This window comes from Aethalodelphis obliquidens, unplaced genomic scaffold, assembly GCF_003676395.1.
Source record: "Aethalodelphis obliquidens isolate GAN/ISIS:26980383/991018 unplaced genomic scaffold, ASM367639v1 scaffold53, whole genome shotgun sequence".
NCBI lineage: Eukaryota > Metazoa > Chordata > Mammalia > Artiodactyla > Delphinidae > Aethalodelphis > Aethalodelphis obliquidens.
This window is the reverse complement of record NW_020837997.1, coordinates 12,449,233-12,558,512: the sequence shown is the minus strand read 5'-3', so window position 1 is coordinate 12,558,512 and position 109,280 is coordinate 12,449,233. Positions and strand designations below refer to the sequence as shown.

Genomic DNA, 109,280 nt, shown 5'->3' with positions numbered 1-109,280 from the left:
CCCGGCCCAGCCTGATGGTCAGCGCCGCGGACAGAGAACTAACTGCTCACGGCCGGACTCGGGCCAGGCTCCAGGCCAGCGCCGCCATCAGCTGACCTCCAGGCCTCGGTCTCACCTCATAGAACAGGGACAGTGGCGCTGATTTGGCAGGTGTGGGGCCTCCCATCACCTGGGGCTTCTGCATCCCCATCCCAGGCGCGTTTCCTGGCCAGTCCTGGGCAGCGGCCTCTGTGGAGCATGGGGTTTGGAGGCGGTCAGAGTCATGCTGTCCCCCCCTGCAGCAAGTGCCCCTGGCCAGGGGAGCTTCTGCTACCCTGAGTGGACCCCGGGCCAGCCCCCTTCCCTCAGCCCCAGGAATGCCCTTGGGGTGGCCCCCAGCCCCTCCATCGCCTGGAGACACGAACCCCGGGCCGGTGCAGCCCCAGGGCCCGCCAGTCCTGTCCCAGCCCTGCCACACGCGCGGCCGTTACTGTCGGGGGGGGCGGGGGAGCCTGGGTCGCTGCCTCATCGGGCCAGACACCGTGGGCTGCCGTGGCCTGCCCGGCGGGGTGACAGTGGCAGTGGGAGCCCCTCGGGGCTGGGACTCGCTGCCCACTCCCTCCAAGGACTCTGGCCCAAGAGGTTGGGCTGACTGCATCCTTCCTAGTCCAGTCAAAGCACAAAGCCCTGAGGACTGCGGCCGCTGCACTGCGGAGGCCGCAGTGACACTGCCGGGGGCCAGGCCATCACGGGCCCCAGGAAGGCCCCTCCACAGAGGCTCCTGTGGGTGGTGTTGAATAAAGCGTGTCGGGCCAGCGTGGTCTGGGGCCTTGGTTTATCAGAATCCCAGGTTTTGTGTCGCAGCGCTGGGAGCCTGCCTGTGCTGAAGTTCATCATCCTGCCCTGGGTTGGGGGATGGGAGGGGATGGTAGACCCCTGGCCTCTCCCAGGCAGGGTGGGCTTCCCATGGCCCCAAGTGGGGCCTCCTGACACTTGGGCCCCGGCAGTGTTGGCGTGAGAGCTGGGTGTGGAGGCTTCCTGAAAGCCAGCACACTTGGGTACCTTCAGCGCAGTCCCCGCAGCTCCCTTGGAGGCCCCTGCCGACTCTGCGGGTGGGGGCGGGACTGATGCCAGGGGCGCCCACGTCCTTCCTGGGAGAGATGAGGACCTGTCAGTGGGGTCCGCGCTGGGAGCTCAGCAGGGGCTCCTCGCGGCCCGGCGCAGGGGCAAGGGAGAGGGTGTGGCTGAGCTGACCCTGTAGGCCCGGGCCAGTGCTGACAGGTGGCTGGGGAGGGCGGTGCTAGGACATCGGCCACACCGGTCCCCTTTTCAGCTGCCCCGCCACCCCTGGTCGGGTGGTCATTGCTGGCTTTTCTTCCGACCCAAGGCCAGGGCACGGGAGCTGGGAGAACCCTGGCCCCTCACCTGCCCAGGCACCCCAGACTGTTTTTTGCAGGCAGCAGAGGGTCTGCCTTGCCCAGGGGGAGCAGGGTCCCTCCCCAGCTGCCTGGACCCCCTCCTCACCCCTACCGTGTGGGTCTCACAGGTGTGGGCAGGGCGGGTCCTTCCGGAGCCTCCAGGGGAGCATTGGTTCCCGCCTTCAGCTTCTAGAGGCGCCGCATCCCTGGCTCGGGGCCCCTCCTGCATCCTCACAGCCAGCAGCGCATCATCTCCCGTCTCTCTATCTGTGACCCTCCCGCCTCCCTCTTATAAGGACCCTGTGATGACACTGGGCTCCTCGGGGAATCCAGGGTCATCCCTGTCTCAGGGGCCTTAACCCCACCTGCAAAGTCTCCTCTGCCCCGTGAGGTGACACTTCCACAGGTCCCAGGGTGACTTTGGGGTACATTAGCCTGAAGACAAGTTTTCCTGTCTTGCCGAGGCCGCCCCTGGCCACATGGCCTCAGCTTCCACCATCTCTTCTTTCATCCCCAGCTCATTCCAGCCGCTTGGGCTTTGTCCCCACTGTCCCCTCAAGGGGAATGAACAGCTGCTACAGAAGCCCTAGGACTGGCCAAGCTCGGGATGCATTGGGTTTGCAGAGCAAGGGAGCTAGAGGTGACCGGAGGCAACGATGCCTGGTGACAAGTTGGGAGTTTCCCAGTCAGAGAAGAGGCAGCGAGACCGGCTGGAGCAGAGGGGCCAGCTCGGATTTCTGGAACAGTCCACCGGGACCCCCCACCAGCCACATGTGGCTGGGAAGTTCAAACTGGTGACAACAAATTACATGTTGCGCTCCTCAGCTGTCCTGGCCACATGGGGCTGGGGGCCATGACTGCACAGAGCAACAGGTAACATCTCCATCCACACCATCTAGAACACGGGTTCTGAGCCTTGGCGGGGGCGGGGTGTGTGACACCTGTAAGATCAGGTAAGTCTTGTCAAAAACTGACCACACAGGGCTTCCCTGGTGGCGCAGTGGTTAAGAATCTGCCTGCCGTTGCAGGGGACACGGGTGCTGTCAGGCCCACGACTTTTTGTTGAAACCATTTGGGAAAAGAAATTCTGTTTCTCCCGGGACTTGGAACTGGGAGAGTACGAGCCGCTGGGCAAACGGATCTGCTCAGAAGAGTGAGGCTGCTCAGCACAGAGGAACCCAAGCCGCAAGGGGAGCCTCCCCAGGACCCCATCCCCGCCCACACTTTGCACTTTGAGCCAGTGGATTCCCTCTTCTGCTTAAGTCAGTTTGAGCAGACATTTGTCACCTGCAGCCCAGAGTCTGTCCTTGACCACGTCCCTGCTGACCCCACCTGAGATGCGCCACAGCCGAGGCCTGACTTGGTGGAAAACACCGCCCCCTGGGAGCCTCCAAGGACCGTCCTGGGGCTCCACCTGCTCGGATGGGGGGGTGTTGGTCCTGCTCACGAAGGCATCATGGCCACCCTTCCCGGGGCTGAGCTGCACTCCAGGTTGGGGGGAGGGGGGAGCTGGCAAGGAATGGGATGTCACTGCTGCCTGGGGCTGGCCCAGGGCCCACATGACAGGGCACCTCCTTAAGGGATGGGGCAGCCAGGGTCAGAACAGGAGAGTGCCGTGTTCTGGTCGGGGGCAGCACCCCAGTCGCTCCAGGCTCTGTCCAGGAAGCTACTACAGGTACCAGGACTTTCCAGGAATTTCACTTCTAGGTCCTCACACCCAGATCGCCTGCCCACTGGGGCTCTCAGCTGGCCTGCTCACCTCCAACCTCCAACCTCAGGTGAACCCGATGGCCTGTGTGCTGTCTACACTGCAGCAGCCAGGCCAGCCATCCATCCAGTCATCCGTCCACCCATCCAACTTACGATAAGGACACGACTGAACAAAGCAGAGAAAGGCCTCTGCCCTAGTGGAGCTGCCACTCCAGTGGGAGAGAGACAAGAACTACGATTTTAAAAATAAGTAGAACATGAAACACCTGCTGGTGGTAAGTGCTTGGGAGAAAAATAAAACCAGGAAGGGCGATCAGGAATGTGTGGCAGGGTTGCAATTTAATAGGGTAGTCAGAGGAGGCGTCAATGAGAAGGCAACATCAGAGCAAAGGCCTGGAGGTGAAAGAGGGAGCCTTGAGAACATCCGGGGGAAGAGCGGCGCAGGCAGAGGGCCCAGGGGCAGCACCATGCTTGGCACGTTGGATGAACAGTGAGGAGGCCCGTGGCCATTACAACTTCTGTTTTTACCGAGAGCCACGGGAAACCATGGGAGGGTTGGGACGATCCGCCTGCCCAGAACAGGCCACCAGCGAGGGCAGGTGTGGGGTAATCCGCCTGGCAGAGTCCTCCTAAGAGGATGAGGGCCCTCATTTTCCTGGGACCAGACAGAATTAGCCCCGGGGACCCTGCCCTGCCCTACCTGTCCAGCTCTGGAGGAGCCTGGAGGGCGAGAGGGCCCTGATCCAGCCCCCCAGGCAGTGTGGTCCTGGCACTGTGTGTGTCCTCCAGCTTCCTTCAATCTGGTGGGCACCAGTGGTGGTGGACGGAAAGGAGAATGATGAGTAGGCCCAGGTCCCTCAGCTCAAGTGACTGGCAAATGAAGATAACCCCTGTGACCCTGGCAGAAAGGAATGAGAAGTCCCTTCCTTCTGGCTGGGCTTGCTGAACTGGATAGGGGGTGTCAGCTAGAAGCCCTGGAGCCACTCCTGCCCGAGGGAACTACCCACTGGAGTTAAAAGGACCCAGAGATGGAGAGCCACATAGCTGAATACAGAAGCACCTGGATCCAGCCGTGCCTGAACCCACTGGAGTTAAAAGGACCCAGAGATGGAGAGCCACATAGCTGAATACTGAAGCACCTGGATCCAGCCGTGCCTGAAGTCAGACCGTACCCCTGGACATTTCAGTTCCTGAAGCTCACAAAGACTCTCTTCTGCTCCGGATGACTTGATTCAGGTGTGAGTCCAGTGCAACCCAGAGCGGCTTGGCTAGAAAACCCTCCCCCTCGAGGATGGAGGTTGGGGCCTCTTGGGCAACACTAGGAATTCCAGGAATGAGGGTGAGCAGCTCAGTGAGGCCGGGAGGGGAAGATGGACCTGCAGACGCCCAGCAATCATTGAGGGTGGAGGCTGGGCCATGGGACCACTGGGTCTGAAGTGCCCACCTCCCCACTGCCTCCCCCAAGTCCCTCCTGGCCCTGACATACGACAACACGCAGAGGCATCTGGGGCCTGCCAGCAATTGCCCCAAGAAGTCTTTATTGGCCCCCAGGGCCCTGATTCAGCTTCAATGCAGGGGCCACCCAGTAACCCCAGTGAGGGTGGTAGTCTCCTCTGTTCTCGGAGAAGTCTGTTTTTCCAGAAAATAAAAAGTGCAGGGAGTGGGCTGGGGGAGGTACCCCCCCACTGACCCACCGCATCTCCTCCAGGTCACTGGAGGGTCAGGGTGCTCTGGTCCCTCTCCCGCTAGAACTTCTGGTTCTTGCTCAGCCGGTTGTGGCGCCAGATGTTGTGTTTCCGCAGCAGTCGCCAGTACTCCCGGGTCTCAGGGTCCAGCTCCTCCAGATTCTTAGGGGGACCCACGTTCATCTGGAACAGCCTGACGGGGAGTGGGCAGAGTCGGGGTTGCAGAGCAGCCCCCTTCCCCGCGGCTCCCCCACCCCAGACCCCCTGACCTCAGGGCAGTCCCTCCCCACCCTGAGGACATGGAACAAGGGAGCGCCCCTATCCCAAGGGTGCTGGGATCTGAGGTGGGCGCACGCCAAACCTTCTGCCTCCTGGCCTTTGTCCGTGCCGCCTGCCCACCTGTAAGGCCTCCCCACCCACTCGCTCAACCTTTCTAAACCTTCCCCAGCTTGAAGGATTGGCACGTGGCAACAGCTTCTGCATCCTGCCACTGCTCTCAGGGCCAAGAGCAAAAATTCCCCCTGCAGCCCCCTGAAAGCTGGGCTCCATCAAGTTCCTGCCCTGTCTCCCCCTACTCTCCATCTTGCCTCCCGGGGTCCACTAAGAAACCAGGTGCAGTTCTGCCTGGAGCCTGTGCACTGGCTGTTCCTGCCCACCTCTAACTCTCTGTCCACCCACGCAGGTCGACTCACACGCCACCTCCCCAGGGAAGCCCTCCCGGATCCTCAGATTTGGTTAGCCAGGCCCTCCTTACCCAGTCCTGGCACACTCACCACTCTGGGTACTCGGAATCCGGCTTCAGGACCACATCCTGGCCCTCCTTGTAGATGTTGACACCCATGGCGTGCGTGGTGAGCCGGATGGGGTCTGTACACACCTCTGGGTCCTTCAGGGCCTCACCGACCACAGCACCTTTGCCCCCCTTAATGACTACGGTGGGGGAGAATCATTTCAGCCCAGCTCCACCCTCGGGAGGCCAGCCGTCCCTTTCTGCCCTGGCTGGACCCTGTCTGCTGCATTCAAAATGATTTTAACTGGGACACGGATAGTGCATTAAATGACACTGATATTCAGAGAAACCAAGTCATTCCTCTTCAATCCCATTTTCATTCCTTCTCTTTATCTCACGAAAAAAGAGCCTCCGCTGGCTGCTCTGTGTCTTTAAAACCTCACGTCTGCCAAATCCCTCCTTACAACAAAGGAGATTGGGCAAGGCTGTATCCAGAGAAAATTTAAATAACCTTGTTTTGGTTTTAATACTTAAATGGGCCCCAATTTCTGGTGATAACCTGCCAAAGATGACTAATTTGGAAGCAGAAACGTCACAGGGACCCAAGTCCATGACCTACTCCTACCCCCGCCCCGACATTAAAAAAAAAAGACAAAAAAAAACTTGGGCCTGCGCACTGAGTCCAATCGCGCCCTAGGTACCTCAAACTGCGCCTGCGCAAACAGCTTAGCCTCTACGCTTGCGCGCTGACTCTAGGACGTGCCTCCCCAACCAGCGCTTGCGCACTACCAACTCCCCAATGTCCCTACCATTCTCATCTTGGTCCCTCCTAACTCAGCTCACCCGGTCTCTTGGCATAATCTCGTACATGGAGTCTTACAGAAGCGGCGGGGTCCGGGAGCTCCCGAACCCGCCAGCCGGCCGAGCTCCACGTAGCACCTAAGAGGCGCCTGGCCGCCATGACGTATCCCGGCCGCCTGCACGTTCACGTTTCCGGAGGACGTCTGCGGCCGAGGGGTGCTTGGGAGTTGTAGGCTCCTAAAGATTTATGGGAAATGTATTATTCCGGCCGTAAGCATATGTTAATTGTGATTTCTTTAAACTTTTGTAGATATCCCCAGGTACTGCACGAGGCGACTTCCAAAGGATGTCTGACTTCTTGCCCTTCAGTTACTTATCACTTACTTTAAGTATCACAACTTATACATCCTTGATTCTAGTCAATGAGCAATTACTGAAAACCTAAAACTAATAAAAGTTAACACCATTATTAGGCTCATTATTTTCTAAATCTATTGCTAAATCTGTAACCAGCTCGATTTCGTTTAATTAGGAGGTAGGTACTATTATTATACCCAGTTTACAACTGAGGAAGCCGGAAGTTTAGGGAGGTAAAGTTAAGCCAGGCGAGCCATTCGGCCGCCCTACTGAGTGCCACACCGGAGGTCTGTCTACAATATGGTCCCCTCGTCGCTTCCGGTGTCCCTGGAGTCGAAAGAGTCCGCCTTTCACGCTCCTTTAGTATTTTCCAGTCCTATTTCTTCCCATCTGCCATCCCTTGGAATAATGAGCAAAGCCGTAGCAGTCAAGCAGTGGCTCTAAACCGCACTTTGCAGTTCAGGAAACAGGCTCAGAAGCCAGCCCGAGCTTTCACTGTGCGTAAATGAAGGTTCCGGACTCGAACTCACGGTCCCGACATCTAACGCCCCCGCGCGGCCAGGCTGGCTGAGAGAACTACATTTCCCAGCAAGCCCCGCGGGCGTGCGCATGCCCAGTGGTCCAGGAGTGCTGCGCGGACAGATCTGCCAGCGCCCAGTCCGGGAATTGGCGAGCGGCGGCGACTGGCAGGACCGGACAAGCCAGGGAGCGGGGTTCTGGGGGCCGCGCGGGTTGAGGCCACCTCGGTTTGGGAAGTGAGTGTGCCGGCGGAGCAGAGCGAGGTCTGGAGCCAGCGCCTGAGGTCACGGGTCTGAAGTCTTGAGTCTGGGGTCCGCTAGAGGACTGGGGTCTTAACTCAGCTTTAGGCTCGAGTTGTGTCTTCAGGCTGCGTCTGAGTGGACCTCAGTCTGGGGTCTGAGTCTGGGGTCGATCTTGAGGGTGGCATTGGAGGTTTTGAGATGAGAGTCCGTTTTCTGGCATCTTGGAACTGTAGTATTAAGTCTGGAATTCTGAGTCTCAAGTCTTGGACTGAGGTCTTGAGTCCTGGGTCTCGGCGACCTACACCGGTCGGGTCTATATAGTCAGAGTATGTCTCCAGCCTCCACATCTCCGGGGAGGAAGACTTGGAAGAACCAGGACTGGGGTGAACAGGGTCCACGGATGGGGAGAGGTCTGGAGCAACGGGTACAGGGGAATCCCCCGGGGTTTGGAGCCTGGGAAGCCACAGCCTTGCAGCTGCTCATTCTGCACCTCAGTTTCCTCGTCTGTAAAATGAGGATCATAGCAGAACCTTCCTTGTGGGGTATGATGGGGATTAAATTATGTGTTCTGTATGAATACATACCAGGTGAGAGCCTGGTACCAAATTGGAAGCCAGGAAATCTCATCTTTGATTCTCTCTTTCAGATGCTGGCTTGAGCCCAGGGTCCAGGCATGGAATTCCTGACAACCTCCCAACCCCCTCCAGGACCTCCAGCCATGGACTTGGAGGAGCCCAGGGACACACTTTCACCCTCTCGGGACCTCACCCCTGATTGCCCGTGGGACCCGGCACCAGGAGGCCCCGGCAGCCTGAGTCAGATGGAACTTGACGGGCTCAATATTCAGGACCTGCTGCAACAGTTTGAAGCTCTGCCAGGTGACCTGGTGGGCCTGTCCCCAGACGGACCCCCGTGCCCCTTGCACATTGCCACTGGCCATGGCCTGGCCTCTCAGGACATCACCGATGCCCATGGGCTCTTGTCCGCCGAGGCTGGCCGGGAAGACTTGCTGAGCCTCTTGCAGCAAGACGAACGCCCTCCTTCCCAGTCAGGTCCCCAGGAACCTCCGGACCCTGCTCCTCGCCTGTTGCAGCCCCCTGATGACCCAGAGGGGGATATGGCTCCCCAGGAGTGGGCAGAAGGAGCCTCTGTCGAGCAGGACGAGGGCAGGAGCTCAAGCAGCTCCCCAGAACTCTGGCTGGAGACAGTACCTCTGGTCACTTCTGAAGAGCCACCTGTCAGTGCCCAGGTAGAACCCACCCCGCCCCCCCAGACCGCTCCACTGCTGGGAGCCAAACAGGAGGACTCAGGCCTACCCCTCTTCTGTCTTCTTCCAGAGCCCTGAGACCCTGGCTTCCTACCCTGCCCTCCAGGAGGGTGAGTGTCCCGCCCACCCTGGCCCCAGGGACTTCGGGGTTTCAGAACAGCCCGACTCAAGCTCCCAGAACCTGGCACAAAGTTTGCCAGTAACGAGTTGCTTCTAGAGAGACTCTGAGGTTGGGTTAGAGTAGATTCCAGACAACTGAAAGAAGAGAGACAGTCCTGAGAATGTTCTAGAATGAATAGGGAGCGTTAGGGCAGACTTGGCAAATTGTAGCACTTGATTCTAGAGCAAGGGTTGGTAAGTTACCATCCGTGGACTTTCTGGTATGTTTTGTGAGCTAAGACGGCTTCTGCATTTTATTTATTTATTTTTTAATTAATTAATTTATTTTTTGCCATGCCGTGCAGCATGTGGGATCTTAGTTCCCCAACCAGGGTTCGAACCTGCGCCCCCCCTGCAGTGGAAGTGCGAGTCCTAACCACTGGACCGCCAGGGAAGTCCCGTGCATTTTTATTTTTATTTTATTATTATTTTTTAATTTATTTTTGGTTGTGTTGGGTGTTCATTGCTGCTCATGGGCTTCCTCTAGTTGCGGTGAGCAGGGGCTGCTCTTCATTGCGGTGCGCGGGCTTCTCATTGCAGTGGCTTCTCTTGTTGCAGAGCACGGCCTCTAGGCGTGCAGGCTTCAGTAGTTGTGGCATGTGGGCTCAGTAGTTGTGGCTCGCTGGCTCTAGAGCACAGGCTCAGTAGTTGTGGTGTACGCGCTTAGTTGCTTCATGGCATGTGGGATCTTCCCAGACCAGGGCTCGAACCTGTGTCCCCTGTATTGCCAGGCAGATTCTTAACCACTGGGCCACCAGGGAAGCCCCCATGCATTTTTAAATGGTTGAAAAAACTTGAAAGAAGAACATTTCTTGACAGGTGAAAACGATAGGCAATTCAGATTTCAGTGTCCGCAAATAAAGTTTTATCGAGACAGACTCACGCCCGTTCATTAGCGTGTTGTCGGTGGCAGTTTTCATATTACAATGGCCAGACTGAGTAGTTGCAATGGAGACCATCTGGCCCACAAAATAAAAAATATTTACTGTTTGGGCCTTTGCAGAAAAGTTTGCCAATCTGCTCTCAAGGCATGAGAAGTACCTGTTCTGGCCACCTGGAATGTTCTAGAACATTCTCCCCCACACTATCTGAGGCTCTAGGTCAAAGAACAAGTTCTGTGGTTGTGGGAAAGGAAGCTGGTTTGAACTTGTAGTTCCAAGAAGGTTCTAGAGTCATGGGTGGAGCTGTGATTCACCTAGAGAGTTCCAGACCTAGCATTTTGCCTGTGGTTCTAGATTAAAGTGACCTCAGCTGATGAGGGTGTTCTGGAATGATGAACAGAGCTGTCAGGTTCTACTTAGACTGGGAGTTCTAGAACCATGGAGTGAATAGAATTTATCTCTGGTTCTAGACCTTTAGGAGCTGTACTAGAACTGGCCAGAACTGTCCAATTCAAGAAAGTTCTACAGCTATACAACAGAAATAGAATTTGAGGCACATGTCACTTGAAATTTTTTAGTTATCCACATTAAAAAAGCAAACACTTAAAATTGTCTTTAATAACATTTAATTTAAGCCCATGTATTTAAAATGTTATTTCAACATACAATCAACAGTTTATAATTTTATATTTTTTTTATGAGAGCCTCTAAATCCGGCGTGCATTTTACACTTACAGCACATCTAAGTCCAGACCAGCCACATTTCAAGTGCACAATACCCACATGTGCCTGGTGGCTACCATATTGGATGGTGCAGTTCTAGAACCCAGAGCAGAGTTATCTGTTGTTCTGGAATGCTTAGATCATGAAGGACAGTGGGCAGAACTGGCTATCCTTTAAGTTCACTGGAATGTGGTTTCATTCCCTGTGGCCTGTGGTTCTTCAAAAAGCAATAGCTATTGATTAGAATATTCTAGAATCACTGGCACTGCTGTCTGGCTCTAGGTTGCTCAGGGAATTCTAGAGCCATGGGGGCGAAGCTTTTTGTGGTTCTGGGCTGGGTTGGGGGGATTCTAGAACCATGAGCAGAGTTGGACTGTTCAGATCATTCTTGGAATTGCCCCGTGCATCTGCAGTTGTGAGTTATTGAGGGGGTTCTGGAACCACAGGAGGAGCTTCCCGATGCTGCATTGATCAAGACGTTCTGGAATCACGTAGTGGAAAAGTGTGATTCTGGAGCAGTGTTGGTTTCTAAAATCCCAGGCAGAATTCTGTGGTTTGAGACGTGTCAGGGAGTTCTAGAATCACAGATCGGGAACCACCTGGGTTTCTGGACAGTATGAGAGTCTGAGGTATGTGGACAGTTGCCCCTTTCTACTCTGTCTGGGCAGTTCTATGACCACGGGGTAGAGTTGTCTGTGGTCCTGGGCCGATAGAGAATCCTAGAGCAGTGGGCAGAGCTGACTGGCTCTAGATTGATGGGGCTTCCAGAACCATCCAGCAGAGTTGACTATGGTTCTATAATGTCAAGGGTTTTAGAAATAGGAGTGGGACTGTCTGGTTCTAGCCTGACTCCTGGAATTCTAGCCACACAGGGCGGCGCTGGGTGTGGGCACAAGAGCTGCTTCTGGCTCTGGTTCTGGATACAGAGCCTGCTCCTGAAACCGCGTCCTCTGCCCGGGAGTCCTTGAGCTGTGGGCAGAGCCAGCTCTAGACTGACGGAGGGCTCTACATCCATGAGGGCCGAGCCACTGACCTGTGGCTCCGGCTGATGGGGTGGCTCTGGGGCCGTGGGCAGGCGTGTGTGGCTCCAAGTGCCAAGCCGCGGGGCAGAACTCTCTGTGCTTCCAGACCATTCAGGGCTCTGGGCAGAGCCCACAGGGGTGGACGAGCCTGGCAGAGGTTCTAGGGGGCTGACCCGTCTCTGCTGTCGCCCTCAGCGTCCGGCCCCTGTGACCACGAAGACCTCCTAGATGGTGTCATATTCGGGGCCAAATACCTGGGCTCCACCCAGCTGGTGTCTGAGCGAAACCCGCCCCCCAGCACGCGCATGGCGCAGGCGCAGGAGGCCATGGACCGCGTCAAGGTGAAGCCAGGGGCCGGCAGGTGGGTGGGCGGGTAGGTGGGCTGCAGGCCGGGTCCCCCGAGGCCCTCTGAGCCTGGCGGGTCAGAGTCTGGGTCTTTGGGGGCTTCCACGTCCCACCCCGCCCCCCACAGGCCCCCGATGGGGAGACCCAGCCAATGACAGAGGTAGACCTCTTCGTCTCCACCAAGAGGGTCAAGGTTCTGACGGCTGACTCCCAGGTACGGGGCCCAGGCCTGGCCTCTGGGGCGTGGGCGCCTCCACTGCCGAGCGAGGCCCCCGCGGCCCACCCAGCCTGGTTTCCCCACCCCCTCCAGGAGGCCCTGATGGACCACGCCCTGCAGACCATCTCCTACATCGCTGACATCGGCAGCATCCTGGTGCTCATGGCCCGGCGGCGGCTGGCCCGGCGGCCGGCACCCCAGCCCCACAGCCGCCGGCTCTACAAGATGATCTGCCACGTTTTCCACTCAGAGGACGTGAGCAGCGGGCTCCGGGTGTCCTGAGGGCGAGGGGGAACTCACAGTGGCCCCTGCTCTCCACCAAAGCCCCACCTGGTCGCACTGTCACCCCAGCGTCCTTCCGTCCTCACCCTCCTGAAGGCCCTGAGCCATATATTCCAGGCCTTCCTGTAAGAGCCTGAGACTGGCAGCTGTCTCCCCAAACCCTCCCTGCCCCAGGCCTGTCTCCCTTCCCCTCCCCCTAGATGCTCGGCCAGCGGCTGGCAGGTCAGTCCCACTTGGGGGTGGATGGGCTGGTAGTAGGGATGTCAGTGGCTGGGGGGGGACCTGAAGGAGGTGGGTGGACCCCCAGAGAGGTGCCGCCCACCCCACAGGCCCAGCTCATCGCCCAGGCCATCGGCCAGGCCTTCGCCGTGGCCTACAGCCAGTTCCTGCGGGAAAGTGGGATCAACCCCAGCCAGGTGGGCTCCCAGCAGAGCCAGGGTGCCACGGGCCCCGGCCACCTCCACAACGGGGACCTCGACCACTTCTCCAATAGCGAGAACTGCAGGGAGGTGAGCAAGTGGGTCCCCCACCCCGGCCCACCAAGTGGCCCTGAAGCCCTCCCGCACCCCCCACCCACCTCCTCCTGCCTCCTCCAAGCAGCCCTCAAGCGCCACCTGTGACCCCCCAGGTGTGCATCGAGAAACGCCGGGGTGAGGGTCTGGGCGTAGCCCTGGTGGAGTCGGGCTGGGGTTCCTTGCTGCCCACGGCCGTCATCGCCAACCTGCTGCACGGGGGCCCTGCCGAGCGCTCAGGGGCCCTCAGCATTGGAGACCGCATCACCGCCATCAACGGGACCAGCCTGGTGGGGCTGCCCCTGGCCGCCTGCCAGGCTGCCGTCCGCGTGAGTCCTCCGGGGTGGCCGGGGCAGAGGGCCTGCGAGGGCCCCCCAGATGGCAGTCCCCCCCTCCCCACGCGGCCGGGAAAGTGAGCACGAGGCCAGGTCTCTGTGTCTCAGTCCAGAAGGGGCAAGTAGAGCTTCAAGTCCTACCCGCACCCGTGCACTCTGGGAAACCGAGGCTCAGAGAGGGTAAGTCCAGGGACACCACTCTGGTGCGGGAGCAGGATTGGAACACAAGGTCTGTCCTCTGTGCCATGAGGCAGCAAGTGTATTCTTGAGTCTTGACCCTCGTTGCCCAGACGGGGAGACTGAGGTCCAGAGATGGGGTGGGCCTGGCCAGGCCAGAAGGGCAAGTCTGACGCGGTTCACGCAGTGTGTTACTGAGTGCTTGTAACCCTGCCTTGTGGGCACTGCTAGAACCCCCTACCATGAGGAAACTGAGGCCCAGGGAGGTGAGAGGTGGCGCAGCTCTGACTCCAAGGCCACCCAGCTCTGGCCTGCATTCTTAACCACTTCTCAAGGGGTCTTGTAGAATCTATAGGCTCCATTTTATGAGTGGGTAAACAGGCCCAGGAGGGGCTGCAGCCCAGCAGGAAGTTTGGCAGCCCCCCCCAGAGGCCCAGCCAGGCCAACAGCCCCCATCCTGTACAGGAGGTGAAGTCTCAGACGCTGGTGACCCTGAGCATCGTCCACTGCCCGCCGGTCACCACGGCCATCATCCGCCGGCCCCACGTCCGCGAGCAGCTGGGCTTCTGCGTGGAGGACGGCATAGTGAGTCCCCAGCCCGCGGACCCGGTGGGGGTGGGCGGCCCCAGGCGTGGCCCCCTGGGCAGCGTGGCCCTTCCTGTCCCCCCAGATCTGCAGCCTCCTCCGGGGTGGCATTGCCGAGCGCGGGGGCGTCCGCGTGGGGCACCGCATCATTGAGATCAACGGGCAGAGTGTGGTGGCCACGCCCCACGCCCGCATCATTGAGCTGCTCACGGAGGCCCACATTGAGGTGCGCTGCGCGGGGGGGGGGGGGGGGGGGGGGGGGGGGGGGGGGGGGGGGGGGGGGGCGGAGTCTGAGTGGGAGGAGGCCGCCTCCAGCTGCCGCCTCCTCTCCGCCCCCAGGTCCACATCAAGACGATGCCTGCTGCCACCTACCGCCTGCTCACAGGCCAGGAGCAGCCGGTGTACCTGTGACCGGCCACCTTCCCCCCACCACTGTGCCTTAGCCCCCGCCGGCCCCGGAACTCCGTCCACGGACCCTCCTCGGCTGGCCAGGGCCCCAAAAGTTTCTTGGTTCTATATTATTTTCTTATGTAAAAAATTAAAAGCTTATCGAATGGGTAAAGTCTCAGATCTGGGTCTGTGGGGTTGAGGGAGGAAAGACAGCACCCTACTCTGGCCCCTTGTCCCTGGAAGTCACTAGAAGCCAGTGCTGTGAAAATACTCCATTTATTAAAGACCGGGCAGAGGGAGGCAGGTTTCCAGGTTCTGTGTGGGAAGCTGAGTCTCAGCTTCAGGGAGAAAAAGGGAGGACAGGCCAGCTGGCCACCTGGGAGGGGTCACAGGTCAGTGGCCGGTCCCCAGTCATAGCCATCTTCGTCAGAGGACTCCACATCTCGGGCTCGTGTAAACTTTTTCCTCAGAGCATCCCGCTCATATGTCCTGGGGATCAGAAAATAGAACAGAGGCTGTGGGTGGGGAGGGTGTGGACTTACCTACCATTATCTGAGTTGACTCTGGGCTAGGCACAGTGGGTACAGTCAGAGATGAGCGAGACTTGACAAACTCCTACACATCCTTCAAAGCCTGCTCCAAATTCCCCTCTTTCAGGGAGCCCTCCCAATCCTCCCAGGAAGAGGATTCCTACTCCCATGGCCCTGACTATATGGGACTTGGAGTAGCTCTGTCTGGCTCTGTCTCACTCAGTAGGCTCCCAACACCACGAAGGCATAGCTTGGTTCTAGGTCTCTTCTCCACCCCACACCCTGAGTCCCAGGGGGAGGGTTGAGGTCCCCCAATGTGGAGTACCGGGGCTCTTACCGCATGCTGTCCTGTCGCCGTTGACCCTGTGGGTGGTGGCCGTCCACCTTGCAGAGAGAGAAAGGAGGTTAACACTTATCCCCCAAGTATGATAAACTGGGATGAGTAACCACTCCATCCCACCTCCCCACCTTTGCCCCCGACAGTGCTACCCACAGGCTTTCTCCTTGCCCCCACAGAAGTCTGGAGCTCATCCCCAACTTTAAATGAGAAAACAGCCTGGGACAGGGGAAGGCCTTGGCTGTGATCTCCCAGCCTGTCAGCAAAGGGGGAGTGGGGTTTCCCATCTGTGACTTTCCTCAGAGGGCTGTTGTCAGGAGTTCATAAATGAATTCGTATATGTCAAGTGCTTAGAAGAGAGCCTGCCCCATAATCAGGATGCCATGGACAGCTGAGCGGGTCGGATACTGCACAACCCCACGGAGCACCATTCTACCAGAGACATCATAGACTCGTACATTTTTACATTTCCCTAGAGAGAGTCTGGAGGAATTTGTCAAATTCACAGAAAGGCACCTTGGAGGCTAAGGCAGCCGCACAGAGAATAAGCGCTAAGTCAGTATTTGTTCTTGTTAAACACCCGACTCCCACGGGCCGGGACTTGGACTAAGTGTATTCTGTTTAAACAACAAGCTTGTGGGAATTCCCTGGCGGTCCAGTGGTTAGGACTCTGAGCTTCCACTTCAGGGGGCCCAGGTTCGATCCCTGGTCAGGAAACTAAGATCCCACAAGCTGCGTGGCCAAAAATCAAAACAACAACAACAACAACAAAATAACAAGCTTGTGACGTCAAGACTTTACCATCAATCCCTGTATCTCAGATAAGGAAACTCATGCAGAGGTTAAATATTTGCTTTAAGTGACTCAGTGGTTCAAGTACCCTAGATCAAGGTCCAAGCTACTGATCTGGTCGGGGAAGTATCTGTTCCTCGACATCCTGGCAGAAAATAGGCTCCCTAGGTGTCTCAGCCCCATCCCGAGACCCTTGCTGGGGCCAGCCTGGTGCTCTGCTCACCTGGGTCCCCTGGTGACCCGAGGATCTCCCGTGATCTTGCAGGATCCGAGGCTCATCCTCCAGCACGGGCTCCGAGGACCGGGCCAGGGCTGGCGCCGGGGGCCCCTCGTCCACGTCCACGTGGGGCCCACCCTCGCCATCCGTGTAGCCCTCGCCGTCCGTGTAGACGCCGCCCTCGCCGTCTGTCTCATAGTCGCTGTTGAGCCGGCTGTCGCAGCTCAGATCCGCGGAGCTGTCAGCCAGGCTGCGGTAAGGGAGGTCCAGGTTGTCCTCTGAGGAACTGTCCAGCTGCGGGTGCACATGGCCTGGCTGAGCCGAGCCCCGGCCCTCCCTGATCTTAAGAGAAAACCCCGGACCCGGGACACCACCTTCCAAACTCCAGTCCTCAACCTCAAATTGAGCCTTAACCCTTGACCCCAAGGTGAGTTCTGACCATTGACCTTGGTCCAGACTGAGACCCCAAATCTGAGCTGAGCCCCAACCCTGACTCCAGCGTCAGGAGAAGACCCCAATCCCATCTCACCCCAGGAACCAGGTCCAGATCCTAGCCTCAGGTCAAATCTGGGCCTTGGCCTTGGCCCCTAACCCAGCCCTAACTGCGACTGTTCCCAAACCCTCACAGGTACCTGGTCCTCGGCCGTCCAGATGGGCCGCGTCTGCTGCTCGCGGATGACAGCCTTGAGCTCTTTGTACCAGGAGTCGCTTGTGCCCTGCAGGGGGATGGTGGCTGCGGGTGGTGGGGACGGGCATCAGCATGGCTGGGAGACTCAGGCCAGGACCCACCGCCCACCCCAGACCCTAAGCTCCCACCCCACCTGTGAAGAGGTGGTCACTGTGCTTCCTCAGCTTCTGGGCCTGAGCGTAGAGGCGGCGGGAGCTGCGGCGGGAGGCGGGGGCCAGCCACTGGCGCAGTGCCTTGAGGGCTGTCCGGCTCTCGGGGACACAGAAGACCACGATTGGGTAGTACTGCACGTAGTTAAGGCGCTCAATGGCTGAGGGTGTCACGTCCAGGAGTGCGTGTTTGTCCTGGGCCGGGCCAATGTTGGGGGCCGTGGGGGAGGGAGACAGAGAGACAGTGGAGGGAAAAACACCCAGAGACAGAGCATCAGAGACAGGTGAAGAATCAGAGAGACAGAGATGAAGAGTCTGAGGTCAGAGTGGACCCCAGCCTCTCACATCTGCAGGCCAGCATGTTGGGGTGGGGCTTGGTGATAGCCCAGGCCACAGTGTCTTGAGCACCAGAGCCCCAGTTTGAGTCTCTGCCTCTTCCCAGGACTTGCTGCTGTGTGACTCTGGGCAGGCTCTGTCTCCCTCAAGTCCCCCACATCACAAAGCCTCCAAGAGGGGGAAAACCACACTTGCGGGGTGTGGGGCCAGAACAGGTTGGAGACCTGGGCCTTGGTTTCCCCATCCGTGAAATGGGACCCACAGCAGAGCCTTGCTTACTTTCTCTGCAATCACCCGCACGGTGTCCAGTTTGATGATCTTGGAGGGGCTGTCGGTCCTTGACATGCTCTCTGTGGAGGGGAGAGGCGACTGGCAGCTTCGGGAGGGCAGTCCACTGGCCCTTCAAATTCATGCCTCCCTGCCCCTCCCCTGCTCAAGAACCCACCATGGCTCCCCATGGCCCTTGAGAGAAATCCTAACGCCAGCAGCAGCAGCAGCAGCTCCTGCTGGCCCCGCTCCTGACACCACACTGGGTCCCCTCCTGACCACGACCCTCACCTCCTCCTCCTGAACAGGAGTGGCTGTTACTGGCAGATGGGGAAACTGAGCCAGGGACATACGATCACAAGCTCAGAGTCACTGAGCCAACGACTGGCATGATGGGGAGACGGATGCATGGTCTGTGCTCCACACACTCACTTTCCCAGGCTCGGTCCCGACTCTGGGCCTTTGCTTGGGCTGTGACCCGAAAGAAGCTACTCTCCCATCCCCTATGTGTCCTCTAGGACATGAGATGGAGTACTGCTTCCTCTAGGAAGCCCTCCTAGATAGCATGGCAGCTGAGGGAGAAGGCACGCTGGGGCCTAAAAGGAGGGGGACGCATACTTGCCTTTTTTCTCTTTGTTGTGGTAAAATGTGTGTAACATAACATGTACCACCTTAACCATTTTTAAGCGCACGGATCAGTGGCATTAAGTGCATTCACACTGTGGTGCAACCATCCCCACCATCTGTCTCCAGAACTTTCTCATCTTCCCAAACTGAAACTCTGTCCCCATGAAACACTGACTCCCCATCCCCCTCCCCCAGCCCCTGGCCCTCACCATCTACTTCCTGTCTCTGTGGATATGACCCCTCTAGGGACCTCCTGTGAGTGGAATCAGACAGTGTTTGTCTTTTTGTATCTGACTTATTTCACTGAGCATCATGTCTTCAATGTTCATCCATGTTGTAGTGAGTGTCAGAATTTCCTTCCTTTCTTAAGGCTGAATAATATTCCACGGTGTGCATGGAGCACGTTTTATTTATCCATCACCTGTCGATGGACACTTGGGTTGTGTCCATCTTTTGGCTGCCGTGAATCATGATGAATCTTCATGTACAAGTATCTGTTCAAGTTGCAGCTTTCAGTTCTTTTCACATGTCACAAAAAAAATGTTTTAACTTCTTTTTAACCATTTAAAATATATCAATACCATTCTTGGGCTTCCCTGCTGGCGCAGTGGTTAAGAATCCGCCTGCCAATGCAGGAGACACGGGTTCGAGCCCTGGTCCAGGAAGATCCCACAGGCCATGGAGCAACTAAGCCCGCGCGCCGCAACTACTGAGCCCATGTGCCACAACTACTGAAGCCCGTGTGCCTAGAGCCCATGCTCCACAACAAGAGAAGCCACTGGACTGAGAAGCCCACGCACCTCAACAAAGAGTAGCCCCCACTCACCGCAACTAGAGAAAAGCCCACGCGCAGCAACGAAGACCCAATGCAGCCAACAATAAATAAATAAATAAAAGAGCCACACCTATTTCAAAAATAAAATAAAATAAAAATATATATCAATGCCATTCTTTTTTTCCTTAATTTATTTATTGTTGGCTGCCATTGCGGTGCCTGTGCTTCTCTCATTGTGGTGGCTTCTCTTGTTGCAGAGCACAGGCTCTAGGCGCACGGGCTTCAGTAGTTGCAGCACGTGGGCTCAGTAGCTGTGGCTCGCGGGCACTAGAGCTCAGGCTCAGTAGTTGTGGCGCACAGGCTTAGTTGCTCCGTGGCATGTGGGACTTCCCAGACCAGGGCTCGAACCCGTGTCCCCTGCATTGGCAGGTGGATTCTTAACCACTGCACCACCAGGGAAGTCTCTGAATACCATTCTTAATTAGCAGGCTGAATAAAAACAGCCATATTTGGCCCAGGAGCTGTAATTTGTTGATTCCCTACTCTAGCTTAATTGTTCCTGCAGTTGTTCATTTTTGGTCTCCTCAGGAGACCCTGTGTATTCGTTCGATGCTGTGTCTATAGCTCCATAGACAAATTTCTTGAACAAACAGACAACTGGCAATTGTCCAATTGGCTCCATTGGCAATGGCTGCTTGGTGAACTGTGTTAAGAAGGATTCTGAGGCTCTATACAGGTAAAGGGTGGCAAGATTGTTTGAGGATGTCTGGCCCAGGGCTTGGAGGGGCTGCTGGCGGCTGATCTGCCTCATGTTTGGCATGGTTGTTCTTACTCTTTCCCCCAAATAGCATCATTAGCAGCCCCCTTATCAAGCTGCCTCAACCTGGGAAAGGGTTATGAAATGATTCACCAATGAGGTTGCTATGGGACCTGGTTTCTCACCTGCAATTTCAAACTCATCAGGCATCTCAGCAGTCAACTTCTGCATAGCAATGTCAGCCACAGGTCCCAGGATCACCACCGGGCGCTTGAAACTGGCTGCAGGGCAGAGAATCAATGACAAGAATCAGGATCCCATGTGGGGCAAAGGCTGCTAGCTTCTTGTGCAACTGCCTCTCCACTTTCTCCGTAGTAGATCTAGCCAGGCCCACAGCTGCCCAGCTAACGACTACAACTCCCAGCCTCCCTTGAAGCTAAGGATGGCCGTGTGACTACATCCTGACCAATGGGATGCAAGCAGAATGATGTGTGAAATCTGGGTTGTATCCTTCAAGGGGAGGTGTGAGACCTCTTGGCCTTCTTATACTGGGACTGTTACTTGAAAAGGAAACTCCTTGTTTATACAGTTTGGGGTCTGTCAGAGCAGCCGAACCCAGCTAACTCAGTGATTGGCAACCACCATTACAACCCTCAGGCCACATCTGATCCACTGCCTGTTTTTGTAAATAAAGTTTTATTGGCACAAAGCCACATCCAGCATGTCCCCTCTCTCCTGCCTTCCTGCGGAGTTGAGTCATTTGGACAGAAACCATCTGGCCTGTAAAGCCTAAAATACTGTCTCGCCCTTTGCAGGAAGAGCTTGTTTGACCCCTGGCCTCACCAATACTCCCTTTTACCAGTGAGGAAGTGGGTGCAGAAGGCATCTTGGCCAGAGAAGAGCGAGTAAGCAGACCACTCTTTACACCTGACCCTTCTCTTTTTCTCCTCTCCTTCTCTCTTGCTCTTAAAAACTTGATATGTTCAGATTTCTAAACTTTCGTTGGCTGGGGGTAGAAATTAAGTACGTAGCCTTTTATGTTTGAGTCTTTTTCGTCTGGACGATGGACCAGCAGCTGGAAAGCAGCTGCTCAGCCCTCTCCCGTCCTGGCTCACCTGCTATTTCCACCCTCCCGCCATTTTCTTTAAAAAGCCTCAGCACCTGGTTTTAATCCTTCTGCCCTGAGGCTGTGGGCAAGCGCTTAATCTCTTCCCTTCCTGAAATCTGAATGAGGTGTATTTTTACCCCTGGTTCTCGGGTAGGGAAAGGATCTATGTGCTGGTTTTGTGCGTGTGTATTTTCATCCTAAAGTAACCAAAAGGGGGTATTTTGGGTGGAAGGAGAGAGGTGAGGATTGTGGCTTCTGAACATTCTTATTTGAGGGCCCCCTCGGCCCCTCCCACCCTGGCCCACCTTCTCGCAGCACCACGCGTTCATATGGCGGGTAATGACCCTGTCTGGTCAGAGCCGACAGATCCTCACGACTCCGATGGGTGGTCTTCTTGGCTCCCCGACGAAGACCCCTCAGCCGCCAGAACTCGGCCCGTGTGCTGGAGCCCGCCGAGGCTCCAGGCCCGACCCCCACGGCCCTCTGGGCAGCCTCCAGACTGGCCAGCTGCTCTGCCCTGGAGAGAAGAGAGGAGATGAGTGAGCACCAGGGTCCGGGGTCCAGGATCACAGCCCCAAAGATGTCCAAGGCCGAATCCCGGCACCTGTGAATATGTCACCTCTCACGGCAAAGGGGACTTTGCAGGTGGGGTTAAGGCCTCTGAGATGGGGATGACCCTGGATTCCCCGGGGGTCCTAGTGTCATCACAGGGTCCTTATAAGAGGGAGGCGGGAGGGTCAGAGGCAGAGAGAGATGAGAGATGCTGCACTGCTGGCTGTGAGGATGCAGAAGGGGACGCAAGCCAGGGATGCGGTGCCTCTAGAAGCTGGAAAAGGCGGGAACCGATGCTGCCCTGGAGCCTCCGGAAGGACCAGCCCTGCCCACGCCTGGATTTAGCCCCATCAGACTCATTTCTGACCCTAGAACATGAGAGGATAAAAGTGTGTTGTTCAAAGCCCCTAGGTTTGTGGTAATTTGTTACAGCACCTGCAGGAAACTCATACAAGCGCTGACTGGTCAGCCCTGAGCCTTCTGCATGGCTCCCCAGAGGCAATCACCAAGGATGCTAAGTAGTGATGCTGTGCCCTGTCCCAGTGGGCGGTCCACACCTGCTCTGGCTGGGGATGATGCCCCGCTCTTTTTCCCGGAGGTCACGCCCCATGCGCACCGCCAGCCAGTGGCCTCCGCGGGCGTGGCTCTGTCCAGGGCCGGGGTACAGTGTGTCCAGCACGTGGAAGACGTCTCCGCGGGTGAAGCCCAGGCCAGACGGCGGGCTGGGCTCCATCTCAAAGTGCATGCGGATGTAGAAGGAGTCGCCCACGCCGGACTGCACCATCTTCCGGAAGACTGTGGACAGGGAGGCTTCCTGAGCTAGCAGGGCCACAGCCCAGACCCGACCCCTCCCCAGGGCCTGGCCGTGGATCCCAGCTCCACGCTCACATACACACGCGCTCTCACACACTCACGCACATACACTCACACACACTCACTGTCCTGCTTCCTCTGCGTCACCAGTTCCACCTCCTCGCCCGGGGGCAGCTCCAGCAGGAACTGCACAGCCTCCTCCCGGGTCAGGTTCCGGAATGGAGTATCATTCACCTGCCGGGAAGTGGGTGCAGGGGTGGGACAAGGGCACAAGATCCCAGCTCTTCCTCCAGACAAAGCCCTCCACCCAACTCCTTCCAGAGCTGCTGTCAAGAGCCCCAGAGATTGGGGGACGGCTTTCTGAAAGGGGCACTGCCCTGTGGCAGCCTGGGCATCACACACACACACACACGTGAAGGTCTGGCCCAGAAACCAGGATACAGGGAATGCAATCGGTACAGGCATAACCGAGGCTCTGCGTGTTGTCAACATCGAGACATGGGAACGAGGGGCCACAGCTGTGACAGGACCAGGACACTGGTGAGAATTTTGTGATACTTGAAAGAGTCAAGACAGACATGCGGTCGTGACAGGGACACAATATACAGACCCGGACAGCAGGTCACAGACACTGATTATCATGGAGGTAAAGACACACAATGAAGGCGCAACCTGGATAAGGCCACGACCCGGACACGGGAGACTGGAGGTGGCACAGAAAGGGACTGTGGATGGACGCAGGGATCAAGGGTGTGGCCCAGGCAACATGGTCAGGACACGGTCAACTCAGTGACACAAACAAGGAGACTGTGACATTGATAACGAGGCAGTGACCTGGGAAAGGTCGTGAGCTGGACATCGAGGTCATGACATTGACAACAAGGATGTGACATGCACAAGGTCATGACCCAATCATCAAGGTCATGCCCCAGGCTGGGAAGCCCTTAAAATGTTTGAATGTCTCTGGGGGTCTTGCCGGTCCCCAGGGGGTCCCCGGGGGTGGACACACAAGCAGTTACAGACTCGGGTACCACCCAGCAGGCCTACCCCCAGCCTCCCCCGCTCACCTGCAGAATCTCATCTCCCTCCTGGATGCCCTGCCCGTCTGCCGGGCTGCCCGCCTGCACCCCGGACACGAAGATGCCCACGTCATTGCCTCCGGCCAGCCGCAGCCCAATGTTTGCGCCCTTGAGGAATCGGACCACCCGCGAGGCGGGGCTGTACCTGAGCAGTGAGGCAGAGACAGTCGGCATCAGGCCGAGGATGGGAGAGCCCCACCCCCATGCTGGTGCGAGAAGGCAGGTGATGGGAAGCAGGAGGCAGCCCGGGTGTGCGGGTTCTCAGCTGGGGGGCTCTGTCCTGGAGCACATACCCATGGTCCTCCACGCTCTGACCACTAGGCACGCTGTGCATGTCACAGCTCCTTTGCCTCGGGGAGTCTGAAAGGGAACAGCCAGTTTTTCCCGAGCACACTGATTGGTCCAGCCGCCAAACCTTTGCTGGGGGGTGTCCCTGCCCCTTGGAATGCAGCCCCCAGCCCCGTGCTTCTTCCCAGGGAACTGTCCCTGGCCTCTTAGGTCTGTGCCCGCCTTCCCCACTCTGCTCGGTAGAGCCTCATTGGCTGCGATCAGAAAAATCAGAGGAGGGGTGCTCAGAGTCACCACCCTCTGCTCACCTGGTTCTGACGGAGTCCTAGAATCCACTGAACCTTCCTGCCGAAGCTGGGGGCTCTCCCTGGTGGGGAACAGATTTGGGGTGAGGTGGGGGTAGGGGGATGTTGAGCAGCAATTTTTAGAAGAAGTTTGATTTATTGGCACTCAGGTTCTAATCCTGGTCCTGCCCCTCTGCAGCTGTGTGACCTCCGGCCCTCTGCTTCCCCTCTCTGAGCCCGTTTCCTCCTCCGAGCCCTGGGATGGCTGAGTCGAGTCAAAGCCTCAAAATGACGTGAGCCTGTGACAAACAGTCATGTTTACTGTTTTAATATTAATGAAAAGTTATAGAAGGTGCTCTTGACCCAATGTCTGTGTCCCCCCAAATTCATATGCTTAAGTCCTAACCCCCAGTGGGATGGTCTTAGGAGGTGGGCCTTTGGAAGTGACCAGGTTTAAATGAGGTCATGAGGGTGGGGCCCCCATGACGGGATTAGTGTCCTTATAAAAGACACCAGAGATCACTCTCTCCACCGTGGGAACACACAGCAGGAAGGAGGCCGTCCATGGGCCAGGAAGAAGTGTTCACTAGGAACCGGCCATGCCAGCACCCTGGCCATGGACTTCCGGCTTCCTGCCTATGGTGTTTTGTTAACAGCCTGAGCAGACTAACACAGAGTTAAACCACAGGACGGAAAGAAAGTTCCCTGAAAAATCAACCCACTGTTAGCACAGAAGAGTTACTTTCCAGATCTTTCAGATGCTTTCAAAGAAACGGTGAGGAAATATATACTTCTGAAAGAAAATCAAGATCAGGCCATATGTTAGCATTTCCGACATACAGCCTGTGAACCCCCAGTGCTGAGTGACTGGGGGTGGGGAAAGACACTTGAGAATGATGTACCCCCAGCCCAGGTCTCACGGGGCAGGTTCAGAGAGTACAGGGTCTGCATCGGAGAAACACATCAAGCTACTTGGAGCCGTCTGTCCACGGATCCTTCTGTGTGCCCATGGAATCCCTGGGAAGATCACACAAGAGTCCCCCCAAACCCTTTGAGATGCTGCCCTGTGTCACTCTGCAATCCGGTTCATTCACCATACACAATGCCAAGTGCGTTTTCCCAAGGCCTTTTCAATATACTCTCGGAGACATCCTGTTTCATGGCTGTCTAATATTCCCAAGCAAGGATTATATTATAACGATCGTAATAAAGAGCATTCACTACGGGCCAAGCACACACACACCATCTCCTTGTGTCACCGTTAGTTAGTGCCCTAATTAGTGGTGGAGTAAGATCTGGGGCCTTGGCGTGGGCCCTCCTCTGGCCTCTAAAATGGACCACAATGACCCCCACCTCCTGGTCCTCCCGCTAACAGCCATGTGAGGGAGCTTAGAAGGGGATCATCCACTCCCAAAAGCCCACAGCCCTAGACTACGTCTTGACTGTAACCTCATGAGACCATGAACCAGAACCACCCAGCTAAGCCGTCCCCAATTCCTGACTCTCAGCAACAGTGAGGTAATACATGTTTACCATTGTCTCAAGCGGCCAGGTTTGGGGGTCATTTGTTATGCGGCTGTAGATAACAGATACAACCCCCTACTTCACAGGGGACTGCAGGCTTAAATGAGGTGCCTGTTACCTAATCCCCAAGTGTTGTGCAATCATGTTTTTTAAGGCGTTGAATTGTGTACCCTCAAAATTCACCTGCTGTAGTCCTAACTCCCAGGATCTCAGAATGGGACCTCATTTGGGAACAGGGTCATCACGATGTGATTAGTGAACTTGAGGTCATACTGGGGTGGGGGCGGTGGCTAATCCAGTCTGACTGGTGTCCTTATAAAAAGGGGACATATGGACACAGACACACATACATGGGGGAAGATGACATGAAGACACACAGCGGGGAGATAGGGGATTCTAGAAACAGATACCTTGGTGAGAGGGACTAGAAACACACAACCCTCAGGGGTTACTAAAAACAGACATTCTCAACAGAAAATGATAGAATTGCATTCCTGCTGTGAGAGGAGACTATGCCAATAACTGACCTCCAGAAGAATTCTAGAAACAGACAATTTTCTAAGAGGGGTGGGGGGGCGCTAGGGAAAAATTAAAAATGGATTCCTGGAAGCCAAGGAATGCCGGAGGCTACCAGAAGCTAGGAGAAAGGCCTGGAACAGATTTCCCTCTAAGAGCCTTGAGAGGCAGTGTGGCCCTGACACCGTGACTTGAGTCTTCAGTCTCCAGGGCTTTGAGACCATAAATTTCTGTGGTTCTAAGCCGACCAGTTTGTGGCACTTGGTTACTGCAGCCCCAGGAGACTAACAAAGTAACTGCCACTCTGTCCCTTTTATAAACATCATCATAACGAATAAGCATCCTCTAATCCCTGCACACAGCTGTGGCTATTTCACTCCCAAGAGAACTCTCTAAAAGCCTTGCTCGGTGACAGGGCTTATGCATTTTGAAGTCTTCTAGGGCTTGTTGTAAAATTCTGTTATCCCTTCTGCTTTAAGTCCGTCCATATCTGGTTCTCCCAGGACTGAGAACCCTGAGCCACAATAAGGAGGCAAGAAGGACTGTGTGTGGAAGGAGAGGCCTCTTCCAGGCAGGCCGCCATGACTGCACCTTCAAGGCTACCCCATGTTGGAAAAGATAGGCCCATGTTCCCATCCCACTTGGCCATTCTAGCCGATGAGGTTACATACATGGGGGAGCTGGCTCGGCTGGCGTCCGGACTCCGCTGCCCATGCTGGGGTGGCGGTGGTACATGGGATGGTGGCGCCTGAGACAGTTCTGACCCGAGGTCTGAGATGTCTGCGGGGGAAAGCGTGTCTCAGCCACGGGCACGCCTTCCAGGCTGCCATTTCACAGAGGGGCACATCAGGCCCCTCTAAGCAAAGGGGCCCAGACCAGAGTCAGGCTCAGCTGAGGGCCTCCAGCCCTAACTTGCTGTGTGGCCTTGGGCAAGTTTCTGTCCCTCTCTGAGCCTCTCAGGGCCAGGCTTCCCAACTCCTGCTTGGTCCTGCCTGGCACAGCCTGCCTCCCTGGCTCTCCATTTGAACCTCCCAGGGCTGGCCTCTTGGCCCCTCACCCTCCAGAAGGGAGCTGTCGCTGTCGCTGACGGCCGGAGGGATATTCACCAGGAACTGGCCTCGGTCCCTGAGCACCAGCAGAGTCAGTTTCCCTTCCGACTTCTCGATCAGTTGCCGTGTGTCACTCAGTGACAGATTCTCACTGGACACCCCGTTGATCTAAAAGGAATCAGGAAGGAGGAAGCAAATTCATGAGAGATAGGGGATACTAGAAACAGATACCTTGGTGAGGGGGACTAGAAACACACAACCCTCAGGGGTTACTAAAAACAGACATTCTCAACAGAAAATGACAGAATTGCATTCCTGCTATGAGAGGAGACTATGCCAATAACTGACCTCCAGAAGAATTCTAGAAACAGACAATTTTCTAAGAGGGGTGGGGGGGCGCTAGGGAAAAACTAAAAATGGATTGACTCTCATTTCCCCAGAGGGGGAAATTTCTCAGGAGACACTGGGAACAGATATTAGAAACAACTCTAATTGGGGGAGAGGGAGTAAATATGTAGATACTAGAAACAGACAATCTCTGGGAGGTCTGGAAACAGACATCTAGAAGTTGATTAGAAACATACAATTCCTAAGAGAGATTTAGTGTCATCTCCGCTCACCAGGAATCCATTGCTAACATTTTCTCTTGGGAATGTCTGTTTTCAGTAACCCTTCTAGCCCCCAGCCCCACCTCCAAGCTCTGTTTCAAGTGTCAGCCCCAAACTACTAGAAACAGACAATTCTTCAGGGTCACTAGAAACAGATGACTCTGAGGAAGCTCTAGAAACAATCAACCAGAAATGATTTGTATATCAAACACTAGGAATCACTAGAAACAGATTTTCAGGGGAGGAGTCTAGAAGGAAACCAAGCTCTTAAGGCAGAGCTGCTCCTCAAAGCCTGGTCTCTGGACCATTAGCATCCAGGCACCTAAGGCAGGCCCATGAATCAGTGCTGTAGCCAGCACGTCATGTGATTCTGGGGATACTAGAAACAGACAACCCAAAGGGGGTGCTAGAAACCGACATTTGGCAATGGATTTGCGGCAGATGCGGGGAAGGAGGGAAAGTCCTGCGTAGCCATCTCCAACCTTTGTGAAACAGGCCACAATGCAGGAGGCAAGTGGTTCAGAACCAGCTTTGCTGACTGTGCCATATGCCTCGGTAACACTGTTACCCTCTGGCCCCGGTCTCCCTGCCCCCTGACAGGAAGAAAGGGCTCACCTGTAGGATGAGGTCTCCTTCCTGGAGCCTGCTGTTCTGGGCAGCCAGGCCCGATTCTGTGATGTGCTTGATGAAGATCTGACTGCCCAGTTTGACCCCGAAATCTGTGGGTGGAAGAGGAGGGAAACTGAGGCAGGGCCTGGGTTCTGGGCTGCCAGGGGCTCTCAGACCTCAACCTTCTCGCCTGCCCTCAACCATCCCATCTTCCAGGCTGCTGTCGTGCAGGGAGGGGGCAGGCTTCAGCCTGCTGCCCCTTTCCGGCGGGCACTCTCCCCCTGAAGGTGCCTGTCGGCGGGTGACAAAGCAGACCTGGTCCCCTGTAGTTGGGGGAGGTGGAACACACAAGCACCCGGTGATGCTGAGCGCTGGGAAGAGAGAAAGCTGGGGGACTTCCCTGGTGGTGCAGTGGTTAAGAATCTACCTGCCAATGCAGGGGACACAAGTTCGAACCCTGGTCCGGGAAGATCCCACATGCTGCGGGGCAACTAAGCCCGTGTGCCACAACTACTGAGCCTGCGCTCTAGAGCCCGCGAGCCACAACTACTGAAGCCCACTAGAGCCTGTGCTCTGCAACAAGAGACGCCACTGCAATGAGAAGCCCGTGCACCGCTCTGAAGAGTAGCCCCTACTCGCCTCAACTAGAGAAAGCCCACGCGCAGCAATGAAGACCCAACACAGCCAAAAATAAATAAATCAAATTTTTAAATAAATAAATAAATAATTAAAAAATGAAAAGTATTAAAAGAAAAAAAGAGAGAGAGCGTAAGCCAGGAGGTGGGGAGAGTGGCCACGGAGGGGCAGTTTGGGGACAGGTGTTACGGGATGGCCTCTCTCAGGGGGTGACGTCTGAGCTGGGTCTTGGATGAAGCAAGGGAGCAAACCCTGCAGGAGTCTTGGGAAGGTCATTTCAGGTGGTGGGAACAGCCCATGCAAAGGCCCTGGGGCAGGGATTCTGATATCATTGCGCAGCAGTCAGCAGCAGGCACCTGAGAAGGAGCAGAGCCCAGGTTGTCCCTTCCCAACACCCTGATGACATCACCAAAGCGGCTTAGGGGTCACAACCCCAATACTCAGTGACATCACGATGAGCGTTTTCAGGATTTTTAAAATTACAATGTGGGGTAGATATCCCAGTGTCATTTGTCACATCATGACCAGAATTCCAAGGTCACAATACTGCCATTGACTCAAGACAGGAATGAGAGATCACGTCCCTACTGTTCTATACCTACTAATCCCTCGACAGTCTACTGATGTCATGATGTGTGAGTTTCCCGTTGCTGTACCAAACCGCCACAAACGTAATGGCTATAATAGAACACGAATTTATCGAATAGTCTGAAATGGGCCTCACGGGGCTAAATCCAGGTGTGGGCAGGGCTGATCCTTCCCGAGGCTCCAGGGGAGCATCGGTTCCTGCCTTTTCCAGCTTCTAGAGGCGCCGCATCCCTGGCTCGCGGCCCCTCCTGCATCCTCACAGCCAGCAGCGCAGCATCTCCCGTCTCTCTCTGCCTCTGACCCTGCCGTCTCCCTCTTATAAGGACCCTGTGATGACACTAGGAGCCCCGGGGGAATCCAGGGTCATCCCCATCTCAGGGGCCTTAATTTAACCCCACCTGCAAAGTCCCCTCTGCCCTATGAGGTGACACATCCGCAGGTCCTGGGACCAGGATGTGGGTATCTTTGGAGGCCATTATTCTGCTGACCACACACCACATGTGATCAGATTTTGGGGCAGCAGTGCTGCCTGTTCCCGGGGATGCCAAGCCCCACTGCCGACAACGTGGCCCCCACGCTCACCGTCGCTGTCTCTCCTCCGCACCAGCACGGACTTCACGGGCCGCATGCGCATGTCCTGCCGCGGCAGCCGCTTGAAGCCAGACACCAGGGCCAGCCCGTTGGCCTCGGAGCCGCCGCTCGGGCTCCTGCGCCCATGGCTGCTGGCCTGGCTCCGGCGACCTGTCCTTGGCCGGCGGGAGCGCTCGCCCCAGGAGTGGCCAGAGCCACTGGACGTGTCACCCTCATAGCCCTGGCCGTGGTCAGCCTCGTCCAGGCGCCGCGGCCCATCTTCCTCATCTGAGTCCTGGTGTCCCAGGCCAGAGGTGGCCTTGGTGGCGGGCAGCTGGACTTTCCGGGGACGCTTCACTGTCTGTTAGGGCAGGCAGAAATGGTCGGGGTGGCAGGGGGCAGCTCAAGGCTTTGCCCCATCCCATGGCGGACCCTGGGGGACTCTGGTCTCTCTGGGCCTTAACATCCAAGCTGTGAATGGAAACAAGATTCCACTTGCTTGGGAAAGCTTATACTCATACTGCCCATGGGCAACAAGACCAGGAGAAGTGGGGTCAGCCAGGGGCTGCCTCTCCCACCGAGCCCCCACTCACAATGTTGGCCACTTTTGTGCAGGTCTTGAGTATCTGAATGGCGAAGGTGGAGGTGACACTCTCCATGGAGACCCCATTCACCATGACGATGTGGTCCCCTGTCCTGAGGGAGGAGGCCGGATCTCAGGGAGGAGACATCACCCAGAAGCCCCTCTCCCCAGGCCTGCCCTGAGGGCCCCTGGAAGGTACCCCCATGTGTACAAAGCCTGCTTCTGATTTACTGGTGTCCCCAGACTCATGAAGACATTTATCCTTCTGGGCCTCAGTTTCTTCATCTGTAAAATGGGGCTGATCGCAGAACCCACATAGTGAAATGCAATCATAGAACATAAGCTGCAATTACACCTGGTGTCCCTGTACCCCCTCACTTCTTTCTCTCGGGCCCTCTCTTCCTGCTTTTCTCCCCTTCTCTCCCTGTCCATTTCGTACTCTCTCTCTCTGAAGCTGGTCGCTGATTCTGAGCTGAGCCATATCACCCGTCAGCCTCTTGGGTCCCAGAACCATTTTCCCAACATAACTCCCAGGAGCCTTCTATCCCCAAGAGCTCAGGACACTGGGTCTCTCTCCCTCCAGCCAAAAAGAGGTTTCCAGGATATTTGCTCTGGGAGCATCCTGGGGCCACTATGACCCCCAGAATCCATCAGAGGACCAGTGCCTTGAGGAGAGTGGGGGCTAGTCACTGTCTGTCCTTCTGCCAGCCCCAAGCCCTGTACTGACAGAGCTGGAAGGCGCCAGGCACTTTCCAGCCTCCTGGTTTGGGCCCACACAGTTCCCTCCTCTTGATGTGTCCCCCCCACCCCCACCCCCGCCGGAACCCAGCTGCCTTGACACTCACTGTAGCCGGCCCTCAGCTGGTCCTCCCGGCACCACATCGGACACAACCACTGATCCACCGGGCCGGTCTCGGCCACCAGATATTGCAATGCCGAAGCCTCGGCGGGGGTCCTGAGGGGGGACGAGAGACAGAACGTGATTTTGCTTCTCACTGGGACAAAGGCTGTCCTGCAGGAACCAACCCACCATTCCCATCAGCACCCACGCGGAGGGAGGGAGGCCTCACCTTGCTGATCGTGACTGTGTGCTGTTCCCAGATGGTCAGCTCCTCCATGTCCAGCACCTGGTGGGAGGTGACAGGGAAGGTGGACATGAGGTCTATCAGAGCAATCAGGGCTCCCCATACCCGGGTGGGTGTGGAGCCTGGCTCTGACACTCTCATGGCCCAAGTCTGTGAGTTAGTTGCTACCTCTCCTGAGATCTCAGTTTTCTCATCTGCAAAATGGACTTAAATCAGTGGTTCTCAATCCAGGACCATTCTACCCCCTCTCCCAGAGGGCACTGGGTGGTATCTGGGGACATCTGTGGTTGTTATGATTGGGGGGTGCTCCTGGCATCGAGGGGGTGGGGGCCAGGGGTCCTGCTCAAACCCCTACATGTAGTGCACAGTCAGACCCCACCCCAAACAATGACCCATCTCCAAATGTTAATAGTGCCATACTGTGGTGGGAGCAGAGGAAATGTTAGTCCTTGTCACTGTCCCTCGGGAAGGTCTGGCTCAGTCCCTGTGGTGGTGGTGGTGGGGATCTAGCAAGGCCTGCAGACACAAGGGTCTCACTCTGCTCCAGACACTCAGGGCTCCTCGATGTTCCTCCCACACACCGAGCCCGGTCCTGCCCCAGGACCTTCGCACGAGCCATCTCCTCTGCCTGGATCTCTCTTCCCCCAGATCTGCACCTGGCCCGCTCCCTCACCTCCTTCTCCCAGCCACCCTGTCTGGAACTGGAATGCTTGCCATCCCACAACAGACCAGTTTATCCTCCTTTCCCTGATTCCTCGTTCACAGAACTTGTGATCCCTTGACACTCTCTAGGTTTTTAAAATCTGGTCACTGCCCTTCTCCCTCTAGAATATTGGCTTCAGAGGTCAGAGATTTTTATCTGCTTCATTCAAAGTTGATCCTGAGTGCCTGGATCATAGGAGAGATTCTAACTATCTAAGAAATGAATGAATGAATGAAGTGCTTCCTTTGCGCCAGGCACTTCACAGGTAAGATCTCATTTAATCTGCTCACTAAGGGGCATTCTATTATGCCCCTTCACAGAAGAGGAAAGCCAGGCACAGAGAGGGGAAGTCACTTGCCAAGACAACAGAGCAGTTGAGGGTGGGGCTGGAGGGTGGGGCTGTGGGGCGTGAATTCTGTTATTTTCAAGCCCAAGGTACAGATGAGATCACAGGCTCCGGGAGTAGAGGTCACTCAGCCGGGAGATGCTGGCAGAAGCGGGGGATGTGGAGCCCTCCGGGAAGCCAGCCCCCACCCATCCCTTACCTTCTGCGCGGCTGTCCCACTACCCTGGGGGCCTTGTAGAAATGACGCTCCCTCCCCAGCCTGGTTGCCCAGCTCAGCACTGCAAGGGCGGGGGACTCCCTGTGAGCCCTCCGCTGGTGTGATGTGTTCTGGTGCCTTTTCTTAGAGGTTCCCGGGAGAGCAGCATTCCAGGCTCCCCCGAGGTAGGAAGGGGGCAGAGAAGAGGGAAACAAAGCCAAGGGCAGGGCCTCACGGACACCCCTGGGAGCCAGGTCTGCTCTCTCAACTGAGCCTCAAATCCTGCAGTCTGCCCTTTGCTGGCTGTGGTGGTGCCTCTCCCAGCCTCATCTTCCCCATCTGTGAAATGGGTACCTCCCTCACCCCCACCGCCCCGTCTTTCAGCGCTGAGTTGTGGGAAGCGGGCGTGGAGTCATGCACGAATAGCAGAAGGAGCCTCTAGGAGAGATGACAGTGCTGTTGTGAGAAGTAATAATAATGACCTTCTTCCTCTGCATAATATTACTAAGCAACACTATTCCGTGCGCTGCCAGCGAGCGCATTGCACGTACCCATTCATTTACTCCTGAGTGACCTCAGAAATGGCACTTCTCCTATTCCTGCCTTCCTGCCTTACAGGGAAGGAAAGGGAAGCCCAGAGAGGTTCAGTAACTTGCTGGAGCTCACACAGCGCGCTGCAAACCTTGGCAGCCCATCCCATACCTTTAATCTTAACCACCGGGCTACAGTATCCTTCTGCTTTTTTTTTTCTTTCTGAACTTATTTTTCAGAACAGAATCTTTTCACTTGCTTTGATTTTATGCTTAGTGTCATTAAACGGCCTCCCAGAATTTTGATTTCTTGGCCTTATTTTAAGAAACAGCCCACAGGGAGTCAGGGCCCCTAAGGGGGCAGGCACAGGTGGCTGGGGCTTGTCCCAGCTTGTGTAGGTTTGCCTCCATGGATACTGCAGGACTCTCCATGACCCATGGGGTCACGCCTAACGCCACATCCCACCTCAACTTAGTTCCAAACATTTCCCTGGCAGTGCCCTGTGCCTGGTTACCCTCCCAGGATGCACACAGCTGCCCCGGACACTCAGGTCTCAGCTCAAACGCAACCTCCCCAGGGGACCCTACTAGACTAGCCAATCTTCCCTGGCACCCTACCACCCCTCCCTACTTAATTTATGAGGTTTTATTCATGACATCCAAAACCATCTTAAATTATCCTGTTTAATCATCAGTTAGTGAGTTTCTGGTCTTTCCTCTTGGTCTGTGAAGGTTGGGCAGGGCTGTCTCTCTGGGTACGTTGGTGATGGGCCCTCCAATCAGCTCCTTTCCAGGCTTTTGCATATGCTGTGCTCCCTGGCAAACTCTTATTCATCCTTCACAGCCCCAGTGCCACTGTCTCTTCCTCCAGGAAATGAGTCCTCAAAGCCCCCCGCCCCCCCCCCACATTTTACGTCTCTGATTACTGGGGCCTGGGATGTCCCAGTCCACCTGTCTCCCCTACATCCCTCTAGTCCAGGGATTCCTAGTGGGCAGGGCTGGGGGCCCTGGGACCCCAGCATTGTCCCCACAAGACCAGGCACGCGGGAGTTTGAGGAATGCGTGAATGGTGGAATAAAAGGCTGATTCCTCCAGGAACTCAACCAGGTACGTCCTGAGCTCCTAGCCTCCTCAGCCCCGCCTCCGTCGAGGTGCGCTCCGAGGGGGCGGGGCCCGGGCCTTCGTCCTCGCCCCCTGCCACGCGCGGGACAGAAACACCGGAGAGGAGACGCCTCCAGAGGGACAGGTCTTACCAAGGCACACCGCCCCGGGCACTTGGCTACCAGGCTGCTGTCCGCTCTCCCCCTCCCCACTCCAACCTCTGGGAACAACGGCGGGGGTGGGGAGGGGGAGGGGAAGGGGGGGGTCACAAATACTCGAGCTGGGGACTGGATTCTGGGAGCGGTTCCTTGCTGCCGGGAAGGAGGCGGCGGGAACCAGAACTGCCCGGCCCTAGAGCCTCGGGCGGTCCGGCCTGGGGCGAGGTAAACAGCCTAGGCCTGTTTACCCCTCTGGGGCCCGACCTGAGACCCAGCGGGGTGGGTGTGACAAAGTCGATTCAAGTTTCAGCCCTGGAGAGCGAAGTCCCCCCAGACAGAGCCACAGGGATTCCCTCTCGCAGCCCCGGTCGGCTTGCTCGGTGCAAAACGGGGCTCTCGACGCCCATGTCTACCAGGTCGCCCAAGTGAACGGCTCTGTATACAGTAGGCACCCAATAAATGGGGATCCCCTCGTCCGCAGCCTAGCCGCATTCGCCAAAGCCGCTCCCGCCCACGTATGAAGTCCCTGCCCACGGTTCCGCCCTTAGTGCTCAAGCTTAACTCCGCTGATCTCCCGGGAAACCGGGCACCTACTACGTGCCAGGCGCTTTGCAACACACTTTTGTCCTGGAATCCTTCCTACACCCTTCTATAAAGTGACCACCGTCCACTTTATAGATGAGGTTCGGAGACGCATGGATTCAGCGGCCCAAAGTTACGGAGAAAAAAATGGGATTTGAACTCAGGTCTACCTGCGAAGGCAGACTCAGGACAGAGGAAGCTCCCGGAGGCCGCTTTGGAGGCCAGTGGGCGCGGACGCCTCTGCCCGTGCAGCCTCGGGCTAGCCACCACATTCCTCTGGGCCTCAGTTTCCCCATCTGTTACCTAGGCAGAGGGTGATCTGGGGTCCTGGATCCAGGTCCCAGCCCTGACCCCAGCTCGGTCCCCTCTCCCTCCCGCCCTCGGCGGGCTACTCGCCTGGAATCTCACCGCCATAGTCCACCCGGGGGCCGTCCAGTGCCTCTGCCCCAGGGGGGTCTAGAAACAATTGGCCCCCACCCTGGCGTGAGGGAGGAGGCTGGGGAGGGTCGCGGCGAAGCAGGTCCCCGGCTCTCGCCCTCCTCCAGCCCGCTCCGCCGCTGGGGCTGCACCTGCACCTCTTCCTCCTCCGTGGCCCCTACCGGCTCCGCCCCCGCCCCGACACGCCTTCGGGACGCCGCCGAGGCAGCCTTCGTCCCCCTTCCCCTCCCAGCACAGGATCCAGGCCCAGGGGTGGGAATTCCAGGCCGGGTTTTCCGCCCAGCTGAGCACTAGCCAGCGGCGGGGCTGGAGACCAGCCAGGCAAGGCTGCAAGGAAGACCGGGAAGGGATTACGGCCGCGTTCGGAACGGAGCCTGCGCTTCGGAAAGTTTAACATCCGAGAAAAACTCTACATGTTGAAATTCAGTAGGGAGATCTCTTGGATTAGGAGCTAGTCAAGGGTCAGAGACCTCAGGAGCATAGGGCTGGTCTTTTTCGGGTCACCCCCATCTTCGGGAGGTTTACCCTATTTTAGAGAGAAAAAACGGAGGCCCAGGGAGGCCAGGGGCATGGACTCTCTGAAGGCGCACAGCAGCCGCCTCTGGGCCTGCCCCGAATCCAGTGGTACCCGCCTGTCTTCACACCTAGCACCTGACTGGGTCCCCAGCTGGGAAGGGCGGGGCGGCGAGGGCGGAGGAAATTCTTTAGGTTCCTCTGAGTTAAGGTCAGGCTTCTTTCTCCTCACCCAGCCTCACCCTCAGGAGCCATCTAGGAACTACAGGACGAGAGCAGGAAACCCTCTACCTGGGGGTGAGGGAGGGAGGAAGTCACCTGGATGGGTGGAGCCACCATCGGCCCCACCCGCACATTCCTTTGTGCTTAAAAAAAATAGACCTTGAGGCCCAGCTGTTCCTGTGCCCCATCTCAGGCCAAGGTTGAAGGGGCAAATCTGGGCATAGACACCCCTTCCCAGCCTCATCCAGTCAAGACTGGGCAGAGAGGAACTCCAGACTGTGGGAAGGGGGGAGGCAGAGGGGAAAATGGAGGATCAGGGAAGTGTTCCTGGAGGAGGGGGTATTGCCACTAGGGTTTTTAGGGTTGGATAAGAGTTTGCCAAGTGTACAAGACAGAGAATATAATCAAAATCTTTGAGGCCCCCAAAGTTGATTTCTCACCACTCCCCACTGCAGTTATCCCCCAAAACCTAGTCTGGAGACCCCAGTTAGCCAGAATCAACCCCTCAAGAGTCCCCAAAGGCCCCCAAGGCAATAAATATTTGCAGAAGCCCCCTTCTAAGGACCTGCTTGGAACCTCATGGCTAAAGGGGAAAGCTCAGTCTTTCCCGACATGACCTTGGGTCACCAGAAGGTGGCACACAACATGATTTTAGGTAGAAGAAAGTCAAATATTTTCTAAATAGATGTGTATTTGCTTTACTGACTCATAGGACAAAACATAAATAGGTTCCCCACTGCCACGTGCATGCAGGGGTTCGTGGCTGCGATTACTGGGGAGGACTGGGGAGGAGTTACTGATTGGATGTAGGTCTGGCAAAATAAGCTGGCTCGTGCTTATGGAGTGTTTGCTTTGCTCCAGCCACTGTTACACAGATATCCACGTGACCATTTGCAGCTGAGAAAACTGAGGCCAGATGGGTCGAGTGGCAAGCCCTACTAGGAGAGCTGGATTTGGCCCTGGACTTGGCTCTCTTTGACCCCACACCGCTCAGTCTATACCCGTGCTTCTCACTGTAGGGTAATTTGCCCCCCATCCCCCAGCCTGACACCCCAGGGAACGGTTGGGCCCCAAAAGCCAATAGTGCTGAGGTAGAGAAACCCCACTTTAAACCCCTCTAAGAAGGGGGGCAACCATCACAAGACACATGGTCTTCCTCCAGCCACCTCACATATTCATGCCCTGCTCAGGAACACTCACTGGGACTTCCCTGGTGTCGCAGTGGTTAAGAATCCTCCTGCTAATGCAGGGGACATGGGTTTGATCCCTGGACCAGGATGATCCCACATGCCTCGGAGCAACTAAGCCCGAGTGCCACAACTACTGAGCCTGCACTCTAGAGCCAGGGAGCCACAACTACTGAAGCCTGCGTGCTTCAACTACTGAATCCTGCACGCCTAGAGCACGTGCTCCACAGCAAGAGAAGCCCCCGTTCACTGCAACTAGAGAAAGCCCCCGGGCAGCAACTAAGACCCAACGCGGCCAAAAATAAGTAAATAAATAAATTTCAAAAAAAAGAACACTCAGTGTCTCCCTAGTACCCATCGGATGACGCTGTGCTCAAATGCAGGGCTTTGGAGACGGGTGCGTCCCCTGCTGCCTCACAGGCCAGAGGCGGTGTCATTCATGCATTCATTTTCCCACCTATTCAGTCATTCACTCAACAAAAATATTGCAAGCCCCTGCTATGCCCCAAGTACAGAAAGGAGAAGTGATGGGGGACGGAATTCCCGTCTGAAATTGCAGTGCCAACTACAACCAGGAGGGAGCAGTGTGCGCATGGCCGGAAGGGGTGGGGGAAGGGAGGATTCAGAGAAACCTGTGGGATGATCCTCCTCTGCCCCCTCTGAGCACCTACAGGGAAACTGAGGCCCAAAGGGGGTAGGGACTGGGTTGAGGTCTCCCAGTGGGTCGTGGCCGCCAGGAGGGGTGGGAGCCTGGAGGGTTCGTTCACGCTGGGAGCTTGGGGTCTCCCTGGTGTAGGCTGCTTTGCGGGGCTGCAGGAGGCTGAGGTCTTATCTGTGGCCTAACAAGTCTGACCAGAGCCCAAGAATGAAGCAGCTCTGCAGCCTGGCTGGGCGCTGGCTCATTCGCTCGAGGTTTACTGATCGCCTACTGTGTATACCCAGCACTGATGCAGACCCAGTCCCTGCCCTAAAGGAAGCCAAGGGTCCTCAGGGGAGATAGACAATAATCAGATCATCACGTAACAGAAATAACAAGTCCGACCTAGATTTCTGAGAGCATAGGTACAGAGGCACAACCTGGGCTGGGGGCTCTGGGAGGGCTTCTCTGAGGAGGTGGTACTGAGATTAATAGGAGTGACCTAAGTGAGAGGTATCTGGGCAGAAGTAACAGCTAGACCTGAAGGAGGTAAGGGAGGCGCCATGGGAGAGCAGGTGCAAAGGTCCTGGGGCAGGACCATGCCTGGCGTGTAGGAGGAACAGCGAGGAGGCCCCTGTGTCTGGAGCAGAGTGAGCGAGGGGGAGAGAGGAAGGAGGGGAGGGCAGGGAGGGGACGGGGCAGGTCGTGCAGGTCCCTGTGGGCTGCGGGGAGGACTTGGGTTTTTACCTCCAGGGAGGCCGGACCCTGGAGGGCTGTGGGCAGAGGAGGGGCGGGGCCTGACTCGGTGCTCACAGGCGCACTCTGGTGGCCACTGTCGAGAGGACAGACTGGGGGCTGTAGGCAGAAGCTGGGGGAGCAGTGACTCCAAACCCAGAGGCCCTGAAAAAAAAAAATGTTTTAAATAAACATTTTATTTTGAGGACTTCCCTGGCGGTCCAGTGGTTAGGACTCTGAGCTTCCACTGCAGGGGGCCCAGGTTCACTTCGTGGTCGGGGAACTTAGGTCCCACAAGCCACACAGCGTGGACAAAAAACAAAAGAAACATTTTATTTTGGACTAGTTTTAAATTGACAGAAAAGTGGTAGATATAATTCAGAGAGTCCGCCTATGTTTCTCACACAGTTTCTCTCAACATTAACGTCTTACGTGACCACCACGGTATATTTGCCAAAACTAAGAAGCCACACCCTCGCTATTAACTAAACATCCTCACTATTAACTAAACTCCACGCTGTATTCAGGTTTTACGAGTGTGAAATCTGCACCAGGAGCCCATCCAGTATCCCACAGTGTGTTCACGTCTGTGTGATCATGTCTTCTCGGGCTCCGCTCCCCCCGTTCCCTGACCTTTTCCGTCTGGAGGAGACGGGTCAGGGATTTTCTACGATGCCCCTCATTTGGGGTTTGTCTGATGCTTTCCTCATGCCTGGACTGGAGTTATGGGTTCAGCCAGAGGGCGCAGGAGGAAGGGCAGTTTCTGGGTGGGGTGGGCTTGCTGATGAGCACAGCACTGAGGACTGGCCCAGCGGTAGGCACCATGCGTGTCCCGGGGCACCTTATGGCGAGTACTTTGATGTTGGAGGGAGGGGAAAGCGAGGAGGGGTGAAGACTCTTCTGGGGGCAGCTGGAGAGGGCTCACAGAGGGTGTTCCCCCCCCATCCCCTAGGTAGGAGGAAGCCCTAGAAGGAAGCTCCACGGCAGGGGGCAGAGCAGTGCCTGGTGAGAATCCCAGCCCCTCTGCTTCCTGCCTCAGTTTCCTCATCTGTATAATGGGACCTAGTTCTGACTCTGAGCGCTACGATCGCGAAGGTTCACAAATTAAAGCAGCTGGCACGTAGCAGGTGCACAGAAAGGTTTGCCTGGATGCCTTGAAGTTCCTCCACTCAGGCCAGAAGGAGGGAGACAAGCCCCCACTGGGAAAAAATGAAAGGGAGTTATGGTGTTCTTCAGAGCTGGATGGGGACCGCCTGCAAAATTGTCTATTTCGAGCTTCCACCGTTGTGTGCAATGGCTGGGGGAAGAACCCAGGCCCCTGACACCTTCCTCACCATCCCTGGTTTCAGTCTGGCCTCTGCACCTGTACCCACACCAGCTCCCCCACCACACCCCATGAAAGGTCCCCTGAGACCCCACCCTTATTTGCCTTGAGGCTGGGCCTGCCACAGCGGGAATCTGTCCTGCTAAAGCACACAGCACTGGCCTTTCTATTCTGTCCAGAATCTTAGGTGGTTCCCCGTGAGCTATTAATTCATTTATGGAGTGCCTGCTGCATACCAGGCACTGTTCTGGGAGCCTGGGTCACTGGAGAGGTAGAGCTCACAGACCAGCATGGAAAGCAGACATTCAACAAATAAGTCGGGACTTTCCTGGCGGTCCAGTGGTTAAGACTCCGCGCTTCCACGGCAGGGGGCGTGGGTTCCATTCCTGGTCAGGGAACTAAGATCCCAAAACCAAAAAGTGAACAAACAGTCTCAACAATGAGCGCGTAGTTAACAAGCTGTGGTTTTAGCTCAAGAATACTCCATAGCTCCCTAGCATTCGGTCAAGGATCTTTATTGAGCATCTGATCAATGCCAGGCTCTGGGTATCCTCTTTAGTTATCCGTGCTTCTTATGGTCTTCGAACTATTTTACAACTCTGTAAATGATAAGAAACTGGTGGTATCTCAAAGGATTCTTGTCCATAGAAATACAAACGAATTTTGTCCCGTGGCGACCACTGATTATTTCCCTGTGGCTATTGACCACCTTTACAACTATTTGTAAATTCATTTCAGCATTGATTGCCTGTGTGTGTGTTCTTTCTTAATATTCTCTCCTTTTTAAAAATATTTATTTATTTATTTTTCGCTGCATTGGGTCCTCATTGCTGAGCGTGGGCTTTCTCTAGTTGCAGCGAGCGGGGGCTACTCTTTGTTGCGGTGTGAGGGCTTCTCATTGCGGTGGCTTCTCTTGCTGCGGAGCACGGGCTCTAGGCGTGCGTGCTTCAGTAGTTGTGGCACTTGGGCTCAGTAGTTGTGGCGCACGGGCTTAGTTGCTCCGCGGCATTTGGGATCTTCTCGGGCCAGGGACCAGAGCTCGAACCTGTGTCCCCTGCATTGGCAAGCGGATTCTTAACTGCTGCGCCACCAGGGAAGTCCCAATATTCTCTCCTTTAAACAATCTGTAAAATCTTGCTGGTTCTCATATTAATTAATGAGTTAAGTAAACTCATAAAGCACCTGTTTGTTTTATATTGGTATAGAGTCATGCTTTACATTTTTGAAAAAAAAAAAAGATCCCTTAACTCCATTACACCTAAAGCCTTCACTCTAGCATCCAAGGCTCCTCCCTGAGGAGATTCCCAACTACTCCATCTTACCTGTTACCATCTTCAAGTCCCAGAGCATTCTTTCCACTTTTCTTCCTAATCAACCTGAACTCTGTCTTTCGTAGTCAGCAAAAGCTGTTGGTTCTCCCCAAATCTGTCCAGAATCCGCCCACTTCTCCTCACTTCTGAGCCCCCACCTGGTCCACCGCATCCTCTCCCACCTGGACCAGCTCAGTCCCCTCCATCCAGGTCCCTGGTTACGCCCTCATCGCCCACAGTCTGTCCTCCCCGAAGCAGCCACCAGAGGGCGCCTGTGAGCACCTGAGTCAGGCCCCTCTGCCCACAGCCCTCCAGACTGCACGATCTGCCTCGTCCCCTCCCTGCCCTCGCCTCCTCCCTCTCTCCCCCGCACTCACTCTGCTCCAGACACACAGGCCTCTTAGCGGTTCCTCCAGCTCGCCAGGCATGGTACTGCCCCAGGGCCTTTGCACGGGCTGTGTGCTCTGCCTGCAATGCCCCTCCCCCAACTACTCACGTCTTTCAAGTCTTTGTTCAGATGTCGCCTTCTCAATGAATTCTCCCCTAATCTTTCTACTTAAGACTGTAAAACACCCCCCTGCCTGTTTTACTCCTATCCCTGTACGTCTTTCACTTTTTTTTTTCCTGTAAGGCTGACCATCCTCTAACCCAGGATACAATTTAGGATACAATTTACTTCCTTATTGTGTCTCTTGTTTCTTGCCTGCCTTCCTCCACCAAACCACAAGCCCCACAAGAGCAGGGATCTTTGTTTCTCTTGATCACCCCTGAATCCTCAAGCCCCAGAACAGCACTCAGCACACAGTAGGTGCTTCATAAATGCAGGTTCATTCCCTGGGCACCCCCGCCCCCCCCAGTCATGTTGCCCACTAACCTCAGCCCATTCCAAAGGGTGTCAGGCTCCACCCTGAGCAAACACAGCTCCCCTGGCGCCAGGCCAGACCTGAGGTGGAAGAACAGGAACCCAGAGTCCCGAGGTGGACTTTCCCCAGAACTGGGGCCACACAGAAGCCCTGAGCCGGGGAGGCAGGACTCTTACAGGTGCTGAAACTGGGGTATTGGCTGGGGGCATACGCAGCCCCCAGACCTCCCCACTCTCTGCAATTTGACTCCTATCAGGCTGACAGCCCTACTTTACTCTGCAGCCCAGGGCAAGTGGCTACCCCTCTCTGAGCCGGGGTTCAACCTCCGCAAAACAGGAAGGCGATGGGACATTGCCACTGGCTTGGCATTCTGAGTTCTGATTTGGGGTGGGACAGTTTACCTTGACCCCTGCATGACTGGGAATCTATTACTTGCTCTATCATATGCTGTTCTCAGCAGCCCTGCGACGTGGTGACTCATTATACCCAGTTTACAGAGTGGAAAACTGAAGCCAGCTCTATTTGACTCCATGGGTCTTTCTCTCCAAACCCAGGCAGGGTGGGATCTGACAGTCGAGATGTCCCCCCTCCCAACCCCACAGAACCCAGATCTTGAGCAGCTCTGCTTCCCGGGAGTGACCCCAAATGCCAGGCCGGCTCTATACCCTGCAACTGGGACGCTCATGCCTCCGGAGCCCCAGAGGGCCCTCTTGGGCTCAGACAAAGAGCCTTGAGGCCTTGAGGTGCAATCAGACACTTGGCTGGCTGGGAAGTTCTCTTTGTCCTGCACTTTTTGGGAGCAAATGACCCAGAAAAAGCTCTTGCCACTGGATCCCTGTCTTCTCCTGGGTCTAAGCTTCCTTTGCCCGGAGACCATCCTGGCTCCTTGCCCGCAGTCAGCTCTGCAGACTGTTGTGACAACCATCCGTCTGCCCCTTCCTGCGCTTCTCCGCTGGGAGGTTTCACCCAGAGAAGAAATCAAGATAAGCAAGATAAACCTCCCCAGAACCCCCCGTTCCTCCTGCTCCAGCACCTGGAGAGGGGACGGAGATGAGATGCAATTGTCTGAAAACTTGGGGGCCTCTTAAGAAGTACCAGGAGGCCCAGATACCAAGCAGGTGCCAGGCTGCCTCACCTGCCATCTCCCCGCCAGCCTCCCCTCCTCAGTTTGGGGGGTCAGAGGCCAGTCTGCGCCCCCTCAGCCCCCCTGCAACAGCCGGGGCCAACAATGACCCTCTGAAGTCTGTGGCTATGGCATCCTGGGCAGGCTGCCAGGGGCAGTAACTGCCGGCCAGATAATCCCTTAGAAACTATGTCAAATGCCCACACAGCAGTGTCAGTTTCCTGCTTTCCGGGGAGCCTGGTGGTGGTGGCGGGGAGGTGACAGGGGGCCCAGGACCCCACAGTGGGGAACCCAGTCTGGACAGTTGCTTCGGGATGGTGGGCAGATCGGGGTGGGGGACTCACCTGTCTAGGAGGCTGGGTGGCCTCTGGGCAGGCGACAGGAGCTAGGGCCTGGGCTTCCGCCTGGCATCAGGGGCGGGGAGGGGACCCGAGGCTTGAGCTCTAGTCTTCCCACCTGTTTGCCCAACTTTGCCTCCCTGTGGTGGCCACAGGCTAGCCGGTCCTGTGCCAGGTGGAACCAGCAGGGCGACAGGCGCAGGCAAACCAGCGAGAGTGAGAGAGACCTGGTTGGGTGTGTGGCTCTGTTGCAAGGTGCTCTCACGTGGGAGCAGCTGACCTTAACCCCTGCCGGCCCAGAGGCCAGGGACGCCCAGTCCCGCCCAGCTTGCACTGGCCACCGCTGAGCCCTTGGCATCAGCAAGGGACTGGCTCATGTGGCAGGTCCTTGGGAGACATTTGTGGAAAAATTCAAGGATGAATGAATGAATGGCGCATTCCTGCCCCCCCATCCCCTCACTGCTCCCCTTGCCTTCCAGCTGGCACAGCATCCCACCGCTTGTGGCAGGGCTGCTCCTTCCATCCCCACAGATCTGAGCTCAAATTCTGCTTCTGTGCCACCAAGTGACCGGCCGGATTCCTACACTGAGAATTTTCTATCACTTCCCAGCTGGGCAGCTTTGGGCAAGTCACCGGCCCCCCAGTTTCCTTACCTAAAAAAAATGGGAACAACGGGGACGTCCCTGGCGGTCCGGTGGTTAAGACTCCTCGCTTCCAGTATTGGGGTCACAGGTTCGATCCCTGGTTGGGGAACTAAGATTCCACATGCTGTGCGGCGTGGCCCAAAAAATATATGAAAATAATAATAATAATAAAATGAAAACTAAAATAAAATTTAAAAACGGGAACAACACTGGCGTCTGCTCCTAGGGTTGTTTCCTACAGTAAAGTGAATGAATGTCTGTCCAGAAAGTGCTGAGAACTCTGCTGGGCACACAGTAGAGTTGCACCTTCCAGCTGCGACCCACAGGTGGCTGGTCTGAATGAATGACATGCAGGTAAAATACACATCGGATTTGGAAGAGCAGCTGTGCAGAAAAGCATGTAAAATAGCTCATTGGTTTTACCTATCGATTCCCTGTAGAAATGATAATAGTTTTGAATGTATTGCGTTCAATGAAATATAGTGTTACAAGTTATCTCGCCTGCTTTTGGTTTTTTAATTTTTTCAAATGTGGTTGCTAGAAAATTTTAAATGACATTTAAAAAGTTAAACTGAAATGGGCTTGCCTTGTAGTTCTAGCAGAAAACACTGGAATAGGAGCTTAATACGTATTAGCTGTGGAGCCCTTTGCAGTCACATTCTGTTGCCATTGTATCACATCTGTATTAGTTTCAAAGTATTTGTTAGCAGCTGAAACGCCTTGTGTCTTGTTTGCTTGTTTGTCTTCTAGATGTCTCTCTCTCTCTCTCTTTTTTTGGCCACGCCATGCAGCTTGTGGGATTTTATTTTATTTTATTTATTTATTTATTTTGCGGTACGCGGGCCTTTCACTGTTGTGGCCTCTCCCGTTGCGGAGCGCAGGCTCCGGACGCGCAGGCTCAGCGGCCATGGCTCACGGGCCCAGCCGCTCTGCGGCATGTGGGATCTTCCCAGACTGGGGCACGAACCCGCGTCCCCTGCATCGGCAGGCGGACTCTCAACCACTGCGCCACCAGGGAAGCCCAGCTTGTGGGATTTTAGTTCCCAACCAGGGATCGGGCCCTCGGCAGTGAGAACGTGGAGTCCTAACCACGGGATCACCAGGGAATTCCCTAGATGTCTCTTCACTGAGGTCGGGGATTTGGTCCTGCTTATTCGTGTATCCTCCTGGCCTAGAACAGTGTCTGGTATACAGTAGGTGCCCAATAAATATTTGTGGAATGAATTAATGGAATATGGGGAGGGGGTGGAAGACTCATAAAGTCCCTCTTACCTGCAGGACCCAGTGCTGACAGCAATAGCCACGAGGGGGCGCCCGAAACCAGGCAACCAGCCCCAGCTGGGCAGCCTCAGTTTTCCATCCTGCAAAATGGGAATATCGAGCAGGCACTTGGGGGGATGAAGCAAGAGGCGCAAAAGCCGCTGCCCCACGGGATCCCGGCCCCTCCTCTCCATTCCCAGTTGTCTGAGCCAGTGGTTCTCAAACTCTATCAGGCATCCGAATTGCCTTGGGAGGCTCATTGAAAGACAGACTGTGGGTCCCCGCCCCCAGAGTTTCTGATGCAGGAGGGCTGGGCTGGGGCCCGAGAACCTACATTTCTAACAAGCTCCTGGTTGATGCTGATGGGGGCAAGTCCAGGCACCTCGCTTTGAGGATCACTGATGTAGATCTTCTCTGGAGACAGATTCAAAATGAATCAGGAGTTCTATCCATGGCGCGTGTCCAGAGAACTTCTGGAGCCTTTTTAAAAACCGGTGGCAAAATACACATAACATAAAATTTACCGTCTTAACCGTATTTAAGTGCACAGCTCAGTGGCATTAAGCACATTCTCATTGTCGTGCATCTATCCTCTCCACCCATCTCCAGAACTTTCTCATCTTCCCAAACTGAAGCTCCGTCCCCAGGAAACACTGACTCCCCAGCCCCTCCCCCACCCCGTGGTCCCCACCATCTACTTCCTGTCTCTATGGATTTGAGTCCTCTAGGGACCTCATGTGAGTGGGATCAGACAGTACTTGTCCTTCTGTGTCTGGATTCTCTCACTGAGCATCACGTCCTCCAGGTTCACGTACGTTGCAGCGTGTGTCAGAATTCCCTTCTTTTTAAGGCGGGATCATATCCCATTGTATGAATGGACCACATTGTGTTTATCCATCATCTGTTGATTCCCTGGAGCTGTTTGACTCCTCCTCTCTGGGTAGGCTCAATTCTAACAGGACACAGCTAACCTAGGGGATCCCTCCACCTCATCCTGGGTCCTGTTCTCTGTGTCTTCCTTTTTCTTGATTTGTCTCCTTGTTTTGATGGAGAACATTTCAGGACCATCTTTCTAAGCCCTGGGTCGGACCGAGGCCTGCTCCCTCTTGCTGATTCCCCCTTATCCCATCACCAAGCACCCCTAAGCCCAACCTTGTCAGCCTCCCGCTGACCTCACCAGCACCCTGACAATGAAGAGGGATCACGTGTCTGGAGTCGGACAGGCCTGGGTGAAAACAGCCCAGCTTCACCCACACCAGCAGAGTGTCTGGACTCCCCCACCTGCCTCCCAGCAGAAATCATTAATAATGAATAAAACTACTAATAGCAACATTTATTACTCCCCAAACCATGACCTCAGAATGAATGACTGCCTAACCATATCGTTGGTGAGTTCACCATTAGACTTAAATAATATTATTATTCTTAATACAATAAGTAAAGGGGATGCTTCACAACACGGTTCTTTGTGTGATTCCAAATATGTGGCTTCAGCTCTCTGGGCTCCCGTTTTGTCATGTGTAAAATGGGGATGATAATAGTTCTCATCTGGTTGATCAAATTGTCTTCTAGGTGTAATGTTCTGTGTTAGGTATTGGGAATATGGTAGTAGTTAAAAAAAAAGGAAACAAAAAGCAGGTCCCTAACTTATGGAGATATTGCATCTAAAGGCTTTAGCACTAAGCTTGGCATTTAAGGATGTTATTGTTACATATAACTAAATTTTACTACGTTATATATCATAAATAATATTTTTACGTTACATATTAACATTACTTATTATAATACCATATTACTGTTTGTTTAATAGTCACGTTAATGTATCATGACAATATGACATACAATTTGTATATTGTGCATAATGATAAAAATTTGTTTCTTATTATTACGTAACTATTACTTATATCAAACATAAGCACATGTAATATAAATTTTATTTTTAATATAGTGATGATTTTTAACTGTAATTATTATTTATGCTCGTTATGTATAATAACGCTTTTACGTACTACAGTAATATTGACAGGAATGGCGCTGCCCTTCCACCCCTGGGCACGTGAGGGCGCTCGCGCCGCTCCTGGGGCCCGGGACGCACGCAGGCCCCGCCTCCGAGCCCCGATTGGCGGTGCGCGCGGTGCGCGATGGCGCAGCGTCTGGCCCCGCCCCTGGCCCGCCCCTCACTCCCTGAGCCCGGCCCCTTCCCTCAGCTCTCCAGCCGGTGGCGGTTGTTGTTCAGCGGCGGCTGCGGCCGCATCTCGGGTCGCAGCCTCCGGCCGGCCGGCCGGCCGCCCGCCCGCCGGCAGGTCCGCGCGCGGCCATGGAGCTGGAGGTGCCGGACGAGGCGGAGAGCGCCGAGGCGGGGGCCGTGACCTCAGAGGCGGCCTGGGCGGCAGAGAGCAGTGCGGCAGCAGGTAACGGTTCCGGACCTTCCTCCTTCTCTCCCCGCTCCCCGAATGGACCCGCCCTGCCCCCCCCCGCCGGGGCCCAGTGGACCCGTCCGAGCGCCGGAGGGGCGTCGGGACCCGCAGCGGGGAGGCCGGGACGTTCCACTCGGGGGCGCTCGCGGGGGGGGACGGAACGCCCCACTCCGGGGCTGGGGGACGCGCCGCGGGGCCCGAGACGCCCCGCTCTGGGGGTCGGGGTGGCGCCGCCCATTCCCGGGGTTCTTGGGGGAGCCGGCTGTCTGGGAGCGGGGGTTGGCGCAGGGCCCCATTCTGGGAGGCTGTGGGTGGAGCAGACCCCGTTGGAGACATGCGGGGAAGATGGGTCCTCACCTCTGGGAGGGGTGCGACCTCTATTTAGGACGCGTGGTGGGTGGGTGCACTGCCTCCTGCTGAGGGCGCTTGGGAACGACGTCCCACCCAGTGTTGTCAGGGGGCTGCTCTGCATGTGGGATAGTGGAGTACCCCCGTTCCGATGGGGGACCTTGCCTCCAAGGGGTGACGCTGTCCCACATGTTTCCCCCCGCCCCGACCGTCTGGACCCACTACTCGGGGCCGCCCACTTTGCTGGTATCAGCTTCCGGGCCTCACCCGTTTCCCTGCAAGTCGTCACCCTGTGGGCACATCTTACTGGTCGTTAAGGGCAGGGGCTGCTGTGGCGGAAGTGGGGGGTCTCGGAGGCCAGATGGGTCAGCCTCCTGACTACCTCATTTTTGTGGAATTCACCAGACCTGGTTTCTAGTCCACTGGCCATTCCTTCCCTTTCTGGGTCTCAGTTTACCTCCTATAACCGGAGGTAGGTAGGGGGATGACATCTCCAGGCACCTTCAGTGCCAGGGCTTGCCAGCAGGTGGGGGAGGAGAAGGCCCCCTGCAGCCTTTTCCCTGGATGTTGGGGGGCTGCCGTAGCTCTGTAGGGGCAGTGCTTTCTTGAGCCCCTCTCCTTGGCATGCCTCCCTGGCCCTCTAGCAGAGCAGGTTTGGGGAAGGAGGCAGCCTCGCCCTGCCCTGTGGGCCCGCGGTCTGCCTTTCCCTGGGGCGGTGTGCAGAGCCCAGCCACTGCCTGGTTCCTTCTTGGTCAAGGTTGCAGGCTCCCAAATAGGAAGTTTCTGGATCCGCAGAGTTCTCTGTTCCAGGCAGCCCTCTCTGGCGAGTCCCCTGTAGACACCCACAGGGGCATCCATCCTCCTTCTCCCCCGGGCCTCCCGAAGCTTCCTTGGCAGGCAGGGAGATGCTGTGCTGCCTGGGAGTTGGGAGAAATGTCTGGAGAAAGAGCCAGAGCGAGCGAGCTCCCCCGGGCTCCAGAGGACTCCCACCGCTTCCTTTCCTGCTGCCATCTGGAGCTGCTTGGTGGGTTACCCTGGTTCAGCTCCAACAATCCGGCCCTCTGGCTCCCGTTCTTTGCTGGCGGCGATGCCCTGCCTGGCCAGCCCCAGACATGGCAGAGGGACCCGGCTGAAGTCCTTTGTCAGCCCCCTGACCTCCGCCAGCAGCCCTCTGCCCTGTGCTGGGCAGAGACACAATAGACTAGGATGCAGTGCCCACAGGAAAGCCACACAGCATATATTTGTCTTATCAGGGGCTAGGTGATCTGATGGGGGCAGATAAAGTCCCAGGCCCCGGCTGTGGTTGGGTCTGAGCACAGGGACCTGGCCCATAAGGGGCCGTCCCCGCTTCTGTCCCCAAACCCGCAGAAATCCGGTTCCCACAGCTGATCACTTACTTCACTCACTTTAGGGTTAATAGCTGTCTGTCCTCCGCCGAACCCGTTTCTCTTAAGTTTGGGGAACAACTGTCCATGCCTTTCCTGCTGCTCGAACAGATGCATAAACACACAGATGGGTCTGTTTGCTCACCAGGGGGTTCGTACGATGCCAGAGTCTCGATGCCCCTGCGCTGGTTTGGGGCTGGAAAGTTCTTTGTTGTGGGTGCCGTCCTGGGCACTGTGGGGTCCAGCAGCATCCCTGCCCCCACCCACTTGATGCCAGGAGCCCCCCCAGTCCTGACAACCACAGGTGTCCCTGGACATCGCCCAGTGTCCCCTGAAGACACAGTCATCCGGGGTGAGGGCTGCCGTACTTCACCTTCACCCATCATTCTGTAACTTGCTTGCTTTTTATCCATAAAACGGCATTTTTTCCCCACGTTGGTATCAATTCTTTTCTTCAGAGAGAGAGAATATGGTGCTGTGATTGAGAAGGTGGAAACCCCTTATCCTGCCTGGGTTCCACTCAATTTCTCTGTGACCTCACAGGGCCTTGATCTCTCTGAGCCTCAGTGTCCCCATCTGTAAAATGGGGCCACACTGCCAGCTTTACCTGAGTTAGTGCATCAGCAGGTGGAGGGCGCTTGGTGAACTTTAGTGACAGCCCACCCCCTTTAGGCATGAGCTTCCTGCTGAGGGACGATCCAGTGGTTTCTGGAGCCGCCTTTTGCTGTCACAAGCGATGCTGCAGTAAACATCTTTGAACGCGGGCTTGTAGCCGTGGTACTTTCAGTTCTAGTGGTTGGAGTCCCCGCCTTGGAACGGCTGGGTCAGGCGCAACCAGATTGATGCCCGCTGGCTTTCTGGAAAGGTCCGGCAGGAGCCAAGAGAGACTATCTCCTCGCAGCATTGCCAGCTCTGGATGTTATCGGCCTCGGCCATTTTGGCCAATCTGATGGGAGGTGAAATGTATCAGTGGTGTTTTAGAATCCAGTTACTTTAAACTCCTGGGCTCCCGAGGCCCGGACCAGGGAAGGCCCGATGGTGTTCTCTGCTGGCTTTTGGGGACTCTGTGGAGTGCCTGGTTCTGTGGAGGATCTCAGGAAGGCTGGGCTCTTGGGCACATTCACGGGGCCCCTGTCGGTGTCCACGAGCTGCCTGTGGGCTTTGGCCTGAGCTGTGGCCTGGTGTTTCTGAGCAGTTTCCCTCCTGTCCTTCCTGCTTCCGTGATGTCTCAGAATAGTCAGCTGTGTTCCCCTCTGACCCCTGGCCCCTCCCACGTCTAACCTGGTGGCAAATTATGTCGGCTTTGTCTTCAAAGTGGACCGAAAATCCACCCATTTGCCCCCCACTCCCTGCCACCACCTGGTTCATCCATGTGAATTCAGCCCCATCATCCATGGCTGGCCTGGCCCCCTGTCTCTTCCTGTGCTCCCTCCCGCTCACTCCAGAAGGCTCCCACTAAAAGCTGACTCAGGCCCCGCCCCTCCTCTGCCCACAGCCCTCCAGGGTCCCACCTCCCTGGGACCTGCGCACCACAACGAAGAGTAGCCCCCGTTCGCTACAACTAGAGAAAGCCCGCACATAGCAACGAAGACCCAACACAGCCAAAAATAAATAAAATAAATAAATAAATAGCAGATACTATCTAAAAAAAAAAAGAGAGAGAGGCTGATAAATGGGACCACATGAAAACAAAAACACCTGCCTGGCATTGATAATCATCTTAAGAGAAGATGGGAAAAGCTACTTAAACTTACTTGTATCATGGATTTAAAAAAAAAATCTTCCATAATATATAAAGAGCTACCACAGATCAATAAGAAAAAGACTGGTAAATAATTTGAAAATGGGAAAGATACAATCAGTATACAGTTCCCAGAAAATGAATAAGAGTCCTGAGATGTGTAGGATTAAATGCAGGAATGGGGTGAGTGGTGAAAAGGGGTCTGCCCAAGTCCTCCCTGCGGCCCACAAGGCCCTGCACGACCTGCCCTGTCCCCTCCCTGCCCTCCCCTCCTCCCTCTCTACCCCTCGCTCACTCTGCTTCAGACACACGGGCCTCCTCGCGGTTCCTCCAGCTCGCCAGGCCTGGTGCTGCCCCACTGTGCCCTCTGCCTGGCATGCTCATCCTCCATATCCCTGTCATTTGCTTCCTTAGTTCTTTCAAGTTTTTGCTCTACTGTGTCCTCTCAACGAGGCTTCCCGTGACATTTGAGGGAGGCCTGAAGGAGGCGCAGGAAGCCAGCAGGGCCCAAGCAAAAGGCCTCATGTGCTCGAAAAGCAGCGTCCGGCCAGCATGGCTGGGGGTGGGGCCTCATCACCAGGGGCCTCCTCTGTAGCTGTGGGCGGATTGTAACCGCAGGCAGCAGCGTCCCTCCTCTGCTCATTGGTAGTCAACAATGGCCTTTGGAGGCAGAAGGCTCCCGGTTCTAATCCCGCCCTGGCCACTTTCTAGTGAGGCCATGTCCGGCGCTTGGCCCGGCAGCCTGGTCCTCTCCGTGGAGAGCCCTCAGGAGCCGGACCGCCTTTGCCAGCCAGGGGGTCCTCTGCCTCGGTGTCTCCATCTGTGAAATGGGCGTGATGACTGTGCCTTTCTCGTGGAGCTGGATCAGGTCGATTGGCTTGTAGAGCCCTGGAAGGGTGCTGCCCTGGCTGGCCCCACGTGGGTGCCAGCTCGAGGGACCGCTTCCCCCAGAGCCTGGGTGGGCGGGGCCGCCGTCTGACTCGGCTCACGGGGACGTGCGGTCACCTCTTGCTTTGCCCTTGGGCAGGGCCTGTTGGACATTATGGAGCACCTGCTGGGGGGGCAGGGGTCCGGCACCTGGGCTCCCTCACCTTCAGATTGGTAGGGGTTAGGATGCGATGGCGAGCTAGTAAACAGGTGAGGCCCGCGGTTGCAGACTGGGGCCCCGGGTCCATCCCGCCCGCCGGTTTTTGTCTGTCACGTCTTCCTGACGCTTCGCCACGCCCTGTCATTCGCCTGTGGTCCACGGGGCTGTCTAGCTACAGCGGCAGAGCTGAGTGTTGAGACAGAGACCCGTGGCCTGCAAAGTTGGAGACACTCACTGGCTGGTCCTCTACGGAGAACGCTTGTTGACCTGAGTCAGACCACGCCAGCCCATGGGGAGCTGCCAGAGCAGTGAAATGGGCGCCGTGGCCCCAGGGGGTGACCAGGGCCTGCTGCTACCAGGTGGTCAGGGGAGCAGGTGACCCAAGCAGCTGCGGTTGAGCATTCAGGCAGAGGGATCAGCAGTGCAAAGGGCCTGAGGCAGGAATGAGCGTGATTTGTTCCTCAGAAGGGAAGGGGTGGGGGGCCTGGCCCTGCTCGGGTTCTGGTCTGAGTCCAGTCGGTGGTGCTGGTGGGTTTAAGCAGGGCAGAGAGTCATGTTTTACAGAGCGAGAGCCCTCTGCCTGCCTGGTGGGGAGGGGCTGCGGGGGTGGGCATCCAGGTGAGTGGGGCTGGGGGCCTGGACGGTGGTCTTGTGGCAGGGAGGGTGGGTAGGGAGGCCTGCACCCTGGAGTTGGTGGGGGGAGGGCGGTTGGTGAGGGCCCAAGGAGGAGCAGGTCTGGGGGTCCAGGCCCTGGCAGGCTTGTGCTGATGGGTGAGGAGCAGGTCTGGGGGGCTGCTCGGGGCCCCCAAGGCTGGTGGATTCCCACGGGATCCTGGGCAGCGTGGCCTGGGGCTTGACCGGGCTCAGCCCTGCCTGGGCTGAGGACAGTGTGCCTGCCTCCACCTCTCAGAATGAGGGCAGGGGTCCCAGGGATTCGGCAGGGCATGGAGAGGTGAGCCCCGCACCCCCGGCGGTGCTCGTTAAGTGACAGCCGTGTGGCCCGGGCATTTACCAGCCTGGTGACCAGGCCCCGGGCCCTCCTGTTCCCGCTGCCCACACTGAGCTGCGTGGCACCACGTGTGACAGGGCAGGTCGGGATCCCGCTGGGGATTTTCTGACTGCTGCCAGCTGGACAGCGGGGACTGCGCACGTGGGGGGATTACTGACCTGGGGATTAGCCTTGGCGCCCCTGTACTAGGTGCCACCAGGCCCCATGGAGGGGTTAGGGGTCCAGCCTGAGGGGCCTCAAGTGCCTGAGCCAGTGGGAAGGCATTTGGAGACCTGGCCTCTGGCTCTGACCAAGGAAAGAGACCCCAGCATCTGCCCCAGTTGCTATTCTCTCTCGATCATGTGCGTGTCATGCACACACATGGGCCGTTATCCTGGGGGCACGGGGTTGCCGTTGAAGGTTTGGGGCTGTGGGGTGCAGGTCAGGTGTGCGTGAGCAGATGCTGCTGAAGACTGCTTGGGCCGGGTGCTGGGGAGGCCCGAATGAGACGGGCACGGTCCTTGTGTGCGTGCCGGGGGTGCGGGTGGGGTGTGTGCAAACAGTAAGTGACGCAAGGAGAGAGAGGTGTAACACGGCAGGGGAAGCGAGTGCCGTGGGGAAGAGCAGAGCGGAGAAGGGGAGAGAAAAACGGGCGTGGGGGGAGTGATGGAGGCCAGGTACTCAGGAGGGGCGACGGGCAACATCTGAGCAGAGATGTACAGGAAGGAGGGGATGTGCACTGAGGGGGTGTGGGGAGAGGCTCCCAGGCAGAGGGCACAGCCCGTGCAAAGGCCCTGGGGCAGGACTGTGCCTGGGTTGTTGCAGGAACAGTAAGGAGGCCCATGTGGATGGAGCAGAGTGAGTGAGGGGGAGAGAGGGAGGAGGGGAGGACAGGGAGGGGACGGGGCAGGTTGGGCAGGACCTTGTGGGCCGTGGGGAGGACTTGGGCTTTTACCCCCAGGGAGGAGGGATCCCTGGAGGGCTGTGGGCAGATTAGGGGCGGGGCCTGACTTAGGTGCTCACGGGCTACTTCTGGCCACTGTGGGGGAAAGACTGTGGGGAGGGAGGGTGGGAGCCGGGGACCACGGTGGAGGGGACTGTGCTGGTCCAGGTGGTGATGCTGGGACTTGGGCTTGGGTGGAGGCAGGAGGAAGGAGTGATGCAGAGCAGATTTTAGAAGCCGAGTTGACCGAACTTACTGAAGGGTTGAGTGTGGCGGGGGAGGGGAGAGGAGTAGAGGGTGACTCCCAGGTTGGGGTCTGAGCCCCTGGAAGGGCAAGCTGCCTCAGCTGAGATGGGGGACGGTCGGGCGCAGTGTGAATATGAGACATGGAGACGTGGGGGGCAGAGGACCAAGTTTGGAGCCCAGGGGGTTTTTGGGCAGACGGCCATGGGGCGAGGAGGTGGGGACGAGTCAGGGAAAGGGCCTCCTCGTGCAGAGCGATGACCGGGCAGCTGATGTGTCCGTGGGGGACACGTCGTAGAGCCCCTGGCAGGACATGGCCTTTACAGCGTGTGACGAGGGGAGGTGACCGAGGGGCTGAGCGCAGGTGGAGAAGAGGCAGGACGTAGGGTCCCAGCAGCCACGGGAAGCTCATTGGTGAAGCAGCATCCAGGCACGCCTTCCTCTCGGGGATCCCATGAGGATTAGATGAGCCAGCGCATGCGAACCGTCCAGGACGGGGCCCAGCTTGTGGGAAATGGAGGCCCTGTCTCTGCAAGCCAGTTCGGACGCGGAGAAAGCACGGGTCCTTACTGGGGTTTCTGCAGGATGGGAGGGACGGGCAGCGTTGGCACCCTGAGCCAGCTTGGGATCGGCTCGTTCGATGGCGGCGGCTGTGGGCTGGCATGGGCTCTGGCTGGGGGCGGTTGAGGCGGTGCCCCTGGGCTTGCGTGTGAGCAGGATGAGGAGTGCTGAGGGTGTGGCCCATAGTGGCTTGGTTGGCACAGCAGAGATGTGCTCACAGGCAGATGGTTTGTGATCTAGGGGCTGGCTGACTCCAGGAGGGACAGTCCCCAGGTCTGCAAGGTCCCCGAGATGTCAGAGCATCGTAAGATGCACGTGATGAACCCAAGGTGAACCGTTCCAAGTTCCCTCCAGCAAGGGTGAGAGCTCCGTGCCTCGCCCATTTCTTCCATCTTTGCCAAACTTATGGCACAAAGGGAGGTCTGGGTATTTATCATAACGTGAATCAGAGGGAAACGTGAATCAGAGGGAAATGTGAATCAGAAGGAAATGTCTTCACGTATTTTTTCCTTTTAATGTTTCATCTTTGTTTTATTAAAAATGTATCCCAGCAAAGGGAGCAGAGACTTGCCCGCCCAGGTCACACGGCAGTCCAGTGGCACTGGACTGCCTCACCTTGACAGCATCCTGCACTTTGTCAGAGCTGGAAAATGGAGCATCGGCCACCAGGGAGTCCTTGGTGCCTTTGCCCCCACAAGCATTCATGTCTCCACTCTGTCTTGTCTTGATTCCACACTCACAGACCCCTTTTCACCACTCACCCCACTCCTGCATTTAATCGTACACATCTCAGGACTCTTATTCATTTTCTGGGAACTGTATACTGATTGTATCTTTCCCATTTTCAAATTATTTACCAGTCTTTTTCTTATTGATCTGTGGGAGCTCTTTATATATTCTGGAAGATTTTTTTTTTTTTAAATCCATGATACAAGTAAGTTTAAGTGGCTTTTCCCCATCTTCTCTGAAGATGATTATCAATGTCAGGCCGGTGTTTTTGTTTTCATGTGGTCCCATTTATCAGCCTCTCTCTCTTTGTTTTTTTAGATAGTATCTTCTATTTATTTATTTATTTTATTTATTTTTGGCTGTGTTGGGTCTTCATTGCTATGTGTGGGCTTTCTCTAGTTGTAGCAAACGGGGGCTACTCTTCGTTGTGGTGTGCAGGCTTCTCATTATAGTGGCATCTCTTGTTGCAGAGCACGCACTCTAGGCACGTGGGCTTCAGTAGTTGTGGTGCGTGGGCTCAGTAGTTGTGGCTCTCGGGCTCTAGAGCACAGGCTCAGTAGTTATGGCACACGGGCTTAGCTGCTCCGCGGCATGTGGGATCTTCCTGGACCAGGGCTCGAACCTGGGTCCCTTGCTTCGGCAGGTGGATTCTTTTTTTTTTTTTTTTTTGCGGTACGCGGGCCTCTCACCGTTGTGGCCTCTCCCAATGCGGAGCACAGGCTCCGGACGCGCAGGCTCAGCGGCCCTGGCTCACGGGCCCAGCTGCACCGTGGCATGTGGGATCTTCCCAGACCAGGGCACGAACCCATGTCCCCTGCATCAGCAGGTGGACTCTCAACCACTGCGCCACCAGGGAAGCCCAGCAGGTGGATTCTTAACCACTGCACCACCAGGGAAGTCCCTATCAGTCTCTTTTTATGGTTTCCCAGTTTGGCGTCATGATGGAAATGTGTCCTCTGTTCCGAGGTTACAGTTAAATTCTTCTAGTACTTCTATAAATTTACTTATTTTTTCTTTACATTTAAATTCTTGCTTTATTTGGCATTTATCCTGGCATGAGATGTACAAGGGTTTAATTGAGCCAAGTCTTCCCAGGTGGGTCAGGGTCAGCCCACCCCCGCTTCCTGGGTAATCTGCTTTCCTCACGGATTTCAGGTGCCACCTTGATTACAGACCAGATTCTTGCGTGTAGCTGGTCTATTTCTGGGCTTTCTGTTCGGTTCCCCTTGTCTGCCTCTGTCTTCGTGCAAAAGGCATGCCTTCAGCTACAAATAATAACATGCTTACTGGAAAAAAGCAGCAGCCCAGACCTGCAGTCAGTGGAAAGTGAGCATTTATTTGTCTTGACCCTCCGTTTCTACGGAGGTAATGACCGTTATTCCGGATGTTTACCTGTCTCCATATATATTATTTTTTTTTTAACGTTTTATTTTGAAGCCTGTGGAAAGTTGCAGGGACACTCTGGCGACACCCACACGCCCTCTGCCAAGGGAGGGAGGACACGCGGGGCCAGGCTCCACCTCTGTCACCCCATCATCACAACTGATCCCCATGCAGCAGCCTCGTGTGATGTACGTTTCTGTTTAAAGACGCCTTGTCTGATATCAGTTGTTGATTCATTCACGGCGGGGATGTAACCCTTGCCTGAACTAAGCTCATCTGACACACGTACTGTCCCCATGAGCACGTCACCGTCCTCCTGCACGTGGGACACCGGCCAGCAAGCACTTCAGCTCTACGCTGGAGGGCCGTTTTAGATGCAGAATCACTCACCAAAAACACAAAAATGCAGAAAACATGGCACTAAAGAGACTACGGAAAGTACACTTGTCTGTGGTCTGAGAGCTGAACCGAGCAGGCAGGGCGTCACCTGGCTCGGGCTCGCTGGGCACGTGTGTGGGACACCCGAGACCTCGCTGCCCTGCGTGTGCCTGAGAACGAGCGTGGCAGCCCCCTGCGTGTGGGTTACAGATAGATTCCAGCCGGTAGGTGGACTTGCAGACGTGGAATCTGTAAGTAAGGAGGACGGAGGACGGGCTGTACATCCGATAAACAAAGACGCTCTCTGAGCTGAGTGCAGGGGTCACGTGGAGGAAATGGAACATCGGCGCAGCCCGCAGTCAGGATTCACAGTTTTGTGAATTAACCCAAACCTTCCCTTATGGTAACTTTTTTTCCCTCTCCCGGATTCAGTCCAGGATCCACATGGCATTTGGAGACGTGAGGTCGGCGGGGCCCTCCAAGGGCCCGAGACTGGACAAGCCTCCTTCCTGGGCTGACAGTCCCTCTGTGACCCTGACCCAGCCGCCTGAACCCTTCCACCTGCGGAGCCACTGAGAATGTGCCTGGTGACCCCCGGAGCTACCCTCCTTGCCTCGTTCCTCCTCCCCACTGTACAGTCCGTCCTCTGCCTGCTCCTCCAGGAAGCCCACCCGATTTCCATGACTGAGTCCGCCCCCCTTAGATCTTCCATGTGGTGATTGTCTGCTGACCTGAGGGCCGTCTCTGCCCAGAGCCTCGGGCTCTGAACTTTGGCGGCAGGCCGGTGCTCAGCCCAGACAGGTGTTAGGCTGTGTCTGTGGCATGAGTTGTGAAGGTTCTGGAACCTCCTTTCTCTTAGGGCCTGTGAGTTCTGGATTAACACCTTGCCCCCCACCCCCACCCCTGGCCCTGTCCTTTGCAAGGTTTCCTGTTTACCACTGTGGAAACACTTGCTCTGTGCAGTGAAATGGTGGGGGGGCAGTATGGGCTGCTGGTCAGGGCTTGGCCCCCAGCTGCACCCTCCCCTCCAGCCACAACAGACCCTTTCTTTGCTGTTCCTGGAGAATGTCCTGTCACCACAGGGCCTTTGCATGTGCCCGCCCCCCCCCCCACCCCGCCCCAGAATTCAGCTTTCTCGGGATTTTTCTTTTCCCTCCTTTGGAAAGCTGCCGTGTGTTTCTGGCACGAAATACAGGCCTGGCCCCACCCTCATACCCACCTCAGGCACCTCTGTTGCCAGCCCCTTGGGAGGCACTCGCTGTGCACACCTGCCCTGGTCACACACCTCCTACTGTTGTGTTTGTAAAATGCAAGCAGACCTCGGAGACACTGCAGGTTTGGTTCCAGACCCCTGAAATAAAGCAAATACCTTAGTAAGGCAAGTCACATGAATTTTTGGTTTCCCAGCAGATATAAAAGTTATCTTTGGGAATTCCCTGGTGGCCCAGTGGTTAGGACTCTGCGCTTCCAGTGCCGGGGGCACAAGTTTGATCCCTGGTTGGGGAACTAAGATCCCACAAGCCGCGTACGACCAGAAAAAAAAAGTTATCTTTACACTTTACTGTAGTATTATTAAGTGTACAGTAGCATTATGTCTAAAAAACAATGCACATACCTTAATTTAAAAATACTTTATTGCTAAAAAAACGCTAACGGTCACCTGAGCCTTCAGAAAGTAGTAATCTTTTTTTTGATAGTAACATAAAATATCACTGACCACAGATCAGCATAACAACGTAATAATAGAGACAGAGTTTGAAATGTTGTGAGATATAACACAGTGTGACTCAGAGACACGAAGGGAGCAAATGCTGTTGGGAAAATGGCGCCGATAGACTTCCACAGACCTTCATTTTGTCAAAAACTCAGTATCTGCTCAGTGCAGTAAAGCGAGGTTGGCCTGCAGACCTCATTCTACTCTTAGACTTTTTTCTAAACACTTTTTTTTTTTTTTTTTTTGGCGTTACGCGGGCCTCTCACTGTTGTGGCCTCTCCTGTTGCGGAGCACAGGCTCCGGACGTGCAGGCTCAGCGGCCATGGCTCACGGGCCCAGCCGCTCCGCGGCGTGTGGGATCTTCCCGGACCGGGGCACAAACCCGCGTCCCTTGCATCGGCAGGCAGACTCTCAACCACTGCGCCACGAGGGAAGCCCTCTAAACGCTTTTTTTGAGTAACAGCTTTGTTGAGAGATAATTCACATGCCACATGGTTTTACCTATTTAAAGTGTGCAACTATATTCACAGAGTTATGTGACCATCACCACAATCGATTTTAGAACATTCTCATCACTCCAAAAGGAAGCCCCGTCCTCATGAGCAGTCACCCCCATCCCCCTCCTCAGCCCCTGACAACCACGAATCCACTGCCTGTGTCTGTGGATCTGCCTGTTCTGGATGTTTCCCATCAATGGAATCACACCCTGTGGGTCCTTCTGTGCCTGGCTTCTCTCACTGAGCGTCGTGTTCTCGGGGTCCATCCACGTTGTAGCGAGTGTCGGGGCTTCACCCCTTTTCATGGCTGAGTGATGCTCCCATGTGTGGAAGGACACGTGTGTTTATCCATCGTCCGTCAATGGACATTTGGGGTGTTTGCACCTTATGGCTGCTGTGACTCGTGCTGCTGAGAACATTCATGTACAACCTTTGTGTGGACACGTGTCCTCATTTCTCTTGGGTGGACACCCCGCTGTGGTGATGCTGCGTCAGATGGAAACTCCATTTAACCTTCTGAGGAGCTGCCGCTCCGCTCCCACGGCGGCTGTGCCCCTTCCCCTCCCCCATCCTCACCAGGGGGTGGGGGGCTCACCGTGGTCTTGGTGTGCATTTCCCTGACGGTTAGTGATGGTGAGCATCGCTTCGTGTGCGTGTTGGACGTTTGTGTGGCCTCTTTGGAGAAACGTCTATTAAGTCCTTTGCTCGTTTTCCAGTTGGGTTAGTTTTCCTTTCATTACTGAATTGTAGGCGTTCTTTCTGTGTTCTAGACACGAGCCCCTCTTCTGGTGGATGATCCACAGTATTCCCTCCCATTCTGTGGGTTGTCTTTTCATCTTCTTAGTGGTGTCAGTTTTTTGTTTTTTGGTTTTTTTGCAGTACGCGGCCTCTCACTCTTGTGGCCTCTCCCGTTGAGGAGCACAGGCTCCGGACGCGCCGGCTCAGCGGCCATGGCTCACGGACCCAGCCGCTCCGCGGCATGTGGGATCTTCCCGGACCAGGGCACGAACCCATGTCCCCTGCATCGGCAGGCGGACTCTCAACCACTGCGCCACCAGGGAAGCCCAGTGGTGTCAGTTTTGACCAGCTTCTGTTTTTTTTTTTTCTTTGGCTGCTGTGCCTTGGTTGTTGTAGTGAAGAAATTCCTACCTGACCCAAGGTCGTGAGGATTTACCTGTTTTCTTCTCAGGGTTTTATGGTCTCAGCTCTTGCGTTCGTGTAGGTTTGTGGTGCGTTTTGAGTTACTTGTGTTGCTGTGGGCGGGACCCCAGTGTTTCCCCCGTCCAGTTGTCTGGGTGCCCTTGTGGCCTGGCCTCTGGTCATAGCGGGGGCCAAGACAGACCCTGGCCCTGCCTCCAAGGAAGCCCCCAGTCTGGGAAGCGCGAGATGGACCGTAATCACCAGCCACACGTGGGTCCAGTGGTGACAGTGGTGTCAGGCCTGTCCCCTCCCTGCCCTCACCTCTTGTCACTGACTCTGCTCTGGCATCACAGCCTCTTGCCGACTGCCCCCCACCCCCTGCCCCCCCTCCAGCTCTGCAGGCACGGTCCTGCCCCAGGACCTTTGCACCGGCTCTTCCCACTGCCTGGGAGGCTGTGCTGGCTCTCAGCTGGCTCTTTCCTGTCTCCTTTCCTGGATACAGTCGTTGCTCAGGCCGAAGCCTGCCGTCTGGAATCAAGTCCATCCATCCCCTCTCGATCCTGGGTGACCTCAGGTGAGTGACCTGGTCTCTCTGAGCCTCAACTTCCACATCTGTCACGTGGAGGTAATCGTAATACCTGCCTTACAGGTCCGTTGGGCAGATTAAACAAATTAACAGCCCTGGCCTCATGGTACAGACTCGGTCAGCGTTAACTCTTTGTCCCTGCTGCCCTGGCTGGTCCCTGGAGTGACTGGAGGGTTGGAGCTGGTGGCTCGCACAAAGCAGCCGGTGCCCTGGGGCTCCTGCCCCCTGTGTGCCCTCTGAGCCAAGCCCTGGCTCCCTGGCCCCGGACCTCGTCATGACTCCTGGGGCCATCACCAGGGAGAAGGGGGTGGGTGCTAGTGCCCACGATCCTGCCAAGTGCCAGGCACCCTGGGCTGTTGATGTGCAGGAGGCTGTGATTGCTGCCCGCACGGGGCTCATGGCTACTAAGGGAGCAGCCACCGGAGGAGCAAAACTATAAAAAAGAAGGTTTAAACCAAGCAGACTTATAAGTGGCGGAGAGTGGGGTTGGGAGCCAGCTGCAGCCGGTGGTCAGGGAGGGTCTCTCTGAGAGGGTGGCGTTTGATCCAGGCCTGAATGGTGAGCTGGGGAAGAGCGTTCACGCAGAGGAGAAACACGTGCAAAGGCCCTGGGGCAGGACTCTGCCTGGCGTGTGTGAGGAGCAGTGAGGGGGCCACATAGGGGGAACACAGTGGGGGGGGGAGGAGGAGGAGGTGCGGGCCGGGAGGGCCCTCCATCTGGACAGCTCTCCCATCTCCATCCACTCTTCTCGTTTGTGCCTCAGGGGCCATGTTGAGACCCAGGTAGCATCGGTTAGTTACTGCCTTGTAACAAATTACCCCAGAACTTCGTGGCTTAAAATAGTAATAAACATTTATCATCTCACACTTTCTGTGGGTCAGGAATCTTAGGGTGGCTTAGCCCCAAACCTCGCGGCTCCATCTCTCACGAGGTTGCAGTGAGGCTGTGGGCTAGGCTGGAGGAGCCGCCCCCAGGATGGGCCCCTGCTGTGGCTGTGGGATCAGGCAGCTTGTTTGGCCTTGGAGCCTCTGTTTTCTCATCTGTAAAATGGGGCACTTGTAGCCCTTGTCTTACTGGGTGCAGCTGGGCAGTCAGCTCCACCATGCCTGGCTCAGAGGGGCCTCGAAGTGCAGGAGCCCCTGTGACACCCCCAGGGCCCAGCTGACCGTCAGGGGCCTGGCTCCTGGTCTGGCCTAGGGTCTGGGGGCCCCTGGGAAATGGGGCCCAGAACTGGACTGTGAGAGCAGCACCCTGCAACCGGCAGTACCACCCCGTGAGCAACCAGGGGGCCTCCGGCCACGGCCCCGCCTCCCTCAGTGCCCTCGGTCTGCTGGAATCCAGTGTGGTGTGTGCCACCCAGCCCGGGCTGCTGGAGAATAAAATACATCTGGGAGGCAAACTGGGCCAAGAAACCTCGAGCATCAGTCCTGAGATAGCGCGTGACCCTCTGCCAGGCACCTTCAGGGTGGGGGAAGCACTGTCCCCACCGCGCTCTGGCCACTGTCCTCCGACCTGGCTCCTGTCTGCCGGCCCCTTCCCGAGCACTGACGCTGGCGACCTGGTTTCCCCTGGGGAGCCCCTGTCCAACCCACAGGCAGGGCGCCTCGGCCCTGGGTGAGTGGGACCAGGCCTGGCTGCATCAGAGCCTCACTGCTCTGGGACTTCATGTGGGACAAGAGGATGGAGGGGCTGGTCCACCCCACACCCAGGTGCCTGCCGGGGCGGGCAGCAGCAGAGCTGAGATGGGGAGACTGAGTCCTCGGGGCCCCCAGCCCAGTGAGGCTTGAAGCCCATCGCCCAGCCTCCTTGGTCTTGGTAGGTTGCAAGCTTTCTCTGTGAGGGGTTGGATGGTCTCTGTGGGAGCTGATGCTGCCATGATTGTGAATGAGTGGGTGAGGCCGTGTGCCAATAAAACTTTATTTATAACAGTTGCAGTGGGGGTTGAGTCCCCAGGGCAGTTTGCCGGCCCTTGACTTACATTAACAAATATTCCCCCCGTCACACATCTTTTTTCTCCAAGCAGCGTGAATTGGGTTTCTGTCTCGACTCAAAACACCCAAATACCCCTTCTCTGAGCCCAGTTTCCCCCACTTAATAGGAGAGACGAGTAGGGCATCACTCAGGACAGGCTGGGCCGGAAGCACCACGGGCCGTGGCCATTCTGGGCCTTCAGCCCTTTGTCTGATGTCCAGCTTAAGGGAACGTGTCTGAGACTCGCGAGGGCTGCGTCCCCACTGCTCATCTCTGAGGCTCTTGGTGGTGCTTTTCCTCAGCCTCCTCCATGCAGCCATCCAGGGTTTCTCGCTCAGCCGATACTCACTGAGGTCTACTCCATGCCCAGCTCTGGGCTGGTGCGGGTACACTGAGGGGGCTGGAGAGGGGAAGCCTGCGTCGTGGAGCTCTCAGTGGAGTCAGGAGAGCACCAAAGGTGGGGTCACAGTGTGTCGTGCCAGAGGGAGAGACCCAGGCCTCCAGGAGAGGGTAGAGCCGGGACTGCCGAGGTCCTAGGACGGGCATGGGGAAGGCGAGCTCCACCTGGGTGTGAACCAGATGCGGCTTCCCTCACCCCAGCACCCAAATCCGCAGAGGAGGAGGTGCGGTGATAGTGTGGGCCCGGTGGAAGGCTGCGCACGGCCAGGCACATCTGTGCCCCGGGGCAGAGCGAAAGTCGGTCATCCAACGTGAGGTGAGCTTGCGCTCCGTGCCAGGCTGGTGCCGGCCCTGGCAGCGACTCTGTCCTTGAGCCCAGTGGAGGCGGGGACAGGTGACCAGATGGCCGCAGGGCCCCAGGCCAGGTTCAGGACACAGTTGGCAGCACAGCTCCACCCGGAGGGTCAGGGAAAGCCCCAGAAAGGGTTCGGGAGGAAGCTTCTGGTTGCTGCTGTGCAGACGGGCCAGCCCAGCTTGGCCTGGTGGCCTGAGCACCTCCGAGAGTTGCCCTTGGGGGCTCAGTGAGTCTGCAGGGACCCAGCTGCACACGGGGCCCTGGGGACCCCCTGGAGCTCCACTTAGCTCACACTTTGCACGGGAGACATTAATTCCCCACCCACCCCAGAACAGAAAGACTTTCTCCTTGATTTCCTTTTAAAGTTTTTTTATCTTTTGCTTTTAAGTCTTTCCCTGTCCAGGGTTGATTTCTGTGTATGGTGTGAGGCAGGGGTCCCCAGCAACTGGTTGTCTGGGTGTCAGGTGGACATTCCCCAGCAGACCTGCAGCGCCCTGGCATATACTGTCTGGCGGGAGGCTGCTCTCGGCTCCCCTGATGCCTGCCCTGCCCGGGGCTCAGGCCGCCCAGCTGGCTCCCCGCAACCATCGAGTCTGCTGAGAAGGGGAGGTGGCCGTGGCCCTGGAGGGCAACCACAACTCCCTCCCCACACAGAGGACTCTGGAAAGGAACCCAGGCACGCAGGGATGTTATTCCAAGGGCGAGGGTTGTGTGGCTCCCTGGAGATGTTGGTGTGAAGGGACACGAGGCCAGGAACCAGATGGGAGGGTGTGAAGTGGGCCATGTTCGCTTAGGGGGAGCTCAGACCTCGCATGGCTGCACACCTGGGTCAGCAGGGGAGCGTGTGGTGCCAGCTGTCCAGTGCTGCTTCCACCGTGTCCTGGCTGCGCCCCCATGACTGTCCCCACCAGACTCACCAAGTGAACATGCGTGATGAATGGAAGAAAGTGGGGGAGGGTGACAATGGGAAAACTAATAAGGTGCGTTTGGGGGCGGCTTTCTATGTGCCTCAGACTCCTCTCCACACCCTGGGAGCTCAGCACTGTTCTTACCTGTTTGGCAGGGGGTAAACTGAGGCTCAGGAGGTTGGGACTTGCCCCTGAACTGCCAGGCTAGGAGGGGAGTTCCCCGTGTCACCTTGCGAGCTGGTGCTGTCCTGCCTCTAAGGACAGGGAGCTGGGGGGCGAGGCTGCCAGTCTGACTCTGAGCTCTCTAGGAGCCAGAGTGAGGAGGGAAATGGGACTGGCAACTGCTTCATGGTGAGAAAAGAGGCCTTATTTCCTGGTGCCAGGACCTCGTGTGTCTTGACGGCTTGAGTTGATGAGATACCTTTGCTAAGAGGGGGCCCTGCCCCCATTTGTCCCCCTGCCCCCAGTCCCGCGCTGTTGGGTAAACGGGCCCAGAGCTGTGTGGCAGCACAGCTGGCTCTCCGAAGGCCTGGCCTCCTGGAGTGTGTTTGCACACAGTGCACTTGTGTGGGTCTCTGCATCTCTCCGCCAGCTGCTGGATGGGCAGCCCGGGGTGGGGAAGGGGCTTGCCCTGGAGCCTGGTCGATCTCAGAGGCTGAGAACCCCACCCAGGCCCCGGGGCTTGCTGGCCATGCAGCCTTGGTCAAGCTCCGTGGCTCCAACCCCTGGTTTACCTGGAGACGGCACCAGAGCCTTCCTCCCCCTCAGGCCTGTGATGTGACTCTCGGTACAGCGAATGGTGACGTTGCAGCCTTTGAACTCGCTGGACCTCTGGACCTCAGCCTCCCTGGCTATGAAGTGGGTCCAACGGTGATTACCTCCCAGGGGTGTTGAGAGGGTTGGAGACTCAGCTAGTGGGGCGCCAGCCCAGTACAGGGAGGGCTGTGTGTGTGCCATATCCTTTTATTACGGGGCACCTCAAACAGAATGCAAGGCAGACAGGATAGTAGGAGTAAGTATATTTTTATCATGAAATATTTTAAACACCCAGAGAATAGTATAATGAACCCCCATGTACAGGCTCTGCCCCCCCGTACCACACATCTTTATATTTGCTCCGGGTCTCCCCCCGGCACTGCTGATGTCAGGCTGGGTCGTTCCCTGGGGGTATCCTGGGAGCTGTGGGTTGTGGAGCAGCATCCCTGCCGCCACCCACTGGATGCCAGGAGCCCCCTAGTGGTGACGACCACAGATGTCCTCAGACATTGTGCAGTGTCCCATGGGAGCAGGCCACCATGGGTGAGAACCACCTTTAGGTCACTCCCCTCACCGGGATGCCTGGGTGGCCTCTGCTGGGTCTCCTCTGACCCTGCACGGAAACTGCTTGCTGACCCCTGACTTAAGGGATAAACAAAAAAAGATTCATTTAACCTGCATAGTAACACATTGTTGTCTTTTAGTTTATTGTGTGCTTTTCTGGGTGTTTAAACTCTCTTCTTATTAAACATTAGGCAAGGAACCAGTTTCCTCTGGAGTATTTTATCTGTAAAACAGGACCCTATACCTAAGGGATGCTCACTGAGGTTGTTACGAGTGAAGGAATGAAGGAATGAAGGAATGAGTGAACAGACAGGATATCATCTGGGAAGTCGCTTACTGGGGAAAACTTTTCATTCCTCACCTGGTTCCATTCACCGTTCCGGGGTGCAAAGTGATAAATGCAAAATCATAAGAGAAAACATATGCAAGAGGAAGGAAATAGCTTGTATTAATCCCCACACATTTTTTGGAGACCTGCCATCTGTTCTGAAGTTCCAGACCATGGCCCGAGTCCTCCCGCGGTGAGGCCCCACGCGCTACGCCACAGCCCCAGCTGGTTGGTGGCTGTGGACTCGGAGCCACCTGGCTGTGACGGGGAATCAGACCTCGGGTGTGGATTCCTCCAGTGGGCCCAGCCAAGCCCCGCTGTGGGCCGGGCGGGGCTTCCCAGCGTCCGTGTCTTCATCCATTCATTTGCTGACTCAGCGAGCACCTGCTGTGCGCTGAGCGCTGCTCTAGGCATCAGCTGTCACCTCCACAGGCCGTCTCCCGCGTGTCCCCAGCCCTGCGTGTCCAGCCACCTCCAGGATGTCCCTCCCGGGCCCCTGTCTCAGTGATAGGGGTCCCAGCCCCACTTCCTCCCATGACGGGGTCTCCTCATCCTGGCCGTCCTCCTCTGAGATTGCCCCCCGATCCGTCCATCCCCTTCTCTCCATCCTAGCCTCCCCTGCCCCAGCTCATTGGACCTGTAGTTACTATGCTCCTACTGTGTGGCAGCAGGCGGGCTAGGTCTGGGGAAGAGGCTGTGAACGAGACAGTCCGGTCTCTGCTCTCCCAGGAAGGAGCAAGGCGATCAAGAAGTTAGCTTCAGACAGTGATGTGTATCATGAAATAAACGGGCGCGGTAGAGGGTGCAAGGGGTTGGGGGTGGGAAAGGGCCGGCGTGGTTGGGGAAGGTCTCTAGGACGAGACATTCATGCTGAGACCCGAGCGCGGAGGACAGGAGCCAGCCACGAGGAGGTGTAGGGATAGCGCGTCCCAGGCAGAGGGCACAGCAAGTGCAAAGGCCCTGAGGTAGGCACGTGCCTTCTCCAGTGTGTGATGAGCAACGCCTGTTACGCCGTGCCTCGGGCTTGGCACGCTGGTGCTCAGTAGTGTTCGCTACTGCCCCTGTGATCACTCACATTCTTTGGGCAGAATCTGCTCAAAAATGTGTTTCTCCAAAGTTCAAAAACACCTGACATCAAAGGTGAAAATTCACCTTTAATCCGGAGGAAAAAGATTTTATTAAGGAAATCTTCAACCGTACTGAAAAGGTGAAAGAATTGGACAGTGGACACTGACTGATTACCGCTTGGATCCTACAATTAACATTTTGCTGTATTTACTTCATCCCTCCATCCACCTGCCCATCACTCCTCCACCCTTCTCTCCATCTAATTTTACGGATGCATTTCAGAGTTGCAGACATCAGCACACTCCACCTGAAACACTTACGTATGTGTATCACTAACTAGAGTTTGATATTTTTCAACATGTTCTTTGGGATGTTAACTACTCTGATCAGTTATTAACTCTAGACTTCTTAGCCTTCCCTGTCATTAATGCTGGCGGTAAAAGTCTGAGGTAATATAAAAATATGAAAGTTCTTTAGTTCTGTCACTGTGTGGTGTTGACCACAGATTCACATCTATTCAGTGTCACACCAGGTGTGACCTTGGTGAAGGAAGGATTAGCAGCTGCCCTGTTAATGTCTTTTAATCAGAGAGGTCGTCTACATTTGACAGATTAAAATTAACCCAAGTGTGAAACCATGGATAGGCAGACATATAAGAGCAGATGGTGGGTGCAAAGGGCAGAAACTCCCAGATCCCACTTCTTCCTGACATGTCTGCAATATGACCTCAGGTGAGTCACTGGTATCTGTCTGGCCACCTTGCTCTGCTCCATTTAATTCAATGATTGGTCAGTTGGTTCTCTTAGATTTTCTAAAATTTTGTCTTTTTTCTTTTCAATACTCATTCCTTTCACTGCATTGGCCAGTGCCCCCACTGGAGTGGTAACCCTCACAGCTGAACTCCTTGTCTTGTGGTTGATATTAATATGTTTACTGTGTTTGCTTTGTAGTTTTTTTTGTTTGTTTTGTTTTTGTTTTGGCCATACTGCTCGGCATGTGTGATCTTAGTTCCGCAACCAGGGATCGAACCCGTGCCCCCTGCAGTGGAGGCGCAGAGTCCTAACCACTAGACTGCCAGGGAATTCCCCTACTTGTTTATTATTTTTTTTAATAAATTTATTTATTTTATTTATTTATTTTTGGCTGCGTTGGGTCTTTATTGCTGCACGTGGGCTTTCTCTAGTTGTGGCGAGTGGGGGCTACTCTTCACTGTGGTGTGCGGGCTTCTCGTCGCGGTGGCTTTTCTTGTTGCAGAGCATGGGCTCTAGGCTCATGGGCTTCAGTAGTTGTGCGTGGGCTCAGTAGTTGTGGCTCACGGGCTCTAGAGCGCAGGCTCAGTAGTTGTGGTGCACGGGCTTAATTGCTCCGCGGCATGTGGGATCTTCTCGGACCAGGACTGGAACCCGTGTCCCCTGCATTGGCAGGTAGATTCTTAACCACTGCACCACCAGGGAAGCCCAGCAGGCGGATTCTTAACCACTGCACCACCAGGGAAGCCCACCCTACTTATTTTGTTGTTGTTGTTTTGTTTTGTTTTGTTTTGTTTTTTTGGTATGTGGGCCTCTCACTGTTGTGGCCTCTCCCATTGAGGAGCACAGGCTCCGGACGCACAGGCTCAGCGACCATGGCTCACAGGCCCAGCCGCTCCACGGCATGTGGGATCTTCCCGGACCGGGGCACGAACCCGTGTCCACTGCATTGGCAGGCGGACTCTCAACCACTGCGCGCCACCAGGGAAGCCCCCTACTTATTTTTAAGTAAAGGTTGTTCCTGCCTCACGACCCACCCCCGCTTTTTTTTTTTTTTCCCCTTTCCTGTAGTTTCTTAATAGTTTTTTGGACATGGCTTATTCTGAGGTGTGATCGTAAGGTTTTTCACCTTTGACTTGGGATAACTTCCTAAATTTCTCCAAACCCGTGCATCCCCTTCTGTAAAATGGTGGTAATGAAATGTGGTCATTAAATCAGGTGGTGTCTGGCTCAGGTACTCACCGGCGTCCTCTGGCCACCGTGGAGGGAACAGACCACGAAGGGCAGGAACATGGATCCAGGCAAGTGAGGATGTTGGCCTTGTCTATGTAGATCTGCTCGCTTTTCAAGAAACCCAGGTTTATCTCCAAAACATTGTGATTTTGAAAGTTGACTCAACTCACATCAACGCTGTACGTCCAGAAAGAAAGCCCAGGTAGGGGGTTTCTGATGGTGTAACCGAGGGATATACTCGCCGAGCACGGGGCTGTGGAGTCAGGGGTGCCTGGGTTCACACCTCTGCCTGTGGCTTTCCCATGGGGACCGTTGCCTCAGGTCCCCATGCAGACTGGGGAGGCCAGTACCCATGTCACCCAGTCAGTGTGGCGTTAGGGATGAGTGGTGGGGCGGGGCGGGTGATCTGTGGGACAGGGCCCGCACAGCGGCAGGGCGTGACGCTGGCTGTCACTGCCGTGGTAAACGTCTCGTCCGAGGGCTTTCGACCACAGGGACTAGGACAGACGGTCTCACCTGGGCGACCCTGTCCCCTGTAGTTGTCATGACTGGGCGGCCCCTGGCATCCAGTGTGGGGGCAGGGTTGCAGCTCCACATCCCACAGCGCCCAGGACGGCTCCACAGAGAGCGACCCGGCCCTCGTGTCTGCAGTGCTGGGGGGCGGGCTGGGTCAGCGAGTGGGCTTTGGGGGCACCCGGAGCCCCCAACACTGTCCGCAGAGGGGAGAGGAGAGGCCGAGGCCGGGCTGCACAGAGTGTCACAGCTGACACGACAGTGGGTCCTCCACGAGGTGAGAGCAGGAGGTGGGGGTCCGCAGCAGTGACTTCTGTCTGGTTTGACTGCAGTTGTGTGCGCGCAGAATCAGGAGCAAAACCTCGGGCCTGATCTTGCGTGTCTTTGCTTCACTTCTCCAGTAGCTGATTCTCACTGTGTTTTATGGATGTCTGGCCCCAGGATGGGTTGGAAATAGAAGGAAAAACTGGTCCTTCTCCACTGGAGGTTGGGGGTGCGGTGGCCTGGAGGGTAGGCTGCCCTTCCTGAGCTCAGACACCTCCATCTGGTTGCATGACCCTGTGTCAGAGGTGGGGAGACTGAGGCCTGCATACTCTTGCTTTGCAGCATCACTGCTAGAGGGGCAGGGTCTGGAGAAGGCTCTGGTGCCGCACATCACTGGGTGGTGTTTTTGCAACTAAAGGGATTCATTCCTTAAAAAAAAAAATTTTTTTGAGATAGAGTTCACGTACCATAAAATTCACCCTTTTAAAATACACAATTCAGTTGTCTTTATTATGTTCGATTTGTTGTGCCACCACCACCAAAATATAATTCCAGAACGTTCCATTCCCCCAGAAAGAAACCAGTCCCCATGAGCAGTCAGTCCCCATCCCCTCCCCCCAGCCCCTGACAGTCAGGAACCCACTCTCTGTCTCTGTGGATCTGCCTGCCCTGCACGTTTCCCATCAATGGAATGGAATCACCCACTATGTGTCCTTCTGCGTCTGTCTTCTCTCGCTGACCATCGTGTTCTCAGGGTCTATCCACGTTGCAGCGAATATCAGTGCTTCATGCCTTTTTAAGGATGAGTGATCTGTCGTGTGGCACGTTTAACGCTTTTGTGAGCGTGAGGAATGCAAGTTGGGCAGAGGAGGTAAAGTGCTCTGTCCTTTATCCCTCTCCCAAAGGAGTCCCTGGAACTGGATCCTTATATTCCTCTCGGAAGTGCTCTCGGTGTGGAGGTGTGGTACCTGCGTCAGTCAGCTACTAATGTGTAACAGCCACCTCGGAACTGCGTGGCTGCAAACTGCACACGCTTGCCTGCACTTCTGCCATCTGGGTTGGGTTCAGCGGGCGGCATGAAGTCTAGGAGGCTCCCGCGCTCACAGGCCTCAGGGGAGGGGGCTGCCTGCCCCCCCCCGGGGGTCTCCCCCAGGGCCCCAGCAGGGACCCCGAGGGTGGAACCAGAAGCTGCCCACCTTCCTCACATCACACAGTCCCTTCTGTCGAATTCTGTAGCTCGGGGTGAGTCACACGGCTGCTGGCCACAGAGCCGTCCGTCCTTATGGGTTACAAGCAGATTTCCCGGTGTGGCTTGTGGGCAGCCCAGCCTGACCGGGGGCCCCAGCTTCCTGCCATGCCCATGGGATGCCCGGCTTCCCCGCGGCCTCCCTGCAGGACTCTGCTTCTGTGGCCAGACCTTTCCAGCTAATAGGGGAAGTGAGTGAGTGCTGGCCCTGGCACCGCTTCCTGCTTTCTTGGGCCTTGTGCTTTCTTGTTTGCTGAGTCACGGGGAGCCAGCCCTCTCCTGGGCACCAGGTGGGCAGTGCTCGGGGCACAGCCCCTGCAGTGACCCCACAGGCCTCATGTCCCCTGCCACCCCTTTCTGGAGGGACCTCTCCCTCTCAGCACTCAGAGAGCTCTGCAGGTGCCTGTTGGCAGGTGACAAAGCAGACCTGGTCCCCTGTAGTTGGGGGAAGATGCAACACACAAGCACCAGGTGGTGCCAAGTGGTGGGAAGAGAGAAAGCCGAGAGGTGGGGAGAGTGGCCTCAGAGGGGCAGTTTGGGGCGAGGTGGTCAGGGGACGGCTTTTCTGAGGGGGTGATGTCTGAGCCAGGTCTTGGATGAAGCAAGGGAGCAAACCTTGTAGGGGTCTTGGGAAGGTCATTTCAGGTGGTGGGAATAGCCCGTGCAAAGGCCCTGGGGCAGGACCAGGCCTGGCATGTTGGAGGAACAGCAAGGAGGCCTGTATGTCTGGAGCAGTCAGCGAGGGGGAGAGAGGGAGGGGGGAGGGCAGGGATGGGATGGGGCAGGTTGTGCAGGTCCCTGTGGGCCACAGGGAGGACTTGGGCTTTTACCTCCAGGGAGGTGGGACCCTGGAGGGCTGTGGGCAGAGGAGGGGTGGGGCCTGACTCAGGTGCTCACAGGTGCCCCCTGGTGGCTGCTGTGGGGAGGACAGGCTGGAGGGAGGGTGGGAGCTGGAGACCAGAGGGGAGGGGACTGAGCTGGTCCAGGTGGGAGAGGATGGGGGCTGAGAGGAGCCGGGGACAGTGGTGGACTCTGGGTAGACGTCAAGGTAGAAGAAACCTAGTGGTTTTGCTGAAGGACAGATGTTAAGGCCCCTCCCAGGGTCCTTGGGGAGCTTTCTCTGCCTCATTTTCCACATCAGATGTAGAGAAGCAGTCCTGTGTGTGCTGAGGAGGGGGTGGGTCCCTCGTCAGCGGGCTTCAGAGGTGTCTGCGGGGAGCCCGGCCCGAGGCACAGCTATGCCCCCAGATTCCCCCAGGTCTCAGCTCTGCAGCGCCTCACACTCTCCTCCTCCCCCCGGCTATTTTTAAAACTTAATTTCCTTGAAAACAGGGTGGCTCATTCAAAAAATAATTGGTTACATCTTGGGCTGGGAGGAGTTCGACATCTTGGCTGGTCCCTGCCGCCCCTGGCCCGGCTGGTGGAAGCGGGTGCAGGAACCGCATGGCCCCCGGCAACAGGGTCACCTGGTCAGGAGGGCGACTGACAGACGAGGTTCCAAAAGGGAATTGCAGAGAGTGAGTGAGAGCGTGTGGATGGCGGGACCCGGGGAGGCCATGAGGAGGCCCCTCCGAGGGGACGTTGGGGAGAGTGTCCGGGCAGAGGGCGCGGCGCCGTCCCCGGTGTTCCATCCATTCTCTGTCCTCCCCTCGCTCTGTCCCTGCCCTGTGACCTGGGCCAGCGTGGAGCCTGCCTGCTGCCCCTCCTGGCCTCACGCCTGGGGGTATTCCGGGTGGGGTGGGTCTCCCCCTTCAGCAGCCAGGAGAAGCAGGGGGGCCTGGGGGTGAGATCCAGGCACAAAGCGGGGAGACCCTGAGGTCAGTCCCTCAAGTGTCCCCAGGCAGGGCGGACCCGGCTGGGACTTTGCGTCCGATGCTGGTGTTGGCCAGGCCGCTCCCACAGGCCTGAGACTGCAGAGGCCTCGGTGGTGGGCTGGGGCTTGGGGGGGAATCGGGACCACCGTGTTGGACCAGCTGGACCCCGGGATGAGGGGCCGGGAGCTGCAGAGGATCGGGTGGGCACAGGGGTTGGGCTGTGGGCTCAGGTGCCCCAGGTGGGCCGAGAAGGGGCTGCCTGGGGTCAGATGAAGTCTGGAATGTTCTGCATGGTCCACTGCCGCTTCCTGCCTTGTTCTCTCTTCCTTCCCCCACACCCCAGACACAAAACCATGCATTGTTCTGCTGTTGGACAGCCAACGAAAATATTATGTCGGCTTTCCAGCACCTTCCGCCACCCCCCTGGGCCTCGGGAGGGGCTGAGCCCAGGTTCGTCCCTGTGGCCAGGGAGCCCGGGCTGGGAGGCCCGCATGTTGCCGGCGGGCGTGACTGTTGTGACCCACATGTGGCTGGCGTTTCCCGTTGTGGTGGTGGTATGCGCCTTCCAGGGCCCGTGGGCTTTGTCCTGTGTGGGTGGGGGTTCCCTTCTGTGGGCCATGCTGCCACGAAGCGCCCAGCTGGCTGCCCACCTGGCCTCAGTTTCCTGTCTTCTGGGGGTCGCGCACAGAGATGGGCACTCCGGGGAGTCCCTACCCTGTCCAGCCTGGCTGTACCACGGCCGTGTCATCTTGGGTTTATGTTCTTTATTGAGAGATAATTCATAGATACCATAAAATTCCCTATTAAGTGTACAATTCAGTGTTTCTTGCACAGTGTTGTGCAGCCGTTACCACTGATTCCAGAACATTCTCATCCTCCCAGAGGAAGCCGAATGCCCGTTCGCTGTCAGTCCCCAGCCCCCAGCCCTGGCCCAAGCCGGGTGGATAGAGTGGGTGTTCTGACCCCTGACCTGGGCCTGCTGCTCCCCGGCTGCCCTTGTTCCCCCCCCCCCCCTCCGTGGGCGTCTCTCCTCCCCCACCCCTACCTTCCCTGGATGGCCTTGTCTGCTCCTGGGGCTCGAACCCCATCTACCCCCGGACAGCTGCCTACAGCCCTGTCTCCAGCCTGGGCCTCCCCGAGCTCCTGACTCAGGGTCCAGCTGCCCCTTGACGTCTTCACGCAGGGGGTTCACAGGGCTCTCGCACTCAGCATGGCCACCCTGCACCCAACCACCCCCCAAACCTGCTCCTGCTGGGTCCCCCATCTTGGTCGAGGCAGCTCTCTCCTTCTGTGAGTCGCTCCAAGATCCTGAGTCATTCCCGACTCCTCACTTTTCTTCACTCCGCCCCCAGTGCACACAGCCTGTCTATCCTGACTTCAGAGCTAACCAGAATCCTCCCACTTCTCACTCACCCCTCCACAGCAGCCACCCTGGTCCACCCCATCATCTCCCACCTGGACCAGCGCGGTCCCCTCCCCACTGGTCCCCGGCTCTGTCCTCACCCTGTCTGTCCTCCCACGGCCACCAGAGGGCACCTGAGTCAGGTCCGGTGTGTTTCCCACCCCCGGTCCTGCAGGACTCCCACCTCCCTGGGGTAAAAGCCCAAGTCCTCCCTTGCTGATCTGACCCCCCACCTGTCACCCCAAGTCATCCTGCTGGCACTCGCTGCACTGTCCAGGCCCTTCTCTGCTCCCCCTGGGCTGTGAGCCCTTGAAGGCGGGGGACGAGACTGTCCTGGTCACCACTTGCCTCCCCTCTCCAAGCTGACACCTGGTAGATACCGGTGTCTGAGTTTCCTGTTGCAGCTGTGACAAATCACCACAAACTTGATCTGAAACCAGACAGATTGGTTCTCTGACAGTCCTGGAGGTCAGGAGTCTGACTCGGGCCTCACGGGGCTAAATCCAGGCGTGGGCAGGGCTGGTTCCTCCAGAGGCTCCAGGGCAGCATCGGTTCCCGCCTTTCCAGCTTCTAGAGACGCCGCACCCCTGGCTCGCGGCCCCTCCTGCATCCTCACAGCCAGCAGCGCAGCATCTCCCGTCTCTCTCTGCCTCTGACCCTCCTGCCTCCCTCTTATAAGGACTCTGTGATGACGCTGGGCCCCCCAGGGAATCCAGGGTCATCCCCGTCTCAGGGGCCTCAACTTAACCCCACCTTTAAAGCCCATTCTGGGATCAGAATGTGGACATCCTTGGGGCGACAGATATCTGCTGATCACACTCACTGAACAGATAATCCTCAGCAGAAGCCTGCTTTCTGGGTGAGGACACCGAGGTCAGAGGGGTCAGTGATTGGCCTGAGGCCTCCCCACGTGAGCCTCCTGGGCCCCCCAGACCCCAGCTGGGAGCCAGGCAGCATCCTTGGCTGGCCCGGCTGCCTCGGGAGCCACGCCGTCACTCCAGCCTGGGCCCCAGCCACCTACTGCTGCTGCCCCATCCCTGCGACGACCACCTGCCCTCGCCCAGGGCCCTCCTGGCGGTGGGCTGTGCCATTTCCCCTCTCCCACCCCCCGTCTGTGCAGCCACGTTGTGGTGGTCGCTCCCGCAGCTTTTCCCACCTCGGGGCCCCTCGTCCAGCCCGTCTGCATCACGTCCCCAGGCCGTTGGCCATGTGGGGTCCTCACGGCCTTGCCAGGGGCGCAGGGTGTGTGTATGGTGGCACCTCCATGACCAGACTGAAGTCTCCCTTCTCCCCCTCAGGTTCGGCCCCGAAGAAGACGACCCCAGTGGAGGTGAGTGTCCCATGGGCCCCACCCTGGCCTGCCTCCCGAAGGTGGACCGGAAGTGCCCGGCCCAGCCCGCATCCTGCTCCGTGGCCTCGGGCATCTCCCTGCACCTCTCTGGGCCCCAGATGCTGGCCAAGCAAATAAGCAACTGTCGTCAGATGGTGAAAACCTGTCTGTCCCGCCAGCGTCTTGAGTTTCAGGGAGGCGTGGGGCGGGCGGGAGGGCCCCGAGGATCCTACCCTGGGCTGTCCAGGGAGCGGGGAGGCGGAAGGGACCTGGAGAGGGTGGTGCCATCGCCCGCCAGCCGCACCTCCAGGACGGCGCCCCAGCAGCCCCACATACCTGTCCGGGTCCCTCCAGTCCTGTCCGCTCGCGTGAGCCCCTGGCGCCCAGTCCCTGGTCAGTTTCCGGTCACTCCCGGAGGCCGCCTGCGAGGGGCGTCTGTGAGCCCTGTTGTCCAAGGAGCCGCGGACAGCGGGTTAGAGGCAACCCAGGTGCACAGGAGCCCCCGCCCTGCCCGGGTGTCTGCCTTCCCTCCCAGCCAGGCTCCTCTCCCAGGACGCAGCTGGGCACTCAGGTCCTTCTTAGGTGAGCTTTGTCCACCTGCTGGGGTCCCGGAGGGCGTCCAGGCCGCAGGCAGTGGGGAGCCAGAGATGGGTGCGGAGCAGGGCTGGCAACTAACGTTCCCTGAGCGGAGCCTGGCCCCTGGCGGTCAGCAGAACAGGCTGGTCTGAGCCCTTCAGGTGGCGGCAGGTGCTTCTTAAATGTCTGTGACTCGTGGAGCCCCGGCCCTGAGCTGGCACCTGTGTCCCTCCAGGCCTCACTGCCCCATCCACCATCCTCCCCCTGTGATGTCACACACGGGGGCCAGCGGCTCCCACACGACTTTGCTGGGATGCCACATGTGTCCCCTGGCGCTGGCAGGAGCCAGCCTGCTCCCAGGCCAGCAGGACTTCTTCCCTCAGGGAGGAGATGCTGTTTGCAGTCATTCCAGCCCAGAGGGTCTCACCTGGCCATGTCTGGGGGCGTCTGTGGTTGTCACAACTGGGGGGCTCCTGGCAGCGAGTGGGGGGGGCCAGGGATGCTGCTCCACACCCCACAGCGCCCAGGACGCCCCCTTCAGAGTGACCAGCCCCAAGTCAGCAGTGCCAGGTTGGGGGAGACCCTGAAATTGGGGCTCTTCTCCCCCCGCCTGCAGAGGGCCGGGGCTGCCGACCTTCCTGCTTTCTAGAGGAGCCGGCAGTCCTGGTCTGGGGGTGGCCCCCCGGGAGTGGAGCCCGAGTGCCCTGCATCCCGCCCCCAGCGGCCCCCGCCCTGGGCTCCGGCCGGGCGGCGACGAAGCCCCTTCTCGGCAGGATTTCTAGAGCACTCTGGCCCCTGCAGCAGTACCTCGTTGCCAGTTCTAAACACTTCCTGCTTCCTCTTCTCCAGGCCCCATTGATGACTGGACAGCCGGGCCCTGGCCACGGGAAGAAGCTGGGTCATCGGGGTGTGGACGCATCCGGCGAAACCACCTACAAGAAGGTTCCTGCTCTGCCCTCCGTCGGTGGGGGTGGGACGAGGGATCCTTGTGGGTGCACCGGGCCCTGAAGGTCGGGTGTGGGCCGCGGCCGTAGGTGGCTGGAGACTAGGTGGCTGGAGACAGTTGCTCTCGGTTGCTGGTTGCCGGCAGGTGCTCTGAGGCTGTACCACCTGCCGGGCTCCTTGAGTCATCTGTGGCCTTGGGTGTGACGTTGGGCAAGAGGAAATCACAGCTCCCTCCCTTCCCTCTGAAAGTGGGGCTGAGGAGAGGAGGGGTCGGGCCAGGGATGTGAGAGGCCACCCTGGGCCCCGCTGCCTCTGGTCCCCGCCCTCCCCCCGCCTTGCTGCGCCTCCTAAAATACCAGCTTTGCTGGGAGCCAGTGCATGCAGCCTATGAGTCACCCTTCTGAAGTGTTCAGTTAGGTGGTTTCTAGAGTATTCAGAGCTGTACAGCAATTGCCACGGTCAACTGTAAAACATTTCTGTTAACCTCCAAGAGAAGCCCCGTACCCCTTCGCCTCCTCCACCCCCTCCCCAGCCCCTGACAATGAGGAACCCACTCTCTGTGCCTGTGGATCTGCCTGTTCTGGACGTTTCCTGTCAGTGGAATCACACCGTGTGTGTCCTTCTGCGTCTGCTGCTCTCCCTGAGCATCGTGTTCTCAGGGTCCGTCCACGCTGTAGCGAGTGTCGGGGCTTCCCCCCTCTTCATGGCCGAGCGATGACGGGGGAAGCATTCATCGCGTGTGTGGAGGGGGAAGCATTTTGTGTATCTACCATCCATCGATGGACACTTGGGTTGTTTCCACTTTTCGGCTGTTGTGAGTAGTGCTGCTGTGAAGGTTTGTGTACTTTCGTGTGGACTGTGCTTCTCTCTCTGAGCTGCACACCTAGGAGTGGAACCGCTGAGTCCCATGAGAGCCATATGTAACCCAGTGGAGGAGCTGCCAGACTGTCCACAGCGGCTGCCCTTTTTTCCATTCTCAGCAGCCGAGCACAAGGATTCCACTCTCTGGGCCTCCATGGTGCTTGTTGTCTGTCTATCTGGTTCTGTCCCTCCCAGCACGTGGGAAGCGCGTCTCACTGTGTCCTGATTTGCATCTTCCTGGTGGCTGGTGGTGTTCAGCACCTTCTCCTGTGCTTGTGGACTGTCTGCATATCTTCTCTGGAGAACTGTGTTCAGTCAGTAGCATCTTGAGGGAGTGGCTCGCGGGGGGTGTCAGGAAGAGAGGCGGGTGCTGGGGAAGGGCTTGCTCCTGCAGTGGGGGTGCTGGGGACCAGAGTCAGTGGCTTGGGGGCCGAGGTGTCTTTCCTCAGTGGTGGGCACGTTGCTTAGGGCTCACAGTGACAGTAACATGAGTGGCGGTGCCGACAGATGGACAGGCAGCTGGTGCTTCTCCAGTGTGGGCGGGCATGAGGGTGGCCCCGGGAGGGCTGACGCTGTCACCTCCATCCTCGACCGGGGTGGGGACCGAGGAATAGAGAGGCAGAGCCCCTCGTAGGTGGACAGATGGAACCCTGGTCTCGGAAGTGCAGCCTGGGCACTGCTGTGTATTGTGCCCTCCCCGCAAAGGAAACCCTGGCAAAATCCCCCAAAGACCCTTGCTGTGTTGGGGCAGTTTTGAGATGTAGGAACCTTCTAGAAGCTGGATAGAAAACAGGCCTTGGGGCCGCGCCAGGTGGTGTTGGCATCTCAGCCAGGCCACTTCCTTGCTGTGTGGTTGTGCAGGCTGAGCGACAGGCCAGATGCCGCCCCCCTGTCCCAAGGGGGCCTCCCACCTTGCTTCTCACCCTGGCGGCCGAGGGCTGGGCCAGGGACCGGCCCCGGGGGTCTTGATGTGGCTGGGTTTCTCCGCAGACCACGTCCTCCACCCTGAAGGGGGCCATCCAGCTGGGCATTGGCTACACCGTGGGCAACCTGAGCTCCAAGCCGGAGCGCGACGTGCTCATGCAGGACTTCTACGTGGTGGAGAGCATTTTCTTCCCCAGGTACCTGGCCCGGCCTGCTGGGGCAGCTCCCGTGCCTTCAGCAGCTCGCCCTGCTCGCAGACAGCGGTGCTAGGAAATAGTCTTCCCGTTCTCTCAGCTCCTTTCTCTGCCAAAAATAGCACTGGCCCCTCCTGGGGTCTCCTGGTTTTGAGGTCCAGCCCTGTGTCAGGATGTTAGTTTGCTGCTGAATCACAGGGACGCAATGTAATGGTGACTTTTAAAAATAGGGAAAGACAGAAGTTTGTTGTTTCTCGTGTGTGTGTGTGTGTGTGTGTGTGTGTGTGTGCGCCTGTGTGTGCGCGCGCTTGCGCGCGACACACTCACACACTGATAGTCTAGGGCTGGTCAGGTGGCTCCGTGATGTTGGGGGGCCCGGATTCCTTCTGGTTTCTCCAGCATCTTCAATATGCTGCTTTACTTACCAGTGGCCCCCGGGGGCTGCCTAGGCTCCTGCCATCACACCTGCATTCCAATAGCAGGAAGGAGGAGAAGGAGAGCACATGCCCTTGCCCTTTAAGGGCATGACCAGGAAAGGACCCACATCATTTCTCCTCCACTCACAGGGGATTGGCTGAGCACAGCTCCCTGACCACACCAGGCTGTGGGAGAGGCTGGCAGTGGTCTTATTCTGGGCAGCCATGTGTACACCCAATGCTTTGGGCTCTGTTGCTGATGAAGGGAGGGTGGTTGTTGGGGGACAGCCCGAGGCTGGCCATGGCCCTTTGTCCTATCGGGAGCCCCGTGTTGCTTTTTGGATTGGCTCTTTGGGGACCTTGGGGCTGAGCCTGGGCCTGGGCAGGCAGGTCCCTCACAGACCTCCCCCCTGCTTCCTCTGCAGTGAAGGCAGCAACCTCACCCCCGCCCATCACTTCCAGGACTTCAGGTTCAAGACCTACGCGCCTGTCGCCTTCCGCTACTTCCGGGAGCTCTTTGGGATCCGGCCGGATGACTACTTGGTGAGTGTGTCCTCGGCTGCTGCTGCGTCGCCAGCCCCCGGCTCCAGCCCAGGCTCGCCGGCTCAGATCACCACCTGTTTGTTGCCTCTTGGTCTCTGTGGGGCAGGAACGTGGGTGCAGCGTCGCCGGGCTCCCTGCTCAGTTTGTAGTCGGGGCGGGCCGGACTTGGTTCTCGCTGGCTGTTGGCCGGGCCGTCTGTTCCTTCCAGACATTACAGTCTTCTGTGCACTCATCCTGGAGGGACTGTCCCGTCACCGGCCATGCTTGTGCTCCTGGCCACCAGCCTGGACTCTGTCCTCCCGGCTCCGCTGTGGTTTTAGTCTCTCAAGTTAGAAAAAACAAAACCTAGGCCAGACCCTCTGACCTCGCATCCCTGTCAGGACTCCTGAAGGTCACGTCCAGATGGGGCTTCACGGCAGCAGCGTCTGGGTCATCGGCCAGAGTCTCCACTTCAGAAGGTCCGGCTGGTCTGTTCCAGGCCCGCCTGGTCACACGTTGTGACTTTGCACGTGGAGGCCTCGGCGTCTGCGAAGACGCCCACGTCTGACCTCCTGGCACCTGCCGTCTCCGGGGAGGCCCGATCCGTGGGTTTGGGGGGCCTTGACCGTGTTCCGATTGCTCCTGTTCGGGTCTTAATCTGTGGGAAGGCTGTGCCCTGAGCCGGGGCCACGTCCTTCTGGAGGCCCAGCGTTTGCTCCGGCCGGGGACACGTGTGACCTGGGGCTCCCCAGCTCTGCCCGGTCAGTGCCCAGAAGTCACCGAGTCCCACGCGACCTCCCCCATCCCAGCCCTGGGAAGAGCTTCCCTCGTCTGCGAGCCCCGCGGCGTGCGGAGGAGCATTTCGTGTGCAGCCTGGCGGTTCTACAGCAGAAAGGACGCCGGTTACCCAGACTCTGTGTTGTCATGTCACCGGGAGGGGAGACCTATGGCCTTGTTCACAGTTGGGGAGAAATGGCCTCGGTGTCCATTAGCAGGGAGTGGACAGTGGAACTGCCACGTCCACAGAGGTGGGCCACGGAGATGGCTGGGGCCTGATCTCGAACTTGATAAGTAAAGTGTAGGGACCTCAGACGTCTGAGGTCACCCAGCCCCACCTTGGCGACCTTCAACTTCATTCTCCCTGCTCCTTCCAGACGGGGAGTGTTCTCGTTTCTCCCTAACCTCCACTCCCACCAACACCGCCAGGGACAGGCAGGCAGCAGCCCTGCGGCCTCCAACATAGGCCATGGAGGGAGCGTGAGCCTGGAATGGCAGCAGGAGGGCGGAGATGGCCTGGGTGTTCTGGGCCACGGGGCCCTGGCGGGCTGGAAACTCGCTGGAAGGTTCAGACCTAAGGCGTGTCCATCCTGGGCCTGAGGGGTTGGGGGTGCTGCAGACAGGGCCTCGGGGAGCCTGCTGGGGTCGGCCGTCGGGGAGCAAGCTGGGAAACACGGCAAGGAAGTGGGTGCCGTGCGGAGGGCAAGTGGAGCCCCTCAGCCTGTGGGCCGGGTTGCTCCGAGCTGCAGGAGTGAAGCCCGCGCGGCGGGTCAGGGATGGACCGGGCGCCCGGACTGTCCCCGCCTCCCTCGCCGGCTCTGCCTCCCCCAGGGTTCCCCTCTCCTCCACGGTCACGGCCTCGGCCCCTGGCTGCCGCCCCCCGCCCCAGCTGAAGGCACCAGGCCCGAGTTTTTTTGTGCATAGCCATTCTCACCCCTTGTGAGACCCCTGTGCTCTCCTGGGGTTAAATGTCATTTAATCTCAGCTCAGGACAGCAGGGCATGGGGGTGGGGTGGGGTGGCGGGCTGTTTCCTGAATCGGGGGTCGTCTGCCCATGACCCCGTCCTGACGGTGGGTTACCTGGCTCAGGAGCCCCTGCTTGTCACCCGCCTGCCCCTCGGCAGTGGCGCCTAGTGAGGCCCAAGACCCACGGCCCCGACCAAGCTGCTCACCAGGGCAGCTGCTGTCAGCCATCTGGTTCCCGAACTTTCTCCTCCCGTAGATCTATCCTGTACAGAACTGGACACTCCCTTCTGCTGGGTTTTCCGCTCGACGTCCCTGCTCTCCTGCAGGGTGCTTCACTGTAGTCTGTGCCCAGAGGTGCCCGGCGGTGGCTGCGGGCCCATGCCTGGCGGAGCGCAAGGAGGGTGGGGCACCTGGGCAGGGCCTCTGTGCTGTGGATGTTTGTGGCTAGTGGCTACAGGCGGAGCGGGGATGGACAATGGCTGTGGCCGCAGCTGCACGCCCCTTGGCCCCGTCCGAGCCTTCCCTGAGCTGCTCTTGCTCCCACGGCCAGCCCTGCTGTCGGATGCATCGGAATCTGGCCACTCCTCGTCCTCCACCGATGCCCCTGGCCAGCCCCCGCCCTGCCCACCTGGGCACCCCGTCGGGCTCGCACCCCCAAAGTCCAGAGGGGCCTCTTAAGGCACAGATCACACCATGTCACTCCCTAGCTGTCCCCGCACTCGGAATAAAGGTTGGCCTCCTTGGTTCCCTTCCCAACCGAACTCCGCTGCACCATCCCCTTGGCCACCCGGCCTCCTCCCTATGCTGTCCTCCACCATCTGCACGCGCTCAGGGCCTTTGCACAGGCTCAGTCACATTCTTTTGCTCGATGTTGGCTCCTCAGGGGACACACCTTTCCTGGCCACCTGATCACCGTAACTGCCTCCAGCACGTCTGCCTTTCAACCGAGGGATGTTTCTCTGTGCCCTTTGTCACCATCTGACACACTGTGTATTACTTTATTTATCTGTCTGGCTTCAACTAGAATGTCAGCTCCAGGGCTTCCCTGGTGGCACAGTGGTTAAGAACCCGCCTGCCAATGCAGGGGACACGGGTTAGAGCCCTGGGCCAGGAAGATCCCACATGCTGCAGAGCAACTAAGCCCGTGTGCCACAACTACTGAGCCTGTGCTCTAGAGCCTGTGAGCCACAAGTACTGAAGCTCACACGCCACAATTACTGAGCCCGCGAGCCTAGAGCCCCTGCTCCACAACAAGAGAAGCCACCGCGATGAGAAGCCCGCACACCACGGTGAAGAGTAGCCCCCGCTCACCACAACTAGAGAAAGCCCGCGCACAGCAATGAAGACCCAACACAGCCAAAACTAAAAATAAAATAAATTAAAAAAAAAAAAAAGAATGTCAGCTCCAGGAGCCAAGGATTTGGACTGTTTTGTTTACTGCTGTGTCCCCGGTGCTAAGACTGGGCTGGACTGACTGTCCCCCCACCACTCCAGGAGAGATGCCGGAAGTGTTAGTGCCTCACTTGGGGTGGCCCCCGCCTGGGCCCCTGAGTGACAGCGAAGAACACAGCCCCAGCTGACCCACAGCAGACGCACTGTGAGTGCTGTCTGGGGGCTGCTTGTTAGCTGGCATATCCTGACTGTGCTGACTGCCGTATGAGCTGGCTTCTGCCTCCATCACACTGAGTGGGGGCAATAAAACTGCCGGCTCCTACCTCTCAAGGCTGAGGTCAGGCACCAGCAGACCAGGGGGTGCATGGAAATATGCTTGGGTGTCAGGTAGTACTGAGAAAGTGGCAGTTGGCTTTTGGTCAAGGGACTGAGGAAGGCCCCTCTCCTCCTTTGGACCTGAGTCTGCCTCTGCTGGTGCTCCTGAGAGTCAGTAATACGTGAGAAACAGGAGCACTGGGAACAGCATGTATCAGTCAGCACGGAGCAGATTATGCCGGGTAAGAAACAGACCCCTGCATCCGTGTGGCCTAAAATGACAGTGGTGTGTTTCTTGCTCACACTCTGTGTCCGCCCTGGGTTGACTAGGGGCTGTGCTCATCACTGGCACACTAGGCTGACGAAGCAGCTCCCACCCCAAACGTCTGGCCTCCGAGGCAGAGGGAGAGTTCTGGAAGGCACACAGCAGCATTTACATCTTCCAGCCTGGGGATGACCCACCACTTGTGCTCACAGCTCACTGGGCAGTGCTTGTCAGACAGCGTCACCCCACCCCAGAGAAGCCAGGCAGTGCAGTCCTGCTCCGTGCTCGGAAGGGGTGATGGCGGGTGGGATCCAGGGTTGGCTGTCAGTGGGCTCCGGCTGTGAGCACCCCCACACCTAGTGCTTGTGGACACAGGGTAGCCTTTGGCTTAGGGGCCTGAACATCCAGGGGCAGCTGTGGCGTCAGGTGTAGTTGTATCCAGGAGCTGGGCCTAGGGCAGTGGGGTCCTGTGTCTGTCTCCCTGCTTTTCTCTGTGGATAGGAAAGGGGGCCCGTCCTCCACGCTGTGTATACCAGCGGTACTCAATTAGGATTTGGGGGGTGCAAGAGACAGAAAACCTGACCCAGACAGCCTCAACTCCAAAAAGTACTTCATTGACTCAGCTGAAAAGGCCTGCAGGCCTTGCTTTTCATTCATTTGCTTAACAATTGAGCATCTACTCTGTGCCAGGCACTGAAGTATGTGCTGGGAACCCCTTTTGTTATGTGAACAAATCATGTAGATATCCTTGTCTCCCTAGAACTTACCATCTAATGGTGCGGAGGGGGTGCGCGGGGACGATGGGCAGTGATCGCGGAGGTGGAACGTGGGTGTCAGGGACTAGGAGGTGGGGAAGAGAGGTGGGAGGGGCCAGGGTGTCCGGGGGGCCGGGGTGGGGCTGCTCACCAGGCACGCAGCTTCTGTTTTTGCCGTTCCCGGTGCTGGGCTTCCACCCCCAAGGCCACCGCGTGGTCCAGTGCGGCTGCGGGGTTCAGATGGGGAGGAGAGAGGGGTTCAGACAGGAGGTGCGCCAGCTCCTGCCACCCGTTTAGAGAGCCTCTCCCAAGTCCCACGCGGCAGCCTGTGCTTACGGCTCACGGGTCAGAGCTGACCGTCGTAGCTGCAGGGAGGCTGGGAGGCAAGTCGTGGCCAGGTGTGTCGGCTCCCCATATGGCCAGGTGTCTGTCCCTCACAGGAGAGGGAACACACTCTAGTGGGTCAGCACTGAGGCTGCAGGCTTAGCCCGGGCTCAAATCCTTGCTGTGTGGCCTTGGGCGAGACCGTCCCCCTCTCCAAGCCTCAGTGGCCTTGTCTGTAAAATGGAGCTGACGGTGACCAGTTTCGGGGTTGCCTGCCGGCCCCTGGGGGGGTGGGGATTGGTGAGCACCCCGCCCACTCGCTGCCCCCCTTTTCAGTACTCGTTGTGCAATGAGCCGCTCATCGAGCTGTCCAACCCTGGTGCCAGCGGCTCCCTGTTCTACGTCACCAGCGACGATGAGTTCATCATCAAGACGGTGATGCACAAGGAGGCCGAGTTCCTGCAGAAGCTGCTGCCCGGCTACTACATGGTGGGAGCGCCGTGCCCCTCCAGCCCCAGCGCCCCCGACCTCACACCCTCCTCCTCCCTCTGCCCGAGGAGCCGTGGGCACTAGTCCCCCCACACCAGCACTACCCCCCACCCCCGGGCACCAGCATCTCCCTCCCCCCCCGCACACACACCCCGGCACCACCCACCCTGGGCACCATCCCCTCCAGGCAGGCCGTCCTGGGTCACTGAACCCCACCCGCAGGACCCCCTCACGTGGCAGGCAGGAACAGCCATCTGGGCCCTGTTGGCCATCCCCCCAGCCCACTGCCCTGAGTCATGGGTCCTAGAAATCATGGCTTCGCGCCTCGTGTCTCAACAGCCGGTGACTCAGAGAGGCGCTGGGGAGGTGGGCCTGGCTGCCAGCTGGCATTTGGGCCGCTGGGCGGGGGTGGGAGCAGGAGCCTCAGACTTGCTGGCCTGCAGTAGCGGGGGTCCTGATACACACACAGATGTGGGCAGGGGCAGAGGCCCCGGGCAGCTCTGCACAGGTCGTGACCCATCTCTCCCTGTGGGGTGCACCACCCACCCCAGCCGTGCATGATCTTGGGTGAGACCCCCGGCTCCCCTAGCTCACGGGGTCAGCAAACTTGTTCTGTAAAGGGCCAGACAGTAAACATTTTCAGCTTTGTGAGTGACAGCCTCTGTCTCCACGGCTCAGCTCTGCCGTGGCAGCGAGAGAGCTGCCACAGACGAGGCGAGAGCCAGTAGCCATGGCCGAGTGCCAGTAAAGCTTCTCTTCTGGACACTGACGTGAGCACTTTACGTAATGTTCACATGTCACAGGACGCTGTTTTTCTTTTATTTTTTTAACAATGTAAAACCATTCTTAGCTCCCGACTGTACAAAGACAAGTGGCCTGGATTTGGCCCTCGGGCCGGAGTTTGCTGACCCCTGCCCTGGACACGCCTGGAGGCCATGCCCGCCATCCCCCCAGTTTGGGCTGGGGAGGTGGGACACCTGGGTCTGACCTGGTGGGAAGCCGGGCCCAGACACCTCGGCAGCATCCCCTGGGGCCCTTTATGGAAAGGCTGTCTCTCGCTGGGCCTGACTCTGTAGAAACAGATCCTCCTGGCTCTTCCAGGTGGGGTGATGGCGAACTCATCTGGCTGGCTGTACAGTCAGGGTGCTGGGGGCGCGGAGAGAGGAACGAGCCTGGGAGAGGTGGTCAGGGTGGGCTTCCTGAGGAGGTGGCCTCTGGCCTGAGATCTGTGGGGCAGACAGGGTGCCGTGCAGGCTGCGGGCACAGCTCCCGGCGTCATCTCCAGTGACCCTCTCCTCCCCAGAACCTCAACCAGAACCCACGGACGCTGCTGCCCAAGTTCTACGGACTGTACTGTGTGCAGTCGGGCGGGAAGAACATACGCGTGGTGGTGATGAACAACGTGCTGCCGCGCGTGGTCAGGATGCACCTCAAGTTCGACCTCAAGGGCTCCACGTACAAGCGGCGGGCCAGCAAGAAGGAGAAGGAAAAGAGCATCCCCACCTACAAAGACCTGGACTTCATCCAGGACATGCCTGAGGGGCTCATGCTCGACGCCGACACCTTCTCCGCGCTCGTCAAGACGCTGCAGCGCGACTGCCTGGTGAGGAGGGGCCTGGCCGGGGCCGTGATTACGGGGCCTCCATCTCTGAGACCCGGTTTTCCCACCTGTAAAGTGGGGACGCAGTGTGAGCTCGAGATACGCGCTCCCTCCCTGCCCCAGCCCCACCTCAGGCTGCGTTCCTGCTGCCGAAACAAAGCCCCAGGAGCAGCCTGGTGTTTTCAGGGAGGGCCCTCACCTTACAGCGCACCTCAGATCAGGCTTGTGCGGGCTCCAAGCTGCCCTCCATGGGCAGGTGCTTCTTAGGAAAAAAGAAAACCCGCCAGGCCCTTCGCAGGCCTTGCAACTGCAGTCTGCCCGCGCCCCCTTCGGCCTCAGAGGCGAGGATACGGAGGCCTGGCAGGGCTCAGGCCAGGCCTGGGTCCTCCAGGGTCCCCTCTGCACCCCGGCTCCCAGACCCCTCCCCAGAAAACCACCAGACACCTCAGGGCCCCACGGCTTTCAAGAGCCCACCCCCCAGGGCCCGGGTGTCCCCGTCCTGGGCTGCACCTTGGGGCCTGCAGCAGGACCAGAGAACCAGGCTCCTGAACCAGGGCCAGGGCGGCCTGGCCTCGAGTCAGAAGCTGTGCCCCAGGCCCACCGCTGGGGTCCCCAGTGGGATGAGGATGGGGCCTCCCACCTGGCTGTGGGGACTGAGTGGACACAGACCCAGATGGGGGTGGGGTGTGGGGGTTGGGGGGCAGCTGGCGCCTCCCCCTGACCCCCGGCCCCACAGGTGCTGGAGAGCTTCAAGATCATGGACTACAGCCTGCTCCTGGGCGTGCACAACATCGACCAGCAGGAGCGTGAGCGGCAGGCCGAGGGCGCCCAGAGCACCGCTGACGAGAAGCGGCCGCTGGGCCAGAAGGCGCTCTACTCCACGGCCATGGAGTCCATCCAGGGCGGGGCCGCGCGCGGGGAGGCCATCGAGACGGACGACACGTAGGTGGCAGGGCTCGGGGGCTTCCCGTTCTCATCTCTGCCCCGGCCCCCTTGCCAGGCGAGAAGCGGGCGGGGGGAGTCGTGAGGAAGGTGAGAGGGATACGACCGAGTCCAGGGTCTGGCCTGTTCCTGGTTTGTCAAGCGGACAGCAGCGCCTACCCATCCCCCAGCCCCCCGTGCCCCGAGGGGTGGACGGCAGACACACAGCTGTGGCCAGGTGTTCTGACCAGGGCGTCCAGATCAGTCAGTCAGTAGATGGAGGTCATTGGCCATCCCTGTGGGAAGCACAGATCCCCTTCCCTCCCGCTGGGCCCCAGGGTGGGTTAAAGCGCCACCGTAGGCAGCAAAGCTGGAAAAGTGTTGAAAGACGGCCCCCCGGAGAAGGTGGAAGATACCAAACCCGGGACCCACCGGGGGCAGGGCTGAGAACGGTCCTTCCCTGGCGATGCCAGGCGGCAGTGAGGGGTGACCGGTCCAGAGAGGAGTGCGTCCCCTGACCCCACCCACCACCTGGCCGACCTGGTCCTGCCCTGGGGGCTTGGGCGCGGTCGCTGACATACTCACAGAGTATCCCTACCACCCACCCTGTGCTTCTCACGTTCAGGGTCCGGTCACTTTCTCTGGGGCGTCCTGAGCACTGTGGTGGGTGGAGCAGCATCCCTGCCCTCCAGTCGTGACAACCACACATGTCCCCAGACAGCATCACTGTCCCCTGAGGACAGAGTCGCCCCAGATGGAAACGGCTGCTGTGGACAGGTGTCACGATTGTCCCCTCATCACCAGGCATTGACCATGCCGGGAACTGGCGGCACCCTCCATTTCCGGACCCTGTTCAGTCCTTGGGGGGTAGGGGGCCCTGGAGGAGGAGGGTGGCATCCCCATGTCTTCAGCTGGGAAAAGGAGGCTCAGAGGTGGGGCTAGCCGTCAGGGTGCAACAGCCAGCTGGGGGACGGGCCGAGGCTTGACCCCGGCCTGGCCACCACACTGGGCCGCCAGCTGAAGGGCCCTGACTGGGCTGAGGCTGGGAGGACACGAGCTGGCCCGGAGCTCAGCCGTGTGGCGTTCGTAGGGTTGGTGCCAGGCCAGGCGAGATGGCAGGGCGTGCAGGTGAGCTCGGGTGTGGAGTGTGGCTGGCAGAGCCTCTGGGGCCCTAATGACTGCAGGACAGCTGCTGCATCGTGCAACCTCGCTAAGTGCGCGGGGCAGGCTCAGCCTGGGGCTGCATGAGGCCATTAACTCTCCAGGTTGCACCTAGAAGTCTGGTCCTGCCCGGGAGCCTGCACGTGCACATGCGGGCATGTGTGCGTGTGCCTACGTGTGTGTGCAAGTTCCGCATGTGCACGTGTGGGGGTGCGCACATCTGGGTCTCATGGCCGGGACTCCTCTGCACCCTGTGGCCTCCAGCTTTGACTTGGTGAGCTGGCCGGAAGAGCTGCTCGACCCCTCACCAGGGTGGGGTTCCCAGGTGCCTGGACCCCCTCTGAGGGTCCAGCCAGGCTGCCATCTACAGGGAGCGTGTGGATCCTCAAGCCCCAGGCCCCATCAGTCCTGCCTGCGTCTCCCTCCATCTCTGTCCCTGCAAGTCCCAGACCAGGCCCAGGGCCCCAGGCTCGGGGCTCCAGGCCACCTCCAACCTGTGCCCCTGACAGGCAGGCCTGCCCCTGAGGCAGCTCTGCAGGTGCTGATACTCTCGACCCCTTTCCCCAGGATGGGCGGGATCCCCGCTGTGAACGGCCGCGGGGAGCGGCTTCTGCTACACATTGGTATCATCGACATCCTGCAGTCCTACAGGTGGGTGCCCGCCCCCCATCCTGTGGTCCTCCAGGTGGGAGCCCGTGCCCCCTCCAGCCTGCGGTCCCACGGGTGGGTGCCTGCCCCCACCCTGTCTCCCCACTCCCCAGTGAGAGCCCGGTCAGGGCCAGTGCAGGGCTGGGTGGTGGGTGAGGTGTCGCCAGCTGACTGACTGTGGGCCCTGCCGTGTGCCAAGTGCTGGGCGGAACAGAGCAAGACGGAAACACCCTGTGGCTGGGAAGCGCAACATCTCTGGAAGGTTCCTACACTTCCAGAAATAAATGCTCACAGCCGATGCCGTGTGCTGTGTGGTCTCGAGTGTGGACACGAGCGTGGTGTAGCCGAAGGAACCAGACGCTCTTGGGTGACGGGCAGCTCCGTTACCCGTGCCTTGTGCTTTGCACGCTTACAGCAGTGAGCGTCTCTTGTTAGTTTTTTATCGAAGGAGTTACACACAGTCCAGGCGTGACAGGCAGGTTGTGGCCGTGGCGGTCCCCCTTTCCCGTCCACACCCCACCCCATGCCGGGAACTCCACTTGGCGTTGGGTGACTCCTCTGCCTGCTGGTCACCTCTTGCCCATCAGACGGCTGATGTTTGCAGCCTGTTTCCTCTCCTGAGGGCTGACCCCACCCCCTGCAGGCGTCTCCCTTCCGTTTGGAGCAGGAGCAGGCAGCTCCAGGGTTTCTGCAGAGGCCCCGGGTGGGGCGAGGGGAGCTCACCCTGAGGCGGAGGTGTGTGCCAAGGGAGGGGCTCCTTCCCCCTGCAGCCTAGAGGTGTCCAGGAAGGCTGCCTGGAGGAGGCAACATTCTCCCCAGCCCCGGTGTCAGGCGGGGCCTAGCTGGGGGTCATGGTGCAGGGCGCTCACTCCAGCAGCGAGGGGCCGGGCTCAGCCTGGCCCGTGGGAGAGAGGAAGGGTGGGCTCTGTCCCGCACGGGGGGCTATGTACCACGACCTTTCCACTGCCACCCCCAGAGAATGTGGTGGGAGCAGCCAGCAGGTGGGGGGGGCGGTCAAGGGGGCAGGAAAGGGGAGGTGGCCTCTGGCTGATGCAACAGGTGGCCTCATTGCTCTAGACCAGGACTCCTCTACCCCCTTGATGCCAGGAACACTCCCACCCGTGCTAACCACAAACGTCCCTAGATATCAACAGTGTCCCCTGGAATGGGCTTGCCCAGAAGAGGACCCCTGGACCTGAAGGTTTGGCTGACGTTCTGGGCGTTTTCTTCTCTGCAGGTTCATCAAGAAGCTGGAACACACCTGGAAGGCTCTCGTCCATGATGGGGTGAGCATCGTTTGTTCGTTCATTCCGTCCATCCGTCCACAAACGCACCGACCGTCTCCCTGGGCCAGGCACAGGTGCTAAAGAGCTGAGAGATGCGTCCCCCTTTCTGGAGCCACAGTCATGGGCCAAGGGGTCCGGGCTGAGATGAGGAAGCAAGGCAGCTGCAGGATCCTCAACGAGGGGTCCGAGCCATCCGTGAGCGGTACACGAAGGCTTCCTGGAGCGGGTCGGGGGGCCCCGAGCTGAGTGGGAAGGATTCCCAAGGACAGGCTGACCCGGAGAGTCAGGGGCCGGCCAGGCAGAGAGCATTCTGGGAACGTGTGATGTGGAGGGCGTCTTGGGCCTCAGCTGCACCCTGGGGGCAATACTGCACAACTCTGACCCCTGCTGCCCCATGGGGGTGGGGCCTGCTTAGATGGACCGGCTCAGTTATTTGAGAAAAGCTTGAAATTCATGTTTTCCTGTGAGCGCAGCCAACCCGTGAACACTTGCAGTGAATTACTTCAGAATGTAAAAGACTGTGAGGACCAAGAGTTGGGGCTAAACAGAGCCTGCCTGTGGGCCCGAGGCAGCCCGCGCACCCCTGGTCCAGCTGTGGACCCTCAGGCGGAGGCCTCTCCTCCCATGGGCCCCCCCGCCCCCCGCAGGCCAGCTCTCACTCAAGTGCTAAGGGCTGTGTGTGTGCCTGCAGTCTGTAAAATGCAGCATCCTAACTAGCCCGCCCACCACTCAGCGTTTGGAGGGTCTGGGGGACCTTCCGGAATAAGCGCTGAGAAGGTCCAGGTTACAGCTGGGCGGCCGCGACCCCCATCAGAGGATTTGGGTCGACTCCCCAGGAGCCTCAAATGTTGATGGAAGTAACCGTCCAGGTGTGAGCATCCTGGGGCCAGTAGGATGGCCCTCAGTGTTGGGGGCCAGGTTCTTCCTGTGTGTTGCTGCACACCCCCAGGCGTTGTCCTCAGCCCCTGGCCCCAGCCGGAGGGAGGGGCGCCCTTCCTCTCAGGGCGGAGAGACTCTTCCGTTATCTCAGCTCATCTCAGCTCGCCAGCCGGCCGGAACGTGGTCATGTGGCCATGTGGCCACGCCTCCACGCAGGCAAGGATAGAGTGCAGCGTTCGTTGTGGGAGGCCACATGTCCAGATGGGTTCTGTTATGTTACAGCCGGGGGAGGACACCGGGCGGTGTCAGGGGACATCTGTGGCGGTCACACTGGGGGGCTCCTGGCATCGAGTGGGTGGGGACCGGGGATGCTGCTCCACACCCCATAATGCCCAGGACGGCCCCCAGAGAACGACCGGCCTGCTGTCAGCAGTGCTAGGGAGACCGTGCCATAGCGGGCGAGGAGACTGGATCCCAGGGACAGCAAGGGTGTCCGTCCAGGGGCCCAGCCCGTATCGCGCCCCGACCGTGTGCCGGGCTCCCTGCCTCACGTCCCTACATCCTGGCGAGGCCGGCAGCCTCCAGTCTCCGCGTGGCACAGATGAGGAGCAGTGCGTGGCCAGGGCCGCCCCCACCTGAGTGCAGGACGCCGGGCCTGCCTGCCCCGAGGACGCCAGCCTCCCTCAGCCACAGGGACAGGCCTGCAACCCAGCTTTCGAAGCAGGCGCGGGCCGCGCTCTCCCCTACCCTTGCCTTAGAGATTCTTTCCGGTTTCTTGATTTTAATACTTACCTGTTCACCTCTTTGAAACATGGTTCAAAAAGTTAAAATTACAGATGCGATTATTAGGAAACCATCTTCCTGCTTCCCTGTCCCTACCTGCTCCTTGGGTCCCCTCCCCACAGAGGCTACATCCCGCCCCCGACACGGGAGCCTCCATGGGGCCACAGCACTCACACCTGCCTGCCCTCGGGCCCCTACTTCCCTTCCCAGGACACCATCTCTGTGCACCGACCCAGCTTCTACGCCGAGCGCTTCTTCAAGTTCATGAGCAACACGGTCTTCCGGAAGAACTCCTGTGAGTGCCCAGGCCCTCTGGGTGGGGGCGTGGAGGGAAGAGGGCGGAAGATCAAGGGCAGGGTAAACCTGGAGCGCTGGTCCTGTGTTCAGCCAGCCTTGGGCCTCAGGCGGGGACCTGGTCCAGGGCACAGGGCAGTGGGGGTGGCGCCCGCCCAGTCCCAGTCCTCTCCTTCCCGCTCAGCCTTGAGCAAGTGATGCCCCCTCCGCACCTCAGTTTCCCCATCTGTACAGAGCCAGGAGGGGGAGGTGTGTTTACGCACGCGATCAGTGGGGAAGCACCGTTGCCAAGGAAATGGGACCTTGCCACACGGAAGCCGGCCAGTCATCAGCCCAACTGGGCGTCGTCGGGGAGGGCGCAGGGCAATCGTGGTGGCCATGGCCCATGGTGGCCTCTGGAGGTCCCATGTCCGTGCTGGGCCTCCAGAGTCACAGACCCTGGTGCACCCCAGGCCGGACCCCACGTGGGGCCTGAAGGGGTCTTTCTCCCTACGTGTCTGTCGTCGTCCCCCCAACCCCTCACCTACCCCCAAAAGGCAGGGTGCTTGTTCACTCTGGTCACTCCACGTCCCCAGCGTCCAGCTCGGGGCCTGGCACACAGTAGGTGCTCAGTAAGCGTCTGTGGGCGTGGGGGTGGTCTTGGTGTGCACCTTACTGTCCAGGCCTTGCACTCCATGGGGGCTCCACGCAGGCAGTGGGAAGGGGCAGGCCCAGTGTCTGGCTCTCAGCTGGGGGGCTGCTCTCACTGCCTGGGCCAGATGTGTGCGGGCCATGAGCCAGCGCCGGTCACCTGCAGCTGGCTCTCGGCACAGCTCCACGTTCTGTGACATCTAGTTGTACGCTGAGGTTGACTGTGGAGGGACCGTTTACACCATGGAAATCGGCAAATACCACAAACCCAGCCTCTGTCCCCAGAGAGCCGGTTGTTAACCTTTACCAGTACATCTCTTCCTGGAACCTTCTCAGGGTGCTGTGGTCCAGGGAGTGCCGGCCTCCAGGGACTGGATGGCTGTACCTAAGGCAAACCGAGCGCCTACTGTATGCGGGAGCTAAGCTCGCCATGCTGGGGGCAGAGGTCACAGGGCCCGCTGGGAGAGGGTGGTGACAGGTCCTGACGGGGCGCAGAGGGCGTCTCGGGGTTTACCCGCCTCCCCTGACCCTGATGTTGCAGACAAGGACTTGGGGGCCCCGAGAGCTGAGCTGCGTTCCCCAGGCCATTGCAGCCTGCATGGGAGCCACACCCTTGGTGCTGAGCCCCACTGTCCCAGGCCTTGACTTCCATGTCAGCGGCGGGGCCGTGGCCGGGTGGGCTGCGACACAGTGGGTGAGGCCCCAGAGTGCGTGGCAAGTGTTGGGAGCTGCTGGTCTGCTGCTGTTTCTGGGGGCCGGGGTGGGAGTGCTGGATCCCCGGGGGCTCATCCCATCTCTCTTGACAGGCAGGACAGGTACCTGGGGCTCCTGGCACCTCCCGAGGCAAGCCGGGTGGAAAGCAGGGCAGGCTTTCTCCACCAAGAGTGAAGAGCACTGGGGGACAGGCTGGAGGTGGGGCGGGGTGGGGGGGTGGCAGCCAGGCTTTTGTACAACGGAGGCACCGGGGGCTGCAGGGCCCGGCCTCGGTGCTGCCACCCAAGCACCAACCGCCCTTCCTCTGCAGCCCTCAAGTCCTCGCCGTCCAAGAAGGGCCGCGGTGCCTTGCTGGCCGTCAAGCCCCTGGGGCCCACCGCCGCCTTCTCGGCCAGCCAGATCCCCAGCGAGCGGGAGGACGCGCAGTACGACCTGCGGGGGGCCCGCAGCTACCCCACACTGGAGGATGAAGGTGAGCAGGCGGTTGGGAGATAAGGGGGCCCCTGGGGCAAGGCGTCGTCCCTGGGGGGCTGGGAAGGGAGGGGTTCAGGGAGCAACAGCAGCAGTCCAACAGGAGGAAGCAGCCCCTGCAGCTGGGCCTAGCCTGGATGGGAAGGGGCGGTGACTGGAACCCAGCTGGGAAGTGGGGAGCAGCTGGGACGGGGCCCCCGGAAGAGCCACAGTGAAGGTTGAACATAGACTTTGCCTCCCCGCCCACCCCCACCCCCACCCCCCGCAACCCACGCCCCAGAGGTGACAGGCTCCCTTCACATCAGAGGTGCACAGAGACCTGGAGGGATGAAGTACTTGATTGGGTTGGGCCTGATGTTCCGGAAGGTCCCTCCCGTCCCTTGGGTCAGAGATTCCAGGCAGGGAGGGGCTGGTGGAAGAGCATCAAGGAAGGGAGAAGCTGCCTGTGCAAGAGGCCCTGGGGTGTGACCTGGCCTAGCCTGTTGTGTGGGAGGCACAGCAAGGAGCCTGTATGTCTGGAGCAGAGCGGGAGGGGGGAGAGGGCAGGTGAGGCCTGTGGAGCAGGACCCCCTGGGGGCCGAAGGGAGGGGTTCGGATTTCAGTTTGAGAGCAGTGGGAAGCTACTGGAAGGTCTTATGCCAGGGGGAAATTGGAGCACATCTGCCCGCTTAAAGCTGGCAGGGACGACAGTGTGGGGTGGCAGGTGGGAGTAGGGGGCATGGGTGGTAGAGGGTGAGCCGAGTTGTAGGTGGAGCCCAGAGGCCTCCCAGGCCCCTGCAAGTGCCCACCCACTCCTCGCCACAGGCCGGCCAGACCTCCTGCCCTGCACACCGCCTTCTTTCGAGGAGGCCACCACCGCCTCCATCGCCACGACCCTGTCCTCCACGTCCCTCTCCATCCCAGAGCGGTCCCCCTCGGAGACATCAGAGCAGCCGCGGTACAGGTGAGCAGACCAAACGTGTCCCTCCGCGGGGGGCTGTGCGTAGGCGGGGCCTCGCCCCACTTCTCCCACCTCCTTGTGGTCTCTCTGCAGGCGGCGCACGCAGTCCTCCGGACAGGATGGCCGGTGAGCTGAGACCCCAGCCCTCTCCCTCTTTCTCTCCCCCGCCCGCCCCAGTCCATCCCCCGCTTTCCCCACCCAGAGCCCTTCGTCTCTGACCACTGCTTTCCGGGCACAGATTCAAGTCAGGCTCTAGACCGCATAGGATATCTCAGGTGATTCTGTGTCTGTCTCCCACCTGGCTGCCCAGAGGACCCTGCTCCGACACGTGCCTGTTGGTTCTTCTTTCTCTTTTTATTAATATTTTTATTCTAAGAGATACAAAAAGGAAAATAGTTAAGATGTTTCCCCCTGCCCCATGCCTGCTCCCCTTTCTGGGAGCAACCCCCGGACGGAGTTTTTGTCTCTTTCCGGAGATATTTGTGAATATACAAGCAGACACATGTTCGGGCCTGTCTCTCCTCACATTTTGACCAGCGTGCACTCTGGGCGGCACACTGCCCCTTACTCTGTCACCTACCAGCAGAAGGTCACCTGTCTGAGCAGGTGGAGCATGTGCTGGTTGCCGTCCCTCTAATGGGCCATGGACACTTGGGTTGTTCCCAGTTGTTTCATCTTGTAACAGGACTGCAGTGAAGAGGGCATTTCTGTAATTAGTTTTTTTGGGATAATTCCTGCCAGTTGAAAAAAAAGTCATGGTACAAAACATCTTTGGTGCAAAGTGCATCCCCCTCTGTCCAGCTACCTGCTCTGATGTCAGCCACCATTTTGCTCCCTGGTGTTGCCATCCAGAGATTCTGCACGTCTGGATGCTGCAATGTTCTGACCCACCTGCACCACGGGTCTCAGCCTGGAACCCCAGAACTACCTCACCCCCTAGTCCAGGCCCCAGGCAGGTGCCTAGCTGCCCCCAGGGGGTGGGCGGGATCCAGGCCACCATTCACTCATTATGCCTCTGCTGGTGCCAGAGTCACAGGATAGCCCCAGGTGGACTCTTGCAGCCCCCAGGCGGGCATGACGGCCAGAGGGACCAGGTGCGAGCTGGGCTGGCTCAGGGCCCTGGTCTGATGGTGCGTGGAGACAGCACCTCGTGGAGGCTACCAGCTTGTTACCGGGACTGGAAGTTGGCACCGGCCTGGAGCTCTGCTGGTGCTCCTGGCGGGGGGGGGGGGGGGGGGGGTGAGGAAGGAAACTGAGGCGCGGCTTCCCATTGCCTCCAGGCCCCAGGAGGAGGCGCATGCGGAGGAGGACCTGCAGCAGATCACAGTGCAGGTGGAGCCCGCGTGCAGCGTGGAAATCGTGGTCCCCAAAGAGGAAGATGCGGGGTGAGTGGCCCTCGAGTCCCTGCGGTCCTGTTACCTGGTTCCTGCATTCCAGTTCTGCTCTGGCCCCATTGGTCGAGAGTGGTCACGTGGCCAGCTGTCCGCTGGATAGGCTGGGAAAAGTAGTCCGCAAGCTGGGGGCGGGAATGGGGCTTCCGGGGCGTGGGGCATGGGGGGGAAGGGAGCGCGTGATGCCGGGAGCAGTGGGGGTCTTACACTCTGGGAAGGGTCGCCTCCTCCAGGGCTCAGAGCCGCCCTGTCATCTGAGGTTACTTTCCCTCCCACCCTTCCTCTCTTTGCCCTCTTAGCTTTGCTGGGGCTTGCGAGACAGCAACTTACAAGCTTTTCAAAGAACCAGTTGGGGACTTAGTTACCTTTTCCCCTGTTGTGTTTTGTTTTTATTTCATTCACTGTAACTCGCTAGTAATGACTTCTTTCTAGCTGCTTCTGGTTTGTTTTCTCACTTGTTTCTTTATTCCAGTGCTTAAATTCCTTTTTTTCTTTAATAATGAGGCCCTTAAGGCTATGTAGTTTTCTCTGAGTACTGCTTTTGCGGTGTCCCGTGGGTTTTGACATGAAGCAGTTCTTTTATACTGACTCACGTGTGCATGGTTAGTGATTTTTTTCTTATTTCCTCTTTGAATTAAGATAGTGGCTTTCAACCACTTGAGAGTGATTTTGCCCTCAGGGGAGAGTGGGCAGTGTCTGGGAACATCTTTGGTGGTCACGACCGGGGGTGCTCTTAACATCATGGTGGGAGCCAGGGACGCTGCTCTACACCCCACAGCGCCCAGGATGGGCCCCAGCAGAGAATGACCTGCCCGATGTCAGCAGTGCTGAGGGGGAGACCCTGGACTAAGGCTTTTTAGGGGTGTCTCTCAAGTGTTTAAGATTTTTTGTTTACCTTCTTGGTACTTACTTCTAACTTTATTAGGTTTCGAGCTGAAGAAAATGGCCTAAAAAAGTCTACGCTTTGGGGAATTCCCCGGTGGTTAAGAGTCTGCGCTTCCACTACAGGGGGCAGGGGTTCGATCCCTGGTCGGGGAACTGAGATCCCACATGCCGCTCAATGCAGCCAAAAAATTACGCTATTTTTTTTTTTTTTTTGGCTGGGTTGGGTCTTCGTTGCTGAGCGCGGGCTTTCCCTAATTGCAGTGAGCGGGGGCTACTCTTCGTTGTGGTGTGCAGGCTTCTCATTGCAGTGGCTTCTCTTTGTTGTGGAGCAAGGGCTCCAGGCATGCAGGCTTCAGTAGTTGTGGCAGGTGGGCTCAGTAGTTGTGGCTCTCGGGCTGTAGAGAGCAGGCCTAGTAGTTGCGGCGTACGGGCTTAGTTGCTCCATGGCATGTGGAATATTCCTGGACGAGGGCTCGAACCCGTGTCCCCTGCATTGGCAGGCAGATTCTTCACCACTGCACCCCAGGGAAGTCCCCAAAATTCCCTTTTTAAGTGTCCGTGGACACTTGGGAGAAAAGTGTCTTCTCTGTGAAAAGATGGAAAGTTCTCTACAAGCCTTTTCTGTCCAGTGTCTTGATTGGTGTCATCGGTTCCTTTATGTCCTTACTTGCCTCTTATCTGTTTGGGCTGTTTAATTCTGTAATTGCCTTATCCAGTTCTTCTTGCCTTTCCCATAATTTTTGCTTTATATGCTTTTTAGAATTTGTGTTCTATTTCTAGAGACTTTACTTAGCACTCCCAGCACACGTTCCCAGGTGCACTTTGCTATTATTTCACACACACGCACCAGTTCCTGCCACTGTCAGCTTTTTTGCCATTAACTGAAGTGTCGCGGTGGGAAATGTCATTCAGTCTTTGCCCCACAAAACAAGTTGCCCTCAAACGTGACTGGAGAACCAGTTCTTCACGGTTACAGGTGCTCTTTCTTCTCAGAACTCGTCATTTCATCCAGGAGGTGAAATTTAGTCACCAGTCACATGGCCGCCAGCCAAGGCCTCGGGCACGTTCCTCACCTTCACTCTGAGCCTCAGTTTCCTCATCTGTAACACAGGACAGCAGCAGCATCCCCCCTTCCCGAGTGGAAGTTTGGTGGGTTCATTCACACAAGGCCCTCAGACAGGCCTGGCACCTAGTAAGTGCTCAGAAAAGAGGAGAAAGAGGTTCTGGCCTCTCGGGGGTAGGTGCCATGTGTCCCCACTTTACAGACGAGGAAACTGAGGTTCCGAGAAAGAACGTGGTCCTCATGGCTGCCCAGCAAGTGAGTGGTGAGGCGGGGATCTGCCCACAGGCGTGAAGCTGAGCAAATAGAGGGGGAAGGGCCCGCCTGCTCGGGGGTGGGCACGTTGTTCCCTGGGCTGCAGCAGTGCTTGGGGGTGTTCTGTTTGTTTTGTGCGGGAACTAGAACGTGTCAGACAGGATGCATCCCTGCAGTCGGACTCCCTGCGTCAAGGACGGTGCGGAGCAGGGAGGGTCCTGGGGTGTGGGCTGGAGAAGGCGCGGGCTGTCCAGAGCACCCCCAGCCAGGACTCCCGTGTCTTCCCCGTGTCCCCAGGGAGGGGTCATCCCCGGCCTGTGCCTCTGCTGCCGTCGAAGTGGAAACTGCCAGCCAGGCCTCAGACGAGGAGGACGCGCCCGCCACAGACATCTACTTTGTAAGTCCTCCCGGGATCCCTCCCGTCGCCGGACCCTCCACCACTTGTGCTCACACGTGCACACACACGCACGTGCCTGTACGAACCCACGTGTGCTTACACCCACACCCGTTCACACACGCACACACTGCTCCCTCACAGGCTCGTGCTGACACGTCGCACACTCAAGGCGCCTGTGCACACCTGCACGTGCACTCACACTCAGGCACACGTGTGTGCTCACCTTTCAACACTCAGGGCCACGTGCCCGGCCAGCACGCTCACACTCAGGTGTTGGGGAGCACCCCCGTCCCTCACCATCTGGGCCCAGGCCCTCCGGCCCAGGCCTCATGACCACATCTGGTCACGAGCCAAGGCCCTGTCTTCAGCGGTGCCCCGGGAAACATCTGGAGTCCTCAAGTGCTCGGCCCCGCTGGCCTGAGGGGAGGCCCAGGCCCTGGGTCCCGGGGCAGCCCAGGCTGGCCGTGGTGGGCTGGCATGACGCGCACCTTCTCTCTCTGGGTGGTGGGTGCGGAGGGTGGGCTCCGTGCTCAGGGAGGCCAGGGCCCCGCCGAGAGGGGCAGGTGGGCTCCACACTGCCGACTTCACAGGATGAGGATGCACAGCTGCTCCTGGACGAGGTGGCGTCCGTCAGAGTAGGAAGGGGCCCTGCCCCGGGGACCCGGGACCTCTCTCCAGAGCTGGGGGTCTCCTTCCCCACACACCTCCCATGGGCGGGCAGGGAGCTGAACCAGGAGCCTGGGTGAAGTGGGTGCCCGGGGGCCAGGGAGCCCCCGATAGTAGGTCCTGGAGCCATCTCCCTTGGGTGGCCCTGCTCAGGGATCACATGGTCCCAGTTACAAAAGAGAGGGCCAGACACGCGCCCAGCCGCCCATCCTCTTCCCGGACCTTCATTTTCACTTGCCCCAGGAAAATGAGCCGGGGCCTGCCCCCTGCCCGGCGCTGGGCCTTGGGGCCTGTTTGGGTGAGCTTGGCCCTCCCGCTGGCATCGCTGCTTCGTAACTAACACCGGCCTCCCTGCTCTCGGTCCCCGAGCCAGTGCTGCCAGGGCACGGCCCTGCCTGGCCTGGAGGGTACCAAGCGCACCCTGTGTGTCCCCCCACCTGCCGTCAGCTCCCGCCGGGGCTGGTTGCTTCCCGCTCTCTGGATCTGGGGGAGGTGGCCCCTGGGGCCGTGTCCTGTCGTGTGCGTCAGGGTTCCGAAATCCCCGAGTGGGCGGCCGGGCCCCGCGCAGCAGAGAAGGAAGCCAGTGGGACCCCTGCCGGCACCTCCTGCTTGGCCAGCGGCTCACCTGCCCCTCCCGGCGCCCTCCCTGCCTGACCACCTGCCAGATCCCTGTGGCTCATCCTGTCACTTCATCCTGTCCTCTGTTTGCTTCCTCCCCCGCCCGCCCGGCCCGCCCAGTTCACCGATGGGAGGTACTGGATTTACTCTCCCCGGCATCGCCGACTGCGGGCCGTGACGCTGAGCTCCTCAGGGACTGTAAGTGACCGTGGCAGGCCTCCAGGGAGCCCAGCCCCGCCCCGCGCCGTGGGCAACAGGGAGCCACAGGTCCTGGCTGTTCCTCTTCCTCTGAGAAGGGACTTGGGGAAAATGTCACTGTGGCTGAGGTCAGCCGCGCTGGCCCGTGTGGGGCTCTGTGCTGCAGGCATCCCATGGGGACGTTGCTTACTCCCCTCTGAGGTGGGCATCACTGGGCCTGCGGGCACACAGCTGGGGCTCCAGGGGCTGGCCTGGCTGTGGCAGGGTCTGCATCTGACCCCCATCCCCTGGCCGCCCTTGCCCCTTTTCCCACCCTCCCGGGTCAGGGACGTGCCAGGTGCCCTGCTCCCACTTGTTCAGACCTCGCTGCTGACGGCTCCCACGGGGTGTCTGTCCCCTGAAGGGGGTAGCGTCATGAGTCAGCAGCGGGACTGCAAAGCCAAGCCCTTAATTGCAGGAGAAAGGAGCTGGTGCCTCCATACCCATTTCACAGATGGAGACACCGAGTCCCTGGCTCTCCGGGGAGCCCCTGAGAGTACAGGGTAGACACAATCTGGATCCCGAGCTTCAGGCACCTGTGTGTCTAATAAACGCTTATCCACCCAGCGTGCCTGGAATGCTATGGGGATATTGTGTAGCGGTGGCATCGTTAGTACTTGTTATTGTCATTGTGAGCAATAAATGGGGGCCCAGAGAGGCCAAGTAACCTCCTAGAGGCACACAGCACTCAAACGGGCAGGACAAGGCAAAGGCCTAAAGCGAGACTTTGTGTTCTCAAGATGAGGCCCCTTGGAGACCACACTCCAGCCCCGTCAGCAGCCCCTCTGAGCGTCACTGGGTGTCGGGCGCTGCCGGGCGAGCCTGAAAAAGGGAGACTGCTTCCACAGCCCTCCCACCATGCTCGGTCCAGCCAGGGATGCCGCTCCCCAGAGATGGTCCCAGAGTCGGGGACACGTGGCGTGCAAGGGCCATGGGGTGGGGTGCTGTGGCAGAGGCTGCCTGGAGGGGGGTTGACACGGACTTTTGAGAAGCGCGTAGGGTGTGGGGAGGCAGAAGAGGAAGGGCGGTCTTGGCTGGAGCACCGAAGAGGCAGGAGCCTGGAGGCCGACGGGAGGAGAGGAAGCGGCAAGAGGAAGGCTGGACGCCGAGGCCCGCCGTGCGGGGCAGGTGTGCCCTTGGCCCAACTTCCGTGGGTCACCCAGGGCCGGCTCTTCACGGGGTTCCCTGCGGGACCCCTGTGTCATCCCCACTCTGAGCCCAGCAGGGCAGCCACCCCAGTGTCAGGGCCTGCTGTGGCCCCAGACGGGCCCGGCCCCGCCCCCCGGGCTCCCAGGTGGGCAGGGGGCCAGGGGGGTTATTGCTTTGTGACCCCCTGAAGGAATGAGCGGGGCCCGAGCTGGGGTCTCGCCCTGCTGCCCCAGATGCTTTGTGCGAACCCCTCCATAGGTGGACACGGTTCTCGTGGGTGCACGGCCTGGGCCCACATGGGTACCGGGACGGCCTGTGAGCTGCGGGGATGGTGGGGTGGTGGGGTGGAGAGGCAGCCGGCGGGCCCCGAGGGCAGCAGGGCAGAAGCTGGTTGCTGGTGGTGCCCCAACCCCGCCGAGGAGGGGTGGGTCTTGGGGTGCCATCGTGGGCTTAGGGGCCGTGGGACGCCCAGGGGGACGCGGCCAGGACAGGTGTGTTCTCTGGCGGCAGGGGTGGAGGTCACAGGCTGTGGGGGACGTTGAAGGAAGAGAGAACAGAAGGCGGCCGGGGGAGCCCCAAGAATGTTCTGGTGGTGAGAGCAGACCTGGGAGGGACGAGGGGGCCGGAGGAATGTATGTCCTCCCCGCAGTGGGACCCGGACTGGGACCCCACCCCAGACGCAGCTGGAGGAAGACCATCCTGTGGCCCCTCGGCGGCCAGTCCCCGCTCTGCCTGTCCCCAGGCCGGAACTTGGGCTCCGCTGCGCCCCCTCCCCAGGAAGGTGACCCCGGGCCCTTGGAGCGGGGCAGGGAGGCCTCTGCTGCTTGCTCTCTGGGTGGCGCCTGCCTGGGTCTCTCCTGAGCAAACCTGTGTGTGCCGGTGCTGAAAGGCTTCCCGGGTCAGGAAATGGGCCGCCCCCGTCGCCGCCACTCAGGGCCCCCAGCAGAGGGTCTCCAGGGTGCTGCCGGGCTAGGCTGGAGGTCAGGGTGCCACGGCGGGGGGTGGGGGGGGGGGGGTGGACAGCAGAGCAAACCAAGCCCCGCCCACCCTCCCCGCCTCCTGCTGTGCCGGCCCTGCCTTGACACCCCCCCCCCCACTCACCGCTTCCTGCTGCCCGCCCCACCGTGCTCTGGCCACTCAGCCCCAGAGGCCCGGCCCCCTGCCCCGCCGAGCCCGAGGGCCATCCGGGTTGGGGCAGGTCCCCGTCAGGGAGAGGGCAGCGGGGGCTGAGCCGCCCACCCGTGCCGCCTCGGGGGCCCCCTCTTTTATTTCTGTTTCTTCCTTCCTTCCTGTCGCCTCTGTCGCACCTCCTCGCACCTTGCTCTTCTTCTGCGCCCTTCCCGCACGTGCTGCCCGCCTGCCCTCCAGCCCACCGATGAGAGGAGCTGGGTGTACTCCCCGCTTCACTATAGCACGCAGGCCCACCCCGCCTCCGACGGCGAGAGCGACACAGTAAGTGCGCCGCGGCTGGCCAGCCGGGCCCACTCGGGGCTCAGGCCTGTGGCCTTGGCCAAGGAGGGCCTGAGAGCCTGGCCTCCAGGCACCCCGGGACTGACAGGGAAACTGAGGCCCAGGGTGGGAGGGGCAGCCGGGCTCTACCGTGCGGGGGCTTGTGTCCAGCCCTCATGGCTCCTGGGGTCCCTGGCCCTCGGCATCAGCTGTGGGGCCCGACCCGGCCAGGGGAGGCCCGGCGGGTGTGGGTCTGGCCCCGGCCCAACATGGCCTCACCCGCCCCCTGCCTCTTCAGTAATTCCTATGCAGGCACTGATGGAGCCGAGTGTCTGCTGCTGCCCCGGCTGCTCCCTGGAGGTGCTGCCCACCTGCTCAGCCCAGAGCTCGGGAGACGCCCGCCTGGCCGCCGGCCCTCACCCTCGCCCTCCCCTCGACGGCGCGGACGCTCGGGCTGCAGCGATCCCAATCCGGGCGACTCACCTGGCCCCGGCTCCCTGTCAGCTCCCTATGCCTGATACTGTGAACCCTCCTGAGTTTCCGATCATGTATTTATTTGGGGCCCTTATTCTTTGCACAGACATGGCAGCACACATGTGTGTTTTTTTAGAAAAAGAAAAAGGCCAAAAAAAACACAAAACCACCACACAATGGAAAAGAAAAAACTCCATTCCACTGCACTTCTGGTTCTTTGCTGTGCTTGCATGTGTCTTGCTGAGGGAACCAGGCCCTAGGCTCTGGGGACCTGCACCCCAGTGGAATCCATTCCAAGTCCTGGCCAGGATGGACGGGCCCCTGGGATGGAAGGGCCGCCGGGTCCCCAGGGCGCCTCTGGAGGCCTCCCATCGCGCCTGCCAGGTGCTCTTGGCTCAGGGTTTTGGGCCAAGAGCCGGACACAGTCCTTGAGGGTGGCCGGGCGGTGGCTGGGGGCGCTCTCCACCCTGTCACCCCTGCCATCTCTCAGCATCTGTTTCCCACCTCCCCGGTGACCTTGAGCAGGAATCACCAGGCGTGATTAGAACCTCCATGTGGACGCACGGCCGTCCCCTCTCAATGGAACTCAGGGCCGTGGGCTTACCTCTCCTCCAGAAGACGGACCAAGCTGGGAGGAGGCGGCCGGGCCCTCAGCCCACGGGACTTCCCGAGAGCCGTGTCCTGGAGCAGAGCCCCACAGTCAGGTGCCCGGCCTAGAGGACCAGACCCCCTTGAGTAAGAGGACTGACGTGGGCATCCTCTTTCTTTTTAATGGTGGGGGCACCTGTGCCGATTGAAGGACAGGAGAAGAAATTCTTGGTGAAAAACAAATTTTTTTTTTTTTTGGATGGTCATCTTCAGCAGGGCAACCACTGCTGGGCCCAGAGCCCCACAGGTCAGCCGCCAGGGGCCCCTGCTGTGTCCACAGCAGGCTGCTGGAGCTGGCAGCTTTGCAGGGTCTCTCCCGCCTCTGGAGAGGGACACAACAGGGATGGTTTCCCCTGGCCCGCCCCGCCCTGCATGGGAGGAGCTGGGAGCTAGCGTGGAGTGGAAGTTGCACCTTCTGGGAAAATTTCTCCCCACCTTTGCCTCCCTGGTGGAGCCTGAGACAGCTGGAGAACCCACCGACCCAGGAATTTGATTTTTTGAGTCCATTGCAAACTGCGTACACTGCTGTCTTCGTGCTCGGCGGGCCCCCTCCTCGCCTCCCCGGCACAGCCTGCTTCGTGCGCCTGGCCAGAACCTGGTGTCTAGCTGCACCTCTCCTCCCTGGAGAACCGGGCTGCGCCCTGGGGGCTCTCCCCGCGCAGGGCCGCCAGGGACACTTCAGCACGAAGCAGCTCTGGGAAGAGGACCTGTCCGAACAAGCCTGCAGTGTCCTGGACTAGAAGCAAAACAGCGTCCTCCCCTCCTGTCCACGGAAGGTGTGTCCAGACTCCAGAACGTCCTCGCCTGGACTTCACACGGGCGCCCTCTTCAGTGCCTGCCCCGTCCTGCCCAGGGGGAGGCGGGCTGAGTGGGCAGAGGTCTGAAGGGGACGAACAGGGACTGCTGAGTCGCCCAAAAGCCGACCGGAGTCCCCGCCCAGGCCCCCAGAGGCCGCGCACAGAGACACTGTGTCCCGTGGGGACCACCAGAGCATCGGGCCCCACGTCCAGGGCGCCCTTAGCCACCTGGAGCTGCAGGAGCTGGGCCCCTCAGGCTTTCCTGAGTGAACCACAGAACAAATGCATCAGTCCGATGCTGACTTGGAGAAATTTGCAAACCTTCTGGTGATCGAGACGTTTTCATTTCTGTGCTAAGTCATGAACACCCCTTTGAAGACCCCCTTTGTGTTAGTTGCATTCTTTGTCCCTTTTTCAGAGAACTGTCACACGGATGCAAAGTGGTCTGCGGACTGGGCCGATGGGAGGCATGTGCTTATGGTCAGGGCAAGGGTAGGAAGGCAGGACCTTATTTATCACGTGTAGTGAACTCGCGGCCTTCCCCAGACCCCCAGCAAGGAGGGCCCTGGACCCAGCCAGCTGTCGCCCCCACCCCGCCCCAGGATGGAAGTCTGTCGACTCCTTTGTGGCGATGTCCTGGTTCTGTCGCAGCTCGTCCCTGACGGCTGCTGTCACTGCGAACGTGGGCACGAGTGTACAAATGAAAGGCGTGTTCTGAGACTGACAAGGTGGAACCTCCGGTGTGTCCCCTGCTGGCCTCTGGCCTCTGCCTCCTCTCGCCCTCTCCCTCCACCACCTGGCTCAGTGCAATACTCCCGTCCCACTGGGGCCCCCTGCCATGGTACTGTCGCTGCAGCCCCTCGGTCCCCACTCCGGGACGAGCACCCTTGGCCACCTCTGGTGGTTAAGTTGCATCGCCTGTCCCCATCCCAACCCCGTTTTTATGGCCGAACTGATTTCCAAACACAACGAAACTGCAAACCTTGTGTGTCTTAATTCTCACCGGGGGTTCCGTGTGCTCAGCCCCCATGGTCTGGTGTGTGACAATCCGGGGCACAGCCTCCTCGGGCACAGGACGCCATCCCGCTCAAACCCAGAGCCATGGGCGCCTCTGTAACCGCAGCCACTGCTGGCCCTGTAACACTCATATGCAGCCCCGGGACCCCACCCCCCAGCCCCGCCATCCCCCCCCACTTTTTACTTGGAAGAGATCTCTCTAATAAATCGGGTAATAAGCATTAGCCACCTCTTTGTCTCTCTGTGCGTTCCGATGGTCTGAGGGGGAGTTTAAGGACTGACTTTGAAGGAGAGCACAAAGAAACCTTAGTAAGAATCAAAATAATTAAATAACAACGGACCCGAATGCCTTAATAGTAGTGAGTTCCAGTTCAGCTCGGATAAACTTAAAAGCTCACATCAGTGCAACCCAGCTGGAAGGAACAAACACTCCCCGGAGTTTGTATTTGTTCTGCCAGAGTCTCTCAAGTTGAGTAATGCGTGGACCCCTTTTAAGGGGAAAATATTTCTCCCGGACTCCCAATTTGAGAAACACTGCATTGAAAATAAGATCCTGTCTGTAAACAAGCCCTTGGAAAATCCAGTTTTAATCCCAGACGCAGACGGCTCGGCTTGTTTATACACAAGACTAGGCGATCGAGAATGTGCTCACCTTACATTCAGAGATGAGTATCCAGATAAGCTCAAGGATGCATCTGCATCGGGAAAATCACCAGGACAACCCACATCCCATGACAGGCAGTCATCAAGGGTTCCCTTTGCGCCACCACCGCCACCTCGGCACCAAGCAGAGCATACAAAGCTAGCATCTAGGGTGGTGTTAGGAAGTTGTGTTATAAGATAAACATTTAAAGTATTAAGTGCCATTCTCTGGGGTGGGCTGGGAGAGCTCAGGGCAGGACTTCGGGATTTCGGGGTCCTTCAGATCTCCGGGCCTCCATTCTTGCCCCTCCAGTCTTGCCCCTGCCTGCCTGCCCTGAAGGGACCCCACCTAACGACCCCTTTCATCCCTCCCTGCTCAAAGCCCTCTTACGGTTCGCCAGCACCCAGAGGACAAAGCTGGACCACCAAGTTCAAATCCCAGCTCTGCACTGCCTCATTGAGAGCGGGAGTGTTACAGTGACTTTCACTCTCTGAGCCTCAGTTTCCCCCCCTATAAAATGGGTTAATGGGGAACTTGAGTTATCCAAGTTATGTTTTGTTTTTTTACCTTAACCCCTGAAACACATAGGTATT

The 109,280-nt window shown here is 58.1% G+C and overlaps 4 protein-coding genes across 19 annotated transcripts; 2 read left to right on the top strand and 2 right to left on the bottom strand.

Annotated features, from left to right (window-relative positions):
- The first annotated feature begins 4,235 nt into the window (after positions 1 to 4,235).
- APBA3 (amyloid beta precursor protein binding family A member 3) lies at positions 4,236 to 14,504 on the top strand. Of its 7 annotated transcripts, none has more exons than XM_027085601.1 (11): positions 4,236 to 4,345; positions 8,088 to 8,690; positions 8,779 to 8,818; positions 11,689 to 11,834; positions 11,966 to 12,052; positions 12,149 to 12,310; positions 12,667 to 12,846; positions 12,966 to 13,178; positions 13,827 to 13,946; positions 14,032 to 14,172; positions 14,286 to 14,504. In XM_027085601.1, exons 2-11 carry the CDS (start codon positions 8,115 to 8,117, stop codon positions 14,355 to 14,357), a joined length of 1,737 nt encoding a protein of 578 aa, XP_026941402.1. In that variant the 5' UTR covers positions 4,236 to 4,345; positions 8,088 to 8,114; the 3' UTR covers positions 14,358 to 14,504. The 7 variants fall into 7 exon arrangements, with proteins under 7 accessions (XP_026941402.1, XP_026941398.1, XP_026941403.1 ...); XM_027085597.1 differs by lacking the exon at positions 4,236 to 4,345 and adding an exon at positions 7,306 to 7,435; XM_027085596.1 differs by lacking the exon at positions 4,236 to 4,345 and adding an exon at positions 7,328 to 7,462.
- MRPL54 (mitochondrial ribosomal protein L54) lies at positions 4,607 to 6,518 on the bottom strand. Its single transcript, XM_027085611.1, has 3 exons — positions 6,366 to 6,518; positions 5,566 to 5,722; positions 4,607 to 4,985 (listed from the first exon to the last, which is right to left on the bottom strand). Exons 1-3 carry the CDS (start codon positions 6,481 to 6,483, stop codon positions 4,853 to 4,855), a joined length of 408 nt encoding a protein of 135 aa, XP_026941412.1. The 5' UTR covers positions 6,484 to 6,518; the 3' UTR covers positions 4,607 to 4,852.
- Positions 14,505 to 14,593: 89 nt separating the features above from the next.
- TJP3 (tight junction protein 3) lies at positions 14,594 to 44,227 on the bottom strand. 4 transcript variants are annotated; one of them, XM_027085594.1, is made up of 21 exons: positions 44,016 to 44,227; positions 31,689 to 31,745; positions 31,464 to 31,573; positions 30,629 to 30,731; positions 30,048 to 30,396; positions 28,248 to 28,351; positions 27,033 to 27,192; positions 26,647 to 26,755; positions 23,960 to 24,018; positions 23,657 to 23,723; positions 23,352 to 23,508; positions 22,410 to 22,518; positions 22,029 to 22,266; positions 21,225 to 21,436; positions 19,997 to 20,092; positions 17,665 to 17,735; positions 17,034 to 17,244; positions 16,845 to 16,945; positions 16,219 to 16,506; positions 15,204 to 15,250; positions 14,594 to 14,825 (listed from the first exon to the last, which is right to left on the bottom strand). In XM_027085594.1, the coding sequence occupies exons 2-21, from the start codon at positions 31,734 to 31,736 to the stop codon at positions 14,723 to 14,725; spliced, it is 2,742 nt and encodes a 913-aa protein (XP_026941395.1). In that variant the 5' UTR covers positions 31,737 to 31,745; positions 44,016 to 44,227; the 3' UTR covers positions 14,594 to 14,722. The 4 variants fall into 4 exon arrangements, with proteins under 4 accessions (XP_026941395.1, XP_026941393.1, XP_026941394.1 ...); XM_027085592.1 differs by lacking the exon at positions 44,016 to 44,227 and adding an exon at positions 35,716 to 35,902 and having other exon boundaries at positions 14,597 to 14,825; XM_027085593.1 differs by lacking the exon at positions 44,016 to 44,227 and adding an exon at positions 35,728 to 35,902 and having other exon boundaries at positions 14,597 to 14,825.
- Positions 44,228 to 48,114: 3,887 nt separating this feature from the next.
- PIP5K1C (phosphatidylinositol-4-phosphate 5-kinase type 1 gamma) lies at positions 48,115 to 108,177 on the top strand. Of its 7 annotated transcripts, XM_027085587.1 has the most exons (19): positions 48,116 to 48,324; positions 76,922 to 76,953; positions 78,379 to 78,471; positions 80,326 to 80,456; positions 81,295 to 81,412; positions 86,522 to 86,674; positions 87,978 to 88,277; positions 89,011 to 89,216; positions 90,924 to 91,007; positions 92,242 to 92,290; positions 94,163 to 94,247; positions 95,901 to 96,062; positions 96,866 to 97,004; positions 97,095 to 97,127; positions 98,282 to 98,386; positions 100,890 to 100,989; positions 102,394 to 102,471; positions 105,028 to 105,111; positions 105,407 to 108,177. In XM_027085587.1, exons 1-19 carry the CDS (start codon positions 48,231 to 48,233, stop codon positions 105,407 to 105,409), a joined length of 2,049 nt encoding a protein of 682 aa, XP_026941388.1. In that variant the 5' UTR covers positions 48,116 to 48,230; the 3' UTR covers positions 105,410 to 108,177. The 7 variants fall into 7 exon arrangements, with proteins under 7 accessions (XP_026941385.1, XP_026941386.1, XP_026941387.1 ...); XM_027085588.1 differs by lacking the exon at positions 102,394 to 102,471; XM_027085590.1 differs by lacking the exon at positions 105,028 to 105,111.
- The last annotated feature ends 1,103 nt before the right edge of the window (positions 108,178 to 109,280 follow it).

Excerpts from the sequence above, each read along its gene's own strand:
- TJP3 (XM_027085592.1), bottom strand. Across the intron at positions 23,509-23,656 it reads CAGAGCGTGGAGGACCATGG|GTACAGCCCCGCCTCGCGGG; the intron begins GTATGTGCTCCA and ends CTCACTGCTCAG. Across the intron at positions 17,736-19,996 it reads TGATGAGTTTGAAATTGCAG|AGAGCATGTCAAGGACCGAC; the intron begins GTGAGAAACCAG and ends TCCCCTCCACAG.
- MRPL54 (XM_027085611.1), bottom strand. The coding sequence starts at position 6,483 with ATGGCGGCCAGGCGCCTCTTAGGTGCTACGTGGAGCTCGGCCGGCTGG. Across the intron at positions 5,723-6,365 it reads AGATTATGCCAAGAGACCGG|TCATTAAGGGGGGCAAAGGT; the intron begins GTGAGCTGAGTT and ends CCCCCACCGTAG. Across the intron at positions 4,986-5,565 it reads GATTCCGAGTACCCAGAGTG|GCTGTTCCAGATGAACGTGG; the intron begins GTGAGTGTGCCA and ends ACTCCCCGTCAG.
- PIP5K1C (XM_027085584.1), top strand. The coding sequence starts at position 48,231 with ATGGAGCTGGAGGTGCCGGACGAGGCGGAGAGCGCCGAGGCGGGGGCC. Across the intron at positions 88,278-89,010 it reads CGCTGCAGCGCGACTGCCTG|GTGCTGGAGAGCTTCAAGAT; the intron begins GTGAGGAGGGGC and ends CCGGCCCCACAG. Across the intron at positions 97,005-97,094 it reads TCAGAGCAGCCGCGGTACAG|GCGGCGCACGCAGTCCTCCG; the intron begins GTGAGCAGACCA and ends GTCTCTCTGCAG.
- APBA3 (XM_027085601.1), top strand. The coding sequence starts at position 8,115 with ATGGAATTCCTGACAACCTCCCAACCCCCTCCAGGACCTCCAGCCATG. Across the intron at positions 12,053-12,148 it reads TTCTGACGGCTGACTCCCAG|GAGGCCCTGATGGACCACGC; the intron begins GTACGGGGCCCA and ends CACCCCCTCCAG. Across the intron at positions 14,173-14,285 it reads TCACGGAGGCCCACATTGAG|GTCCACATCAAGACGATGCC; the intron begins GTGCGCTGCGCG and ends CTCCGCCCCCAG.